The sequence below is a fragment of the Pelophylax lessonae genome (genome assembly GCF_965119305.1).
Source record: "Pelophylax lessonae genome assembly, chromosome: 10".
Taxonomy (NCBI): Eukaryota; Metazoa; Chordata; class Amphibia; order Anura; family Ranidae; genus Pelophylax; species Pelophylax lessonae.
The window spans coordinates 49,469,501-49,613,679 of NC_138777.1; the positions used below are offsets into that span (position 1 = coordinate 49,469,501).

A 144,179-nucleotide genomic window follows, 5' to 3' on the forward strand; every position below is an offset into this window, starting at 1 on the left:
TCATTTCATGTTATTCTAGTCTAATAATGCCTTTCCCCAAGCCAGCTCCCATATAGGGAAATGTATAGTCTTTTTCTTCTTTTCAGGCCTAAAAGGTAGTTTGATACTTACCTACCAGTGGAGGCCCCAGGATGTGGATGGCAACCCCAATAAAAGCAAAGGGCAGCTGACAGCTCTTGCAGTTAATCGCTATATCGCTCATATATTTGCTTATGAAGTGTGATTACCTGCAGTAATCGCCCCTGGACGCAGACAGAACCCCTGCTGGGTCTTCCACTAATGGCTCCATTTTCAAGTGGGGCCAAGAGACAATTTTTTTTTCTTTTTAGGTTTGGATAGAGTAATGAGGAGATAGAGCACCTGTCCGGTTTTTATTGCTGTCTGTGTCCCCATTTAGGTAGAGTCATTCTCTTTCCTTATCCTGAGCACCAATGTTCCATGTGGTGAAAGTGATGGGAAAGCAAAAATTTGGAGTTGCCTATAGAACAGGAATAAAGTGGAAATCTTCCAGTGGGAACACTCGCCCCCCATGACAGCTGTCTAAGAAGGCAATTCATTCCCTCACACTGGAAAGATCTATCCTTTCATTCCCGGTTGAGTCTACAAGACCGGGAGCATTGGAAAATCTCCCTAATGAGACAGATGGCAAAACCCCTCCTAACCCATCCCAAATGGGGGAAAAATTTTGGCTTTAGATATACTTTTATCATATATGCAGGTTGTAGTTGGCACTCTAGAAACAGGTGTGTGGGTTTTCGGCTCAAAAATGTACTACTATTATGTGAATTGCCTATGTAGTTTTTCTCTTGCTGCTGCCTAAATGTCAAAAATGAAATGTTTGGTAAAGGTAATGGAAAAAAATGTATATCGTTTTAAGCATTATCAACCACTTGCCGACCGCCCACTGCAGATTTACTGTGGCGTAGGTCAATGTCGGTCACGCAAATGATGGTAGGGGGCGCGCGCCGCCAGCAGCGTGCTCCCACCCCCACTAGGCAGCGGGCATGCCGATCCACGGGACCAGCGGCTGCATTTGGTGCCAGCCACCCGCGCTCGCTCCCCGCTGAGAGAGGACCATCAGCTGATGTAAACGCAGCAGACCGTTGTGCTCTCTGAAATGATCACAGAGCGCCTTGGATCCTTCTATATAGGATCACAGGTCTGTGTGGTCAACTCATTTCACAAGCCCATCCCCCATACAGTTAGAAAACACCCCCTAGGCTCACACTTAACCCTTTGATCACCCCTAGGTTAACCCTTTCCCTGCCAGTGTCATTATTACAGTAACAGTGCATATTTTTAGCACTTATTACTGTAGTAATGTCACTGGTCCCCCCAAAAGTGTCAAAAATGTCAGTCAGGGGTCCGATCTGTCCGCTGCAATGTCGCAGTACCGCTAAAAACTTGCACAAATCAATCAAAATACACTTCTTTTTTTTTTTTTTTCACTAAAAATATGTAGCAGAATACAAATTGGCCTAAAAGAATGAAAATGTTTGCTTTTTAGCCTTTTTTTTTTTTTTTTTTTTTTTTTTTTTAGAGCGCAAAAATAAAAATCGCACAGGTGATCAAATACCACCAAAAGAAAGCTCTATTTGTGGGGGGAAAAAAAGGACATCTTTCAAATTTTATTTGTGTACAGCGTTACACGATCGCGTAATTGTCATTTAAAATAACGCAGTGCCGAATTGCAAAAAAAGGCCTGGTCATTAAGGGGGCAAATCCTTCTGGTCCAGAACTGGTTAAAAAAACAAAAAAATAATTTAGTAAATAGGTGTATGCTTACAGTTTGTATCAGTGCTGTGTATAGTCTCAGGGCAGTGAAACTGAACTTAGTAACTGCTTTAATGCTAGGATTTGGTCCATCAGTCAGGAGGAGCGCTTCCATCAGAGCCTTCTCATGCAGGTGCTTTTGCCATTTGACAAATTCCCTCTAAATCTGTCTAGTCGTGTAATGGAAGGGTGTGGTTTTGTTTTTTGTAATCCTCTTCTCTCTGCAAGCTGTTACCACTCTACATTTCACAGCCTGCTGCATTATGTGGAAATGGTTTTGGTATTAGCGCTGTGGTGAACATTCCTATTATGCGGCTTTTTTATGAAGGCTTCTTGGGCACTCCTCCCTTTTCACCTGACCAGAAAGCTTTTTTTTCTGGGTCAATTCAGAATCTGATAATTGTTAGCTCTTTTGCAAATTGTTAGACAGATCGATCTGTAACCTTCACAAATAAGAGTTCCAGGAACAGTTATGTACTGGGTGTTGGTGGGTTGCTGAGCCTCACATAAGAATTGTCTGTAATATGCAAAGGCAGCTAATTGAGTCAAAACCTTTAGGCCCATTTGACATGTCAAATCACATGCCAAATCGGAGCCTATTGCTGGCAATAGCACTGCCTGAATCGGTGCGACGCGGACCCGATTCCCAAAAGTAGTTCCTGCACTACTTTTGTCGACTTCGGGGGGGGGGCGATTTCAATAGACATCTGTGCATTAACCCGCACAGATCTCTCTCAAATCGCCCCCGAATTCGGAATGAAATGCCAACTTGGAACTGCGCGAGTTCAGGGAGTGCAGCCTGAGGCTGCCTTCACAGCTGGGCGTAATTGAATTGCGGGCAGAATTGCCCCCTTTTATTTTCAGGTGGTGATCTGGCCAGTAACGCACCACCTGTTTTAGGCTGGCCATTCATGGGTGGCATTTTGAATTTTTTTTGTTCGAATTTCGCAGCATTAGTGGGCCACAGCAATGGCCAATTTTCCGTGCAGTCATCGAATTTGAGTGATCGGGCATGTTGGAAATTTTTGGAAAAACAAACGATTTTCTAATCAATGATGGGAGAAACGTGCGAGAAATCAAAAAAGAAATGTGCATGATTGCAAGAAGAGAAAATTCCCGGAAACCAAAGCAGATTTCCAGCCACGCAAATTCTTTTCTGTACCAATATAGAAGGTGAAATTGAAGGCTTGGTCAGTCGAATTTCGAAATGGTGGCACCATTGAATCCCAAAACTCACAAAATTTCTGATTTGCCAGCCTTACTGTGTCTGAATTCTGGAGGAAATCCTTTAGCAGACACTGGAATACATGACATACATGACATTTTTCATGTTTAATACCACTTAAAAATTTTGGATAGTGTGTTGTGAACTGAAACAGTCGGGACATCAGGCAAATTGCTTTGTTTAAATCTTGGGACTATTTTGGGCAACGTCATCCAATGGGGTTGGTTTGAATGAGCCCCAAAGCTGCCTTCACACCTGGGCGTTGTGATTCGCAGGTAGAATCGCCTTGATTTCAAAATGTTCTGGTAAAATGACAAATCGCACAATGCAAATTTCACATGCCATTCATTAACGCCTAAAAATGCAGTGCGCTTCTGCCGTGTTTTGTAGAACGATAAACCGCGCTGCATTTGTGGTAAACCGCATCACGTGAAGCTTGTTTCCCAAGAGTAGCTCCTGAACTTTTTTTTTAAGGCGACAAGCTTCACGGGATTGCAACGCGATTTATTGTGCCAGAACTGCACCGCATTTTTAGGTGCCATTAAAATGTATGGAATCTGATATTCACATTGTGCAATTTTTCATTTTACCAGAGCGTTTTGAAATTGAGGCGATTCTGCCTGTGATTCAGAACGCCCATCCCCCATACAGAAGGCAGTCTTGGGGCTCATTCACACCAACCCCATTGGATGACGTTGCTCAAAATAATCCCAACATATAAACAAAGCAATTTGCCTGATGTCCCGGCTTTTTCTGTTCACATCAACACACTATTCAAAATTTGGTGGTATTAAACATGAAAAATATCATGTATTCCAGTGTCTGCTAAACGATTTCCTCCAGAATTCAGAGACTGTAAGAGACCGGTGGTGTGTTACTGACCGAATCTCCAGCTGAAAATAAAGGGGCGGAAGCCTTAAAAAAATAAAATAAATGCAGCCATCACATCTAAGAATTGGTGAGCTGCAATTTAATACATGTTTATTTTTGTGTTTAATACTGCTTTAATGCACATTAATGTGTGTGTGCACATTACTGCACCAGGAAGAGGAGAACACGGCCATAGTGCCTGGCATTGCCAGTGGTGGTAATACAGAAACTCTCTTATGTGTGCAATACTGATAAACAAGGAACCATTTTTTTTCCTGATCTTTTATCTTTCTATATATGGAGCCATTTTATTCAAAGCTTAACTACGGGATTACTGCTTTCTTATCTGCTATTGTACCTCTGTTCATACACAGATCTAAAAAATATAAATACTTTTATCAGTTGCATGAATGAAAAATCATATATAGGTACTTGTGACATCATCATTGAGCCTCCAGTGAGAGGACTGGTTCCTGTTACAATTACCACCACACCATTTTGGATAGAGTATGGGAGGGTAATAACTCCTGTCTGTCGTTTTTTTATTTTTTTCCATCGGTGTCCCATTGTGGAGACTTTCCTTCACTTCCAGAATGGGAAATGAGGGGGAATATCTCCAAAGTGAAGGAATCTCTTGTTGCCATCAGAACTATTATCCCCATCTGCACATTTCCCCCCTCTTCTTACTGTTCTGACGACAACCCAAAATTTGGATTTGTTTTCACTTTTAGGCCCCTTGTAACGTTTGAAAACCATACCTCGTTAGAATTCCATACCCTCGTCACTTCCTGTCAGAAACATCAGAGCAGCGTAGCAGTGCGCATGCTCAGAGCCCCAGATACATCATTGAACAGCAGAGAAGTTGACAAGTGCGCATGCTCGGAGGGTATGAAATTATCACAGTAGTGTGTGTAATGTTATACTTGCGGCGGTTACATTAAAACAGTTCGGCTGCAACATGGGTCATCTCCGCTCCTATCCCTGTTACTTCCCTGATCTCGGCTACTTAATATAAAAGCGGCGGCAGATGTATGAAATGTAAATGACGGAGATGTTGGCTCCGTGATCCGCTTTTATATTTATTAGCCGAGATCAGGGAAGTCAGAGGGATAGGAGTGGAGATGATTAATGTTGCAGAGGAGCTGTTTTAATGTAATGGCGGCAAGTGTAACGTTACACACACTACTGTGATAAATCCATACCCTCCGTAGGTGCACCGGAAGTGACGAGGGTATGGTTTTCTCACGGAACACCCCTTTCACACATGGGAGTCCGCCAGGTGGACTCCGTTATATCAGCGGGGGATCGATCCGCTGATTCCCCGCTGAGCAGGCGGATGGCAGCTGTGTCTCCGTGCTGTGTGCGGAGACACAGCTTTTAGGTCCCGCTGTTCTCTATGGGGGAATCTGATGGGAATGGACCATCTGTCTGTTCTCACCCAATCTCAGCCGATCTGATTCGCTGGACGGATGGAAAATAGGGTTTCCATCCGTCCAGATTTGACGGATCGGATCGGATGTCAGCGACTCAGTGGACATGTCTCTGTTGACATCCGATGCTCCATAGAGATGCATGGGGTGTCCATTCAGATCTGCCAAAAAAAAAAAAAACTGACAGGGGATCTGAACGGTGCGCCTGTGTGAAAGGGGCCTTAGTGAAAACTGTAAACCTGACACAGAAAGAGTGAGTGGATTCCTCTAACGGGCACAGACAGCAATAAGAACTGACAGGTGTTCTAATCCTTCTCCACTCTATCCAAAACTAAAAATAAGTTTTGTCTTTGGTTATACTTTAAGATCTCTCTCCAATCTCTTTTCTGCTGACTTAGCTGAGCAGATTTGAGTTGAGAAGCTCAGCCTCCATAATACAGGGGGCTCCTTCCCTTCCACAATTCTTAGGTGAGCTGTAATTTATCTTCTTGCATGCGGTAGATATGGACAAATACAGTGCGCAAGACAATCTCATCATCTGCTTTTGCAAATTAGCAGCTCTTTTGTTCAAGTAAAGCTTTCTTTTCACGTGTTTTTGTTTTTTCTTTTCAATTAACTAACTGTAAAAACTGTACCAGATCTGCCTTTTTAAATATGTAAATGATCTCATGCCCTGCTGCAAGACAAAAGTCACCTTTTTTAAACCAAAAAATCTCTACACCGCATCTACTGGAAATGTCAAAGCTGTGATTAGAATTTGTTGTGGTACCAGCGTGTGCCGTACTCCATCCATCCGTCCTCCTATACTGCTTCTGCCAAGTCTGTATGTCTTTGTGCTGACTATTCCATGCCTCCTATCAGTGGAAGTATTTTATAACTATCCTATGCCTCCTATCAGTGGAAGTATTTTATAACTATCCTATGCCTCCTATCAGTGGAAGTATTTTATAACTATCCTATGCCTCCTATCAGTGGAAGTATTTTATAACTATCCTATGCCTCCTATCAGTGGAAGTATTTTATAACTATCCTATGCCTCCTATCAGTGGAAGTATTTTATAACTATCCTATGCCTCCTATCAGTGGAAGTATTTTATAACTATCCTATGCCTCCTATCAGTGGAAGTATTTTATGAAGTGTTTACTTAATCAATGTTTTATGGCTTCATGCTTTAATGTGGGAACCTGCTGGCTAGGCATATTGCTTGTGCTAATCAATAGATTGCAGTTTACTCTGATAAGAATGTTTCCGCTTATCGTACTTTTACTAGTTCAAGTAGCTGTCAGGTCTATTGATTTGTCTGACTCGCCTTAGCAATAGCAATGTTAAGTGGCTTTATGCAAAAAAATCTCTAGGATATATCTATAGGAGTTTAACATTAATACCATCTATTAGGCCCCTTTCACACATGCAGCTCCTTCAGCAGACTCCATTTTCCTCAATGGGAGATCGATCTGCCGATCCCCTGCTGAGCAGGCGGATGGCAGCTCTGTGTCCGCTCTGTGTGCAGAGACAGAGCTGTCAGGTCCCCGCTCTTCTCTATGGGGGAATCGGATGAGACCGCCTGTCCGTTCCCATCCAATCTGATCCGCTGGACAGATGGAAAATAGGGTTTCAATCTGTCTGGATTTGACGGACCGGATCGGATGTCAGCGGACATGTCTCCATAGAGATGCATGGGGCATCCGTTCAGATCCGCCTGAAAAACTGACAGGCGGATCTGAACAGTCCGCAAGTGTGATAGGGGCCTTAAAGTAGAGAACCAGCCAAAACATTCTTGGTTTAAGGTGAAATGTGTAGTTTTACCAGATTTGAACCCTTTTCCTGCTCTATCCAAACCTGAAAAAAAATGTCAGGAGTTCCAATATAGGAGCAAATGCCAAACTTCAACACAGATGTAGACGGAAATGTTTGTGTGGTTTTGTTTTTCCCCTTTTAGTGCAGTACTGCCACTGTTCTGACAGGAACTTATAATACAATGGGCTGATAATGACACCCAACACAAAAGAAAGTTGGGCAGGGCTGACACCACTCAGTCCACAAATATGCTATGTGCTGTCAGCCCATAATAAGACTAATGCCTCGTACACACACAATGATTATCGGCTGACCGATCGGCCGTCTTTTGTCTTGTGTTGTTGTGTTGGTTGGAATGTGCCCAGACTGCACACAAATTTTCTCGGCCAACAACAACCAACTTCAGAAGTGATGTCGTGCTGGTTTACTTTCCGTGTGTTTTTTCTTCTCTGAGCATGCCCAGTCTTGCTCATCTGATTTCTGTCTGCCGAAATCTGTACTGACTGACGGAAAATAGGCCGTTGTGTTGACGGCCAACAAAAATTTTATAGCATGCACACCAGATTTTTTTCGGCCGACAAGTCGGAGTCGGTTGTCGGAAGCATCATACTAACAAGCCGAAAATCGGCCAATCAGACGTTGGCCGCAAATTCACGGTCAACTATCGATGCGTGTGTACGAGGCTTAAGCCTCCATGCACACTAGTGTTTTTCATAAGCTAGAAAAAAGCTAGAAAAAACGCTGGATGAAAAATGCTGGTAATAGCATTTTTGGCCCAGCTTCTAGTAGCATTTTAGGCGCATTCAAGGTTTTTTTTTTCTGCTGGTGAAACGCTCCAAAAAAACTCTACTCCTAGACGCCGAAGCTCAAAACATGCTAATAGTAGTGTGCATGGACACAAGGATAACACTATTTAGTTTCTAGGAGCAGAGCAAAAATGCTGATAACCACCTCTAGGAGCTTAAAAAAAAACTACTGTAGTGTGTATTTCTGGCGGATTAACAGGTATCTTTGTTTACTTGCAAGGTCTTTGAGCCTCCGTTCACCCCAGTGCAGCTTTGAAATCGCTCTACTTTGTGATTTCAAAGCTGCATATCGGTGTGATTTGCACTGCCAATTTAATTGCGGCTTGCAACTTCATTTAACGGAGGTCCATGCAAGTCGCGATGAAATTGGTTAAAAGTATTGCGGGAACCTTTTTTCATAATTGCTGCAACATGAGTGGCGGCAATATGAACGGCTCTATTGAGAGCTGTCATGCGATTTGGAACTGTCAAATCACATGACAAGTCGCAGTGGAGTGAACGGGCGCATAAGGGATAAAACGTGGGGAAAGGTGCATGTGATGCAGAGATGTTTTGCATGTTTTTTTTTTTTCTTTGCTCTGACATTTGGGGAACATAAAGTACTGTGCAAGTTGGCAGGTGTGAAATAATGCTGTGAATAAGGAATGATCACCATTTGCCTTCAAAACAGCATCAATTCTTCTAGGTACACTTACACACAGTTTTTGAAGAAACTCGGCGGGTAGGTTGTTCCAAAAATTTTGGAGAACTAAGCACAGATCTCATGCTGATGTCGGCTGATGTCGGCTGCTTCGTATCCTTCTGTTTTTTCATATAATTCAAGACAAACTCAATGATGTCGAGATCAGGACTCTGTGGGGGCCAAACCATCACTTGGAGAATTCCTTATTCTTTTTTACACTGAAGATAGTTCTTAATGACATTTAGATGGCTTTTGGGCCAGTTCACACTGTAATGGTATCGTGCGCTGGGACACCATTTTGTCTTACGCATCTGCCATTTTAGTTTCCGAGCTCTGCAGTTTGAAAAGACACTCATTCACCAGCCCACCATCCCACCATCAAACCCCCTTTTGCAGTGTTAATTAACTCCTGGAATGCAGGAAGTTTGGGCGGCAGAGCTTCAAAGAAAACCTTATCTCAAGCGCAGACGGAGGTCTGAGCAGATGGCCAGTGAGGCTGCCTTGTAAATTCCACAAGCCAAATTGTTAATTAGAATGTACCACATACATATAGCAATTTGTACCCATTTCATAAATGCAGATAGGAACATGACACATTAACCAAAAGTATATATTTGAATGCCAAATAAAATACAGATCGAATTAAGATCAAACATGATCACGTTCGCTCCTAGGGAAGACAAGCCAGCGGTCTGATGCCTTACGGGTCAGAGGTTATTACGAGATAACCTGTGTTTGGTGTCCATGGATGTAAAATTCAATGCCGTACCATAGAATATCAGTTTCAAGAATGTAACCATTACATATTGCAAGATATGAATTCTGTTATAAAATCTGTCTAAACGGGTGGTTCCTTAGCAGTTTATTGAGCCGCCCATGGCCCCTGTGTTTATTGGTCAAGGACCTCTGGTGACACCCCCTGCGGGCCAGAGAAAAAAGAGCGAAGCTGATGAAGCTCTTAGTTTCTAATTTTTAACATTAAGCAGTAACATCGCTCAAGGGAAGAACCGATCACACATGCCCAGCTCTGAACCTCTGATAATACAAGGACTTTTGAATGCAAGTATTTCCATTTCTAATTTTTTATCTATTCTTCTAAATTGCTGAATTTTGTCTCCATTTCTTTGTAATCCATTTTTCTGCAAATATTTTTATTTGCACCAATTTTAAACCTTTTTTATAATTAAACCTTATTTTGAAAAGTGTTCATTTTGTCTCTAAGCTCTTAACGAAAGCTAACCAAAGAACCTGCCTCTTGGAAGAGCGCTACTGTATAGAATAACCCCTCTGAACATTCCTGTCTGAGGTGACAGTGTGTGTTACAGATGAATATTCTAAAGTCATAATTGGTATTTCTAAAATTACGAGCGTCCACTGGGCTCATCCTAACATAGCGGTGGTGGCAGAGAAAGGGTTAATTGCTTAATTAGCCCGGTGACAATCGCTCTCAGCCTGCTGGCATCTAGATTGTCCAGCTTGCGGGAACCACAATCTGTGTGCCGGGTGCAGCTGAGAATGGCATTGTTACGCAAGTGACGGCAGGGTGTGGGATTGCCTGGTCTTTGGTCACGAGTTGGATGAGAAGGCCAGGGGTCTGATACCCGCCACCGTCACACACACTAGAATGCAATGGGGGAAACCAGCAATCTGCAGTGGGTGTCCATGCTGACGCAGGTCGCAAACATGGTGTGTTTACCTGCACCAGAATGCATGGTACAATAGTATCATGTGATACAGGTTCTTTGCGTTGTATAATGTCATGCATGCACTAATTTTGGTGCAGTCCGGTGCAATTTCAGCCTATTCAAATGAATAGGCTGAAATCGCACTGCACCTGAATCGCATGTGAGTTGTACAGGAACGCACAAACTCGTTCCTCTGGCATTCATGGTCTACACCAGTCCTAAGGAAAAATAATGTAACAAACAAATATATGATTATCCCCAGACATCTATATCTGTTGGATTGGGTTTATTCAGCAAATAACATTTCCAACAGGTATCTACTTTAATTAAATGGTGAAATTACTTGTATAGGTCTTAATAAATGTGGATACTAAACTATATGAGTGCTTGCATTATGAGGTCCCCAAGTGTGTAGAACACCTATGAGAAATGTGTGGGGGAGGGGGACAGAAACTACATAGGGGTTGATTTACTAAAACTGGAGAGTGCAAAGTGTGGGGCAGCTCTGCATAGAAGCCAATCGGCTTCCAGGTTTTTTGTCAAAGCTTAATTGAACAAGCTGAAGTTAGAAGCTGATTGGCTACCATGCACATCTGCACCAGATTTTGCACTCTCCAGTTTTAGTAAATCATCCCCAAGGTGTCACATGGAGGAGTATCAATAACTGAGTGCATTTAGACCTTCTAATTATTTAGAGGTCTCACAGCGATCGTTGTGTAGTGCACAGTGGTGGAGAAATGGACAAAACTTTGTTTGGAGATTTTTCTTTATGATTTTTCATTTTTTTTATCATACATTTTACCTTTTTAAAAACTTAAATTTACTTTGTTTTATTTTAAATAACACCTTGTGTACTGTATTGGTGATGGAATAGTAAAAGTTTTCAATAGATGAACGATCCCATTTGAGAACAGCGAAAGGAGGGATCTCAGTACTATTTTAGATTGTAAGCTCTAAAGAGCAGGGCCCTCTGATTCCTCTTGTTCCAAACTGTATTGTAACCGTAATGTCTGCCTTCATTTTGTAAAGGGCTGTGCAAACTGTTGGCACTATATAAATCCTGTATAATAATAATACTAACCACTTAATCCCTGGAGGATTTTACCCCCTTCCTGACCAGGGTTTTTTTTGCGATTTTTTTTTTTTTTTTTTTTACTGCGTGACTTTAACGGACAATTGCGCGGTCGTGCGACGCTGTACTTGATCCCTGTGGTATTTGATCACCTGTGCGATTTTTGCATGCGCTATAAACAAAAAAAGAGCGTCAATTTTGCAAAAATAACAATATTTTTCACATTTTTTTATATGAAATTCCCCCCCAAAAAAATGTAAAAATCTAAATTTTTTAACATTTTCGGCCAATTTGTTTTATGCTACATATGTTTGGTAAAAAAAAATTGCAAAAAGCGTATTTTGATTGGTTTGCGCAAAAGTTATCGCGTTTACAAAGGGAAATTTTTTTGTCATTCTTGGTGTTTTTTTTTTTTTAATGAGTAATGGCGGCGATCTGCGATTTTTTTTTTTTTTTTTTGCGGTACTGCGGCAGACAGATCGGACCCTTGACTGACATTTTTTACACTTTTGGGGGTACCAGTGACATTACTGCAGTAATCAGTGCTATACATATGCACTGTTACTGTAAAAATGACACTGCCAGGGAAGGGGTTAACTGTATTGGAGAGGGAGGGGTTAAGTGTGTCCTAGGGGCGTGTTTCTAACTGTGATTGGACATGGCTACTAGTGTAAAAACAGATCAACGGTCCTACATAGTAGAACCGTCTGATCTCCATTTTTACACAGGGGAGAATGACAGGCTGCTTGTTTACATTAGCCGCCTGCCTTTCTCCCTTCCCGGCGAACGATCGCGAGTGACCGGCGGACCCGATGTCACACGCACTGACTTCTTAGGGAACGAGCCGTGGCGGCACGCGCCTCAGCGCGCGCTCGCCCGCTATTGGCTCACAAGCCAGTGACAGGCTAGTGACGTACCGGTACGTCACTTTGCCTGGCCGGGGCTGACCGCCGCAGTATATGTACTTGCGGCGGTCGGCAAGTGGTTAATAATTTTATATTTGCACACTACTCAAGTTAATTAAACAATACGTTTGTTATATGAGTTGTGGAGCTGCCAGGCTGAGGTAAGGCACTTCCTGTATCTCCACTTTTTCCTGCAGCCTCTGTGAACACCTGGTGTGATGCACATCAATAGGAACATACTGTTCCTAAATGACCCAAAGTGTTATGCATGAGTAACAGTGAAAATAAGAAATACTTTGTTGTCCCGTCATAGGAAAATCTTTATCAACACTCCACTCCTCTGTAAAGTGGTAATCTTGGCTAACGAAGCCTAGTGCCGGAGCTAACCAGGGACTTGTAGCGTTTCTTTGCATGGATTGTAGTGCTGAAATATTTATTACATAGAAGTGTTCTCACATCCTGCAGATAGGCAGTACAGCTACTCAGGATGTTTATGGTGAATGTGCTTTACTGGAACAGATGAGGAAGTGATGTTACCGGAGTTTAAAGCAGAACTTTGCCTATAACAACTTAATTAAAAAAAAAAAAAAAAAAAGTTCTTTAGCAAAGAACATACATTTCACATTAATAACTTATGCTACCAAAATTAGTGTGTGCTGCATGCCTTCAGCATTATTACTGTTTCTTCTTGCTGGAGACTGCCATTTTGCTGAAGCCCATAGGCCCTGAACAGCCGTAAATCTTTAGGCTGTCAACTAATCGGCCTCTAGTGGCTCTGATTGGCACCGTGCCAAAAATTGAGAGTAATGCCCCATACACACGTGCAGATTATCTGCAGACTTTTGTCTGCAGACTTATCTTTTCTATGTAGTGCAAGGGCCTGCCGGATTGCATACAAATTGAAAGTGTTTAGGTTTGACCTCATATTATATGGTTTTGGTAAGTCTACAGACAAAAGTCTACAGATAATCTGCACGTGTGTATGGGGCATAACTGAGCATGCGCAGGGTAAGACAGAGTATTACTGGATTTTAAACAGTATTTTAACAGTACTTATTTTTAACGTTTTACATTGCTATACCCATAAAATAGGGCCAGCCTGAAGTGATCTAGCATGACTAAAGTTCCACTTGCCAACTGTAGGCCATCATATGACATCCTTTGTTGGCATTGGTAATCTGGGATGATGACTGCAGCTACAGGCATCATCCTGGTATTAAAAATGTTATCAGGCTTGTCCCTCTTCAGAAGAAGTGATTCAAGAGGCTGAACTGTGGGTAGCGGATGCATCTCCCATGCTCTGCTGCCTGATTGCGGAGCTCAGGAGCACTCCATCCGGCAGTGACAGCGGCACTAGCCAGAGAGAGTGGAACTGAGGTTCGTCCCCCTCTGTGACCCTGGGAATCGGAAGCGACAAGGATTTCGTTACTTCCTGTTCTGCCTTTTTTTTTTTTTTTTAACCTGGCCACTAGCGACAAGGAAAGCAGTTGATCAGAAAGATCTGTGTCTGATTAGCTGCATTTGAGGCCAGTGAAGAGATCTGGGGACTAATAGACCCTAGATCTCTACATGAAAAGTACCGGTCACGGCCCTTGCTGTCACAAGGGATTCTGTCACAGGGGGCTCCACCCGATTGATGGCTTGAGCTCTGCAGTGTGTAATTTCAGTTCTCCGCACCCTGTTTTTTGCACAATGCCCTATATTAAAACTTATTTTACAGTTTAATCTGTAAAATGATTTGTAAATTTGTGTGGAAGAGCTGCGTTAAGCTCTGTTTTACATCCATGCAGGCGCGACAGTGCGTACACGTTTTTGTGTGATTTTTGCCTGTCACTCTTAAGGTAGTCCATTCATTTCGATGGTGCCTGACCCTTGTTAAAATTGTGCCACCCCAAATGCATTGTACTTTAACATGCATTTTGCCACATGCATTACCGAGGTGCATGGGGGTGACATTCAGTGCCAGCATTAGGCACCACTATGCTCCTGCAGAAGGTGTTCTTGCAATGCACAAAAGTAAACCTAGCCTACAACACATTGGGACTTTTTTTTTTTTTGTGTGACTAAACATACACTGGGGCGGTTTATTAAAACTGGAGCACACAGAATCTGGTGCAGTTCTGCATAGTAACCAATCAGCTTCTACTAGATTTTATTAACAAACTTAGGCTCCATGTACATGGGACGCTGGAAATGGCCGTTTAGGAGCAGTTGGGCGTTTTTTTCAGAAGCCCCTGAACCCATCTACATTTTATCTTATCTGTCCATGTACACCAGGTCGTTTAGTCATTTGCAGGCAGTTGCGTTCAGGGACTGTTTTTAGAACGCAATTATTTGCGTTCGAACGTGTGTTTCCCGGCGTTTCAAACGCATCTGAACGCGATGACCCGCGTTTAGCGTTCGCGTTTTTCCATTTTAAAGGGGAATAATTTTTTTGACCTCTAGGAACGCTTCTAAACGTAAACGCGGGTACAAACGCGACTGAACGGACGTTTCAAACGTCCTAAAAATTCCAGCATTCAAAGGGACTTTTAACAACGTCCCGTGTACATGGAGCCTTAAAAGTGATCCAAATGAACCTGGTCTGGGAAGCCGAGAGTGGGCTTCTCCAGACTCACAGACAAGGCTCCTTTAGCATGAAGGTGCGCCCTCACCCGTATTCGCTGGTTCCCAGACCTATGGATTTCCCTGGTACAAGACAAGTGGGTCCACAAAGTCATTTGGTCTGGCTACAAGATCGAGTTTCGCTGTTGTCCCCCGGCAAGGTTCTTTTCAAGCAGTGATTGTCCCGGTTCAGACTTCGGAATGTTTTCAGGGTTTTTACTCAAACTGGTTTACAGTTCCCAGGAAGTAAGGCAAGGTGCGTCCAATCCTGTACCTCAAGGCGCTGAACTGCTTTGTGCGGGTGCAGAAGTTCAGAATGGAATCCATTCGCATGGTGGTGGCATCCCTGCATCAGGGGGATTTTCTTGCCTCTATCGACATAAAGGACGCTTACCTTAACATTCCAATATGTGCCGGTCACTAGCACTTCCTCCGCTTTGCAGTGGGAGAGGAGCATGATCAATTTGTGGTGTTATCCTTTGGTCTCGCCTCCGCTCCTCAGGTCTTCTCAAAAGTGTTATCCCCGGCGCTAGCATTGTTACGCCAACCTCCTTCTGCGAGTGGAGTCTTCTACTGCTCTGGTGGACAACTTTGAAATCACCATACAAACTCTGTGGGAGTTCGGCTGGATTCAGAGTTTTCAGAAGTCTGCTCTGGTTCCGTCCACAAAGCTGGACTATCTGGGTCTGACTCTGGACTCGGCCTTGGCCAGAGTGCCCCTTTCTCTGGACAAACTACAGAAATTGCAGGCTGCAATTCGTCTCCTGCTGTCCAGCAGATGGTCATCCCTCCGGACATGCATGTGGGTGCTGGGCCTGATGGTGTCTACCTTCGAGGGGTCCCGTTTGAATGCACGCCTCTTGTAGACACCTGTGTGCATAGGCACATTAGAATGAATGGTATTTTAGCTCCGTAAAAAAAGATGTACTGAGCTTTTTCAAATTGCAGAGGCCTAAATCAACCCCGGTGTCTCTGCACTGAGCAAGTACAAGATAACTTATGACTGATTTGCCATGTTAAGTAGAGAAAAAAAAAATCAGTTGCTACATTCCACCTGTGACCTTTTTGCCTTGGGTATTCTCCAATCGAGGCTTCTGCTCACATCTGGTTAAGGGGAAAGAAGGTTCATGGCCAAGAAATCCTGTAACTTGCTGTGAATTATTTGATATTATTTACATGTGCTGGATTCCCGTCGGTGAAACAATTATTAGTTTCAATCAATGGTGACTTCCCTATGATGCTTTATGTAGAAATACAAGGCGGCTTCAGTGTTTAAAGTGGAGCTCCAGGCTAAATACGTTTACTTAAACAAGTTGCCTTTGATATGTCTCCTAAATTTAATTATTTTTATTGTCCCCTTCTTTTTGAAGCTTTTACCTGCTGATCCTGCCTGTTCTCCTGATGTTCTCTTTTCCTGTCAGCGACCCTCCAGTCCCATCACTGAATTTGTAGCATTGTTGGCCCATTGCAGTTTTTTTTTCATATTTGGCTAAGCAGTGATGTCCTTGTGTCTCCTTATTAGACAGATGTTGTCAGCCAAGAGGTATTGCAGACTTCTGCAGGAAAGTTGGTGTAGGGCAGTCATTGGAGCCTACCCACTGTCTGGACAGGAAGAAGAGGATGTAGGGGACTGCCTGTCATGTGACCGAAAATATTGTAAAGCTATTTATGAGCGATTTTATTGATGGATCGATGAATAGGACTGATGATGGACTTGTGAATTTGCTGTTTGTTAGAGGCTTGCCTATTACTTTAGTGACTACATGTTACTTTTGTATTGCACTGGCTGAAAATCACTAATATTATAAAATCTCCATATGGGTTTGTATACACAGTGTATATTGCTTTCTCTTGCATTTTGCAAGTTCCAGGTAGCTAAATAAATAAATAACTTTCCAAAGAGGTACTATATTGCATTAAACGAGTACTTCTTTTGGGGAGTGATGACTGCTGTTGCTCTTCTCACCAACAAACTGAGAAAGGCAGGGTGATTATCTATCTTGTCTTAATTGTGTTAAGTGGGTTATGATGTGTCACGCACATTGTCTGTATGGCTAACAAAAACCTGTTTTTTTTTTTTTTTGCTTTCCATTTTAGGACTTTGTTCAAGATGACATCCATTCCAGAATACTACCGAGGGAAAAATGTCCTCATCACAGGAGCTACCGGTTTCATGGGAAAGGTTCTCCTTGAGAAGATGCTTAGGTCTTGTCCAGGCATCAATAAGGTTTATGTTCTAGTCAGACCCAAAGCAGGCCAGGAGCCCCGGGAAAGGGTTGCTGAAATGATGAGCTGTAAGGTGAGTCATAAAATGAATGCTGCATTGTAACTTGATTGACACAATCTATAATAATGCTTACAGGAAATTACTTTGGGGTACATTTGCCTTCTGGAATAAGCAGATGTGAGTTGAACACCAATTTTTGAATGATGGGCTGTATTGTGAAAGACAGAAGATTTCCAGCCTAGTCTTTTAGAAATTCAGTTGTACACTTAAACTTTCACCTTTCGTAACATGGTACACACGGCCCGGCTCCCGCACCTCCCCGATCCCTGCTGTGACAGCTAGTGGGGTTCTTCACCCTCCCTGCTAGCTGTCACAGTAAAATAAAAAAACTTGCCCGAGCGGAGCTCTGCCTCCGCCCGGCGTCCTCACTGATTGAGGGGGCTATGTGCATTGAAAAATACAAGGTCCTGCAGCGGTTGCTGCTGTTGGCTTGTAGTTTTCATTGAACTACCACGGTGCTGTGGAGCGGCGTGGTAGTTCATTCAAGCTTCCTGTCAGATTGTATTTGCTTGCCCGTATGGGATGTATCAGCCTTCTACTGATCGCTGGTGCAATGCTTTAAATGCTTTACAGCCTTCAAGGAAAAATAATAAATGCGCATGTGGAATTATTATTTATTTCAATAAAGTTAACTTCTCCTTCAAGCCATCAAATATTAAAGTGGTCCAAACGTCTCCTACAAAGATCTTGACTGAATTATGACTTTGATAATTGTCCTGCACTGCTGGATAGTTCATTTATCAGAGCCGAGAGTTGTAAAAGTGACCATATGGTCAATGGCTGGTTAAATTAAACCCTGGTTTATAATGGCTGACAAAAGGACCAGTGAGCAGGCATAACCAAGATCCCCCCCCCCCCTACCCTGTCTTGGTCTCTTCAGGGGAGCCACTTGGAAGATTACCCTAGATCTGCTGGTCCTTCCTCCAGAAAGGTGCATTATGTTAACAGTCATTTTCCTGGTAAAAAGAGTTTAAAATAAAGTGCCACACCAATGCTAAGAGGTCCAGATATTTTATTCCATTAAAGGTCAGGGGTACAATTCAAAAAGTGGCCAACACGTTTCTGGGGGTCTAAGTGCTCCCCTTCGTCAGGGCTAGAAAGAACATAACATTTTTATATCAATTGCATATCGATGCTATATCCCCTCCAACGGAGTCATTAATAAAACGAGTCAATAGTAATGAGCGTGTCAAAAAAATTACACAAAAATGAGAACATAAGTGCTGAACAACAATGGGAATATGGGTGCTAGGGGAAAAAAAGAATAATCATTGCTCATATTGGGAAGTCCTTGGTAAGTTTTTAATATGCTTTTATTTGTACAAGTTTATAGCACCTTAGCAGTGTGCTTTGTGTTGCCTGTAATGTTTTTTTCACCATCTTGTTCTTTGCAGTTGGTGGTCACGATTTATAAGTTGATTCAGAGTATTGCAGTGCAATACTCTGAAAGTTAGGCTTGCGTCATTGCTGGCAAGCTAACTTGAAGATATGGTTGCTATAATTCCTAGTTCTGTCCGACTGCCACATCCATTTGAAAACAAGATAATGTAGCAGATTCACTGATGAATTCTCTATAGAGGGAACAACTAACCGGGAACTCATCCATGGTTATTACTTTGTGGGCTGGGGTGGACAGACAGACTTCTGCTAGGAAAGCTCATTAATGGAGCGTTGGAGATATAATAATCAGACGGCTTATTGTTATTGCATACATGAAATGTATTGACTCTTGCACACAGGCTTCCTGAGCCTGTTGAGTGTAACCAAAGCCGAATATTCTCAGCTCAGGCACCCCAGGTACACAGCGAACAGCCTGTCGCTGAAAAAATTGGCTGTGCTCTGCTGTATTCGCATATGTGATGGTGCTATCGTAAGCACGAGTACAGAGTACAAGCGTTTTCAAAAATTAGAAAATGTATTCTACCCGAGTTGAAGAAATTTTCTTTCGGTTACAGTGAATGAGCTTAGTCATCCTGTGTGATAAAGCCCTAAAACTTGTTTGATGCGGTTTGTTACATCAGATGCTGTTAATTTTCCCATAGAAAAGAAAATCCTATCACCAGATATGCATAACATCTGAATGTTGGTCGGGACCGTTGTGACTGTCCCGGCAGTAAGAAGTACAAACATATATCTCATGTGCTGTTTATTGGCTATAGATTTGTCTGTCTTTGAAGTGTTTACATATTCTTTGCAAGCAGTAAATGAGCTTTAAAGGATAAATTTACCTTGAGTAACATGTTACACCTATATTCAGAGTGTAACGTGTTACTAAGCAGCATCCCCTGATCCCTCATAGTGACAGTGGGTGAGGGATCCTCTCCCCGCACATGCTGTCACAATGTAAAACACAGCGCAGTTGTGCGGGGCTCCTCCCATACTTGAGTCATACATTCAGCCCCCGTTCACACTAAGGCGACCTGTGAGGTGACCTGGTTGCCTCACAGGTCGCCGCAGGTCGCCTCCCATAGGGAAGCTGCGGACCCATTCTAATAGGAGCGACACAAGTCGCTCCGACTTAGAAAAAGGGTCCGGAGCTTCTTTGGGGCGACCAGGAGGCGACCGCCATAGACTTCAATGTTATGAAGTCCGTGGCGGCCGCTCCGAGGTCGCGGCGCGCTGCTCGCACCGCGATCTCGGAGGTCGCCCCGGGAAGTAGCGTCGCGGTAGTGTGAACCGGCGCTCACAGTACTTGTATTAAAGCCTAAGTCCAGCCAAAATAAAAAACAGAAACAGCACAAGGGACATAACCTACAGTCAGTAGGATTGAGTACCTTGTTTCTGATGCCTCTTCTTTTAGGTGAAATCCTCCTCAATCCTTGCTCAACCCCCCCCCCGTGGGTGCCTTCTAGTATATCCTAACTATGCCTACCCTTTCCACCTAGCTGCTTGATTCATAGACACCATACTATAGCTTTCTATAAATTAGGATCTGTGAATGAAAGGGGCAAACTTTTTAATTATCTGCCCATTCTCCATTTCTTGATTCTGTTACATTCATAGAAGCTGTATATATCTTCTATAAATGGAGGAGCTGGGAAGGACAGGCATAGTCGGGTAGTCTAGAGGAGAGGCTGTGACAGTCCCTTAGCTGTATAACTCCCACTGCACCAAAAGGTTACTGCAGCGGGGGGGGGGGGGGACATGGAGGAAGATTTTAACTAAAAGAAGAAGCATCAGCACAAGGGACACATTCTACTGACTGTAAGATATGTCCCTAATGTTGATTTTTCTATGTTTTTTTTTGGCTGCATTTAGGCTTTAAAAGAGAAGTTTGGGGATTAAAAAGAGCAAAAAAAAAAACATAATCTTCTTGATGGCTGCATGGCTGCAGCACTGATCCCTGCTGCAGTTGTCCCCTGCCAGCTCTACACCAAGGACTAAGCAATCAAAGGCCACTGATTGTTCTGTTCTCAACCTGAAGTCTGCAGAGAGACGGTGACTGTCGGTCACCAGCTCTCCACTCTGCCCCTCCATTGCTCACTGGAGCACTGGGCTGTGGAGGAGGCGGGATCGGCTGGTTAAGATTCTCAGCAGTGTACCGAGAGGCTGAGCCCTCAGAGTGGCTCTGAGGAAGAGGCGTAGGCCTCGAAACGGGTCAGCCGTCATCCTAATAGGACAATGGACAATTGTATGGACTACTTCTGATACTCAAGTTTCTCAGTCCGATGTGATTGATTTTCACCTGCGTTTTGTGAGTAGCCATTTTTATGTAATAACAATAAAGCCTATATTGAGGATAATGCGCTAGGTCGGTGCACCCTCTTTTTTTGTTGTTTGCAGTATTGTTGGACTGCCCCAGTCCTTTAGGGCAGCAAGACCGTAGTCATCCGAGACACCATTTGGAAAGTCTGGTGGGAAGAGCAGTCAGGGAAGTCTTGTTTTCTGAGCGCAGGAGAAAGGTGGTTTATTCACCATATTTTGTTTGGACCATTGTCCTCCTCCCTCACTATGGCCTTTCTGCTGGCATAGTCATCAAGAATTGGCGACATGACGTGTTCAGGCTCCGCTCTGTGTCTGCATGCATCATTCATAAAAGTCATCATTCATTCAATACTGTTTTTGAAATAGACTAGTTATTCTATGTGTACGACGAAGAGTTTCCTTTGATCTATATGAATATAACGTCAGTTAAAGCAACCTTACGAGTTAAAAAAAATATATTTATTTAAGCCTTTTTTTTACCTTTTTAGTACAGCCTTAACTGACTTCTTCCTGCTATTCTCTCCTTGAAAAGTGTATTTCGTTTTTTTTTATGTTCTTTTATTATTGATACATAAAGTTTTTAGTTTTGTATATGTAGCATCCCATTTAAAAGATACAATACATTAAACAAAAAAGCCTTTTTTTCATTTACAAATTATTTGTCATGGTTTTTACCAAAAATGTTATTTTGGTTTCATTTAGGGACAAATGCACTTTTTATTTGTACGATCGACCTCCTAGTCAAATTAGACACAGGTTATTTTTCTGTGCTTTTTAAAAAAAATATATATATTTTTTTTAAATGGCCCAAACAAACTACTTACTGCACTTACTTGGTGTGCTTGTTAGGCACAGTGTGTTAACTGTATGGGCCCTTTCACATGTGCAGACTGCCTGTCAGTTTTTTAGACAGACCCTATCAGACCCTCCAGTCTCTTCTATGGAGCGGGGGGGTATCCTGACTGATGGCAGTCAGGTGTAAAGGGGCATGCAAACATGGACAAGCCATCCACCTGCTCATCGAGGGATCAGTGAACATATTTCTTTCTTGACAGGTGTACTCCGGTGAAGCCTGCCCCATGTGTGAAGGGTCTATGTTGACTCTGCTACATGCAGTGTACAGCGCTGTGTTGCAGCAGTGGGACAGGAACTTCCCTTCCCTCTCCCGGTGTTCCGTGAGAAAACCATACCCTCGTCACTTCCCGGTGCACCTACGGAGGGTATGGATTTATCACAGTAGTGTGTGTAACGTTACACTTGCCGCCGTTACATTAAAACAGCTCCTCTGCAATATGAGTCATCTCCGCTCCTATCCCTGTCACTTCCCTGATCTTGGCTAATAAATATAACAGCGGATCACGGAGCCAACATCTCCGTCATTTACATTTCATACACCTTTTATATTTAGTAGCCGACATCTGGGAAGTGACAGGGATAGGAGCGGAGATGACTCATTTTGCAGCCGAACTGTTTTTATGTAACCGCCGCAAGTATAACATTACACACACTACCGTGATAATTTCATTCCCTCCGAGCATGCGCACTTGTCAACTTCTCAGCTGTTCAATGATGTATCCGGGGCTCTGAGCATGCGCACTTCTACGCTGCTCAGCTGTTTATGACAGGAAGTGACGAGGGTATGGAATTCTAACGAGGTATGGTTTTCTAACGTTACACCTGAACAAAATAAAGTTGGACTTGACACTGCTTGGCTATTCACGGTAAGCTTTGTATTCTTAGGATGAAAACAAAGCTTCCTCTGATAGGCTGAGACGGGTGGATAATGTTGCGGGTTTTACCTCAACCATAAAAATGAGCTTTGCGTTCATTTAGAGAATGCAAAGCTTCATTGAAAGGCTAAGCAGCACTCAGCCCTACTCTGTTTTGTTCTGGAACGGGATGGAAGTCCCAGTCCCACTACTGGAATACAGCTTTGTATACTGTAGGTAGCTGAGGCTACGTACAGTTTATACAACACGCCTAACAAGCACACCTATTAGTGCACTAAATAGTTAAATTTGGGCCAGCTGGGTCCAAATGAGACTTTAAACACGGAGTAAGACCTTTTTATCCGTAGAGTGCAAAGAAGTTTATATTTGTGCAAAACAATATTGGTCAAAGAAACCTAAAAAAAAAAACCAATATCATGAGTAATGATGAGGTTGCTGAATCATTGGCACTATAGCAGATATGTAAAAATTGCTCTAGCTGGCTTAGGGGTATACAGGGTACGAGAGTTGAACTAATGAATGGGAGTTCCTCTTTAAACTTGTCTGCCTGTAGGACTTTGTTTTCTAATTGTTATGTTGCATAAAACGGTATTGCTATTCCTCATGGGATGGATGATACAGCAGCGTGTTCCCTTGGTTAAGTTGTTGTGTTCTGGTTACCAGAGGTACGAGGATAGGAACAGGCATTTGTTTTCTGCTTGGCTGACAACACTGAATCTGATTTCGAATAACGAGAGGTAAAAGAAGCTAAAGTGTTGCCTGTTGTCCTTCTTTCCTTCCTTCCTTCCTTTTTTACCCTATGCTTTCCCAGTGCAGGTTAAAGCATGCAGGCTAACAACATCTATTTCTGTTGTTTTAGGATTTTATATCTAATTTATATAAGCAGCTTTGTCCTCTTTGCTACAAATCTAAAACCAACAAACCGCTTTCAGTTAAGTCTTGTTATCACTGCAGGGATGTATGCTGTGTATACCCTTTACCCTTGGATGTCATTGCGTACTGGTTTTGCATGGGACTGTCATGACTCATACACTGCAGTCCGCATAGCACGCGTGTCACTCTTATTCCTTTTGGCTTATACTTCCCTCTAATACGAATTGTCACATGTATAGCTTTTACATTTGTCGTCATAATCTGAACATAAAATGACCACACTCTACCCTAAACTTCGCACAGCTGCTTCTCTTACAGAGTTTGAAAAGTCGTGTGCTCATCAGGATGATACCATTCATTTGTTATCTAGAATAAAAAAACTTTCTCTTACGTCCTCCGACAGTCGCCGCCCACTCACAAGTCTTCACCAATGGGTATTGACCTTTGCTCCGTAGGAGTAGCTAGGCAACAAGAATTGTTAATACAAAAGCTTTTAGCATAGACACACCCCTAGGGGCTGTCCCCTCAGTCAATACCTCCCTGCACCAGCATTCTCAACTCAGTTTGATCTTGCCTAGCTTAGGAGTAGCTGGCTTTCCTGTGCTGGGGCTCAGTCTCAGCCTTCTACCCTTTATTTGATTTTATTTCCAGTATTTTTCCTCTTTTCCTTGCTAGCTGTTATTTTGTCAGCCTTAGTTAGGGATCTTCTGATGAAGAATCATCATGCGGAGCTGGGTCTCGGACTGGTCGCCCTGGTTCCCAGGGCTGAGAGCCAGATGGATCCCCAGCCTGCCATCGAGCGTTCAGCTTAGGTTTTACCCTGGCACATTGAACGACACATCCCTGTTCGCTGCAGGGATGCTGCCTGTGAGGTGGCTACCTCACTGGACGCCATGACTGCGGTCCACAAGCGTCCTGGCTGCGGCACTCCCTGTCTGCCCTGATAGCGGTTTGTCGCTGGAGATGGCTCCCCACGCCATCTGGTACGGTAAGCACCTTCTGCATGGGGACCTTCTGTATGGGTGTCAGTCTGTGGCTGTGTATTACCCTCCATGTCTGTGTAACTGCGGGCTCCCTGTCAGATCCCTGTGTGGCTGCACTGCCTGTGGGCATCCTGCTCTGCTGTTTATTAGGCTCTGGGTGCAGTTTTATGTGCAGACGTGTGTGTGCGGCGATCCGCCATTTTATTTGCCTGAATACTGTGACCGCCCCTGTCCCTATGCAGCGCCGTGTTTTGGCGCCATTCGCCGCCATTTTGGCGGGCGGTGCTCATCCATGAACATGGCGGCGCCATTTTATTGTAGCCTTCTCCCCCGGCCGAGCGGCCATTTTGCCGGAGCCTTCAATAGGCTATATCAGTCAGTCAGCATTGCATCACTTCCTCTTTCTCTGGGAACAGCGATCGGTGGCAGCAGTTTGGTGTGCTCTCTCCAGGTTTTTACCTTCTTGTCCTGTCCTTCCTTGCTCAGTATTGTCTATCCCTGCGGGGTCAGTGCATACAGCAGTGTGCGGTGGGCTGCGCTCGCCGTGGTATTAAGGGGCCAGTACCTTTATACTTTTCTGTACTGGGGCATGGATTCTCAGGATAGCAAGTTTCCCCCCGCCCTGGTGGGGGACCAGGGGGCTGCTGCACCCCCCGAGGGGGCCGATCTGACCACTGTATTGGCTTCCTTAGTGTCTCAGGTGCAGATGCTGCTGGCTGAACGATCCGCAAAATGGGCCAGGTTATCCATTTCCTCTGATTCAGAGGGCGATGTGGCTGCTGTGGCTGGCGTACCCTTCTCGGGGTCTCGCTCATCTTTGGACCTTGTGGGGTCCGAGGGGGAGCCTGAGGTGCAGGGGGTTGATGTTTCTCCCCCTGGCTCGCCTGAAGAGCTTGCACTCATGAATGAGCTGATTGCTTCCATAAAGGACACCTTGCACCTGGAGGAGGAGCCTACTCCTCCTGCTAGGGTGTCTTCTTTTGGAACACAGAGGGCTCGCAAATCAGCGCAGGTTTTTCCCTGCCCTGCTGAATGTCACCATACGGTTAATGAACAGTGGCGCAATTTAAAGAAGCCCTTTACTGTGCCAAATAAGTTTAAACTGCTTTATCCGTTTGCGCCTGCCACCGACGAGCGTTGGTGTGTGGCGCCTCCGGTGGATCACGCGGTAGCCGTTTTGAACAAAGCTACTGCGGTGCCTTCTGAGGTAACCCCGTTTTCCGGGACCCTCCGGACAGGAGAATAAAGTCTCGTGCCCGTCATGCCTATATGGTGGCTGGTTCTATGCTGAAGCCTATTTTTGCTTCCATTATGGCGGCACAGGCTGTTGCTGATTGGACCAAGATGCTCAGGCGCACCTTGGCGGCTGATTCCGCTTCACCTACCAGGTTGGCTATGGTGGACCATCAGGGTGTCATGTACTTGTGCGATGCGGACTTGAATTTAGCTCCCTTGGCTGCGCGCCTGTCCAGCGTGGCGTTTCTGAATCGTCGTCTGATTTGGCTGAAGAATTGGTCGGTCGACCAATCTTCTCGCAAGACGCTGGCGGATTTTCCCTACGCGGGGTCTCGCTTTTTTGGCGAGGCTTTGGATACCCTGATAAAAGGGGTTACGGGGGGCAAGAGTACTCTCCTGCCCCAGTCTCACAAGCATAAGTCTTTCCGTGGAAAACTGAATTCCTCGTCTAGGCCCTCTCAGGGGTCCTTTCGTGCCTTTCGGGCGCAATCCAAGGGCAAGCCCTTCAAAGGCCAAGGCTCCCAGAAGAAGCCGTGGGCGGGGAAGCAGAAGTGCGGCCAGTCCAGTTCAACTTCCCATACCACTTCCGCCTGAAGGGGCGCCCTCACCCGTTTCTGGGGTGGGGGGACGTCTGCGCGGTTTCCTACAACCTTGGCTGGCCCGCATTCAGGACAGATGGGTTCAGGAAATCGTTCGATCTGGTTACAAGATCGAATTTCTCTCTCGGCCGGCGGGCAGATTTTTTCCCTCAAATCTTCAGCTGTCTCCGGAGCGCTTGCAGGATCTGCACCTGGCGGTGCGGGACCTGTGGGCCCAGGGGGTGGTGGTCCCGGTGCCTCATCGGGACAGATTTCGGGGGTTTTACTCCATTCTGTTCACTGTGCCCAGAAAGGAGGGCAAGGTGCGTCCGATTCTGGACTTGAAGGCTCTGAACCGCTTTGTACGGGTTCGCACGTTTCGCATGGAATCCCTGCGCTCAGTGGTGGCTGCCCTGAGTCCGGGGGAATTCATGGCCTCCATCGATCTGAAGGATGCGTACCTACACATCCCCATTTTCGAGGGTCACCAGAGGTACCTTCGATTCGCCATTGCGGAGGATCACTACCAATTCGTGGCGTTACCTTTCGGTCTCGCTTTGGCTCCGCGGGTTTTTACCAAAGTGCTGGTGCCGGTTCTGGCCCTGTTGCGAGCACAGGGCATTGCTGTCTTGGGGTATCTGGACGATATCCTGATACGGTCAAACGCCAGTCAGAGCCTGGTGACCGACCTGTCCGCCACGATGCGGACACTGCAGGAGTTCGGTTGGACTATAAACATTCCGAAGTCGACTCTGTGTCCTTCGGTTCGTCTTCCCTACCTGGGAATGATTCTGGACTCTGTCCAAGCGAAGGTCTTCCTGCCGGAGGACAAGCTTCGGACTTTTCAGGACGAGGTCAGATCCCTCAGGGACAACCGGCACTCGTCTCTCCGGACATGCATGAGATGTCTAGGTTTAATGGTCTCGTCTTTCGAGGCGATCCCCTTTGCCCAGTTTCACACGCGGGGTCTCCAAGCGGCGATTCTGGCCGAGTGGGACGGGCGGCCGCAATCCCTGGATCTGCGGATCTCGTTGAGCCACGACACCAGAAGGGATCTTCTGTGGTGGCTCCAGTCCCCAGCGGTGTCGGGGGGCAAGTCTTTTCGTCCATTATCGTGGACGGTGCTCACCACGGATGCCAGCCTGTCGGTCTGGGGTGGTGTTCTGGGCGTTCTGTCCGCCCAGGGAACTTGGTCGGAGGAGGAGTCCTCCCTTCCGATCAACATTCTGGAATTGAGAGCGATAAAGCTTTGCCTTCTGAGATGGACGGACCGGCTTCGGGGCCGTCCAGTTCGGGTTCAGACGGACAATACCACCGCGGTGGCCTACATCAACCACCAAGGGGGCACCAGGAGTGCCCGAGCGGCTCGGGAAGTAGCCGACATTCTGTCTTGGGCCGAGACGCACGTCCCGGCGATAACGGCAGTTCACATTCCGGGGGTGGAGAACTGGCAGGCGGATTATCTGAGTCGCCAGACCCTGGACCAGGGAGAATGGTCCCTTCACCCGGATGTCTTCCAGATGTTGTGCGCGAAGTGGGGTTCCCCGGATGTGGACCTGTTCGCGTCTCGTCTGAACAACCAGGTGGAAAGGTTCGTGGCACGGACGCGCGATCCTCGGGCAGACGCCTCAGATGCGTTAGTGGCGCCCTGGCATCAATATCGTCTGATGTATGCCTTTCCACCGATTCAGCTGCTGTCCAGGCTCCTTCGCAGGTTAGCCTCGGAACCGCACATGGTGATTCTGGTGGCGCCTGACTGGCCTCGCCGGTCTTGGTACGCAGACCTCGTAAATCTGGCAGTCGACGCTCCGTGGCGTCTGCCACTTCGAGAAGACCTCCTGTCTCAAGGGCCGATATTCCATCCTGCTTTACAGTCGCTGGCTTTAACGGCCTGGCTGTTGAAAGCCAGGTCCTGAAGGATAGGGGTCTCTCCCCTGAGGTCATTTCCACTTTGATCAAGGCTAGAAAAGCCTCTTGGGGGAAGATTTATTACCGTACTTGGAAAGCGTATTTTGCCAGGGGGTATTCCCCTCGCTCATACTCTGTGTCGAGAGTGTTGGCTTTCCTTCAAACGGGCGTGGACCAGCGTTTGGCGTTGGCCACGATTAAGGGTCAGATTTCTGCGCTGGCCGTTCTCTTTCAACGCCCTGTGGCGTCTAATTCATTGGTTAGCACCTTTGTTCAGGGGGTGCGACATTTGGCCCCTCCTAGGAGGGACCCTTTACCTCCATGGGACTTGAAGTTGGTTCTGTCCGTGTTGCAACAGGCTCCCTTTGAAAAGATCAGGGAGATCTCGTTGTCTCTGTTATGTTGCCATTTTGGTGGCGATCACTTCGGCTCGCAGGGTGTCGGAGCTGGCGGCTTTGTCCTGCAATCCTCCCTACCTGGTGGTCCACAAGGATAAGGTGGTCCTGTGGCCTAACCCATCTTTTCTTCCGAAGAGGATCTCGGATTTTCACCTGAATGAAGACATTGTCTTGCCTTTGCTCTGTGCGAAGCCTAAGCATCCGAAGGAGGTTGCCTTACATTCCTTGGATGTTGTCCGGGCGATCAGGGTTTACCTGTCGTCCACTAAATCTTTTCGCAAGTCGGATTCCCTCTTTGTCCTTCCTGAGGGACCTCGGAAGGGCATGGCGGCGTCGGCTGCGACCATCGCCAAATGGATCAGACAGATCATTGAACAAGCCTATGCCTTGAAGGGGAAGGTTCCTCCCTTCCCCTGTGAAGGCGCACTCTACCAGGTCTTTGAGTACGTCTTGGGCTTACCGTCATCAGGCTTCTGTGGCCCAGGTGTGTAAGGCGGCGACTTGGTCGTCCGTTCACACCTTCTCAAAGTTCTATAAGGTGGATGTTCAGGCATCGGCTGATGCCTCCTTTGGCCGTAAAGTTCTCAGTGCGGCAGTTTCCTAGGGACCCTTGTTTTTGTGGGCCCTTGGTTATTGGGGTGTTTTACCCCTGGGTTACTTGTTTTCCTGGGTTGTTGCTCCTGTTGAGCACGTTTTCCTGTTGCCCAGTTGGTTCTCTTACTGTGGTAAGGTTCCTTTCTCTGATGTGGGTACTGCGTTGCCTTTCTACGGTTGCGTCTCCCACCCCTCATGTCTACACTGCTTTGGGACATCCCATTGGTGAAGACTTGTGAGTGGGCGGCGACTGTCGGAGGACGTAGGAGAAAACGGAATTTTTGTAAAATCTTACCGTAAAATTCCTTTCTCTGAGTCCTCCGACAGTCGCCGCCCCCCGCCCCTCTTTTGGGGTTTTTGTGTACTCTTACTGCTATGCTACCAAACTGAGTTGGGAATGCTGGTGCAGGGAGGTATTGACTGAGGGGACAGCCCCTAGGGGTGTGTCTATGCTAAAAGCTTTTGTATTAACAATTCTTGTTGCCTAGCTACTCCTACGGAGCAAAGGTCAATACCCATTGGTGAAGACTTGTGAGTGGGCGGCGACTGTCGGAGGAGAAAGGAATTTTACGGTAAGATTTTACAAAAATTCTGTTTATTTCTGGGGGTGCAGTTGCAATCTGTCCCATATTACGTAGGGGGATGGGAGGCAAAAAAAGGGATCAGTTTCACTACACCTCAGTTACAAAAACTATTAACTTTTTCCCATGCCTCTTCCATTAGTACTAAAACTCAAGCAACCGGCTAGAAGTTTCTCTGTAGATGGTACTGTACATCACATGTACAGAACAGTTTCTCCACATTTGGTCTGGTTGGATGTATTACTCCCTGGAGATTGACAAGTTGCTTAGTCCTACTTGATATGGGGGGGGGGCTACTAGGTATGGTTGTTTGTGTATTCACTTTACAGTGCTAGCTAAGCTTTCTCACCCCACTGATAGGGCCGTTACCCACCATTTCTAAATGCCATGGGTTGGCCAGGACCCCAGCAGTAATACCTTTTTTTCCTGAAAGCGTTAGAGAAGGACCGTTGCACTACCTAGGTTCCCTAGTTTGAACCTGATAGGTTGGTTATATTCTCTTTAATTTTTCAACTTCTTTTTTTGGTTCTATGTTTTCCTCCCCTCATATACCCCACTCGTATGCTCCACTCGCTCCTGTACTTTGTCCTGGTAGGGCCCGATGTACAGGAAGTCTTTCTTTACTCTTGCCTGAGGTTTTCTGGGAACTGCATACTAGTTAAATTATTGATATTTCATGCCCCCTATTACAGCATTTTCCTTTGTATGTTTACACTAGGGATCAACTGATTATCGACAAAGCTGATATATCGAGGGCCAATATGCACTTTCTAAGGTGCCCGATATTACCTATAATTCGGAAAGTGCTTGTACCGGAGTGATGCCTGCAGCTAAAGGCATCACCCTGGTACCGGCGTCCAAAGCCGATGGTCAGCTGTCTTGTAATGACAACCGATGCGGCTAAGAAGCCGCTCGGCTGTCTTTTCAAGGAGCGGGAGACGTTTCCCCCCCCCCCCCCCCCCCCCCCCGTCACCATCCAGTGGGGCGGGAGACCCAGGCAACCAGCCTGCATGGCCGCCGAAGACCCGATCAAAGCCGCATTCGGCTCTGATTGGGTGTAAATGCAAAAACCCGGAAGTGATGTCATGACATCACTTCCGGGTACTCGCGCCAGATTAAAAGAATGTCCGCATTCAAAACAGCCCAACTTGGCGTGTTTTGAATGCTTTTAAGTGAAGAGGAGGGGGTTGGGGTCTTTTAGACCCCCGGATATCTCCACAAGAGTACCTGTCGAGTAAAAAAAAAAATTGAAAAAAAAAAATGTTTTAAATGTACAAAAATATCGGCTGATACCGATACACGATGACAAAAATATCGGTATCGGCAATAAAAAAACGATATAGGTCGATCCCTAATTTACACTCATTGTCAGAAATGCTTGTCGGGCTTGCAACTCTTTGCTGCCTATGGTCATTGGTATTGCTTTTTATATGTTTATTGCAATTCGGGCACTATGTCTTTGTTTGTTTGAAACCTACAAAAGCAAAAAAAAAAAAAAAATGTCCTCTTTGTAGGTCGGATGCTTAGTTGAGTTTAGAAAAATACCATTCCTGGGGGGGGGGGATTTCTAGAAATTGCCTTTACCGGTGTTCTAGTCAGTGTTGTGTTGCTGCGTATTTACAGAAGTGAACAGTAGGGATGCACCGAAATGAAAATTCTGGGCCGAAACCGAAAATGCAGGATGCCCTTGGCCGAAAACCGAAAATGACTTTTTTTCCCCCAAATGATTTTAAAATAGATAGAACAGGGGCATACGACAGAAACAGGCAGCTATGTACACCTGTAGCTAGTATGTAGTATATGTACTGTGACGGGTTGGCAAGTGGTTAATTTAATTACCAATGATATTTGTATTATGCAGCATGAGGGGGTTAATGTATTGCCACTGCTGGTCACTGATGCATTAGTGACCGACCAGTGGTACTTAATTAACCCCTTTGTGCTGCATTAGTGCAACCAGTATCCGTGTTAATTAACACTGGTTGCACTGATACTGGTTGCACTAATGCAGCACAAAGAGGTTAATTAAGTACCACTGGTCGGTCACTAATGCATCAGTGACCAGCAGTGGCAATACATTAACCCCCTCATGCTGCATAATACAAATATCATTGGTAGAGTATCATCAGTATAGTATCGCAGGGCTGCTCCACGCTATTTAAACCAGCTGTGCAAGATCAAGTCAGTAAAAGTGACAAAAGACAGCAGCACATCCAATTTCCAAAATAAAAATTGTCTTACAAACAGTTAACTGTTCAAGATTAGTGGAGTTCAGTAAACGGGTAATGGGTTTGTGAAACTTCTAACCTGAACCAACAGTAAATCCTCCAAAAAAAAAAAAAAAAACCTGTGCAGAACACACAGAGCTCAAACTAGCTGAATGAAAGCTGAAATGGTTAACAGCCATGTGTTCCTGCAGGGTCTTCTCCTTATCAATGTTATCAGGCAATGTACAGCTCAGGGAGATGAAACATAAGGAGTGAGGGGAGAGGAGGCTGATTGGTAACCTGCACACTGCCTGAATACACAGCTATCTGGAACACACTGCAGCCCACCAGCATTCCAATGTGACATTGCTCTAATTCTAGTCATACCTTCTTCTTGCCTTGCAGCTATCTCCTGGTGCTCTCAGTCAAATGTGGCGGGCTGGAGAGGGGAGGGGGGGGGGGGAGTGTTTTTTACTGCTTGCTGAGGATGTGGCGGGCTGTGGATGGAAGGGAGGAGGAGCTCCACATTTCAGCCCACCCATCCCCGACATCAGAGCTCCGATCTGACAGCTCTGGTCTCTCACTGACTCTCACAGAATGTAGTGCTACACTGTCAGCACACCGCCCCTGAATCCGGAGATAGCAGTGATAGTGGACCTGTCCGGTCAATATCAGCGGCCATACATTTTCGGCATCCTTAACCCCTTATCGGCCGAAATTTGATACTCACATTTTCGGCCGAAATTATGGGTGGCCGAAATTTCGGTGCACCTTTAGTGAAAAGAAATCTGTCAGATGGGGACATGCTGGATGCCATCACTGCCATTGTGCTATTGCTGGGTGTCCGATGCGTACCTATACCTTTTTAAGAAGGGTTGGGCTCCCTCCAGGCATACCTGCCCTTTAATCTCTCCATTCTATACAAATGCTCCTCCAATGAAGACTCTCAAAGTGATAGCGTTAGGACTGCTGTACATTGGGATGCTGTGATGTGGCCACTGCCGCTTATGCATGTATTTGCAATTGTGTGCAAACTAAACCCCTTGGTTTTAACGTAAACTGTTAGGGTAAATTGATTTGTTGCTGGTTGGCTGGTAAGTAAGCTGGGAAATGTTGTTTGTTGTTTTTCAGATGGGGGCACAGACCGCAGTAAAAACCTGGTGGAAGTTTGAAAGCTAGCTTTACACCGTTAGATTTCTCTTGTTCAGCCCCTCGAGAGAACAGTCGATTTTCCCCCATCCATGCTAAGCAACGTGGATGGAAGGAGGAATCTCCCCTCCCGGGTATCCTATTCACACAGCTGCAGCAGTCGCTGCTGCCGTATACCTAAACAGTGGTTGTATGTTATGAGATGCAGTCGCTGTTTGGCTGACTGACTTCCATCAGGCTCCTTCAACAAAAGCTGATTAAAAAATCTTTTTATCCAGCCAGGTTGTGTCAACAGGGCCACAACTTTCATTTTGGACGATTTTCCTGACTCTAAACAGAATCAAACAAGTTGTTGAATTCTGACTTTAGTATAACAACGGAAAGAACATGATGCACAGTAATATAAGATGGCTGATCATGTATTTGCTAGCTTGTTAAACCTTCTAATCCATGGACGCAAATAAAAAAATAAAAAAACTGTTACTGTACTGAGACCGAAGACGAGAAGTATTGCCGGAACATTTTATTAACTTGTCAGCAGATCTAATAAGAGACCATTAACAAAGATTGTATAAAATATTGCTGACAGTCTTCACTTCTTTAAGCTTTTCTGTTTAGGCATTTTTATTGAAATGATAAACAACTATACGGTGCAGAGGGACTGCCAGTGACCATTATTAAACTTTACTAAAAGCGGCATGCGTGAATGGGGGGGAGGGGGCAGGGGAGGACAGGAGAGCTGCAGATGACAGAGGTGGACCACGGTGATCAGAGCTTAGCAGCCATGATGATCGTGGTCCGGACACAGGGGGGACAGAGGAAGTGGCAGGATCAGCCAGGTTTTTTTTTTTTTTTTACAGCTTTGAAAGTGGCAGATTATACAGCACAAGCACTGTACTGTTTAACCTGCTATAAGGGAACAGGAGTCCCCCCCCCCCTTTTGGGGGGGGGGGGGGGTTACAGACACTGTTCCCGACAAATAGTAGAAGCTGTAATACAATTGCTTTTTGAAGACTACCTCTCACTGTTGTTCATTGCTCTGTTACTCAGAAATGTATTAAGGTTGTAATGTTCTCTGTGTTGGATCGGCCATGTGACCCCACAGTTCTTGGACTGTTATAATTAGGAGCCCTGTGGGCTGTATTCTCTCTAACAATAATTGACCATGTACCTACAGATAAGATACCCTCTCCATGTCCTATATGGATCGAAATAACCACTAAATGTTAGCAAGCTGTCTTTTTATTCTGAAGGGTGTTGAAGAATAATTAGCTTGTTTTTGTCTCTCAATCATTCTTCTTTTCATCAGTAATGGTTAGTCTCTCCTGGTGGCATAAATGCTTCTCCTGGATGGCATGACCTACATTAATAATTCCTAACACAAATAGACTCTAGTGATAAAAATACATATTGGTGCAACAAACAGCAGTGAGTGTTCCCTGGTTGATTTGGATCCTGTATAATGTGTTAATTAGCTGTGCATTATTATGGGATCAGCACTGCAGCACGAGTTTTTGTTAAAATGGAAATTATCTTTTCCCTTGATATTACATTTCCAACAAATGTTGGAGAGGAGTTGTCTAATTTCCCATCTAAAGGAGATTTTTAGATGAAAGCAGTGGCACAATAAATGGTTTGGACCTCCTTATTTGTTACAGGTATTGATATAGTGACAACAACTTATACTGCACTTTATATACTATTCAGTTACATCAGTCCCTGCCCCCAAGGAGCGTAAAATCTATCTTCCTTATCGCACATGCATACATACACACACATACTAAGGCAATTTTAGACAGGAGCTAATTAACCAAACGGCATGCCTTTGGAGAGCAGGAGAAAATCTAAGTACTCCATGCAAGCATAGGGTGAACATGATAACTCCATGTAGATAGTGTCATGGCTGGGATTTGAGGGCTTTAATGCTGAAAGGTGGAAGTGCAAACCACTTTGCTGCTTTGCTGCTGACCTCTTTGCATATTGTACCTTGCGGTTTTGATTATGAAACCACAAACTGTTTTTTCAGACTTTAATTGCAGTGTCACCTGCTCTTGAGTTTTAAGATCATGTTCTCCATTTATTCCAAGCAATGAACTTCAGTACTCTGTATTTGCAAACCACAGAGAACAAGGTATCTGCTGTTGCTGAGGAAAATGTTAGCTCCAGTAATGTAATGCTATTTCTGTAGCAACCCACATCAGATCTCAGGACTTCTTTATTTACTTCTGCTAGTGCTTATGTGCCAGACTCAATTGTCTTTGGTTTGTCAGGTCAGGTTGGTCTTGCCCATTGTACAAAGAGGCATTCCGTGATGCCCACCTGTCCACTTGAAGTCTTATTAGGACATCCCGTGCCTGGTCTGTGATCCTTGTGTTAAAAGAACACAGGCATTGCAGAAATCCATTCAGACCCAATACTAGTTAGGATTACAGGTGAAATTAGTGGATTTAAGCAGAACTCCAGGAATTTACAGCCCTTTTTAGTGTATGCTGGTTTATAAGGGACTAAGTGCCTGTTCACATTTATGCGATGCGGGAACGATGCGAATATGCAGCGTGTTCCCGCATCGCATCACACTGCCATATGCGATACGCTGGGGGGTGTTAATTCAAAGTTAACGTCGCCCACAGATCGGATCGCATATCGCAGTGCGATCTGAGAGTTCGCATAGAATCGGATCGCACTAGTGTGAACCACCATGCGATCCGATTCTGCTGCGGACCAAAAAAAGGTCCTGTGTGTCTTCAGTGCGAGTGCGGTGCGAATTCTATGGCTGAATTTGGAGCGCATAGACATAGCATGTAATTTTAGGAGCAGTGCACTTCGAATTACATGCAATCTCTGTGATCGCATTAATGTGAACTGGCACGAAGTCCAACAAGATGTTTGCAACTTCATGGATGTGTCTCTCTTTTATGCATTATTTCCAGTTTTGCTGAGCTCCGGAAGTACAGCTATTGCTATACTGCTGGTGCTTTCACAGTGCCAGCACCACAAGCCATACTGCCCACCCCTCCTCTCTGCTGTCCATTCACAGACGAGTATGGATTTTGTGAATAGGTTCACATAATACAAAGGTTCAGCATTTGAACATTGGAAGGACAGTGATAGCTTTACTCCCAGCACTCAGTAAAAATGTTAATAGTAATTAAAGAGAAAAGTCTTTTGAGGTGGCTTACACCTTGTTGGCCCCTTTAGGCCCAGTTTACATTGGGGCGCCCTGTCAGGCGACTGAATCCCCCGACAAGTCGCGCCCTATTCAGTGCAATGGAACTGTTCTAATCGGAGTGACCCAAGCCGCTCCGACTTAGAAAAAGGTTCCTGCACTACTTGGGGGGGGGGGGGGGACTTCAGAGCGATTTGCATTGACTTCTGTTAAGAAAGTACTTTGCAAGCCGCGATGAAGTCACGCTGTGCAAGTGAACTGCAAACTGATAAGCCAACACATTGAAATGGCTTTATGATAATTGACACAGATCAATGTTAGGCCTGATTAAGCTGGGTACACGCTACCAACTTTTGTTGGTAGATTTCTTTTAGATTTACCTTGAACCATGTAGTGCAAGGGCCTGCCTGATTGCATACAAATTGAAAGTGTTTAGGTCTGACCTCATATTATATGGTTTTGGTAAATCTAAAGGAAAAAAATCTAAAGAAAATTGTATAGTGTGTATCTAGCTTTAAGGCCCGTACACAGAGTCGAAATTCGGCCGGGAATTTTCGTCCGACAACCGATCTGCTGATTTCCGGCTTGTTAGTATGGTGCTCTCGACAACCGACTCCGACTTTTTGGCCGAAAAAAATCTGGTGCACAGGCTATAAAATTTTTGTCCACCGTCAAAACACGTCCGATTTTCGTCTCGTTAGTACAGATTTCGATGGGGAAAAATCTTATGAGTAAGACTGGGCACTCCGAGAAGAAAGAACACAAAGAAACAATCCAACACATGACTTCACTTCTAAAATAGAATTTTGTCGTACGGGAAAATTCGTGTGCAGTCTAGGCACATTCCAACCAACAAAACACAACTCTGGACAAAAGACGGACGACCGGTCGGCGGAAATTCGTTGCGTGTGTACGAAGCTTTTCTTTAATGCCAGTCTTTGGCCGCCTTCCCTCAGAGCTTTACCTGGAGAAATGTATAAACTGGATTAACAGGTGCTTCACTTTTTATTATGCATTAAACTCCTTTGCCTGTCCAGGTGTATGCTGTTGACAAAGTACCCTTAAACATTTCAGATTGCTAATTTGTGTGTTTATTGGTGGCTATGTTGCTGTAGCAGAATTCAAATTGGAATTAATCTTTCTCCTAAATAGGAGAATAAAACTTTAATTTTACACATTGATTTCAAGATATTGTTTTATAAAACGTGTAAAATTAAGTTAGGGTTTGTTCATTAGCGCGGCACAGTTATATACTTTTATGATTCACAATGTGTGCCGTATTGCTGGAGTTTTGAGGACTGAGCACTTTGGTATAATAATCTTTTTCTCTGCTTGTGTAAATTATACACATTTTTCTTAGTGTATGTACACCCTAGCAACAAATGTCTCATCATATGTGCTTCCTTTTTGTTGTTCCATATACCATTAAAAACTTTTTGTTTTATCTGTACATAAAATACCTGTTGATTCTGTCAGATCTTTAGAGCTGTTCTGTGTTCACTTCTTATGTTGTCTCGAGGAGTCTAATTAGCCCTATTTAATTTTTATTGTGGGGCTATAGAATGCTATACTGCATAGACCCGCTTGCTCTCCTTATCGTGGGACTATAGAATGCTATACGGCGAAGACCCATCTCTCCTAATCAAAGGACAGCTGGGGAGGGCTGAGACCACTCAGTCTACAAAATGTCTGTGTTTTGCCATGGTTTATTTGCCCTGACATACACTTTAAAGCCCACCTTGTAGGCTAGACACACTTGTCTTTGTACTCCTCACCTGGTTGCTGTCACACGCGCTTGACACCATCTGAACCAAATAAGTTTGTCCTTATTCTGCTTGTCCTCAGCAAACTGTTTGCAGGCTTTCTTGCGCATCATCTTTAGAAGAGGCTTCCTTCTGGGATGATAGCAATGCAGACCAATTTGATGCAGTGTGCGGCGTATGGTCTGAGCACTGACAGGCTGACCCCCCCACCCCTTCAACCTCTGCAGCAATGCTGGCAGCACTCCTACTTCTATTTCCCAAAGACAACCTCTGGATATGACGCTGAGCACATGCACTCAAATTTCTTTGGTCGACCATGGTGAGGCCTGTTCTGAGTGGAACCTGACGTGTTAATGTATGGTCTTGGCCACTGTGCTGCAGCTCAGTTTCAGGGTCTTGTCAATCTTCCTATAGCCTGAGACATCTTTATGTAGAGCAACAATTATTTATTTTATTTTTTAGATCCTCAGAGTTCTTTGCCAAGAGGTGCCATGTTGAACTTCCAATGGCCAGTATGATAGAGTGAGAGCGATAACACCAAATTTAACACACCTGCTCCCCATTCACACCTGAGACCTTGTAACACTAACGAGTGACATGACATCGGGGAGGGAAAATGGCTAATTGGACCCAATTTGGACATTTTAACTTAGGGGTGTACTCACTTTTGTTGCCAGCTGTTTAGACATTAATGGCTGTGTGTTGAGTTATTTTGAGGGGACAGCAAATTTACACTGTTATACAAGCTGTACACTCACTACTTTACATTGTAGCAAAGTGTCATTTCTTCAGTGTTGTCACATGAAAAGATATAATAAAATATTTATAAAAATGTGAGGGGTGTACTCACTTGTATGTATATAATATACTTTAAGGCAATCATGTACATGGGACGATTGAAAACCTCTCCTGAACTCTGGAACTTGACAGCTGATAACCAACGGTTAAAACCACTTTGCCGCGTTTACATGCCACGTTTATGCGCGTTTATCGGCGTTTGCGCTTATAAGCAATTTTACATTGTAAAATGGTCAGAAATGTATCCCCATTAAAAATGCCTATAAATGAAACGCTTATAAATGCGAGTTACTTCCATCTAAATGCTTTTTTTTGCTTTAAAAAAAAAATGCCACTAAACTCAACTGCCTCTAAACGAGTATAAACTCAGTATACATGGACAGATAAGATAACATAGAGGAGAATTCAGGGGCTTCTGAAAAAAAAAAACACCCAGCTTCTCCTAAACATCCGTTTATCAGCAGCAGTGTACATGAGTCCTAAAGGAATGCTGGGCCTGCTACTTTTCTAACGACAACACTGAAGTTGATTATGATTGTAAAGGCAGGCCCTTCCACTAACGTGTCTCTAAATTGTTGGCAAGGTCTGCAGGCTAAAGATTTGTAGTAACGTTTGCTAACATCTTTAGAGGATACAGTAAAACCTTGGATTGTAATCCAAAGCACTCTTATATCAAAGCGAATTTCCCCATAAGAAATAATGGAAACTCAGATGATTCGTTCCACAAGTCCTACAGTTTATAGTCTATATACAAAGATTATAGCAATGTCATAGGTTGTGTAACCATAAAATGTCCATCCACAATATGCAGCCTTCCCAAGGGGATTAGAAGCAAAATCTAGCAGAGCTACAGAAGAGAGAAGAGAGGCGCCTCTAAGTGTAGCAATATGGTTCCATTTAACGAAGGTTCAACATTTAGCAACTCACATGGTTGCTGATTAAAATGGGCACACCTAAGTATGCAGGCTTCCGGGGTAAAGCTGTCAACATAGACCATCTTTGGAACCACCGGCTCTCACCACTGTCAGTCTGCAATGGTGACCGGGAAGAATAGCCTGCAGTAGAGTGATCTGAAAGTGAGGCTTTGAATCACTCGTGGAGTGCAGCGGGGAAGGGATGATGAAGATGGCTGTGCAGAGGATGGTCTATGTGGACCGCTTTACCCCAGATGCCTGCATACTTAGATGTGCCTGTTTTAATCATCAACCATGTGAGTTGCTAAATATTGAACCTTCATTAAGAGCCGGTTCACACTGAGGCGACACGACTTCGGGGGCGACCTGTGAAGTCGCGTGCACTGCGACTTCGGCGCGACTTGCAGGGACTTCACATAATGGAAGTCTATGCAAGTCGCTCCGTGGTCGCCCCAAAGTAGTACAGGACCCTTTTTCTAAGTCGGAGCGACTTGTGTCGCTCCTATTAGAACGGGTCCTGTACTACTCAATGGACCGTGACCGACCGCGACTTGTCAGGCTGACAAGTCGCGGCAGTGTGAATGGGCTCTAAATTTAACCATATTGCTACACTTTAGAGGCTCCTCTCTTCTTTTTTATACATGACGCTACTTGTATATCAAGACATCGCTTGTATATCAAGTCAAAATTTATTTAAAAGATTTGCTTGTCTTGCAAAGCTCTCTCAAACCAAGTTACTCTCAAACCAAGGTTTTACTTGTATTATTTTTTATTTAGAAAACTGGAGTTTTACTTACAAATGAATCTTTAAGAGTTAGTTCCCTCCTCAGACCCAACAGATCCTGTTCTCCCACTCTTCCCTTCTCCAGATGCATACTTGCTGAGATTCGACAACAGCATCCTCCTGTGCGTGTTGATGTCCAGCCCCTCAGGTCCTCTCTCCTTGGCTGCGTGCGAACATTGGCGCCCTATAGAAATGTATGGTGTAAATCCACCCTAAGCTGTTTTCCTCTCTTTAGCTGTAGGAGTTTGAAATCCAGTATCCTAAAAAGTAACCCCAACAAAGAAAACATTGTGACCTTTTATCAAAATATGAAATGCTTTCTCTGTGTCTGTAAACATTCTGAAGGATTTGACTAAATTTAAGAAAGGTATTGTTGGGAAAACTGTAAGTAAATGAATGTTCTCTTTTCTGCCTGCAGTTGTTTGACCGGTTGAGAGAAGAGCAACCGCAATGTGCAGAGAAGTTGATTGCCGTGAGCAGCGAGCTCACCCAGCCTGAGCTGGACCTGAGCAAGGAAGACCAAGACATGTTAATAGAGTGCATTGATATCTTGTTCCACTGCGCAGCCACAGTCCGCTTTAATGAATCCCTTCGGTGAGTTTGGGTCTTTGTATATGTTCATACTTTTTTAGTTTCATTAAAGTGTTTTGCTTTTTTATGTTTTTTTTTTTTTTTTTTAATATAACACAGAACAATGGTGTTTCAGAATGTCAGCATTTGGTACCCTCAAGGAACTACTTGTTTAATTTTAATAAAATGGGAATATTGACAAGTTTTATTATGATCTCACAATGTATAACTAAGGCCTCCAAGCACACAACTGTATTGGTTTACTTGGGATCTTGCTGCTAGCAAGATCTTGCATGAGAAATTGTTCGTACTGCATCTGAACTCATATAGCCATACACATGCATGCACATTTCTGATGTTTTTATGCTGGGGCGCAACTTCCATTTGCTCTGTATGCATGTAAATGAACAAATGTTTACCTGTATACAATGTGTAAAAATCGAAATCGGACTATTAACACAAATTTATCTAGTTTTGTTTTATGTAGCTTAATGGACCCATGACTTACAACACTGCTGTTTAAATTGACGTGGTATTGTGTGCATTAGCCCTAAAACCTGGTGAAAGATTCAAAAGCCAGTAGTTTTTTTTTTTTTTTTTTTTTGCTGTATGTCCCTGCTTTGTAGACTCAACCCCTCAATTTGTCCTGGTGACAAATATCACCAGATAGTAGTTAAAAAGATATATCCCCCACTAGGGTTCAGGGAAATAAACTGGCAGGAGTTTGCGCTATCCAAAACTCACTTTTAACTAAACCCAACCTCATATCTTCATTTAGCACCATCAATAATTACATTTAAATATGCCTAAAAATAATAATTCCCTACTTGAATACAAAATAGAAATCAAAATCAAACCGTTCATCAAGCCCTCTGTAAAGAAGGCCTGCTCTTTCCTTTTTAAAAGCTTAATTTGTACATTCCCCAAATCTTTCCTAAGCCTGCACATGCCCAGTATCCCGTTCTGGTCTATCAGACTACAGTTACACTGGTACATTCCTCAAAGCGTGCATGGAAACCAGAGCACTCTTTTTCTCTCTCTCCCCCCTCCCCCATGTACAGAGCATGACCCGCTGTAAACAGAAACTGCAGATCAGTGGCCCTATCTCACCCCCTACTCACTTAAAGCTTTGCACAGGTAATTTTGTTCCATTTCCAATTTTACTTGTGACTTTGGTGCTTCAAGGTATGTGAGTTGGGAAGCTAGACGGTAGCCAAAGATTTCCAGCCTCTTAGTTGTGGCAACATAGTCCTAGCTTTGAACAGATGAGAGCCGTTGTCTTTACCTCCTGATGCTGCTCTGCAAAACTGTGCTATTTTAATGTGGAGGGGGATGCTGTAACAAAAAATTCATGGCACAATCCCCAAATATATCAAATAATGGGGTTTCCCTTCCGCTCTACAAAAGGAGAAAATGACAGGGATTTAGTAGGGATTTTAAAGTGCCTGGTGATGTTGTAAACAACAATTTAAAAAAACATCCATATATAATTTTCTTTTTAACAATTTATTGGTATATAGAAAATTTAAATCATTTCACATAGGCAGTACATCACTGTTACACTCCAAATACACGTTTTAATAGACTCAATATTGGTGAAATCCAAGAAATAGCCTATAAATACCTAAGGATCTACGCGTTTTGCCCTATTGAGGGGCTTCCTCAGGATCCAGGATTATATGCATTCATAGCAGAAAAAAGGGGAAACAAAGAAGAAAAATGTATATCTTTGGGATCAAAGAGTGCTCCCACTCTGCGTCCCACGAAGAGTGAGACCATCCAGTATTCCGTTTGCCGACTAATGAGCGAGATTCCTCCCGTGAACACCTCCAATCTCAGTATAATCACAGTCACAGAGGATATATCCCCTTAAAAACTCTGCAACAGGGTGAGGTGGACTATCTGCACCAGCCGGATGGACCCCCCAGCAAATCACTTCAATGTCTTGTAAACGTGTGTATGTGCATTCCGCATTCGGCTCCCCGTCACCGGAGCCGCATCCCTATGCTATAATAATGTTGATTAAATTGTGGTGTTGGATGAATAATACCCACATCTATCTGTAAAATAACACCAGTGAGCGTTCCAAAAGTGAATAAATAAACACTCATCAAATAGAGTGGAGAAACATGTATGGAGAAAAAAAAGCCCTTATTAAAGACTATACCATAGACTATCATATAGCTGCACTATGTCAAATACTACAAACTGCATCCATGCAACATTTTTCTATTCCTGCTAAATCTCTATAAACCTACCGACAGTGTGCTACTGTTAAATGCCACCTTCTCCCCTGCAGTGTGTGACATTCATTGTTGTCACCTTTTCTCCTAGACTGTGTGTCATTCATACTGCATAAAGTGTTCACCGCCTCCATCTATAACTGGTCTTAATGGTAAGAAGCACTGGAAGGGCGGACGCATATCAAAAACGAAGAGATTTCCAGTCACAACTTACCAACCAGTCAGCGACCAACTGAATTGACCTGTCTAACAGTATGCGTTAAAAACAGGGGTTTGGTTGCACACATTTGCAAATACATACGTAAGCTGCAGGCCCCGACAAGGCACCCTGTGATCTGCAGTCCCTAACTCTACAATTTAAAGAGTCTCTACAGTGAGAGCACATGTATTTAATGGGATAGATGGAGGACAGGTGATTAGAGGGAGCCCACCCCTCCTTAAAGGCACAGGGTCACGCTGAACACCCAGCACATCGCACAATGGCGGCAAAGGTGTCAGTGCGTTGCCTGGCTCAATATAAATATCAATAATGCATAAAGTGTTCACCGCCTCCATCTATAACTGGTCTTAATGGTGCTGGGTGTTCAGCGTGACCCTGTGCCTTTAAGGAGGGGTGGGCTCCCTCTAATCACCTGTCCTCCATCTATCCCATTAAATACATGTGCTCTCACTGTAGAGACTCTTTAAATTGTAGAGTTAGGGACTGCAGATCACAGGGTGCCTTGTCGGGGCCTGCAGCTTACGTATGTATTTGCAAATGTGTGCAACCATACCCCTGTTTTTAACGCATACTGTTAGACAGGTCAATTCAGTTGGTCGCTGACTGGTTGGTAAGTTGTGACTGGAAATCTCTTCGTTTTTGATATGCGTCCGCCCTTCCAGTGCTTCTTACCATTAAGACCAGTTATAGATGGAGGCGGTGAACACTTTATGCATTATTGATATTTATATTGAGCCAGGCAACGCACTGACACCTTTGCCGCCATTGTGCGATGTGCTGGGTGTTCAGCGTGACCCTGTGCCTTTAAGGAGGGGTGGGCTCCCTCTAATCACCTGTCCTCCATCTATCCCATTAAATACATGTGCTCTCACTGTAGAGACTCTTTAAATTGTAGAGTTAGGGACTGCAGATCACAGGGTGCCTTGTCGGGGCCTGCAGCTTACGTATGTATTTGCAAATGTGTGCAACCAAACCCCTGTTTTTAACGCATACTGTTAGACAGGTCAATTCAGTTGGTCGCTGACTGGTTGGTAAGTTGTGACTGGAAATCTCTTCGTTTTTGATGTGTGTCATTCATACATCGCATCATTTTCCCTCCAGTGTCATTCATAAACAGCACTCTCTCCCCTGAACTGTGTGTCATTCATAAAAAGCACCTTCTCCCCTAAAGTGGGTGTTATTCATTCATTGCACCATTTTCCCTCCAGTGTGTGTTATTCATAAATAGCACTGTGACGGAACAGGACACCCTGACTGTATATCTCCGCCAAGAAGCTGCTTCCTAAGCAACCTGGAACACGAAATCCATGAATCTGGCTATAGTTACCCCAAGAACTCGACAGTACAAGTTGTGGAGTCAAACCAGAATGAAAACTGTTCATTGAAACCCAAAGCAGAAGGAGATATACACTGTGACAACCCCTTCCCCTTAGCCAATCCACACAAACTTACACATCCCATAATAAGCTTACTCAAGGCAGACATGAACAATGAAATGCAGGTATTTAACAATAACAAACCCCCACCCCACTAGCAAGGGTCTATGAAAACACTTTATGCAATATCCTAGCAATCTGCAATATATCTTTATATATTTCCTGAGGGACACTGCTCAGAAATATTACAGTCCCAAGTGAAAGAGCACCTCACTTCCCCAACACAAACCACACATATAGAACCCAGGATAACCGGGGTAACACGAAAGGCTGAGTCCGTTGTGGTTTTACAGCGAGTCTAAATAGTGCAGACCCGATTGGGGTTCTTGGTCACCCTGTGCCCCTAATAGACACAGGGTGACTTACACATAAGAGGGGCTGGGGAAGCTGGACAAGGAGTTTCCCAACCTCCCTAAAGCAATCTGGGTTCCACAAGCGCCCCAGCCAAAGTGACTCGCGTCACAAGCACCTTCTCCCCTAAAGTGGGTGTTATTCATTCATAGCACCATTTTCCCTCCAGTGTGTGTCATTCATAAATAGCACCTTCTCCCCCACAGTGTATATCTTTTATAAATGGCACATTTTCTCCTGCACTGTTTCATTCATACATAGCAGCACCATTTTCCCTTCAGTGTGTGTCATTCCTAATGACATGACATACACTGCCAGGAAAAAGGTGCTATTTATAAAGGGAGTGAATGGAAAAAAATGTCAGATTAAACATGCATAGTATGTAATTTGTCAAAAAACTTAGGGTCTATAAAATATTAGTCATATTCGTTTTTTTTTTATGAGAAAACATTTAAACATTGGGTTAAGTTCTGCTTTAAACTGATTCTAAAGCCTTAAAGTTGTTCTAAAAGCAGAATGTAGCAGCCCCCCTAATACTTGCCTGAACACCATCTTAATCCAGCGATGTCCACGAGTGCTTTGGCCATCTGGGGCTCTCCCTTCTGATTGGCTGAGCCAATGTCAGTCAAAGTCAGCCAATGAGAGGGGGGCGGGGACAGGGCCGAACATTGACTCCATGTCTGAATAGACACACAAAGCTTTGGCTCGGGTGCCCCCATAGCAAGCTGCTTGCTATGGGTGCACTTGACAGAAGGGAGGTGCCAGGAGTGCAGCAAGGGACCTGAAAAGAGGAGGATTCAGGCTGCTCTGTGCAAAACCACTGCAGGGAACAGGTGAGTATAACACTGTTTGTTATTTTTAAAGAAAAAATAAAAAGATACATTAGTATCACTTTAAGGGTTTTTTTACCTTGATGGAGAAGTACATCTAATGCTCATTTGGCTGTTTTTCTCCTGTGTATCACAGGAGTGCAGTTAATTCTGCACTCCTGTGACCCGTTTTCTGCTGACATTGGGCTGAAGTCACAGAGAAAGTCCGGGCTAGGGAAAGATTGCGACCATATGGTCGGGATCCACTCAGGAGCCTGGATCGGCACCTGGCTCAGCCTCTCGATGAGCAGTTGAGAGCCTGATTCAGCCGTCCCCTCCACAGCGCAGCCCTCCAGTTAGAGGGGGGGAATGGAGCAGAGAGCCAGTGACTGACAGTGATCTGCTCATGGAGCACTGAGAACCAAGCAATCAGCGGTCTTTGAACACTCAGTTCTCAGTCTTGGAGCCCGCGGGGGACAGATGCAGTACAGGCATACCCCGTTTTACATACACTCACTTTACGTACACTCGCGAGTACGGACATACCCGAGAGTGTACGTAAAGTGCCTCGCAAGTACGGACATTCCCGCACTGCGCAGCCGCAGTATAGCCTGGAAGAGGCAGAGCTGCCACCCGGAGTTGTGAGGCCGCTAGTGAAGTCTAAAGATGTGAATATCCCCCTGCTTAACTACACTATGGAGATTTATTTTTAAATTAGATGCATACTATACTCGGCATTAAGAGCCATATGGATAAGGACCTGGCACTGCATTTGTTTTAATATAGGATAGACATCTGATATCACCAGGAAGACAGGAATATCCATCACCTCCTTTTAAGCTCGGATATCATTAGATGCCCGTCTCTCTATTTGTTCTGATGAGTGGGTTCACTAGTGTTTGGAATACAGCACCAGCACTTTTCTATGAACTAATCCTTCAACACGGTTTTCCAGTTGAAATGTTAAGGACTATTATTTCACTCAGCACTTTATTTATTTGACGTGTTAAGTTGCTAATGCATTTATTCATTTCTATCAGCATTGTGTTGCACATTCTATAGATATTGGAGGGATACCTTTGTACCTACAGCCAGTGGATATATTTACCACTATATTTATAATCTTTTTTACTATGTTTATTTTAGTTATCAATGCATTATTTATATCAGTTGTAAGAAAGGAGAGAGCGGCGCCAGCTTAGTATAGTACAAGTTTATTTAACACTGTTAAAATTGGTGACTCACTGTCCGAGGTTGGGTGAGACCGGTACACAAAGACTGTTAGGGTCATCCATCTTCCTCTTCCAGGATAGTGGTCATAGGAGAAGGTGGTGAGGTTCCAGAGGTATAGCCGAGCCGCTGTGAGGCTGCTAGTTGTCACTGGCCGCGGTGGAGCATGCACAACAGGGCTCCGGCTGCCGACTTCTGATCCCTGATGACATCACTTCCTGGCAGGAGAAAAATAGGGGTTGCACGCGTTCGGAGCATCCGTGCTCCTTCGTCAGGCTCCGAACGCGTGCAACCCCTATTTTTCTCCTGCCAGGAAGTGATGTCATCAGGGATCAGAAGTCGGCAGCCGGAGCCCTGTTGTGCATGCTCCGCCGCGGCCAGTGACAACTAGCAGCCCCACAGCGGCTCGGCTTTACCTCTGGAACCTCACCACCTTCTCCTATGACCACTATCCTGGAAGAGGAAGATGGATGACCCTAACAGTCTTTGTGTACCGGTCTCACCCAACCTCGGACAGTGAGTCACCAATTTTAACAGTGTTAAATAAACTTGTACTATACTAAGCTGGCGCCGCTCTCTCCTTTGTTGCATCTCTCAGGGCTTCTCCACGCTTCAGCCGGCTGCCGCGGACTATAGCTTCCCTACAGTACCAAACTTCGTTCCCCCCCCACGCAGCCCCATAACCCCCCCCCCCTCCCATCCACCCACATTCCTTGTACGACCTTGGGATATTAGAAGAGCGCCATGACACCCCCCACTTTCATGTTTATATCAGTTGTGCATGTAAATGGACTACTGGAATGCAGTACATGCATTGAGAAGTGAAAAAAGGTATTGCTTCACTTTAAGTACATTTTCGTTTTACATACATGCTCCGGTCCCATTGTGTACTTAAAAGTGGGGTATGCCTGTACTAGATAAGTATGATTTGAAAAAAAAAAAAAAAAACTAAACTTCTCTTTTAAAGCCGAACTATACTCAACTTCAGTCCAGCAGTATGCCATCTAGGAACTTCCGATGGCTGCTGTCCTCTTCGAGCGGCCAGCTTCCAGCTTTCGATCGCCAGCCTCTGACATTGGCCGTGCCTAGATGACGTCACTCTCATGCATGCACGGGAGTGTTGTCAGCTTTGGCATTCACTGTACAGGGGCGGACAGGAAGTTAAGTAGCTGTCAGAATACTTTATTAATCCAAAAGTGAAATTATTGTGACACAGCCACACTCAACAAAGACACCACAAGATCACAACAATAAACAGAGCAAGACACAATGACACAAAAAAATTACCAATAACAATTAGAATCAAATAAGCATGCCTCTTCTGCATTAAAAATCCTGCCTGTTTGCCCGTTTGCCCGTTTATTTCCTAGGGTAAAGTTTCACTTTAATGAATTCTCTGCATTAAGGTAAAAAACCCTTTGTGCTGTTTCACTCTCTTCCTTCTCACAGGGCAGATTTGATAGCAGCGGGATCCATTGGTTCCTGCTGCTGTCAATTAAACCGCAGCGGGTGTGGGGGGCGTAGTAAAGCCCTGCTGCCTCTGTCAATGGACGTAGGCAGTGGGGATCAGGAGTGAGCCTGCAGTGAGTACCCCCTTAGCAAGCCACTTGACTCGGGGGGGGGGGGGGGGGGGGATTCGAAAGATGGGAGGAGTCAGGAGTGCTGGCTGAGACGAGGATCGGAGCTGCTCTGTGAAAAACCCTTGCATAGACCAGGTAAGTAGAACGTGTTTGTTAATTAAAAATAAAGGATTATTATAACTTTAAGGTAATGAGGAACTAAAAGTCAGCCAGCCTGTCCTATCTGTAGACTAGCTAGATGTTTACAAATTAGTAGAAGCTGTAATTCCTGTTAGGCTGATCTTTTAGTTTCGCCTTCATCAGATTTATTTCCATACTTGCTTTTCCTCTCACTTGCTGTCGGTTGGCATTTTGCTCGTTCTGCTAAGTAATAAAGTTAATGGCCTCCCTATCTCTTCTTAGTCTTCTCTTTTATCTCCTGCTTGCGCATGTGAGCTAATATTACCGAGCTGAATGGCAAACACTTGGCTTTCAGATGGCGCCCTGTTGGAGACATCACTTCGGATCATGTCTATATGTCTGGCCTCACTGGGAGGAAGCTAATGAGCAACTGTTGCCATTGGAGGCATTTGCTAGATCAGGAGGATTTCAAATGAGAAAAAGTACTAGTGCCTGCACAAGACGGGTGTTTTTCTGGAGTGATCAAGCTCTAAAAATCCCCACCTTGCTTTATTTATACAGTACATCAAAAGTTTAGTATTTATCAGCCAGGTTCCTATAAAATATCACCCACAGCCCTATTTTTCTGCTAAATTAGGACTCCAAAAATCTGAAAATGTTCCTGCCTGACATTTTTATCTGGATATTTTTTGTGATACTTTTCACAGTTATGCTCCTGCTGAGAAAAGTAACAAAAATTTGCTTTAATCCCCCATCATCTTAGCAGAATATACTCTTTTTCTTTGCTCCACCACCACTCTGTTCAGCTGCTGGGAGTAAAGCATGTATTCTATATGTGAGAGTATGGAGTATGATGTAACGGACTTCTTTTGATGGCACTAAACATCAAAGCTCTCAAATGGGGGGCCGTCTACAGCCCTGTACATACAACGACTTGAGACAGGAGTTCTCATTTCATATCCGGACGTAAATTAGTGTGTGTGTGTAAACAAGTTCTGATTCACTTACATCAGCAGTCTGGAGTCAGAGACTATTTGCTTTAAAAAATGAGTAAAGCTTTTCTCACACCTTTCACTTCCACCCTTTGACACAGTGAGTATTTGTCTCCTTAGAGCTTGTCAGGTATCAGTTAATGGCTGGGCTTTGCCCTCTCTGCTGTGCCTATGTCTCATAAATGCAAAGCTAGGAAGTGACACGGTGTGTGGGAACAAACAGGGGAGGTGGGGCAGACTGAGGCAGACAGCTGGAAGCTGTGCGGGATGTTGAATTAGGCACAAGAACACATCTAGATGTAGATAAGAGTGGTGCTCTCAAGCTTAGAAATGGCAGGCATTATCTGGCCCCCTCCTGTAATTTCAGAGATTGAAAGTGTACACTTATCTGCAGCTAGATGTGCCTCTCTAAGCATCCTGCACAGCTCCATCTGTCTGCTCAGAGGCACATCAGAGGTGCTACACACACACACACACACTTTTCAAAGCAGCGCTGCCATATGGAAAATATTGAGAATTCCTACCACATAATTGATGGAGATTACACAACATGTTTTACGTCATGATAAATTGAGAATTCTCCCCGTCTGATAACATTTTACAGAGATGGCAAATACAAAATGATCTTTCATGTTTGCTGTCCTTCAGCCATGATAATGTTAGTATTCACATTCCAGCACGAGTAGTCACCAAGATTGTTGTGGGTTTTCTGCTGCTGGCCTTTTCTACGCAAATTACTTGCCATGCTTTGTTCTGCACTGGGCTTCTAGGTGGCGGCAGAGCATTGCTTTCTTATGTCAGGGCTGCCCCCACTCTTCACACAGCTGACTTTAGTACTGCTTTAAAGTGGTTATGAAGGCAAAAAGGTTTTGTACCCTAATGCATTATGGTAAACTTTCAGATATTGCTGCCCCCCCTTCCCTGAACACTTACCTGAGCCCGATCTAAATCCAGTGCTGTGCGTGCAGAGGGCAGCTCTTCTCTGCTACTTTTTTTTTTCTTCTGTTCTCTCCTCTCACAGGAGGCTTTGGTGGCAGCATCAGAAGCTGGCAGTCGAATCCTGTGAGGTGGGAGCGGGGGAAAGGCTATTCTGCGCTTTGTGTGTCTATAGACACACATCCCAGCTCAGGATCGAACCTGCACAGGTGCCCCCATAGCAAGCAGCACTCAGAGAAGAGGAAGAGCAGAAAATGCCAGCGGGGGACCCCAGAGGAGGTGGTTTGGGGCCGCTCTGTGCAAAAATATTACACAGGGCAGTTAGGCATGACAAGTCTATTCTTTAAAAAATTCAATAATCTTTACAGTCACTTTAAACACAAGAAATGCATAAGAAATAGCAGGTAAAAGGGACATTTAATCAGCATACTGCTTAGGCACCAGAAACATTTCTAGAGGTTTCCTATAACTCGGCAAATCCTCTTTACCTCTTGAGTTCAGGTCCAGGTTGAGTTTTGCACATGCCCAATGATGACCGGTATTTCAAAGTGTACGCATAGTCAAAACCTAAATTTCTCTTTCGTTCATTGAAGGACACAGCTCCTGACATCCATAACCATTGGGTTATACTGCCCCCTACAGGAGTAGGGCATTTGGCAGAAAACTGGCTACACCCATAGGCAGTCCCAGGGGGTATACTCCCTCTCTCTGCTATAGCCACTATTGTTTTTTCTGCCTAATTAGGAGTAAGGACCTAGTTCCTTGCTGGGATCTTTGATCATGGCAACTTTTTCTTTTTAAATAGAATTTTTTTTTCTCCTGGATTTTTCCTGTGAGATCTACAATCACCTGCCGGACTGGGCGACAGGCTGGATAATCTAGGTCCAGTGGTCACCCCAGTCTGGCCAGCGCGCACAGACCTCAGCTCCCCGCTAGGTCGGCTACGACATTGCCCCACTAGACAGGCGCTGGCCTGCGAGTTAAATGCTTCACAAGGTGCCATATGACCGGATCTCGGTCTGAGTCACAGCGTTCCTCCTGGCCAACAGCCCCCCCCCCCATTTAGAGGGAAAGGGGTTCTGTCTGGAGCGTCTCCCGCCTGGTTCCTGGTATGGTGGGTAGCTGTCTCACCTTAGAGGATTTTGGGGTGGGACGGTCAGACCCCCGGGTGCCCCTCCCGCGGGCACCCCCCCGCCAAGTCCCTCATCCCCCCCCCCCACACTGGGGCTGTTTGGGTGGTCTGGCCACTATCCTGGGATGGGGGTAAGGCGCTAACTGCCAATGGGGGCCGGAGGGAGGGAGATGGCGCTGCCGGCAAGCAGGCGATCGACTATGCAAGGGGGGAGTGGGGGGTTGTAGCCTGTAGGTTTCTAAACACAGTGGCCATGTTTTTTGTAGTCTGGCGTCCATTTTGCTGTGGTTTTCCATTGGAAATGGTGGCGGCCATGCCAGTGGAGCCCTGTAGGAGGTGGGAGCCCCTCCCCCCCTGTTGCTGACTCCTGTATCCTTTTACTTCCTGATCGCTGCACGTGTAGTGCAGATTCCCCTGGCGGCTGCAGGTGCCTGTTTCAGTGGGTGGTGAGTCTGGTGGGATACCTCTCCCTCTCTGCTGAGGATTACCTGATGCTTTGTGCTGCTTCCAGTGTGGTAAGGGTTGTCACTTAGCAGTGTTTTACACTTTTTGTGGGGTCCCCCTGATGACTCATGGAGTCTTTGGAGCACGTTTCCCCACCTGATCCCCCTCCCTGAGGCTGCGGGAACTTCTGGGGACCCAACCATCCATCCATGCGCTGAGAGCGGTCCTGGAGTCCCTTGTGTCCCAGGTGGAGGTGGCTTGTGGGCGACAGGCTAGAAAAAAGCGCCATCTGTCTCATCAGATCCTGAATCTGGTTCGGATGTGGGTCACCCTGCTGGGTCTGCAACCACGCGCCTGGAATCCTCTGATGGTGAGAATGATTCCTCCACGTCTTTGACCGAACACGAAAAGGCGCTGGTGGATGAAATTATTGTATCTGTGCGTGAGACCCTGAAGATGGAGGACGCAGCTTAAGCTGCGACAGAGGCGCAGGTACTCTTTGGCACTCACAAGCCATCCAAAGCAGCAAAGGTTTTTCCTTTCCCTGCCTATTTTGACAGAATTGTGGCTAAAGAGTGGGGACGACTAAAGCATCCCCATGGGGTCACTAAGAGATTTACTAGGCGTTACCCCTATGAGGAGTTCCTTCTTAAGAAGTGGACTGTGCCACCGGTGGTGGACCCACCGGTTTCCAGATTAAACAAGGCAACCATGGTTCCGGTTGAAGAGTCCCCGGCCTTTAAGGATTCGGCTGACAGGAAAGCAGGGACTGCGGCCCGCACTATGTACACTCATAGCAATGGTTCAGCAATGGGGCCGGTATTCACCATTGCCCTTGTGTCACAAACTCTGACCGAATAGGCTAAGCTCCTGCACGGTGACCTGGAGGGGGAACAGATCCCCCCTGCCTTTTCCGAGCTGGCGGACCAGCTGGTCCAGGAGATGCAGTTTATCTGTGGGGCCTCTTGGAAAGCGGCACCCCTGATGGCTCGCCTCTGTTTTGGCAGTGGTCTTTAGGCGTGTCTTTTGGCTCAAGTGCTGGTCTGCAGATCAGACCTCAAAAAAGGCCACATGGGGGAAAGTACTTTTCTTCCATAGGCTACTAAGGACAAGGAACCTCGTCATAGACGTGGGTCTTCCTTCTCAACTCATAAGAAGTTTTTACGTCTCTTAGGGTCGACTGACAAGGGCTCAAAGCTTTTCAGGGCCTTTTCTGGAGGATCCAAATGAACCTGGGATGGCAAGCCAAGATTGAGCTTCTCCAGACCCATGGAAAACGCTCTTTCTGCATGAAGGTGCGCCCCCACCCATATCGGGGGTGGGGGGGGGGCGTCTTTGCTGGTTTCTGGACCCGCAGACTTCCCAGGTGCAAGACAAGTGGGTCCACAAAGTAATTTGGTCTGGCTACAAGATCGAGTTTCACTCTTGTCGCCCGGCAAGGTTTTTTCCTTAGAACTTGCGCCTGTCCCCAGGCTGCTTACAGGACCTGTTTGGGGAGGTACAAGACCTGTTCCTTCAAGGGCTGATTTGTCCTGGTTCCGACCTCAGAACGTTTTCAGGGTTTTTACTCAAACCTGTTTACAGCTTCCAGGAAGGAAGGCAAAGTGCGTCCAATCCTGGACCTCAAGGCGCTAAACTGCTTTGTGCGGGTACAGAAGTTCAGAAAGGAGCCTATTCGAACGGTGGTGGCATCCCTGTATCAGTGCGATTTCCTCGCCTCTATTATCAAGGCCTACCTTCACATTCCAATATGTGCCAGTCACCAGTTTTTTCTCCGCTTTGCTGTGGGAGAGGAGCATTATCAGTTTGTGGCGTTACCCTTTGGTCTCGCATCTGCTCCTCGGGTCTTCACAAAAGTGTTAGCTCCAGTGCTAGCTTTGCTACGCTAACGGTGGATCGCGGTTCTGTGCTACTTGGACGACCCCCTTCTACGAGCAGAGTCTCCCTCTGCTCTGGTGGAGAACCTGGAGATCACAATACGAACTCTGTGGGAGTTTGGCTGGATTCCTGAATTTTCTGAAGTCTGCTCTGGTTCTGTCCACAAAGCTGGACGATCTGGGCCTGACTCTGGACTCGCCCTTAGCCAGAGTGCTCCTTCCCCTGGACAAACTCCAGAAATTGCAGGCTGCAATTCGCCTCCTGCTGTCCAACAAATGGTCATCCCTCCAGGCTTGCATGCGGGTGCTGGACTGGATGGTGTCTACTTTTTTTGAGGCGGTTCCGTTTGCACAGTTCCATACGAGGTCCGTACGTGGTTCTTCGTCCCTGTCCGTTGTTCCTTCCAAAGGTTGTCTTTTCATTTGAATGAAGACATTGTGTTGCTTTTCCTGTTTCTCAGGCCTAAACATCCAAAGGAATCTGCCTTGCATGCCTTGGATGTGTTCCGGGCAATTAGGGTGTACCTGGCAGCTACGGAGTCTTTCGGGAAGTCAGACTCTCTCTTTGTGCTCAGGGATGGACCTCAAAAAGGGTTGTACGCTTCCTCTGTGGCCATTTCCAGATGGATCAGTCAAGGCGGTGGTTCAGGCCTATTCCATCAGGGGTCAGGATCTTCCTTTCCCTGTCAAGGCGCACTCTACTAGGGCGCTTAGTGCCTCCTGGGCTTTCCGTCATCAGACGTCTGTGACACAGGTTTGCAAGACGGCCACCTGGTCGTCTGTGCACACTTTTACAAAGTTTTAGAACGTGAATGTGTTGGCATCTGTGGATGCTTCTTTTGGCTGCAAGGTTTTGCAGGCTGCTGTTTAAGATGACCACCTGATCCTCTTTGAGGGTGTATAGTTTTTTTCAGGTGGGCTCCAGTTGTTTTATGGCTGAGCTTCTGTCGCATGGCTGGCTAATGTTTAGCCTTGGAAATTTTTTGTTCCCACCCCTCTTGTTTAACACTGATTTGGGACGTCTCAATGGTTATGGATATCAGGAGCTGTGTCCGTCAATGAACGAAAGAGAAAATGGGGTTTTTGACTTGCTGCAAAATCCATTTCTCTCTTGTTCATTGATGGACACAGCACCCACCCCTCTGTGGAGTTATAATTCTCCTGACACTGCTTGTTACAAAACTGAGTGGATATAGCAGAGAGGAAGTATACCCCCTGGGACTGACCATGGGTGTAGCCAGAATTATTTTCTTTTCTGCCTTATGTCCTACTCAGGACCTTTATCAGGACCTGTGTCCATCAATGAATATCGGAAAAATGTATTTTTTGGTTAGTCAAAAAATCTCATTTTTTTCTGGCTCAGTTATCAAGCTAAATTTGACCTGCATTTCATGAACGTGTGAGACACCTGAAAAAAAACCTCTTTTTAAAAGTTATAATTTTTAGCTACCTACCGTGTCGCATGGATTAGCTTTTAGCCCACAGATAGCTGTGCGAGTCATATGCATTCCTGAGTTCCTACATTAATAGTGCTTGGATCTCATCGTTTGAGGGATAATGCCATACTATAAATAGGATCAACACATACAAGTAATGGAAAATAGAATACAGATAGCGTGACTGACAGTTCCTGTCTAATCTCTTTCCTATCACTGTTGAAATATCCTAATCATTTACTACTGTATTTTCTGACGTATAAGACTACTTTTGAACCTCAAAAAAGTTCCCCAAAAATGGGGGGTCGTCTTATACGCCGAGTATAAAATCTCCAAGGTAACCTAAGTATAAGTATTACCGGTAGATGAAAATTAGGGGGGTCGTCTTATACGCCCAGTCGTCTTATACGCCGGAAAATACGGTAGTTTGATGCAGTTAGTGAAATATTCTAGTGTACGTTTCTTTCTGCAGCATTAAAGTGGTTGTAAAGACTTTATTTTCTTAAAATAACAAAACTGTTCTACTTACCTGGAACCATGGAATAGCATTGAGTGGGCCCCCACCAGTGTTTTTGGCTACTCCCCTTCTGTGTCTGTCACCATTGCCAACCACTTGTCATGGAAGCAGATGTGTGGGCTTGCTCCCGGGCCGCAGATGGGCACAGTGCTGGAGTACTCAAGCAAGTATTTAGGAGGTTGATATTGCTACTGAGACATTTTTTTTACCTTAAAGTGGTTGTTAAGGTAAAAGTTTTTTTACTCTTTCATTCATTGATGGACACCGCTCCTGATCTTCATAACCATCGGGTTATACTGCCCCCTACGGGAGTAGGACACTAGGCAAAAAAAGAATCTGGCTACGCCTGTGGGCAGTCCCAGGGGGTATACTCCTTCTCTCCTCCCTAGTCAGGAGTAAGGACCTAGTTCCTTGCTGAGATCTCTGGTCCTGGAAAATGTTTTCCTTTTTAAGATGGAAAGTTTTTTTTTTTCTGTGAGATTTACAATCCACTGCAGGACTGGGCGAAGGGCTTGGATAATCTAGATCCATTGGTCACCCCAATCTGGCCAGCCAGCACGCGTAGACCTCAGCTACACACTAGTTTGTCCGCGACATAGCCCCACCGGACGGGGGCTGGCTTGCGAGTTAAACGCTTCACGAGGTCGCATACGACCGGGGTTTCTGCCTGAGTCGCAGCTTTTCTCCTGGCCGACAGCCCCCCATTTTAATGAGGGGATCTGTCTGGAGCGGTGCCCACCTGGTTCCTTGTACGGTGAATAGCTGCCCCCCCTCTCCTTCTGGAGGGTTTTGGGGTGGATTTGGGCCAATCCTTGAGACGGTTGGACCCCCAAGTTCCCCTTCTTCCCATCAGGCACACCCGTTTTTCATCTGTCCCCTATCCTACCACCCTCCCACTTATGCTGGGGCTGTGTGGGTGGTCTGGTCCACCTTCTGGGGTGGGGGTAGGCATGGCACTAACTGGCCATGGGGACTGGGGGGTGCGCCGCCGGCAACCGGACGATCGGCTGTGCGGGGTGGGAAGGGGGTTGTACCTGGTGGGGGCTCCTGTCAGGGACCCCCATCATGCCTAGGCCTGTACTTGAGGCCTAGGGATCCCTCCTGGGTCCCTGGGAGCTTTGTGGTGCCACCATTTTGCTGTAGCCTGTGTGTTAATTGCACGGCTGCCATGTTTGTGTAGTCTGGCGGTCATTTTGCGGTGATTTGCCATTGAAAATAACGGCGGCCATGACAGTGGAGCCCTGTGGGCGGTGATTTTGGCAGTGGAAGCCCCGCCTCATCCCTTGGTGCTGACTCCTTGATCCTTTCACTTCCTGATCGCATGTGGAGTGCAGATTATCCTGGTGGCTGCAGGTGCATTCTGCTTGATGGGGAGTCTGGTGGGGATCTCTCCCTGTCTGAGGATCGCTTTGTGCTTGAGCCAGGCGACTGGTTGGTGCTGCCAGCGCGGTGGGGGTTGTCCCTTAGCAGTGTTTTACACTTTTTGTGGGGTCCCCCTGGTGAATCGTGGATTCTTTGGAGCAAATCTCCCCACCTTGCCCCCTCTGAGGCTGCGGGGCCCTTTGGGTTCCAACCATCCATCGATGCACTGACGTTAGTCCTGGAGTCATTTGTGTCCCGTGTGGAGGGGGCTTTCGGGCAATGGGCTAGCAAAAAGCACCCTCCACTTTCCCCTGCCTCATCTGTCTCACCGGATCCTTAATCTGATTTGGCCTCCGTAGATGTGGGTCACCCCGCTGGGTCTTTGACCACACGCCCAGAATGCTCAGATAGTGAGGATGATTCCTCCACATCTACAACTGTGCACAAAAAGGCGCTGGTGGAAGCACTGATTGTATATGTGCATGAGACCTTGAAGATGGAGGCACAGGTTCCCTTTGGCACTCACAAGCCACCCACAGCGGCAAAGGTGTTTCCTTTCGCCGCCTATTTTGACAAAATTGTCACTAAAGAGTGGGGTCGACCAAAGTGTCCCCTTGGGGTCCCTAAGTGATTTACTAGGATTTACTGAGGAGTCCCTTATTAAGAGGTTGACTGTTCCACCTCTTAATAAGGGACCCTCCGGTTTCCAGATTGAACAAGGCAACCATGATTCCGGTTGAAGAGTCCCCCGGCCTTTAAGGATTTGGCTGACAGGAAGGCGGAGGCTGTGGCCCGCAAAATGTACACTCTAGTTGGTTCGGCACTGAGGCCGTTATCGCATTGCGCTGGTGTTGCAAACTCTGACCGAGTGGGTTAAGCTTTTGCTCCGTGACCTGGAGGGAGAACAGCTTCCCCCTGCCTTTGCTTAGCTGGCGGACAAGCTGGTCCACGGGCTGCACTTGATCTCTGATGCTTCTTTGGATGTGGCTCCTCTAGTGGCTTGGCTCTTTTTGGCAGTGGTCCTTCGGCGTGTCTTTTGGCTTAAATGCTGGTCTGCGGCCCAGTCTTCTAAAAAGGCCTCGACTGATCTCCCTTTTTAAGGGGATCGCCTGTTTGGGGCTACCTTGGATGACATAATTAAAGGTCTCACAGGGGGAAAGAGTACTTTTCTTCCGCAGGCTACTATGGGCAAGGACCCTCATCATAGATGTGGTCCTCCTCGGGTTCGTAAGTTTTTTTTTTTTTTTTTCGTCCCTCAGGGTCAACTGACAAGGGCTCCAAGCCTTTCAGGAACTCCTGGAGGATCCAAACAAACCATGTCTGCAAGATAAGTGGGTACACACAGTCATTCGGTCCGGATACAAGATCGAGTTTCACTCTCGTCCCCTGGTAAGGTTCTTTCCTTCCAACTTGCGTCTTTCCCCGGACCATTTACAGGGTCTGTTTGGGGCAGTACAAGATCTGTTGCTTGTCCCGGTTCTGACTTCTGAACTTTTTCAGGGCTCTTCCTCAAACCTGTTTACAGTTCCCAGGAAGGAAGGCAAGGTGCGTCCAGTCCTGGACCTCACTATTTTCACGGTGGTGACATCCCTACATCAGGAGGATTTTCTTTCCTCTGTCGACATTAAGGATGCTTACCTTCACATTCCAATATGTGCCAGTCACCAGCACTTCCTCCGCTTTGTCATGGGAGAGGAGCATTATCAGTTTGTGGCATTACCCTCTGGTCTCGCCTCTGCTTCTCGGGTCTTCACAAAAGTGTTAGCCCCGGTGCTAGCATTGTTACGCCAACGGGGGATCGCGGTACTGGGCTACTTGGACGACCTCCTTTTGCGAGTCCCCTACTGCTCTGGTGGAAAACCTGGAAATCACCATATGAACTATGAGTCTGCTCTAGTTCTGTCCCAAAAGCTGGACTATCTGGGTCTTACTCTGGACTCGACTTAGCCAGAGTGCTCCTTCCTCTGGACAAACTCCAGAAATTGCAGGCTGCAATTTGTCTCCTGCTGTCCAGCAGATGGTCATCCTTTCAGACTTGCATGCGGGTGCTGGGCCTGATGGTGTCTACCTTCGAGGCGGTTCCGTTTGTACATATAAATAAACGGTGCAGCGCATAAACAAACGTGAATTGTTCAATACACAAAATAAACATGCGTAGTGTACATTGATCAATGTGAAAGGGAATCAAAGTGAACGATGAAAGTCCAAAGTGAATAAAAGATAAAAAAAAAACCCAAAATATGACTGTGTATTTGAAAGAGAATCCTGGAATAATCCAAGTGTCGCTCAGGACAAAAGCAACACCAAAGGCTTACCATAAAGCCAGTGGCCCCCTTTTTACAGGATGGTCAATACTCGCTTTAACAATCAAATTGAAACTGGACATCAGCTTTTAGGTTTCCGGATGATATGTGTAATCTGACAATTTAGCAGTCTTTTCTTGGTTCTCATCAACTCGGACCAAAAAAAAAAAAGGCTCCACATAGTATAGCTCCATAAAATCCAAATATTTTATTAAAAATGATTGCACTTACGTGGTACAGACTTGTAAGACTGCATATATAAACGCCAGAGGGGTATGACATCCACTTCCTCCGGTCACAAAGATGGCTGAAGTTTGGCCGTGCATGCGCAGTATTGTGTGTACAGGTTCCTCCCTACGTATTTTGTCATATGTGACGTCATCAGGGGCACGTACACATGCCTCAATGATGCCCTTATATATTGGACTGAGCAGGGAGAATCCACCTGTGATCGGACAATTGCCATTCCGGAACAGGTTAAAATTAATCAGCCTAAAGAGCTCTATAAGGCTCCTTTCGCACGGCCACTCCGTGTGAAAGGTCCGCTGCGGGACTTTTTTTTTTTTTTTTTTCTTCCACGGAGCGGATGACATTTCTGTCATCCGCTCCGTGTGCCCGCATATCATCCCATCCGTTTGCGGATGATATGCGGACATAATGTAAGTATATGGCACTGCGGATGTCAGCGGATGACACCGCTGACATCCGATTTTCCTTCCTTTCCGTTTTTTACACGGAAGGAAAAATGGGGTTCTGTTCCATTTGTAAAAACGGAACAGAACTGAAAGGAGGAAAATCGGGTGTCAGTGGATGGTATTCCGCTGACACCCGCAGTGCCATTCACTTACATTATGTCCGCAAATCATCCGCAAACGGATGGGATGATTTGTGGACACACGGAGCAGCCGTGTGAAAGGAGCCTAAAATTTATTTATCGCCATTTTGTGGACAAAAAGTAAATAACGCATTAAAATTCTCAAAGCCAACAGTGGAAGACAAAATTCACCTACTGCCTCCATTATGGGTTCCTTCAAAAATGCCATAGTATCCCAAGGTATAAGACTAAGCCATCTTATGTTCCAACTTGAATATTCCCAGGAGTGTAAAAAATAAATTTTAAAAATAATCCAATTCTAGAAAATTGTAAAAAAAAAAAAAAAAAATCTTTTTGGTTCATTGACGGACACTTCTTCATATCTTCTTTGACCGATGGTTTATGCTGCTTCCCTTAGGAGTAGGACATTAGGCGGAAAAGAGTTAAAAAGGTTGACTACGCCTATTAGGCAGTCCCAGGGGGTATGCTCCCACTTCCTGCTATAGGATCTCCATTTTGTAACCAGCAGTGTCAAAAGAATACATAACCTAACTTCACAGAGGGGTGGGTGCTGTGTCGGTCAATAAACCTCAGAGAAAAGGATTTTACGGTAAGACAAAAATCCAGTTTTTACACGTGGATCATCCCTTTTCATATCTACTAGCACAACTCTCTATTGTGTTCAAGTACATAGTTCACACGTGGTAAATAAACAATATTCAAAGTTAATTGAAAATAAAAAATTAATAACCAAAAAATCCAAAAATAAAAAAAAATATCTTAAATGGATCCCTAATGACCACAACATTACGAAATAAGGGGGAAAACATTCTAAATGATTCCCCAATATAATGAGGAGGAAGTAAACCAGGAACAACAACTATATTATTAATATAACAATTGATGTCCCATTCTATGTTCAAACCCAGTGGAGTGTATGATCTGAGGCGATAGATCCAGTTGGTTTCTGCTCTAGAGATACTCCTTTTGGCATTACTACTGTGTGTGCTAAGGCCTTTCCTAATATTCACCACATGTTCACCCAGTCTAACATGTAGCATGCGTGTAGTTTGCCCCACGTATTCTAGTCCACAAGGGCACCTAAGAAGATGTACTACACTTTTCGTAGGACAAGAAATAAAAGAATTCGTTTTTTTTTTTAAGTTTTACCATTGCCCACTGAAGTTTACTCCACCAATCGAAATTGCTTTACTCTACAGGTTTGGCATTCCCCACACAGATTGAAACCAACTCAATTCCCAAAGAAAGTTGGCCCAGAGGGTGGATCTAGAACATTGGGTGCAACCTGATTCGTCAAATGATATGCTCTCCTATAGATAACCTGTGGGTTATCCAGTAAATTTGGGCCCAAAATCCGGTTAAGAAATAACCAATATTTTTGGATTAACAGAAAAATATTGAGCGGAAAAAGCAGCGCCGAAATTATCCGGATTTTGACTTGGACGTACCCTGTCCCTAAGTAGTTCAGTACGGCTAAGGCGTCCCACTTCCTGTATAGTATTATCCAGATCTACTGATCCAAATCCCAAAATTTAACCTTTAGAATGGATGCTTCTATCAAGTAATCTTCAAGTCTGGTACAATTCCGCCTATGTCTAAACTGCCCCTTGGGTACTGCAGATAACCGCTAGGAATGTACTAATTTCTGTCTGTTTTTTTTTTTTTTTAAATAAATAGACGTGAGCAACATACCATTATTTGTCATAATTTTAAGATCCAAAAGGTGAATCTCATTTGGGATAACCTCATGACTAAGCACTATTCCCCTACCATTAGTGTTAAAAAAAAATATAGAAATGGAATCAACCGAATCCTGTTCTTCCTCCCAAATTCACACAATCTATAAAACGTTACAAAGAATTAACTCTGGATGCCTATCATGTAACATGACATCTTCTGATTTGACTACGAAGAGATTGGCCATACTGGGCGTTCCGTTTGCACAGTTCCATACGAGGTCCCTGCAAGGGTGATTCTGGCCAAATAGGACAAGACTCCGCAGTCTCAGGACAATCCAATCTGGCAGAGCCGGAAAATGAAGGAGTCCCTGATATCGTGGCTTTGTTCTCTGGTGCTTCCGCTGGGCAAATCTTTCCTCCCCTTGTATTGGAAAGTGGTCACTACGGGTGCCAGCCTGTCCGGCTGGGGAAGCATCCTTGGCAACAATTTGTGCTCAGGGGATCTGGACACTGGAAGCGTCCAGACTACTGATCAATGTCTTGGAACTCAGAGAGATCTGACTGTGTCTGGACCATTGGACGGATCATCTTCAGTCATGTTCAGTGCGCATTCAATCGGACAATGACACGGCCGTGGCTTATGTCAATCACCAAGGGGGCACGTAAAGTGTCTTGGTGGCTCTGGAGTAGTCCCTTCATCCGGAGGTGTTCGTCAGTTGTGTCTCCGGTGGATCTGTTGGCATCTCGGCTCCACAGAAAGGTGCAGAGGTTTGTACTCGGTCATTGGATCCTCTGGCGGAGGCCACAGAACACGCTGGTGGCCCCGTGGGGTCAGTATTGTCTAATTTTTCGGCTTCCCTCATCTGAAGCTTCTGCCAAGACTTCTATGAAGGATCGAGGCAGAAGGGATTCTGGTTATCTTGGTGGCTCTGGACTAGCCTCGACAGGCTTGGTATGCTGATCTGTTGTGGCTGGTCACCGACGTTCCTTGGAAGCCTCCTCTCAGGTAGGATATGCTGTCCCAAGGACCAATCTGCCACCCTGCTTTACAGTCCCTGGCTTTGACGGCTTGGCTGTTGAAAGCCAGGTGCTGATGGATAGAGGTTTATCTGGGTCAGTTATTCCAACGCTGTTAAAAGCTAGGAAATCAACTTCTAGGAAGATCTATCATAGCATGTGGAAGACGTACATTGCGTGATGTGAGTCTCTTGAGGTTCATCCTCGCTCCTTCTCGGTGGCCCGACTCTTGACCTTCCTTCAACGGGGGGGTTGAACAGAAATTGGCCTTGAATACCATCAAGGGCCAGGTGTCGGCTATGGCAGTCTTCTTCCAGCGGCTCTTGGCCACACACTTACTGGTGCGTACGTTTCTTCAGGGTGTCCGACAATTGGTTCCTCCAGTGCGGTCTCTGTTGCCGCCCTGAGACCTCAATTTGGTGCTTTTGGTCCTCTAGAAGCCACCCTTTGAGAATCCTCGGGAGATTCCCTTGCTTATGTTGTCTCAGAAGGTGACTTTTTTTGGTAGCGATCACCTCTGCATGCAGGGTGTTGGAGCTGCCGGCCTTATCCGGCTGTTCACCTTACTGGTGATTTACAGAGATATGATTCGCCCCTGTCCGTCGTTCCTCCCAAAGGTTGTCTCTAATTTTTATTTGAATGCAGAGTCTTTTTAGGAAGTCACTCACTATTTGTGCTGACGGATAGGCCTCGGAAGGAGTTGTCCGCTGCTCTGCAACCATTTCCAGATGGGACCCAAGAAGAGGAGAATCAGGGCTGCTGTGTGCAAAACTATTACATAGTATACAGGTAAGTATAACATGTTTGTTATTTTAATAAAAAAAAAACATTAACATTTTACAATCCTTTTAATGCAGGGAATGCATTAAGGTAATGTCCCGGCTTTACAGCCACTTTAAGCTGAGAGAATTGTTACAGAGTTGGCTGCACACTGAAGCCTACATTTTATGAATAGGCTGTAAAATGCAGGCCATAGTGTAGAGTAACTTTGTGAAGATAGGAGAGCAGAGAGCGGCTATTGCTAGAAGTGTGTGTGTGTGTGTATATATATGTATGTGTGTATATATATATATATATATATATATATATATATATATATATATATATATATATATATATATATATATATATATATATATATATATATATATATATATATATATATATAGATAGATAGATAGATAGATTTGCTTATTACATATGCAGATTTTGCTTGCAGCAGACATGCAAATGGCTGTAACTTTTGTCTCCAAAAAGGCTTGATGTTGTGTTAAATTGGGCAAAAGCTTAATTCAAATCCCCTACAGATTTTTTTTTTTTAAATAGGAGGAGGGAGGGTTGCAAAGGGGAAAAGTCAATGTAAGAAGTAAAGGTCTACTTTATTATGACCACCTATTCTTCAGTTTTGTAATATTCAGTTTGCGTTGCCTTATTGCATTTACTGATGTCCTTTTTAGCCTGATTTTTTATTTTTTATTTATTTTTTTGCAGAGATGCCATGCAGTTGAATGTTATAGCAACACAGCAGCTGGTACACTTAGCACAAAGGATGAAGAAACTTGAAGTTTTCATACACGTATCAACTGCATATGCCAACTGTAACCGGAAGCATATCGAAGAAGTTGTGTACCCACCACCTGTAGACCCAAAGAAACTAATCGAATCTTTAGGGTATGTATTCACCGTCATGCCTAATTCATTTATTTATTTTTTTTGTTTTAAAGAAATGTATTTTTATTTTTTGTTCAACCAGTGGACTGAACGAGGAAACAAGGGCAATGCAGGAATCTCCTCGCTGCGCTATTGTATTCTGACAGTGGGGGCTCCTCTGCTGTCAAAATGCACCAATCAAGGACTGCAGACATTGGCTGCAAGCTGCTGATAAAGGGTTTCCTTTAGGACTGTACGACTGAAGCCAATCTAACGATCTTCTGTCGAACATAGGGTTACCCACAGATGGAACTGCGATAAGTCCCTACTGAACCGGCTAAATTTCGATCTGTGTGTACCTAGCTTTATCCTACATTTGAAAGTTGCTAGAAACAAAGGAATCTTCAGCATTCAGTGGTGTGGTTGTGGAAAATATATCTGTCTCTATATAACAGGAAAAAAATATGTATGTAATAAGAGGGTGCCAACCCAAATAAAATTTGAGTGCAGCTGCCCCTTCAAGTGTGAACAACACTAAAGATTAAACCTAATTTAAAGGTAGGTGCTATTTGTCTCTCTGTAGGCCTTTCATAGAACTGAGTTGCACTCAATGATTGTGGGGTCAGTCTAGGACCACTTCATTTGTGATGATAAATTTCTGGTGTAGAACAGGATAAAAAGAGTGAGCTGCCTTTAAAAATTTGAAATATGCAGTGTTTGCATGAAGTATGTGATACCACTGCTTGGTTTATCAAAATTAAAGCCGTAGTAAACTCTGTGAAGAAAAGAAAAAAAAAACTTTTTCCTCCTGCAAGGCAATATTATAATGTGCTAGTATGCATCACATACTAGCACATTATGTGAAACTTGCCTTAAAATGAAGCCCTCACCGCTGACAGGGCTTCCATGTTCACCCTGTCTTCCTTCCGAGTTGGCGGGCTCCGGTCCTTTGATTGGACGAGCCACAATGACATCCCTCCCACTCATGTGCGGGGAAACCACTGTTCATGGCGCAGGGCTCTGAAGAAACGGCACGAGTATGTTGTTCCTTCATAGCGCATGTGCCTGTGATGTCACCAGAACATTTACAAGTAAATATCTCCTAAATGGTGCACGTTTAGGAGATATATACTGTACCTATAAGTAAGCCTTATTCTAGGCAAAAATTAACCAAGGGGGGTTTACCCCCACTTTAACCACCTCCCACCTGGCCACTGTACATATACGGCTGGGTGGGAGTCTCGTCCTTCTGATCAGACGTTCCCCAATGTCCTGTAGAAGGAGTGAGATTGCGCCGCTGCGGGCACGCGCAGCGGCGCAATTTCGATGTGCCTGTGTCCCTCGGACACATAGCAACAAGTTTTGTCAGGAGGGCCCTGTGATTGGCCCTCCTGATCACATGACGGCTGTGTCCAATCACAGCCGTCATGTAATGTAAATAAAGCCGTTGTAACGGCTTTGATCTCTTCTCACACAGATCCTGTCAGTGAGGAGAAGAAGAGACGATCTGTGCTGCAGCCAGGGGATCAGTGAGTTTGAAGCATTTTTTTTAGCTAATTACTCACTGATCACAGGGGGGGGGGGGGGTCTGTGCTGGTAATCAGAACATTGATTACCAGTGCAAACCCTGGGAGGGTGCCACTAGAGCCACCAGGGACGGCGATCAGGGCTCAGGGAGCCTGCCAGTGGTGCCCTCCCTATCAGTGCTCCCCACCATTGCCATCTATCAGTGCTGCCCACCAGTGCCTATCATTGCCATCTATCAGTGCCGCTCACCAGTGCCCATTATTGCCCACCAGTGCTGCATATCAGTGCTACCTATCAGTGCCCATCAGTGCAGGAAAAAACTTATCTATTTACAAAATTTTATAACCTAAACAAAAAATAAACTTTTTTTTTTTTTTTTTTTTTTCAAACTTTTCGGTCTTTTTTTATTTGTGTACCAAAAAGGTAGGTTTGGACTCATCCTGTAGGTGTGACTGGGCGAGATTGAATGCTAATTAGGATGTATTTAATCCCACCCACCATCAGAGCTGTAAGGGAAATTACATCATTTGCAGAGTCTGAAAGACTTTAGAGGGGGGAGTGTTCTAGACTCTAGGTGCTGCAGGAAGTGGCTGTGGAAGAGACCGAGTCTATCGGCAGGACATTCAGTGTCACATACAAAGCCAAACCCAGAATATCACGGGATCTGCAGACAAAAGAGCAACATGGTACAGAGGTATGGTCTATGCTGGGATTGATAATTCCATTCAGTTTTAGTGAAAGGAAAGTTCAGCTTTAAGATGTCTTATAAGAAAGAAGTGGAAGGGACTGGCTCTTGAATGGGTTGCATGGCATTCCTTCTAAGCGGACAACGCTCTGTCTAGGCTTCCCAAATGCTCTCCTGCATTTCCATACTGTTACATGTGCATCCATTGATGTCTAGGCAGCTGTGCCCACCTTTATTTCACAACCATGTTCTTCCAAGCAATGATATGTAACTGCTGCTGAAATGCATGCATGTAGGCAAAAAGTGACTGCTGGATATCAGCAGTACCAAGATGTAAAAAGACACAAAAACTGTAAAAGTATTTAAAAAAGAAAAATGTGGCCATTTGATGATGGGATCTACAGTGCCTTGCGGAAGTATTCGGCCCCCTTGAACTTTGCGACCTTTTGCCACATTTCAGGCTTCAAACATAAAGATTTAAAACCTGTAATTTTTTGTGAAGAATCAACAACAAGTGGGACACAATCATGAAGTGGAACGAAATTTATTGGATATTTCAAACTTTTTTAACAAATAAAAAACTGAAAAATTGGGCGTGCTTAGTTATTCAGCCCCTTTACTTTCAGTGCAGAAGACTTTCTCCAGAAGTTCAGTGAGGATCTCTGAATGATCCAATGTTGACCTAAATGACTAATGATGATAAATAGAATCCACCTGTGTGTAATCAAGTCTCTGTATAAATGCACCTGCACTGTGATAGTCTCAGAGGTCCGTTTAAAGTGCAGAGAGCATCATGAAGAACAAGGAACACACCAGGGAGGTCCGAGATACTGTTGTGGAGAAGTTTAAAGCCGGATTTGGATACAAAAAGATTTCCCAAGCTTTAAACATCCCAAGGAGCACTGTGCAAGCAATAATATTGAAATGGAAGGAGTATCAGACCACTCCAAATCTACGAAGACCTGGCCGTCCCTCTAAACTTTCAGCTCCTACAAGGAGAAGACTGATCAGAGATGCAGCCTAGAGGCCCATGATCACTCTGGATGAACTGCAGAGATCTACAGTTGAGGTGGGAGACTCTGTCCATAGGACAACAATCAGTCGTATACTGCACAAATCTGGCCTTTTATGGAAGAGTGGCAAGAAGAAAGCCATTTCTTAAAGATATCCATTAAAAAGTGTCGTGCCACAAGCCACCTGAGAGACACACCAAACATGTGGAAGAAGGTGCTCTGGTCAGATGAAACCAAACTCGAACTTTTGGCAACAATGCAAAACGTTATGTTTGGCGTAAAAGCAACACAGCTCATCACCCTGAACACACCATCCCCACTGTCAAACATGGTGGTGGCAGCATCATGGTTTGGGCCTGCTTTTCTTCAGCAGGGACAGGGAAGATGGTTAAAATTGATGGGAAGATGGATGGAGCCAAATACAGGACCATTCAGGAAGAAAACCTGATGGAGTCTGCAAAAGACCTTAGACTGGGACAGAGATTTGTCTTCCAACAAGACAATGATTCAAAACATAAAGCAAAATCTACAATGGAATGGTTCACAAATAAACATATCCAGGTGTTAGAATGGCCAAGTCAAAGTCCAGACCTGAATCCAATCGAGAATCTGTGGAAAGAACTGAAAACTGCTGTTCACAAATGCTCTCCATCCAACCTCACTGAGCTCGAGCTGTTTTGCAAGGAGGAATGGGCAAAAATTTCAGTCTCTCGATGTGCAAAACTGATAGAGACATACCCCAAGCGACTTACAGCTGTAATCGCAGCAAAAGGTGGCGCTACAAAGTATTAACTTAAGGGGGCTGGATAATTTTGCACGCCCAATTTTTCAGTTTTTTATTTGTTAAAGTTTGAAATATCCAATAAGTGTCCCACTTGTTGATTCTTCACAAAAAAATTGCAGTTTTATATCATTTTTTTGAAGCCTGAAATGTGGCAAAAGGATGCAAAGTTCAAGGGGACCGAATACTTTAGCAAAGCACTGTATCTGTCTGTCAGGCTAGGTTCATGCATGAAGGTGAGTGGCGATTTTGGCTCTGAGGAAGAGGGTCCTCCCTCGAAACGCGTAAGCCACATCAGGTTTTGAGGACACCATCACTCTATCCAGCAGTAGAGAAGTGTCCTGGAAGCGAGCGGTGCCCATTTCCTATATGCTTGTTCATATGCTACATTTGTGAGTATATTGTACGCTACCCTTCTTTGATTTTAATAAACTTTTAAGTGGTAATGCACAAGGTCGGTGCGCCCTTCTCTTGTTGTTTTCTTGTGGTGCCATTAATCCTACTGGCAACTCCATGCACCGGAAACCACTGCACAGTTTCTCCTACTGGGAAGTGCACTGTACTATGCAGTGTCCCTGCAATTAAGTTTTGGAAAAGGTGCAGGGACCTTTTCCCTGCGTTTTTAGGAAGTACAGCAGTCTATTCAAATGAATAAGCTGCTTTGCCCGAGCAAACGCAGCTGTCAAAAACCACATAGATGTGAACCAGGTCTTAAGGCTTCAAACAGCATTGCCTTTTCGCTGCTGCTGTCCTGAGGAATCCTATGCAGCTTTTTCTGACCTTTTCATCAAATGGTCTGTTTTTCTGATGCATTGTTAGTGTGGACTGTCACAAAAGAATTCCTTGAGGCATGGAGTTGTGATTTGTATCTAATAAACAGAGAAGTGATGCATGATTCCTTTATCATACAGCTGTTTTTATTTTGACTTATTTATACATGTTGCATACAGTATGCTTTAAAAAAATATAGGTTTTTACCATTGCATTTATTTGGTGGTTCGGTTTAAAATAGTTAATTACATAGTAAATGGGTTAGGCGGTTTTACAGTCCTAGTCTTTATCAGCTCTGCCTTTATTACCTTTTTTCAAGTTTGCTATTCTTCTGTCACTAGCAATGTGATACAGTGCAGCTCAGTCCCAGCAATACACCCGTCGTATGTTAAGCCCCAATTTAAATCTTGCATAAAGGATTTAGCATTGTGCCAGCCCTTTCTGGCACAGCAGTGCATATCCGAATAAAAGCCAGTGCTTTTTTTTTTTTTTCCTCTCCCAATATCATTTTCATAAAGCATTTTACAAGTGCCTTAGCCTTAGAACAAAGGTGACTTGGCAAGGTAATTGCATGCTATGCCTTTCTTGGCTTCTTTTCATGATGCTCGAGGGAATTAATACACGGACTGTTGACGGGAGGAAATCAAACGGCAAGGCCAAGCCTTCTATAATTACTCATCTGTTTCATATCCTTTAGCACAAGGTGTAAAAATAAGCCTCTGAAACCGGGCAAAGGGGTCAGTTCAAGAGATTACCCACAGCTGTCTGATATCTGTAGTCAGTCTTCAAATGCAGCTCCTATCAGTGTTGAGATCAGATGGATGGCAAGCTGGGGGCACTTACAGTTTACATTGTGCTCCTTCTAACCAATTAAAGGAAAGCTCCACTTTGAAACAATAAAAAAAAAATTATGTAAGCATTAAAATTGCCATAAAAGCTCTTTACTAATGTATTTTCAAATTTCTTTCCTTTGCAGTCTGCAGCTAGTAAGTTTTTCTAAAAATGTAAAAAAAAAAAAAAAAAATCAAGTTGTGACCATGCTTGTATCACTTCCATAGAATCCCTAGAAATCTAATTTGCTGCTTCAGTGACTGACTCATTGCCCTTCCCAGTAGTCTGAGCAGAATGGAGGTTAAATTGCAGCGGTCCCTAGCACTGTCCTTAAAGAGTAACTCCACTTTTGTTGGAAAAAAAAAAAAAACATTCCCCTCTGGGTAATCAATGTACATTGCAGGGATTTTAACAAACTTTGTTGTATAGTCCTACCTTTTGTTATTCTGATGAATTAGCTGTCTGTTTGTGTCTATGTACAGGGTTAATCTATATGGGAGTGATTTTTATAATAATTAGCTGCTGCACTTGCAGGGCTCTAATAAGGAAAGTGGCAGGGTATGCATCCCTTTAGACATGATTTCCCTGACAAAAATGACATTTCTTTTGCATTCATTGACTGACACAGCTGTACTAAGATGCAAGACAAAAAAAAAATGGATTTTCTCTATCGTTCATTAACGGACGCAGTCCCTTGTTGCATATCAGTAGGGTTATACTGCTTTCTACAGAAGTAGGACACTAGGCAGGAAAAAAGTTCTGGCTACGCCTATGGGCAGTCCCTGGGGGTATACCATCTCTCTTCTTGCATAGGATGTCAGTTTTTTTCTGCTTAGTCAGGAGTAAGGACCTTGTTCCTTGCTGGGATCTTTGGTCCTGGCATAAGTGTTTTTTTTTATGTAGATACTTTTTATTAGCTAGCTTTTTTTCTCCATATTTTTTTAACCATAAAATGTAAAAATAATAAACTTTTTGTTACCATAAAATTCCTTGCTCTGAGTTCATTGACAGACACAGCTTCTTCTATATCCATGACAAAACAGGGTTTTAAAGCCCCACCTAGAGGAGTAGGACACTAGACAAATATAGACTCTGCACCTCCTATGGGCAGTTCTCCCTGGGTATAAAACCCCCCTCTCCAGTCATTTTGCCTAGTGTCTTCAAGAGTATAGACCTGACCTTTTTGCTGGGACTTTTCCTATTCCCTTTTTATTTTAATGCCTTACAGGCCGGGCGGCAAGCCAGTTAAACCTCTCGCGTGGACACAAAAGGCCTGTAGTTCGTGTCGGTGATACCCCTGGCCAACGGCCCCCCACTTCGGTGGAGAGGAGTCTCTGTCATGGGAGCCTTACTTGCATGCTCCACTGTATCGGTAAGTAGTCCCCCTCCTTCCTGGGCACAATGTGTGGCACAGGTGCTTCCTGGGGTGGGCAGACCCTGCAGGGTCTCCCCTCACCCTCCTCCTCGCAGCAGTATCCTAGGTGCCTCAACGAGGTGCACACTGCCAGCCACTGTGGAAGTCACATGCTCCTGCATGCTTGTTGGAGAGGCTCTGGTAGTGACGAGCCCTCCTTTGCCTGCTCCCTCTGTCAGCCCCCTGCCGGCGCAATTTGGTGCTGGAAGACCTTGTCCTGCTGCTGGGGGGTTCGCTGTGTTATTTTGTGACCCTACCTGAGATCAGAAGGGACAGGTCACTGCTGCCATGTGGCCTCAGATTGGTGGGTGCCATGTTTTTGTGGTTCGACGTCCGTTTTTTGTGTGGACCAAGGAGGCACAATGGGCACAGCCTCTAGTGACAGGTGTGGCAGCCATTTTCTTAGAGTCCGAGCCCCGTTCTGGCGATGGGGCTGGCTTGGGGAGGTTTTCGGTGGCCATAGGCTTGTAACCCACAGCGATACCTCCCTGATGCTCTCTGAGCAGGTTGCAGGCAGTGCTGGACACAGCTCTGTTCGGGACAGGCGGCAGCAACACGTGGTGACTTCGTCAGCTTCTGGTGGTGGTGAGTCCTCACTAGGGGTTTCTCTCTCTCGCTCTCTCTCTTCCCCCCCCCCTCCCCCCCCATCAAGGTTTCCTTTTGCGGCTGTGCCCATCTGGTGGTGCTAGTCCCATCAAGACTCAGGAGCCCACTGCCACTCTGGGTCCTCCCATGGAGGTGGCAGGTCCTTCGGTTCCCTTACACCCGGGGTCTTCAAACTTTGGCTTTCCAGTTGTTCGGGAACTACAATTCCCATCATGCCTAGTCATGTCAGGGAATGTCAGTTTTACAATGCCTTATGGGTCGTGTAGCTCCGCAACAGCTGGAGGGCTGTAGTTTGAGGATCCCTGCTTCGGACATCCTGTCGGCCGTCCTGGAGTCGTTCGTCTCCTGTATGGAGGCGGCTGCCACCTGCAAGGTGAGCAAGAAGCGCCCTCCGCTATCGCCCTCTTCCTCGGACTGTTCTGAGCCCGAGTCATGGGCTCCGTGTTTCTTGCAGACCCCACTGACACATCCCCTGAATCCTCGAATGAGGACGACAGGTGCTCTGCCTCTGTAGCCGCAACCTCTCTATTTATCCTGTTTACGGGGGAGTTTTACTGTTTGTGGGAAGTAGAAGAAAATACTGAATCTTTGAAAGTACCCAGAACAGGAGTAACGAAGATATCTTCCAAAGGGGGCACTAGTTCTGGTGACTCTGGTGACAACCAGGGATCCCCTCACTTTAGAGTGATTTTTACTCACTTCCTGTTTTGGCTATGGAAGAGGAAGTGAAGGGAAATCTCCCCAATGGGACACAGGTGACAAAAATAAACCTTAGAGAGGTTATAACCCTCCCTTACTATATCCAAAATGAAAATGTTTTGCTTTTAGCTCTACTTTATTCTACTTTAAGGATTATAAAATCTCACATGGTAGCATTGGCAGTAGGTTGGGAGGCCAGCGCATTAAGCAGAGGGATAGATTTTATAGAGAAAAGATATATACACATGCCACTTTTTTGGTAGACTCGTTTTACTGTTGTGGGTTTAGTAACACTTTAAGTGTTAAAAGTGCTTAGAAATTTTAGTTTTGTTGCTTCAGGTCATGACTACGTGCACACTCTTAATGCTTTGTATGTAGAATTTATTTGTTGGAACTTCAGAGCTTCAAGACCCATTTTAAAAGTTGTAATGCAGCATTTTGCACTCCGCTTTGGAATGCACCATTCCCTTCTTTCAGCCCAGCCCTCCTTTCACCTGTTACTTGACCTCTATACTCTACCTGTAAAACAAATACTGCATGTGTCAGATAAGTGTGTGTGATTGGGTGTGGAATGCTGGGTGGTGTTGCGCTTGAACGAAATTAGCTGTATTTTCCTTGTTGCCATAGATCTATCATACAAAGAAGATTTGTTACATTTTAACCTTCTACTGTATTTGAGGATAAAATGCATTTAATTTATATAGTATTTGTATACTCTCTTGTTCTGGAAAACAGTATTTGAGCCCTTGAAAAGGCCACTGTGGGTCTTTTAAAACTGATTGATAATGATATATTAAAATTATACTATAAAGCTTAGATTTCATAAGAATTGTCGCTCATAAACATTCCATTTCTTCTGTGTAAAATTAGATAGTTATTTATTCATGTTGTAACATAGCAGTCCCCAAACTTTTTGGCACCAGGGGCCAAGACTGTTTTTCCATGGACTTGGTTTTTTTTTTTTGTTGTTTGGGGGGGGGTGATGGAGAAACAGTGACACCTGAAGTGTGTTACTCATGATCAATCTACTCCATAATATTTTTGTCGCTGCAGAAAACCCAGCGTCAGAAAGATAGGATGTTGGAAATTGAAGCAGGCTTTTCAGTGCTTTTGTGGCAATCTCAGAATATTTCACCTTGACTTTAATCCAGAATGTATGGAGATTTGAAGCTGTCTCAAACCTTCTTTAAGAGCCGGTTCACACGGAGGCAATCCGACTTGCCGTAGGTACCTGTGAAGTCGCGATGCACAGCGCGCCCCGCGACATGCACGGACTTCATATCATTGAAGTCAATGCAGGTCGCTTCAGGTCGCCCCAAAGTAGTACAGGACCCTTTTTCTAAGTCGGAGCGACTTGGGTCGCTCCTATTAGAATGGGTCTTGTGCTAATCTGTGGCAGGCGACCCACGGCGACTTGTCAGGCGACCAAGTCACCTGACAAGTCGCCCCAGTGTGAACCGGCTCTTAAGAACACTGTCATTTGCGATCTCAAGCATTTGATCCCTTTCTAGCCTGGACAAGGTCTATTCACCGGACTTATTCACAAATAATAATCTGTATTTGCACCCGCTCCCCAGAGCTAGCAGCACCGCCTCAACTCCACCTCCGATCATCAGGCATTAGATTCCGGAGGAACACACAACCTAGATCCTTTGCATGCGCAGTTTACAGTAGAATTAATGCTCCTATGTGAATCTAATGCCGCCACTGGTCTGACAGGAGGCGGAGCTCAGGCGTTAATGCGAGCATTGGCAGCGGCTGTAAATACAGATAAAGCTTTGCTCACTTGCCGCTCACCTCCTGCTGTGCGGCCTGATTTCCTTACAGGTCACGCACTGGTATGGGTCTGGGGCCGGGGTATGGAGACCTCCGTTGTAGCGTATTGGTGAGCCTTTAATACTGTATATTATGTCTGCCTGGGGGTACTGGTATGACCAGCGGTGTGTAGACTATGCTTTGCTTTAAAGGAGATCGCCCAATCATGTGTAGACTATGCTTTGCTTTAAAGGAGATCGCCCAATCAGGTTAACAGGGAAAAAATAGACCATCAATAGACCAAAATCAAATCTACGTATCTATAGTATGTGTTTTTTTTTTTTTTTTTTTTGTTTTTTTTTAAACCGAACTAGCTAAAGTAGTAAGTTTTTATAAATATCTTTTTTTGCAACTAGTCAGGTCTGAGAGTCACCCTGTGCTTTGAGTAGCTGTTCAGGGCTGATCACTTTGATCTGGGCTCTGCTGTGAGCACTTGGCACTCACCGGAAACACAGGCAGAATCTCCAGGGGCAAAAACAGGAAGTTTTTATCTCTTTTCAATGAATAAGGATAGGAATGTAGAGAACACAGTTTGATGAACGAGACCTGCTGGCAGTGGAGGTAGAGCTTTGCTATGGAGGATAGTCCTGCTGAGGAGTCCATGTGATGAGAAGAAAGGGTGATTTACCTACCATTGTCCTCATATAACTGGAATATCCTCTTTCCTTGACAGAACATTTGTGTGGATGTTTTTATTGATTGTTCTCACTTCACAGTACAAAGAATTATAAGTGTTCCATTATACAATCGCTTAAGTGTTCTATAACAAAGCTAAAGCCAAATTTGCTTCCATTTTATAGGTGGATGGAGGACAGCCTGGTGAACGACATAACCCCTAAACTCATAGGGGACAGGCCGAACACGTACACTTACACAAAAGCTCTGGCAGAGTATATAGTGCAACAGGAGGGACGTAAACTGAATATAGCCATTGTCAGACCCTCCATTGTTGGAGCCAGCTGGAAGGAACCGTTCCCTGTAAGCAATTATCTTGTCTGTCTTGTTTTCTTACAGTGAACATTCTTCTTCCTCTAGTGGTGTATTTTGTAAATTATTGACTTGCAGCTTTGCTTTTAAATTGAAGTAGAGAATTGCATACTTGTGTTAACCCTCATTTGGGTTCAGAAAGCTAAAGTACATTGACAAATGTTTTTGTTTAGGTTTTATGATAGGTTATTAAAAGAAATATAAACTGTTTTTTTTTTTGTTTTTTTTAAGCTGAAGTTGCGTTGTCCGTAATCTATCTTGCAGCATTGCCTTTTTTTTCAATATTTTGTTAAATCCCAGGGGCAAAATGTTCATTTAAATATATTCTTCAATAGCCACAAGGGAAATAAATCCAGTTTGTGTATACCAAATGCCTTTGGAAACCCGGATATCTCTTTATAAAAGTAGAAGTGACAGTTTTGATGTGCTGTACATAGGGGTCAATTCACTAACGTTTTACTGGATGTTGGGATAACATGGTCTTGTGACTCATTTGCATAAATGATCACATGCAGTTAAAAAAAAAAAGTCCAATTCATAAAATGATTATGCGGTATTTACCAGAAAATGAAAAATGTGTTGGTAAACATTGCCAAAAAACCATGTGGTAAACCCTTAAGTCCAATTCACGGTCGCCACGTCTATAACAATGGATGACTCCTCAGCTGTGTGTAAAGAAAACATGCCGGCAATTAGAAATTATGGGGAAAAAACAGCGAAGGACACAGATTCAACGAACACATAGGCTGCTTTGTATACTGAACAAAATGATAAAGGCAACACTTGTTTTTGCCCCTATTTTTCATGAGCTGAGCTCTCAAAGATCTAAAAAATAACAGGAATCATCTGTGAAGAGAACACCTCTCCAAAGTGGCAGACACCATCCAATGTGAGCATTTGCCACTCAAGTCGGTTACGATGATGAACTGCAGTCAGGTCGAGATGCGCTTCCCTGAGACGGTTTCTGACAGTTTGTGCAGAAATTCTTTGGTTATGCAAACCAATTGTTGCAGCAGCTGTGTGGGTGGCTGGCCTCAGATGATCTTGAAGGTGAAGATGCTGGATGTGGAGGTCCTGGGCTGGTGTGGTTACACTTGGTATGCGGTTGTGAGGCCAGGTCGTTGTAGTGCCAAATTCTCTGAGACGGCTTATGGTAGAGAAATGAACATTCATTTAACGGGCAACAGCTCTGGTGGACATTCCTGCAGTCAGCATGCCAAATACACGCTCCCTCAAAACTTGCGACATCTGTGGCATTGTGCTGTGTGATAAAACTGCACATTTTAGAGTGGCCTTTTATGGTGGACAGCCTAAGGCACACCTGTGCAATAATCATGCTGTCTACTCAGCATCTTGATATGCCACACCTGTGGGGTGGATGGATTATCTCGGCAAAGGAGAAGTGCTCACTAACACAGATTTGGACAGATTTGTGAACAATATTTGAGAGAAATAGGCCTTTTGTGTACATAGAAAAGGTCTTCGATCTTTGAGTTCAGCTCATGAAAAATGGGGGCAAAAACAAAAGTGTTGCGTTTATAATTTTGTTCAGTGTATTTAGACAGTATTTGTTCTGTCCGGAGTACAGCTTTAACTGCCTCCCACCCGCCATATAGGCAAATGACGGCGGGCGGGATGCTCTCTTGTTAGGTGATGACGTCCTATATTTTACCGTGATCGCTTGCAACTTGGCGATCACTGGCGACCCTGATTTCGGTAAAGAGCCGATGACGTGGCTCTTTACCCATGTGATCAGCTGTGTCCAGTCACAGCAGATCGCATGTAAACAAGGGGATGCCGTTTATCGGCTCTCCTCGCGTCACACTGACAGTGTGAGGAGAAGAGAGCTGACCAGCAACATCTCACAGGGGGAGACCTGTACAGATAACCAGGGCACTGATTATTAGTGCAGCCCCAACAGTGCCCAGCAGTGATTCCAATTTATGCCCATCAGCGATGCCAATCCATGGCACCTATGATTGCACAAAAGTGCCGCCTATCAGTGCTCATTGGTGCTGCCCATCAGTACTGCATGTTAGTGCCTCATCAGCGCCCATCAGTGAAGGATAAAAATTACTTATTTACGTAGAAAAGAAAAAAAACTTTTTAAGAAGAAAAAAAAAAAAAAAAACAGCGGTGATTAAATGCCACCAAAAGAAAGCTCTGTTTGTGGGGGAAAAAATTAATAATGGGTACAGCAGTGCATGACCCCGCAATTGTCATTCAAAGTGTGACAGTGCTCAAAGCTGAAAATTGGCCTGGGCAGGAAGGGGGTTAAAGTTCCCTGTAGGCAAGTGGTTAAACAGCGTTTAAAGGAAAAGCACAAAAATATGTTTGTTTTGGAAGTTCTTTAGGCCAAAAACACTTTTAAAGTAGAACTATGGGCAAAACTTTTTTTTTTTTTTTTAGTAAGAGGGTTCTAACCCCTGTCAGAGATAGATAGATATATATAGATATATATATAGATATATATATTATATATATAATATTTTTTTACCATCTGTGTTCCTTTGTGGACATTTACCTTTACTTCCTGTCTTACAGCCAAACATGAAGTGAGAGGAAATCCCAGCAAATTAAGGGAAGTCCTTGGGGACCGCCCCAGGTCACCAAAACTGGTGCACCCAAAATTTAAGATATTTCTTTTATTTTCAGTTTCAATGATAATGGTAAACAGGACAAATAGAGAGAGTGAATCTCCCTAACAGGGGCACAGACTGCAATAGAAACTGACAGGTGTTCTAATTCCCTTTTCATTCTGTTCAAAACTAAAAAAAAAGTTTTGCCTTTAGTTATACTTTAAGTAAACTCTACTGACTTGGTGAAACATTTTAAAATGTTCTAATCTGCTGTACCAACAAGGCAAAAGCCTAACTCTTTCATGATCGAAGGGTATCAATGTCTATTTACCCAGGCCAAATTTAGCAGTGATAGCATGTGTTGGTTAATTTGCCAATGACTCAAATTCATTTTCATCCCTTGATATTATTGAGGACCTATAAGCCTCAGTACACACTGCCAAGACTTGCAATGCGACTTTGCCAGGCGAGTTACAGTGTGGCTTTGCCAGGCGATCCCAGTGCGACTCCGGTGCAATTTGAAGCAACTTCAGGGAATGCCTGGGTAATCTTCTGTAATATCGGATCCAAATCAGATCAATTAAAATGAGGCTCCCACTTGGAGGCGACTTCTATTAACGTTTTAAGGCACAAGTTGGTTAGAAGTCATCTTGAGCCTCTTCAGTAGTGCTAAAAAGGAAAGCTATCATTAACTAAAATGGGATTTCACATGTCATGCTCCTTGGGTTCACACTGCCGTGAATTGAGGTCGGATCCCAAGTCGCGGCAGTGTGAACCAAGCAAAATGCTTTTATGTGGTATAGTTTAAAGCGGAGTTCCACCCAAAAATGGAATTTGCAGTTTAAGTCCTCCTGAGCCCCTGACATGCCACCTTTTGGCATGTGATTTTTTTTTTGGTGGGGGAACAGGTACCTAGATTTGACAGGTACCCGCTCCCACTTCTGCTCGGGCCACCTAGGTGGCTTGAGCAGAAGTTCTCCTCTCCGCCTCTCTACCTGCAATCTTCTGAGACACGTCGTAGAATAACATGGAGGGGCATTTTGAAGCTGCAAAAAAAAAAGTCTAACGCTCCTAAAAGCAGCTTTATAAGCGCCCTGTGTGCATGAGGCTTTAGGTCGCACGAGTGTGAAAGGGGCCTAAATTTAAATCCTGCTGTGTTGTGTGTATCTTGTTATTATTGATATAATGGAGGGAGGGAGGTTCTGTGGGCAAGTGATGTGTTGGTCAGACGTGGAGAATGGATGTTAGTGGTAGAGTAGTATGCTGTTCGATAGTAACCCAACGTTTAGATTGCGTGTGGAAAAACCGGTTGGTAATCCTGCTTGGGGCTGCCACTGTAAGGTAAAGGTCACAATGTGGGAGACCTGCTCCACCCTCTACCTTCTCATTTGACCAAGGTATCATAGCATAAACAGTCCGGAGATCAAGGGCAAAGAGAATAACTTTTTTTTATCATTTCAAATCCTTGATTGTCATTGTTTTAATTTATATGTACAGTTCAAAAGCTTCATGTTTTTAGTGGAAAGCTTGAGAAAATATCTCTGGAAAGGTCTGTGGGAGGGAAGTGTAATGTGTTAATTACATTTACCTCCATGCTGTGCTTTTCAATATCCTGCTTTCTTAAAACTGTGCCCGGAGCTCAGCAATACCATTAGCTCAATGTTTTCCTTCTCTGTAATTTTTTTTTTATTGAATTGGCAGAGTAGAATGGCAGTATAAATCTGTGTGGCTGTAACGAATAAATCTATTGAGAAAATAGCCGAAATTGCCCAAAGGCCAAAAGTCTTGCCCTTAGTGGTAGAGCTGTGCTCCAGGCACACTTTCATGAAAGCTTTCTTTCTGCCATGGAGGTAATTTTAATTGATACTTTCCGTTGTCTTTTCTAGATATATTTCCTGGAACTTTCTTTAACAGATTTCTCTGTTAATCAATTTGGAAAACCCCCAAAGTATAATACAACATCAACACCATGAATAAGAAAAATGTTGTCAGTAATATTTCTTGTAAAATAAAAAAGAATAGCGCACACATGCAAAAGAAATGACTATCAAATATGAAGACAATCCATCAATAAAAATGGGGATTTGGTCCCACCATATGGCCATATAGTGCTCAAGCCCACCACTGCGTCAAAGTACCCCATTATCAGTGGGTCCTACACTATCCATAAAAAAGGGGTGAATCCAGCCTCTCTAACCCTTGGAGATAACACTCTTTGCTGGGAGAGATGTGCTAATGCACTACAAGGGACTCTTCCTATATCTACTTGATAGTGGACACTGATAATATTTCTTGTGGTGGCACACTAAAATACACAAAACGAATGCTTGAGATAAGATTCTAACTTGGCATTTAATTTTTACATACTGTGTGACAACTGAAGGAAAGGGAATGGTGCTTCTGCCCAAATCAAGCAGACAAGGGTCACCTGTGGTTATTTAATCCTTTGGAAGACTTAAAAAAGAGTTTGGCAACAGCTGCATATTTCTTTGCTCCATAAATTATCACGTGTGGTATTTCACACAAGGTCTGACCATAGTGTTATCAGGTTACAATATCCATTCTCTGATGCAGACTTCTAATAATTGAAGATCATGTTTGTTCCTTTCTTTTTAATAGGGATGGATTGATAATTTCAATGGCCCAAGTGGTTTGTTCATTGCGGTAAGTAGATTCATTTTATATCTATACCATTTAAAGATTTTTACAATAATGAGCCTGCCTTCTTTAAACCAAACTCCAACCTGATGTAAAAAGTATCAAATAATACAGTTATGTAACCATTAGAAAATCAATAAATGTGTTTTATTTTAAAAGCATTTGAAGTGTAAATTGACCTTCACGAAAAGGCACACTATGCGGCCTCATATGGATCTAGTAGCATAGTGTGCTACTCCTACCTTCCAGTCAGGGCTTCCTTTTCCATGTAGTCCAAAACTGTTTTAAATGAAGTCTTAATAATCTGCAGTCTCTAATAGCTCTGTCCCAAGAACAGGCCAGCGCCCCCTAGTGCTATGGGAGGGAGTACTGTCCTGTTCTTTCTGGCTGCACATGTGCAGTGTTTTCTCTCTGTGATGACCAGGCAATGAGCAATTTTAGAAGAATTGGTCAACAATGACCGCTTCCATGTTTCTCTCATGATGGGTTTCCTTTTACCAGTACCTATTCATAATCAACTGAAATAAATCTTGATGTTTAAAGTGGTTGTAAAGGCAGAAGTTTTTTATCTTGATGCATTAAGATAAAAAAAAAAACCTTCTTTGTGCATGAGCCCCATCTCGATTCAGCGATGTTGTACAAGAGATTCAGCTGTCCGGGACTTTCCCTCCTGATTGGCTGAGACACTGCAGTGGGCGCCATTGGCTCCTGCTGTTATCAGCTAATCAGGAGAGGGCTGGGCCAGGTCGCAGCTCTGTGTCTGAATGGACACAGGGAGCTGGAAAATTGGCTCGGGTGCCCCCATAGCAAGCGGCTTGCTGTGGGGGCACTAAGCAGGAGGGAGGGGCCAGGAGCGCTGAAGCAGGAGCCAAGAAGAGGAGGATAATTGCTGCTCTGTGCAAAACCAACTGCACAGAGGAGGTAAGTATAACATGTTTGTTATTTTCATTTAACAAAAAAAAGACTTTAGTATAATTTTCATTTATTTGTGAGCAATGTTACGGTAGGTGCAAGTCAATTTCAGTTTTGACATTTTGTATTCTATACAAATTACAGGCAGGAAAGGGAATCCTTCGCACCATGAGAGCTTCCAACAATGCTGTGGCAGATCTGATCCCTGTAGACGTAGTTGTGAACACAACGTTAGCTGCTGCCTGGTATTCTGGAATTAATAGGTACAGAGCTTGTCAAAGATTCATCACTGACTTCTGTCTCAGTCACCTTGTGTAACTTCTCTCCAATGCCCGTTGTAATTTCTCCATATCCTTTTTCTTTTTTTTTTTTTTAGGCCTAAAAACATTATAGTATACAATTGTACGACCGGAGGCACAAATCCTTTCCACTGGGGTGAAGTTGGTATGACCTCTTCATTTTGTCTTGAAATGTTATGCTTTATAATCCTTAATGTTAATGGCAGGCTAGTTTCCTGGGGCAGATTTGCTACTGATTTTTTAGATCTTAATTTGCAGAAACTTTGCAGCCCTCAGTTATGGAATGCACTGCTGAATGTGCTGGTGTTTTATTTCCACATTTTCATTTTTTTAAGCTTACTTTAGTTCAGCATGTTTTTCTATTCTCTTCAGTTAATGCACAGGAATGACAATTAAATAATTTAATCAAGCTATAAATAAAATAGATCTTTTACTTGTGCATAGCTAAGTGTTCAGCCCATTCCAAAGTGACCACAGTCTTAAGGGCAATGCCAGATGTGATTTGCTCTTCATGGCTGGTAAAAAATGTAAAATACTGTTGGAAGGCCTTCACCAGAGATTTACCATAGGTATTCCATGGTCCTTTCAGGTTATTTGTAGGCCCAAGGCACCTTGTGTCAGTTTTCCATACAGTTGTGTAGTCAGTATTCTGTATTGATCCCTACACATCTAAGGACACACTGCACATTCATTATTGGGGTTTTATGTTGGGTGAGGTTTATTATTAGCCTAAGGTCTATTTTGCGAAAAAGAAGCGAGTCATGCCTAAACTTTAATAGTTATAGGTCAGTTTTATGACATTTGTTTTCACTTTCCAAAAACATTTGTCACAATACATGACAAATCCTAGACTATTATCCGTTATACTGAGACAGCACTGTATTAGAGCCGGTTCACATACAGGCCACCCCGACTTGCCGGGGCGACCTGTATAGTTGCGGTGCACACTGTGCACCGCGACCTCGGAGAGACCTGCATGGACTTCATATCATTGAAGTCAATGCAGGTCGCTCCGGGTCGCCCCAAAGAAGCTCAGGACCCTTTTTCTAAGTCGGAGCAACTTGTGTCGCTCCTATTAGAACGGGTCCTGTGCTAATCTATGGCAGGCGACTTGTCAGGCGACCAGGTCGCCTGACAAGTCGCCCCAGTGTGAACCGGCTCTTAGCCACATTTTAGTTTGCTTGTATTTTATTGTAACCTTGGGCAGAGCTTCTGGTGAGTGAGAAGCCTCAGCTTTGACTCATTCTCTTGTATGCATAACTGTTGACTTCAGTTATTAAGTTCTGTAATCGGGTTTTTTAGCTAGCAAAAGAGCCGTGTAAAACTTGAAAAGAGCCTCAAGCTCACCCTGCTGCCTGTTTAACATAATATTATACTGTATATGCAATATTTCAAAATTAATGGACTTGGGGGGGGGGGGGGGGAGGAATAGCCTTTTTAGTCCTGATCATAATAAAGAAAAAATAAATATATATATATATATATATATATATATATATATAATATAATATATATATACCGTATTTATTTGAGTATAGCGCGCAAAATTTTCTACCAAAAAAAGAAATCAAAGTTTAGGTGCGCGTTATAAACGAGGGGTGGGGTGGCAGTGGCGGCCGGTCCATTGAGGGCGCAGGCGAATTGTGAGTTTGCACTGCGCCTTTTCTGGGCTGCAGCCGCTCACTGTACGCGAGGGTGAAGAAAAAAAAAAACGTCCCCTCGTCGTGTACAGTGGGCGGCCCGAACTGGGGGTGAGAATTCTTATTATCCGCTGTATGGTCGCCGCTTCATTTCCTCGCCTCGCCCACACGTTACGGTAAGCATTGCTTTTGCGTACCGTAATTCAGTGTTCTTCATATTTTAATTGATATACTGGTACCCGTTAGATGGCAACTCAGGGTATCAAGAGAAAACGTTCTGCATATGACGCTTCATTCAAGCTCAAAGTTGTTGATCATGCTGAAATTCACAGAAATCGAGCAGCTAGCCGAGAAAGGTATTGTGTTTATCAGTTTACGTTGTCAATAAATGATTTTTATCATGGCCGCACGTGTTCAACAACGTTTTTTTGTCAATTACAATGCTTGGTGTGAAACAAAATTTTATACTGATTTTTAATCGAAAATTAGGGGTGCGCGTTATACTCGAATAAATACGGTATATACCAAATATACATTCCTATCTGTAGTGGTAGAGAAATATATTGGATAGAGGAAAGGTAGTCACTACTTTTTTGTTTTAACAAATATTAAAGGATCTTGCCCAGTGTGCTGATGAGGCCACATTCACCCATACTAGCAAATGTCACCCAGAAAAGAAGTCTTGACTGTGAATAAATTTGGTTTCACATTCATGATGCAAAAACTCTACATGTATGTGATGACAGGACCACGGAGTTAAACAATAAATTGCATAGCATAATATTATTTGCAGTGCTTGGACTTTCCTGTATGCTTTTCAGACATTTTATACTGCTCACCTGCCAACCTGAAGAATATATATATATATATATATAATATAAAAAGGCATAGAACTAGAAAAGAAATACAATCACCCCTGACTTTGCTCGCAAACCTTTTTACTGATACGGTTACTTTAACAAGCCATCTAATTTTAAAAAATGACAAATGGGCGACACATCTGTGCACATGAAAATATTTATTTGTCTAAAGCCAGAATCTTCACATGGTATGGGATAAGTCTTTGCTTGGGGCGTAAATGTATTACATCTTCATTCTGAAAGTTAATTTTTCCTTGTGGCGCAAGCAAAAAAAAATCTGTATCTCTTGGGTTACGCTATATTTGGGGTCACAGGAATAAAGTTTAAATATTAGTACAATTAACTGGTATACTTTTGGAGATTAAAGCTAGCCATACACTAGTAGAATGTAGTTTTCAAAGTTTCAGGAATGTTCGTTTTTGATTTTTGAATCATTGGTGGGGTCAAATCAGCGCTCGTTTTTGACAGCAAGAAAGAGAAAGTTCAAAGGAGCAGGATGGAATTTTTCTCAATCAAACGGTGAATGTGATTTTTCATTCTGGAACATGAATCGAATGTTAACAGTAAACAAAAGTACTTTTCAACAACATTTGGCTAGTTTACTGATGAGAATGTTTGTACGAACATTCATAAATCTACTAGTGTATGGCCAGCTTGAGTAATCCTTGCTGGTGGTTATTTAGAGAAGAAAATGATCTGGAAAGAAGATAAGAGGAACAGAAAAAGAGAAGCTACAGATAGGATCAAAGGGAAGTCAGACATAAACCAAGCTAAGCTTTCCTCCCCCTTAGTGTTGGGCATGTAGACATGACCATTGCAGGCTGTTGTCCCATGTTTTTTAGTTGGCAGACCCAGAATGTCCCAATTGTAGGGCTGATGTTTTATGGTGTTATGGTTAGAAAATCTGTGCACTTTTTCTTGACGTTCATTACATGGTTAAGCCATTGAACTTTTCTTTCTTAGAATACCATGTAATTTCTACTTTCAAGAGGAATCCTCTCGAACAGGCCTTCAGACGGCCCAATGTAAATCTAACCTCCAATCACCTATTATATCACTATTGGATTGCTGTAAGCCATAAGGCCCCAGCATTCCTGTATGATATCTACCTCAGGATTACTGGAAGAAGCCCAAGGTAATGGTGACTAGCTCTGTCATTTTTCTGTTCCTCTTACATGTCAAAACAGCCCATTTTTGTAACCAAGCACTCATGGTGATGGGTCATACGCTGTTGTTGTTAAGCATGTCTCCCTAACCCGTTACTAACCACTACACAGTAGGCAGGAATGGCTGGCCTGCAGGTTGAGTCCCTTGTTTACTGCACCAACATAAAATGTACTTGCTGATGTCTGTTCTTCAAAGTGTATTTTTTTTTCAGAAAACACTGGTTTAAACAGAACTTTTTACAAAGGACTCAAGGAAAAATATTTGAAGAGGATCGAATTTATATTTTAACAGTATAATTAACAGTTTGCTTGGTATTCCACTTTAGCCATTGTACTGCTTGATGCGTTGTTAAACATGCTGTAGTTGTATATGTAATTTAAAAAAAAGCAATTGTTCCACCTGCAAGACTGCAATGCTGGGCTGTCAGTGACCGCCCAGGTCTACTGGTATACCATGGAGCTGATTTAATTAACTACTGGGCTGCTGATGGCATCAGCGTTTCCAGCTGTGGTGACCATATTGGAAAAGGGCAAAGCACATTTAGCCTGGCCCTGCCCTTCTCATCAGCAAGAGATCGCTGCAGTGAAGATGAATTGCTTGTTCAGAAGCAGTGAACAATAGCCATTATAAATAATCTGTTGCTGCAGAGGTTATCATCTAATCGGATCTTGCACCCCGTGATGGGAAAAAAAGTGTAGTAAAACTATATAAACGGTGTCATCATACGAATTTCTTTCTGCTGAAACTTGACTCCAGCAGTTGTCCCATACAGATTTTTTTTTTACACCTGTTCACATTACAAAAAAAAATAGTCAATTAAAAAAAAAAATCCTCTAATGCAAAAAAAAAAATGCTCACGAAAAATCGCTCAAACGCTCGTTCGTGAGAGCAGACGATTGTGGAATCATGTAATGACAGATGAATCGTTCAATGGACATAAATTAATCGTTTTTTGTTTTCTTCACATATACCTAGTGCAAACAGTTTGGCCGAGAAACGGGGTGAAAACTTTCAAACCTGTCCTTCGTTTTTTGGGCTCAAAAACGTCACAACCGATTACTGGTTGGTGCCTATTAACTGGCTGAAAAAACGAAAGAACTGTCCAAATGACCGAATTTCAGATGATTTTCCTTATAGTTTATGGCCACCAAAAGTCTATCTTGGAAAAAAATGTCTAATATGTTTGAATAGATTGCACAGAAATAAAATTGACAAATCCTAAAGCATATTGGCATTAAAAATAATTGGGTGGGTCGTGTTTTTAATACTTCCTAAACACCTACCAATGCCGCTCAGAATTGTTAAAATAGGGAGCGGATGGAGGTGTTCACACTGCAGCGTTTGCGTTGTTTCAAGTTGCAATGAGGCAAAAAAAGCTGAATGCAGTGTTTGGCAGGTGTTGATGCTTTGCAACTGCCTCCCTTCACTTTTATTGAAATGCATCGCAAACACGCTGTAAACGCACCTATGGCATTTACAGTGCATTACGATGTGGTTGCAAAGCATCAAAAGTGATCCATTCCCATGCATCAAGATAAAAAGCCTTCTGTGTGTAGCAGTTACCCCTAATACTTACCTGAGCCTCATCTAGATCCAGAGATGTAGAAGTGTCTCAGCTGCCCAGGATTCCCCTCGTCATTGACTGAGAGAGCAGCACGGCGTCATTGGCTCCTGCTGCTGTCATTTAAAGTCAGTCAGCCAATGAGGAGAGAGAGAGAGGGCGGAGCTGGGCCACAGCTCCGTGTCTGAATTGGACACAGGGATTTGTGACTCTGCTCCGGTGCCCCCATAGCAAGAGGGACCCGAGAAGAGGAGGATCCGGGCTGTTCTGTGCAAAACCAACTGCACAGAGGAGGTAAGTATAACATGTTTGTTATTTTTAACAAAAATAAATGAGACTTTAGTATCACTATAAAGAAAAGCTCTGGGCATCTAAAGGATATGTGCGCCTTAAAATATTCCTTTTTTTGCCTTCTGCCTGACCTAAACAAACCACTCCCTCCCCAGTTGCATATGTATTTCAATCTGATAGTCATGGGCTTACATGGCTTTACATTATCCGCCGAAGGTTTTCTATGCACTGGATGCGCCAAAGCCTTAGTTCCCCATTAACTTTATGGGACCTTCGACACAGCCCCATAGTAAGCTACGATGAGCTACTGTGCACTCAGGCAGGCAAAAGACTTTCATGGCATGATGTAAACCCACTGGAGGCTTCAAGTATCCATCTGGGGAGGAGGGAGTTAGTTTAGGTCAGGGAAAGGGAGCAAAAAAGGGTAAGCACACTTTACCTAAAAGTGCATTTTTCTTTCGGGTTTGAAACCAACTTGCACGATTTAAAACCCGCATGTCAGCGCAAGTTCGGGGGCGATTTGACAGACATCAATGTGGGTTCCTTCACAGATGTTTGAGGTCTCCCTGAAGTCGCCCAAAAGTAGTGCAGAAACTACTTTTGGGAATCGGTACGGTGCCGCAAACTCTGCGTCGCACCGATTCAGCCGTTGCGGGAAATAGGCTCTGATTTGGCATGTGATTTGACATCTCAAATCGGCCCAATGTGAACCGGGGCTAAAGGTTCAGCTAACCAGGGAGCCACTGCTTGTGTAACGAGCACATAATCCTTTGTACAGATATTTTTACAAATGATATATGTGTTTTAAAACATTAGTACACATTGATCACATTTATTCACCTTATCATGATCATATATTTATCAACTTGTTAGCGTTTTATGTATACCTTTCCATACACCCTCTCCACCTCATTTATCCTTGAATCCTTTAAACTATTTCCAGTTGTAAATAGCCTGCTTCTTTAAATTTTAAAGAACAAAAATGTTTTGGGTAAAGTATAAACCTTATCGTCATTCCATATTATTTGTAGGTGTTAATATCATGGTTTTTATGCTGGTCCAGTAAATGTTTTCTCAGTCTGTGGACAATTTGTCAGTTAAAGGGAATGTATCATCATATTTAAAACTGGAAATCAACTTTTGTTCTGGTTCATTGACTGGTGACTGTCTTATCATTGGAAGGTTTTGCATGTTTTTTGTCCTTGGCAGATCATTTACCGTTTAGCTGGCAGTTATATAATCTTTTAAAATGGATCCAATATTTTAGTTTCACACTTCACTTTTTTGGAAAAGGCAAGTGTTAGGATTAGCAGTGTCTGTATTTGTGACGAAAATAAAAGCACCCTTAAGAGCCCATTCAGACTAGCGCGACACGACTTTGGGGGGCGACCTGTGAAGTCGCGTGCACCGCGACTTCGGTGCGACTTGCAGAGACTTCACGTAATGGAAGTCTATGCAAGTCGCCTCCAGGTCACCCCAAAGTAGTACAGGACCCTTTTTCTAAGTCGGAGCGACTTGTCGCTCCTTTTAGAACGGGTCCTGTGCTAATCAAAAGAACCGCGACCGAGCGCGACTTGTCAGGCTGACAAGTCGCCTGACTAGTCGCGCTAATGTGAATGGGCTCTTAAGGCGTGCCATGAAAAAAAAAACCTGCTTCTCCTGAGCTCCTGACTAGCTCAAATGATTTGTAACAGGAGGTTCATGGTTGGTCAGGTGCTCTCATTATAGGAGACTGCAGAAAAATCTTCTTTTCAGTCAGACACTCAGTTCACCAAGATAAATGTTTGCTTTTCTTTTTTATTTTTTATTTTTTTTCATTCCATATTTTGTATCTCATAAGTTTTCCCAAAAATTTAAATCCAGAGTTCTTACCATTCGCAAAAAGTGGCGCAAGTCTCTAACATCTAACAGATAAGTTTGAAATAAGTTTTAGGTGGACTAACCCTATGTTTCAATCTGTTGAGATGCTAATGTGCTCTAAACCAATTTGGTATGGCATGTAGCTTGAAAAGCTTAACAAGATACTAAACACACACTGTTTAATTTACATTATCCCTTCTCTTTATGCATGTGGATGATGGCACTGTAATTATTTAATTAAGAAAAAAATCTAAGTACCTTTTTTTCCTAATTGATATAGTGCCTTGAAAAATACTTAATGCCCCTTGAATTTCCACATTTTGTCATGTTTCAACCAAAAACTTAAATTTTTTGTTCTTGGGATTTTATGTAATAGAGCAACACAAAGTGGCACATAATTGTGAAGTGGAAGGAAAATGGTAAATGGTTTTCAAATTTTTTTTGCAAATATCTGAAAAGTGTGGCGTACATTTGTAGCTAGAGTCAATACTTTGTAGAACCACCTTTCGCTGCAACCACAGCTGCAAGTCTTTTTGGGGATGCCTCTACCAGCTTTGCACATCTAGAGAGTGACATTTTAGCCAATTCTTCTTTTCAAAATAGATCAGGCTCTGTCAGATTGCATAGAGAGTGTCTGTAAACAGCAATTTTCAAGTCTTGCCACAGATTCTCAATTGGATTGAGGTCTGGACTTTGATTGGGCCATTCTAACACATGAATATTCTTTGCTCTAAACCATTCCATTGTACAGCTGGGCAAATTTAGTCAGCCACCAATTGTGCAAGTTCTCTCACAAAAAAAGATGAGAGAGGCCTGTAATGTTCATCATAGGTATATTTCAACTATGAGAGGCAAAATGAGAAAAAAAAAATCCAGAAAATCACATTGTCTGATTTTAGAGAATTTATTTGCAAATTATGGTGGAAAAGAACTATTTGGTCAATAACAAAAGTTCATCTCAATACTTTGTTATATACCCTATGTTGGCAATGACAGAGGTCAAATGTTTTCTGTAAGTCTTCACAAGTTTTTCACACACTGTTGCTGGTATTTTGGCCTATTCCTCCATGCAGATCTCCTCTAGAGCAGTGATGTTTTGGGGCTGTCGCTGGGCAACAAGGACTTTCAACTCCCTCCAAAGGTTTTCTATGGGGTTGAGATCTGGAGACTGGCTAGGCCACTCCAGGACCTTGAAATGCTTCTTACGAAGCCACTCCTTCGTTGCCTGGGTGGTGTGTTTGGGATCATTGTCATGTTGAAAGACCCAGCCACGTTTCATCTTCAATGCCCTTGCTGAAGGAAGGAGGTTTTCACTCAAAATCTCACGATACATGGCCCCATTCATTCTTTCTTTTCCACGGATCTGTCTTCCTGTTTCCTTTGCAGAAAAACAGCCCTAAAGCATGATGTTTCCACCCCCATGCTTTACAGTAGGTATGGTGTTCTTTGGATGCAACTCAGCATTTCTTCTCCTCCAAACACGACGAGTTGAAATTTTACCAAAAAGTTCTACTTTGGTTTCATCCGACCATATGGCATTCTCCCATCCTCTTCTGGATCATCCAAATGCTCTCTAGCAAACTTCAGACGGCCTGGACATGTACTGGCTTAAGCAGGGGGAAAAAACTACTGCCACTGCAGGATTTGAGTCCCTGGCAGCATAGTTGTGTTACTGATGGTAGCCTTTGTTACTTTGGTCCCAGCTCTCTGGAGGTCATTCCCTAGGTCTCCCAGTGTGGTTCTGGGATTTTTGCTCACCGTTCTTGTGATCATTTTGACTCCATGGGGTGAGATCTTGCCTGGAGCCCCAGATCGAGGGAGATTACCGGTGGTCTTGTATGTCTTACATTTTCTAATAATTGCTCCCACAGTTGATTTCTTCAAACCAAGCTGCTTGCCTATTGCAGATTGTCTTCCCAGCCTGGTGCAGGTCTAAAATTTTGTTTCTGGTGTCCTTTGACAGCTCTTTGGTCTTGGCCATAGTGGAGTTTGGAGTGTGACCGTTTGAGGTTGTGGACAGGTGTCTTTTATACTGATAACAAGTTTAAACAGGTGCCATTAATACAGGTATTGAGTGGAGGACAGAGGAGCCTCTTAAAGACGAAGTTACAAGTCTGTGAGAGCCAGAAATCTTGCTTGTTTGTAGGTGACCAAATACTTATTTTACCAAGGAATTTCCCAATTCATTAGAAATCCTACAATGTGATTTCCTGGATTATTCCCCCCCCCCCCCTTTCTGTCTCTCATAGTTTAAGTGTACCTATGATGAAAATCACAGGCATCTCTCTCATCTTTTTAAGTTGGAAAACTTGCACAATTGGTGGCTGACTAAATACTTTTTTGCCCAACTGTAGCTCTGGCTGTATATTTAGAGTCGTTGTCCTGCTGGAAGGTGAACCTCCGCCCCAGTCAAGTCTTTTGCAGACTCAAACAGGTTTTCTAAGATTGCCCTTTTATGGCTCCATCCATCTTCTCATCAACTCTGGCCAGCTTCCCTGTCCCTGCTGAAGAAAAACATTCCCACAACAAGATGCTGCCACCACCATGTTTCACGGTGGGGATGGTGTTTTCAGGGTGATGTGCAGTGTTCGTTTTCCACCACACATAGCGTTTTGCTTTTAGGCCAAACAATTCAATTTTGGTCTCATCTGACCAGAACACCTTCTTCCACATGTTTGCTGTGTCCCCCACATGGCTTCTCGCAAACGGGACTTCCTATGGCTTTCTTTCCACAATGGCTTTCTTCTTGCCATTCTTCCATAAAGGCCAGATTTGTGGAGTGCACGACTAATAGTTGTCCTGTGGACAGATTCTCCCACCTGAGCCGTGGATCTCTGCAGCTTCTCCAGAGTTACCATGGGCCTCTTGGCTGCTTCTCTGATTAATGCTCTCCTTGCCCGGCCTGTCAGTTTAGGTGGACGGCCATGTCTTGGTAGGTTTGCAGTTGTGCCGAACTTTTTCCATTTTCATATGATGGATTGAACAGTGCTACGTGATATGTTCAATGCTTGGGATATTTTTTTATAATCTAACCCTGCTTTAAACTTCTCCACAACTTATCCCTGACCTGTCTGGTGTGTTCCTTGGCCTTCTGATGCTGTTTGTTCACCAAGGTTCTCTAGCAAACCTCTGAGGGCTTCACAGGATAGCAGTATTTATACTGAGATTAAATTGCACACAGGTGGACTCTACTAATTAGGTGACTTCTGAAGCCAATTGGTTCCACTAGATTTTAGTTGGGGGTATCAGAGTAAAGGGGGCTGAATACAAATGCACGCCACACTTTTCAGATATTTATTTGTAAAAATTTTAGAAAACCATTTATCATTTTCCTTACACTTCACAATTATGTGCCACACAAAATCCCAATAAAATATATTTCTGTTTTTTGTTGTAACATGACAAAATAAGGAACATTTCAAGAGGTATGAATACTTTTTCAAGGCACTGTATATAGCTGTGACATAACCCAGATCTTTCCAAGCCTGTTTGTAGGGAAACCTAAGCAGGAGGAGCTTTTAGTCCTCTGCTGCTGGTCACATGTTAAAAAAATAAATAAATAATATCAATAAACTGTTTAAAAATACAAATATATTCAAAATAAATATACTTTTTTTTTTTCTCTCAAGATGTAATATCCCACCCCCATTTGTGTTTAGCTGAATGGTGGGCTGTCATTTACCACTGTATATAGGCCCACATATGTGACTCTATAGTCACATGGGCTGCTCAGATGTGATAGGAAATGTTCAGGGTAGAAATACACTGAAAACTGAACATGTGCACTAGCTGCCAACACTGCTCTGCAAAATCCCAACTGCAGTGGGGACATGGTTAGGAGGGGGCGACAGAGAACAAACAGCAGGATAAACTATTTTTTTTTTCTTTGCAAATTACAGAAAACAAATCCCATAGTAACTTAGTGAGTATAAACAACATGTAATACGTCATAATAGTTTTTAATGATTTGGGTTTAGTGACACTTTAAGGCTCGGTTCACACTACGTCGCTCCGACTGAGGGGGCGACCTGTGAAGTCGCGTGCAGCACGACTTCTGCACGACTTGCACGGACTTCATAAAATGAATGTCTATGCAAGTCGCTCCGGCTCCTGTAGCAGTCAATGGACCGCGACGGTTCACGACTTGTCAGGCAGACCAAGTCGCCTGACAAGTCGTGCTAGTGTTAGGGTCCATTCAGACTAGCGCGACTTGCCAGCCTGACAAGTCGCGCTCGGTCGCTCGCCATTGATTAGCTCAGGACCCGTTCTAATAGGAGCGACACAAGTCGCTCCGACTTAGAAAAAGGGTCCTGTACTACTTTGGGGCGACCTGGAGGCGACTTGCATTGACTTCAATTATATGAAGTCTGTGCAAGTCGCGCCGAGACTTCACAGGTCCCCCCACCAAGTCGTGTCGCCCCAGTCTGAATGGGGTCTTATAGTTTTAGGAATTTGTTTATTTATTTATTTTTAAACAATTAACTAGTTCTAGATAAAATTTGATAATTCTATAGAGAATAGTGAAAACGTTAACACTACTGCCAGCAGGCTGGCCTATTGAGCGATCAAGATTAATTATGAGACATTGGACCCAGGAAACACTAAAACTTCAAATGAGACTTTCTCAGACATGAGCTAGAATTGAACAAGGTTTCCATTGTTAATGAGGTCATTCTCTTTACAGATGTTTAAAAAAAAAAAAAAATTGCCTCCTTGTTTATAGTTTCTTTGTGTGCGACCCAGTGTGTGTACATTTTTTTTTTTCTCACTGCATCTGATCCTTATTTTTCCTACAGAATATTATGTAAATGTATCCTTCAAGATGAATCCTTTAGAACAGGCTCTCAGGCGCCCCAATGTTAATCTTCGAAACAACCCCCTTTTGCATCATTACTGGACGGCTGTCAGTCATATAGTACCTGCAGTATTGTATGATGCTATTCTCAGGTTGACAGGTCAGAAACCCTGGTAAGGAGGTCACGATGAAAAACATTAGGAGGTGCGGTTAACCTGGTGGAGGCATGCTGAGAAGACGCAGGCTCAATGGCAAACCATGCTAAATTTTAATAGTTGGCCTATTTTACTGTCCTCGAAGCCTTTTTTACACTCCATATACAATTTTAAAGTTAATGTAAAGGGTAATCCTTTTTTTTTTTTTTTTCATGGTTGACTTTTTTACCGTTGCCTCCACTTTTTACTCTTCTTTTTTTTTTTTTGCTTGTTTTAATGCCATATTTATTGATACGTTGATTTACTTAAGGGTGTGAGTACTCAACCCAATGAGGTGGAAGAGCGAATGAAACCTTATCCATACACGGCTTGATGCCCTCAAAGAGGCACCTGGACCCCAAAGAGAATTTACCAGTAGATGGTCATTTCTGGTTTCCATGGAGGTGGATTACAGTGTATCCCATGCTCACAAGTCTTTTTGATTTACTGTAGAACAATGGTGGATAAATCCTCAGAGCCAATGAGCTTAAATTTTGAATCGGACACCAAAAGTATTAATATTTTAGAAGAATCGTACATGGTCCAATTAGGAAGTGCTCAGCCCTGCTTTAGCCATTCTGGTGACTTTTAGAATTAGAATCCTACTGATTTTTCAGAAAGAGAATGCTTGCTAATCCAAGCCTTTTGAGCAGTGACCACACCCGAATGACTATATGCTGGGCATTGGAACAGGTGAGCATGTGTAGGATCCGGCTGGACCCTCCTGGACTCCAGAAGCACTGGGCTTGGTCCCCACCTGAGATCAATTTTGTGTACATTCTCATGGATTGAATTACAATTCTGCTTCTTACCCATACAAAATGTCATATTTTATATTCGATATACATTTTGTAGATGACCGCAGAAGGATTGTAATTTTTCAGTGGAAATATTCCACAAAAGCGGTAAGAAGACAGTATGTGAATCGGCCCACCAGCATCTACACATTGCTGTAATATTAATTTTATTGGGACTGACCTTTACTAAACTCATTCCCTTACTAAATCGCACCATCATTTTGTTTCATCTCCAAACCCTCCCTGTTTCTCATCCCTCAAACTGTTGTCTCCTGTGACAGTTCTCAAGGCAGCAGGTTGTTTGATGGATCCACAGATAGACCCAGCTCTAGGGCCATTTAGCTAATGGAAGATCGAACTTGTGATCTCTGCAGTATTATTGGTTCTAGAGCGAGGTCTATCACTCTTCCCCTGCATATCTTTTAATTTTATCCTAATCTATTTTGCTCATTTACTTGTCCGTCAAATTGTAGCTTTCTGCAACAGTGTAAAAAGACCGCAGACTGCAGTTTGATGGATCCCCAGACAGACAAAGCTTTAGGGCGAAATAAAAATGCGAGATAGCTGACCTCAGTCAGACTTCATATGGCTTTTGTTCACTCTTAAAACATGTCTAACATTAGCTCTAAAGCCAGGTCTGTCACCCTTACAACTTTTCATTTATTTCTGGTCTATTTCTGTTTAGTTTATTTGTGTTTGAGTGTTTACTATTCAACCCTTAGTGTCTCAGCAGATTAACTTTCTAATTCTTGTGTCTGTTCTGTAATTGCCATCAAGCCTGTCATATTTCTCTGCATTAAGATGCTGCAACTATTAAAGTTTGCACTTTATTTTTATTTAATATATATTTTTTTTGTTATGGTTCAGCCATTTTCATATTTCTGAACAGATAGTAAAAGTTGTCTTTATGGATTCAAGAGCTTCTATATAGTGAGTTCAGTGCCAGAAGTTTTATTATGGATCATCATTGTTCTGCAAATATAGAATGGCTGAAAATGCTTGATTGAAGTGGATAAGAATTAACCTTTTTTTTATTTTTTCCATAGCGCTATTGCAGGTATAGTGTAATGTATATGATTTAACACACACTCTTAAAACAGTGGATCTATAGTTGTTGAGGAATTCAGTCCAAACGTGCAGCAGGGCATGGCAGGGACTAATAGCTCCTCAATGGCTCTAGACCTGTAGAGTGCCAGTACCTGCCTTAGAATGCTTTGTGTGTTCTTGACGACTAAGCCTGAGAAACATAGATGCCTAGTGTTGCATTCTAATGTCCTGGTATCACTGTCCCAATCTCAACTCTTTTTTTTATTTTTCCTTGCTTTGCTTGCAAAACTAAGTACAATCCCTTGTCTCGTTTTCTGTCAACTCATTCTGGAATATAGCAAACCTGCCTTTTTAGATTGGCTTCTTGAGCCCCCTTAGGAAAGCTTTTAATAGGTTCTCTAAATAGTCAGCTGATAATAGAAGCTGATTCATTGCCTGGGATTTGCAGAATGGAGCTGATCTAGCTATTTTTTTTTTCCCTCCTGTAAACTGTTCTTTCTCCTTTTCACTGCAGTGAGGCTCTTTCAGTATTTGGGTCACACTGAGGTAATACAACGCTGCAGGTCACACACTAATGAGCATCTTTCTTTATTTCCCTAGCTTGATCCAGCAGCTTGGTAGGTGCTGTTGTAGGATGGCAGACAGATGTCATAAAGGAAAACCGTACAAAAAATAAAGGAACAGAGCGCACACCGCCCTAGTGTAACACCATTTATTTGAAGTTAATAGAAGCCATAAAAACAGGTACTCACAAACAGATAGGAAGTCATGCATGGAAATAAATATCCCCCGATGATGTTTACAGGGCTCTCTCCTCCTAGCCTCGGCGGCTCAGCTGTTCGTCCTGCACTAGTCAGTGAGTATCGTACGGCTAAGCCAACCGCCTCGGATTACTCAAGGAGACTCGATGTGGTGAGGTTGAAGGTTGAGATCTGAAGAAGGAGGCTACGCCTCCGAAACGTTGTCCTTAGCAACCCCATGCAAGTCATGCTCTGGGTCCCGATCGTGGAGTCTCCCTCTGCTTAACCGCATTGTCAGTTTCTCTGAGCGGCTATAGCATCCGGCTCTTGGAGGGTGTGCGGCGGCGGCTGGACCGTGCGCAGGCTCACCACATCGAGTCTCCTTGAGTAATCCGAGGCGGTTGGCTTAGCCGTACGATACTCACTGACTAGTGCAGGACGAACAGCTGAGCCGCCGAGGCTAGGAGGAGAGAGCCCTGTAAACCTCATCGGGGGATATTTATTTCCATGCATGACTTCCTATCTGTTTGTGAGTACCTGTTTTTATGGCTTCTATTAACTTCAAATAAATGGTGTTACACTAGGGCGGTGTGCGCTCTGTTCCTTTATTTTTTGTACAGCTGCTTTGCCTCATATCCCATGGAGGGTTAGGAGAGCTGCCACGCTTCATTCATGTGTTTCACCACAGGCCATATTACAAGATTCCCCAGCTTGAGAATCAATCTCCAGGATCTGCGCAGGGACTGGTAATGTGTGTTTTCTCTATAAAGGAAAACCATACTGTGAGGAATGTAGTGGTTGATAACCTGCTTCTGAAGATGCTCCTTACTGTTGTGCTAACCCAATACTTTCTGAATCAGACCCAGAGCAAGAATGCAGTTAAATGAAGGCACAACCTGACCTGACCTGCATACTTGTTCTAGATCAATTACTTTGAAAGAACTAAAGCTATTGAATTAGTGTGGCAAAAAGGAAAGTAGATTTTCTAAAGTTGTCAGCAATTCCAGCTTCAATACTTACACAATACAGGTGTCCTGTCCTAGTATAGAGCTGCCATTGATGGCTACCTTCTTATAATGCTAGTTACCTGGCTTTCTTGCTTTAATACTTTTGAGTCCTAGAACCAGAACAAGCGAGCTGTGCGCATGTCAATTCTTTTATCTCCTGCCTTATTCCAGTCCAGAGACTCTGCACTGAATCTAATGTATCATCATGAGAGCCAAGGAACTAATTTTCTCAGTAGGTAGGGGTAGCAATAGTACTATACATAATGTTAGGTGCACGTTAACCCCTTCCCTTTCTTATGCTGGCCATACACTAGCCGAAATATCGGGCAAACTCATTTTCGAAAAACGAAAAATCGTCCGTGAGAGCAGACAATCGTGCCATCATGTAATGACCAAATTTCTAACGATAAATCGTTCAATGGACATCCGTTTTTCGTTCAGTTTGTCACATATGCCTAGGTCGGCCAAGAAACACATTAACCTTTCTATTTATCGTTCCTTTATCGTTCAGTCGGCGGACTTTCAAAACTGTTCCTTCGATTTTTTGGCTCTAAAGAAAAAACGATTTTCTATTTGTGCCCATTAACTGGACGAAAAATGAACAATCGGCCCAAATGACAGATTTTCGAACGATCTTTCGGCTAGTGTATGGCCAGCATAGGGATAAAACAAATGTTCATGCCTAAGCACAATTTTGCAACTTTGACATGTGTTCGTAAAACTGTACATATCATCACATCTACTTTGTGTATCCAGGTAAATTATACCTTGGGATTTCTTTTGGTGGTAAATAGTAATGGACATCTCCTGTGTTTTTTTTTTTTTTTTTTTTTTTTTTTTTTTATTATTAAAGTAAAATTGACCCAAACAAGCAAAAAAAAAATTAAATGTAGCTGTAAATCTTTTGCTATTACCATAATTTACCACCAAAGAATAACCCAAAATAAATTGTCCTGCTTCTGACGATTGCAGCGATACCACGTATTTCTCTGTTACTTGTAGTACAGCCCAGAAACTCTACCCAAAATATGCTGTCTGTGACCTTTGACCCTAACAATAACCCTGGCATTCCTTTATCTTGTTATTTCTTTCTTTATCTTTTATTCTTACATTTTTTTTTTTTTTTTTTGCACACTTTTTTTTTACAGCTTCATCTCCTGCAAGGAGAGGAAGGTACATTACTTCCTCTCCATGCAGAAAAGGAGGTAAACACAGGTGTGGGCTCCTAGTGACTGATCAGTGTGATAGCCAGTCAGAGGCTATGACAGCAGTCCGGTGACCCGGAACCGGTGGTCCCGGTTGTTAGTACTAGACCCGGGGCTCTTGGTGAGATACCGGTCTCTGTGCTGGGAGCGCGTTGTGTGTTTCCTCCTGGCTTTTTCCTATGAGATCTACTATCAACTGCCAGACCGGGCGACGGGCTGGATAATCTAGATCCAGTGGTCACCCTAGTCTGGCCAGCGAGCAGGCGCAGGCCTCAGCTCTGCGCTAGGTATACTGCGACATAGCCCCCCTGGACAGGGGCTGGCCCTGCAAGTTAGTCTTGCGAGGTTGGATGCGACCTGGCCTTGGCCTAAGTCCCAGCATTCTTCCTGGCCGACAATTGCCCCCCCCCCCCCCCCCCCAGTTCGATGGAGAGGAGGATCTATCTGGAGCGGTGCCCTCCTGGTTCCTGATATTGTGAGTAGCTGTCGTCTTCTCCCCCCCCCCCCCAGAGGGTTTTGGGGTAGATGTGGGCCCCTCCTTGAGAGGGTCAGACCCCCTCCTTCCAGCAGGCACCCCCCTCCTGTCAAGTCCCTCATCCTGTCTCACCCCTCCACATACGCTGGGGATGTATTTTTTTTTTTTTTTTTGGTGGTCTGGCCACCTTCCTGGAGTGGGAGGCAGGATGCTAATGGTGATGGGGGCTGGGGAGAATTGCCGGGCGATCATTTGTGCGGGCGAGTTGTACCTGGTAGGGGCTTCTGTCAGGGCCCCTCATCCTGCCTGGATCTGTCCTGAGGCCTGGTCCCCCCCATTCTGGGTTCCTGTATGCCTCGTGGTGCCGCCATTTTGTTGTAGCCTGTGTATTCCTATATGTCCTATATCCTATGTTTGTGTAGTCCAGCAATGACAGTGAAGCCCTGTGGGCGGCGATTATGGCGGTGGGAGCCCCTCCTTATCCCCTGGTGCTGCTGACTCCTGGATCATTTAGCTTCCTGATGGCCACAACGTGTAGTGCATAGTTTCCAGGTGCTTGCAGGTGCCTGTGTCGGAGGGTGGTGAGTCTGGACGGGTCCTCTCCCTCTCTGCTGAGGATCGCTCGGTGCCTTGTGCTTGGCGACCCAGTGGTGCTGCCAGCGCGGTGGGGTTTTTGCCATAGCAGTGTGTTACCCTTTTTGTGGGGTCCCCCTGGTGACTCATGTTTCCCCACCTGATCCCCTCTCTGAGGCTGTGGGGCCCTCTGGGTCCCAACCATCCATCCATGCACTGACGGAGGTCCAGGGGTCCATCGTGTCCCGGGTGAAGGCGGCTTGCGGGCGAAAGGCTAGCAAAACACGCCCCCCCCCCCCGCTTTCCTCTGTCTCATGAGATCCTAAATCTGATTCGGTGGACGTGGGTCACCCTGCTGGGTCTGCGACCACAAGCCTGGAATCATCCGATAGTGAAGATGATTCCTCCACGTCTGCGACCGCGTGCGAAAAGGCGATGGTAGATACACTGATTGTATCTGTGCGTGAGACCCTGAAGATGGAGGACGCGGCTGAAGCTGCGACGGAGGCGCCAGTACCCTTTGGCACTCACAAGCCATCCAAAGCAGCAAAGGTGTTTCCTTTCCCTGCCTATTTTGTCAGAATTGTCGCTAAAAAGTGGGGATGAACAAAGCGTCCCCCTGGGGTTCCCAAGCGCTTTACTAGGCGTTACCCCTATGAAGAATCCCTTCTTGAAGAAGTGGACTGTGCCACTGGTGGTGGACCCTCCAGTTTTCAGAGTAAACAAGGCAACCATGATACCGGGGGAAGTGTCCCCGGCCTTTAGGGATCCGGCTGCCCGGAAGGTGGAGGCTGTGGTCCACATTACGTACACATTAGCAGGTTTGGCAATGATGCCTGTATTTACCATTGCCCTAGTGTTGCAAACTCTGACCGAGTGGGCTGAGCTCCTACACCGTGACTTGAAGGGTGAACAACTTCCTCCTGCCTTTGCTGAGCTGGCAGAGCAGCTGGTCCAGGGGTTGCAGTTTTATCGGTGATGACCCTGATGGCTCGCCTCTCTATTTTGACGGTGGTCATTTGGTGTGTCTTTTGGCTTAAATTCTTGTCTGCGGACCAGACTTCTAAGAAGTCCTTGACTGATCTTCCCTTTCAAGGAGATCTGTTTGGAGCTACCCTGGATGACATAATTAAAGGTCTCATTGGGGGGGGGGGGGGGGGGAGTACCTTTCTTCCACAGGCTACTAAGGGTAAGAAACCTCATCATAGACGTGGACCTTCCTTCTCAGCTCCGATCTTTTTTCGTCCTTCAGGGTCGACTGACAAGGGCTCGAAGCCTTTCAGGGCCTCCTCTGGTGGCTCCAAACGAACCTGGTCTGGCAAGCCAAGAGCGGGCTTCTCCAGACCCACCGACAAGGCTCCTTCAGCATGAAGGTGCGCCCTCACCCGTATCAGGGGTGGGAGGGTGTCTTTGCTGGTTTCCAGACCTGTTGACTTCCCTGGTGCAAGACAAGTGGGTCCACGAAAGTATTTGGTCCGGTTACAAGATCGAGTTTCACTTTTGTCCCCCGGAAAGGTCTTTTTCCTTCCAACCTGCGCTGGCCCACAGACGGGTTACAGAGTCAGTTTGGGGCGGTACAAGATCTCTTCCTTCAAGGGGTGATTGTCCCGGTTCCAACTTCGGAGCGTATTCAGGGTTTTTACTCAAACCTGGTCACAGTCCCCAGGAAGGAAGGCAAAGTACGTCCAATTCTGGACCTCAAGGCGCTAAACTGCTTTGTGCGGGTACAGAAGTTCAGAATGGAGTGCATTTGAACAATGGTGGCATCCCTACGTTTTCTTGCCTCTATCGACATCAAGGATGCTTACCTTCACATTCCAATATGTGCCAGCCACCAGCGTTTTCTCTGCTGTGGGAGAGGAACATTATCAAATTGTGGCGTTACCCTTTGGTCTCGCCTCTGCTCCTCAAATCTTCACAAAAGTGTTGGCTTTGGTGCTAGCTTTGCTACGCCAACGGGGGATCCCAGTACTGGGCTACTTGGAGATGTCCTTCTGTGACGGAGTCTCCATCCGCTCTGGTGGAGAACCTGGAGATCACAATACGAACTCTGCGGTAGTTCGGCTGGATTCAGAATTTTCAGAAGTCTGCCCTTGTTCCGTCCACAAAGCTGGACTATTTGGGCCTGACTCTGAACTCGGCCATAGCCAGAATGCTCCTTCCTCTAGACAAACTTCAAAATAAGTGCCCTGACTGCTCTGGAAGTAGCCAGCATTCTAAGGTGGGCAGAACTGTTTATTCCAGCCCTCTCCACCGTACACATTCCCGGGGTGGAAAATTGGCAGGCAGACTACCTCAGTCAGCAGACGTTTGACCACGGGGAGTGGTCCCTTCATCCGGAGGTGTTTCATCAGCTGTGTCTACGGTGGAGCACTCCCGAGGTGGATCTGTTGGTGTCTCAACTCATCAGAAAGGTGCAGAGATTTGTGGCTCGGTCAAGGGATTTACTGGCAGACGCCACAGCCGCGCTGGTGGCTCCGTGGGGTCAGTATCGTCTGATTTATGTCTTCCCTCCTCTCAAGCTTCTGCTCATACTCCTATACTGGATCGAGGCAGAAGGGATTCCCGTCATCTTAGTGGCCCCGGACTGGCCTCGCCGGGCTTGGTGCGCCGATTTGGTATGGCTGGTCGCCGACGTTCCTTGGAAGCTTCCTCTCAGGGAGGATCTGCTGTCCCAAGGACTAATCTTAAATCCTGCTTTACAGTCGCTGGCTTTGACGGCTTGGCTGTTTAACGCCAGGTGCTAAAGGATAGAGATTTGTCGAAGTTGGTGATTCCTACATTGTTAAAAGCTAGGAAATCTGCTTTGAGGAAGATCTACTATCGTACGTGGAAGACATACATTGCGTGGGGTAAGTCTCTTGGGGGGCATCCTCGCTCCTTCTCGGTGGCTCGGATCTTAACCTTCCTTGCAATAGGCGGTTTAACAAAAAATTGGCCTTGAGTAACCTCAAGGGCCAAGTATCAGCCTTGACTGTCTTTTTTTCCAACGACCTTTGGCCACACACTCCCTGGTGCGTATTTTTCATCAGGATGTCCGACATTTGGTTCCTCCAGTGCGGCTCCGTTGCCGCCTTGGGATCTTAATTTGGTGCTTTGAGCTCTACTGAAGCCTCCCTTTGAAAATATTCGGGAGATTCCCCTGCTTACGCTGTTCCAGAAGGTGGTCTTTTTGGTGGCTATTACCTCTGCGCGCAGGGTGTCTGAACTGGCGGCGTTATCCTGTTGTTCACCTTATCTGGTGATTCACAAGGGTAAGGTAGTGCTTCGCCCCTGTCCATCATTCCTTTCTAAGGTGGTCTCTTACTTTCATTTGAATGAAGACCTTGTGTTGCCTTCCCTGTGTCCCAGGCCTAAACATCCAAAGGAAATTGCCTTGCATGCCTTGGATGTGGTTCGGGCAATTAGGATGTACCTGGCAGCTACAGAGTCTTTTAGAAAGTCAGACTCTATTTGTGCTCCCAGATGGACCTGGCAAAGGGTTGTCCGCTTCCTTTGCGACCATTTCCAGATGGATCTGACAGACGGTGGTTCAGACCTATTCCATCAGGGGTTAGGTTCTTCCTTTCCCTGTCAAGGTGCACTCTACTAGGGTGCTTAGTGTCTTCTGGGCCTTCAGTAATCAAGGGTCAGTGAGGCAGGATTGCAAGGTGGCCACCTGGTCGTCCACCTGGTCGTCGGTGCACACTTTTACAAAGTTTTATAAAGTGGATGTGTTGATATCTGCGGATGCTTCCTTTTGGCTGCAAGGTTTTGCAGGCTGCTGAGAGGACCTGATCCTCTTTGAGGGTGTATTGTTTTTTTACAGGAGGGCTCTAGTTGTTTTGGTTGAGCCCTTGTCGCCTGGTTGGCTAATGTTTAGCCATGGGAATTTTTTGCTGTTTCGCATCCCTCATGTTTTACACTGCTTTGGGATGCCCCAATGGTCAAGAATGACAGGAGCTGTGTCCGTCAATGAACATCAGAGAAATGGATTTTACAGTAAGTCAAAAATCCTATTTTTTAGATAATGTGGACTTTTTGTTGACTGTGTGATGCTCCTACAACTACTTAATGGCATTCTCTCCAACTGGTCATACAGAAATTGTGACAATTTTTTGCTTTCATTCTGCTTAGTGCATGGGTTATTTTTAAGCTCATTTATAACAATGGCTTCAGAGGAAAATAGTGGACAGCCAGATGAGATTGAGAAAGATTGCTGGTGATCGTTTTCTACAGCTGGATAGTAACCATAACTTGGGCATGTGACCTTAAGCAGTACCTAGAATCCTTTTTTGGTGACTTGAGCAGGTAGAAGAAATTTGTTTACATTCAGAGAGAACTGGCATTTCCCTGCTGGTATTTTTTTTGTCCCATGTATATTGATAACTGACCAATCTTGTCAAGCAATGTTTTTGTAATCTCCACAAACAAAAAAGGCATTAAGTGCTATACTATCAGCGTTTTTTCCTGTCTTCAATAAAACCAGTGCAAGCACGGGGAGCTCCCCCACCAGTGGGGTGTGTGTCTAGAATTTAAGCTCCCGGTTAGAATTAATACTGAAGATGGATCTGTGATTTGCAGGCTGTGCTTCATCACCTCCAGCTAATGGAAGTGAAACAGTCAATCTAATTTAAGCTTCTGACTGCATTGGGTTCTTAGTTAAGAGATTATTTTTACATTGGTCAGATGTTTAAGCTGGTAAAAGGAATTTTTAGCAGTATACAGCTTGTGTGAGAAACCTTAGGTTGAACGGTGTCATTTTATAACTCACAAGCTGTAGCTAGTTCCTGGGTAGTTTTGTGTCACCGAAACAAATTCAGCTCTTTGGCCTCACCTAATTTACAGCCAGGAAGTTGAATTGCTGACTTCTTCTAAAGCCTCCTATACAAGTCTTATGTTCTGAATATATGTGCCTTTCTAAGTGTGCCCTAAATATGCACATGCAGCAGGCACTTTGCAGATATGAAGACCTACCTCAGATTCTTAGAAGAAATAATTTATATTTTTTTGGTCTTCCCTGGGTCAGCACACTGTTCAAGCCCTTGGTGCCCCATTCTGCTTTGAAATCTGGCCCATGTGTTCAGAGAAATCCCAAGAGCAGGAGCGTCACTCAATTTGATCACGAGCCACATCCGCATTATGTATAACCTCAAAGGGCCAGTTGTATCTGTAAGATTAGATGTCTAGAGCACCCCCTTACATCTGATGATTTTAGCCTCTCCCACCTTCCATTACATCAGAGTGCACCACCCTTACCTTTGTGCTGACCCAGGGAGTGGAGCTGAGAGACGTAGTGCAGGATCTGAAGGAGGACCAGAGGAGGGCTGGAGTCAGCTGCAGGAGTCTTCTGAATTCTGAATCCAGGAGAGGCGGAGATAAGGGAATGCTGCAGCTGCATAGGGAGTCGCAGGATCTGTAGGAGGAGTTCTGTCCTCTACTGCTAATAAAAAGTGGGAGTGGAGATAGGGGGGGGTTGTCTCAGCTGCAGTAGAGGTGCGAGGGCCACATGAAATGGCCTGGCAGGCTGGGTTCAGCCCTCTGGCCTTGTATTTGACTCATTTGCCCTAAAGAATAACCGCTCTGGCTAGCGCATGTGTTGAACATAACATTGAGGATCAGACAGGTGTAAAATACAAACAAATATCTGTTTGAAATATGGTTCAAGTGTCCAAATGCTTATATAGGTTGGCTTCTTGCAATCCCCTGGGGAAGGACAGTTATGGGATGGACTAGAACAGCATGGTGACCTCCCCGCTGTGCACCATCCAGTCATCCAGCTGAGGATAGTTGCATTACCAAGATGTATTGCACAAATGTAGCGTAGAAAAGTGAGGTTATTGACCCTGGGTAAAGTAAATAGCCACATATTTACAAATGAGCTTTATGCACCACAAGCTTCAGAAGTCTGAAACAGTTTGGAGTGCAGTGAAAGTGAATGGGGGTTGGATGGTGGTAAAAAGGCAGCAGTTTACAGGTGCAATCTCCGGCTCCTACAAACTGCCTGTGTAGCTCTCTGCCCATTTCTCCTATAGACAGGCAGTTACTAAATGCGCTCACCAACGCCCTAGTAGTTCACAAGCAGTCAGCTGCAAAGTCTGTCGGAACTTGTAGTTCCATCCTTCACAGAACTCTGTGAATTAATGACGCAACCTTGTAGGCAGAGCCTATGCAAAATTTAGGGAAGTATTAGAGGCAAAACTTTCATTTTTTTTGAATAGTGTAAAGGAGGGTACAACACCTGTTCGGTTTTTTTTTTTTTGCTATTTGTGTCCTGCTGGGGAGATTTCCATTCACATCCTGTTTCAAAGCAACAGGAACTGAGATGAAGGGCTGTTACAGGTAGTCACCAGAACTAGTGTCCCCATGGGAAGATTTTCACTCAATTCCTATTCTGTTGACTACCTAAACTGTTGTTTCTCTTTCGTTCATTGACAGACACAGCTCCTGATCTTCATAACCATTGGGTTATACTGCCCCCTACAGGAGTAGGACACTAGGCAGAAAAATAATCTCCCTCTCCCTGCTAAAGGGACTTAGTTTTTTTTTTTTCTGCCTAGTAAGGACCTAGTTCCCTGCTGGGACCTTTTTCCTTTTTAGATAGAAATTTTTTCTCCTGTTTTTTTTTTTTTCCGGTGAGATTCAGAATCAACTGCTAGACTGAGCGACGGGCTGGATAATCTGGATGATTCTGGTTGAAGAGTCCCTGGCCTTTAAGGATGTGGCTGACAGGAAAGTGGAGGCTGTGGCCCGCAATATGTACACTCTGGCTGGTTCAGCACTGAGGCCGGTATTGACCATTGCTCTAGTGTTGCAAACTCTGACCGAGTGGGCTAAGCTTTTACGCTGTGACCTGGAGGGAGAACAGCTCCCCCTGCCTTTGCTGAGCTGGCTGACCAGCTGGTCCAGGGGCTGCAGTTTATCTCTGATGCCTCTTTGGATGCGGCTCCCCTAGTGGCTCGGCTCTTTGTTTCATGAGTGGTCCTCCGGTGTGTCTTTTGGCTTAAATGCTGGTCTGTGTACCAAACTTCTAAAAAGGCCATGAGTGATCACCCCTCTCAAGGGAATTGCCTGTTTAGGGCTACCCTGGATGACATCATTAAAGGTCTCACAGGGGGAAAGAGTACTTTTCTTCTGCAAGCTACTAAGGGCAAGGAACCTTGTCATAGAGGCGGGCCATCCTCGGCTCATAAGAAGTTTTTCATCCCTAAGGGTCGACCGACAAGGGCTCCAAGCCTTTCAGAGCCACTTCTGGAGGATCCAAACGAACCCGGTCTGGCAAGCCGAGAGCAGGCTTCTCCAGACCTGAGGACAAGGCTCCTTCAGCATGAAGGTGCGCTCTCATCCGTATCAGGGGTGGGGGGGACGTCTTCCGGACCCATGGACTTCCCTGGTACAAGGCAAGTGTGTCCACGAAGTCATTCGGTCTGACTACAAGATCGAGTTTCACTCTTGTCCGCTGGCAAGTTTCTTTCCTTCCAACTTGCACCTGTCCCTGGACTGTTTGCGTGGTCTGTTTGGGGCTGTTCAAAACCTGTTGCTTCAAAGTGTTTTCGTCCTAAGTCTGACTTTGAAACGTTTTTAGGGTTTTTACTCAGACTCGTTTACAGTTCCAAGGAAGGCAGGCAAGGTGCGTCCAATCCTGGACCTCAAGGTGTTGAACTGTGGTCTCGCCTCTGCTCCTTGAGTCTTCACAAAAGTGTTAGCCCCGGTGCTAGAATTGTTACGCCAACAGGGGTTCGCGGTACTGGGCTACTTGGACGACCTCCTTCTGCGAGCAGAGTCCCCTACTGCTCTGGTGAAAAACCTGGAAATAACTATACAAATTCTGAGGAAGTTCGGCTGGATTCTTAATTTTCAGGAGTCTGCTCTGGTTCCGTCCACAAAGCTGTACTATCTGGGTCTTACTCTGGACTCGGCCTTAGCCAAAGTGCGCCTTCCACTGGACAAACCCCAGAAATTTCAGTATGCAATTCGTCCCCTGCTGTTCAGCAGATGGTTGGCCTTCCGGACTTGCATGTGGCTGCTGGGCCTGATGGTGTCTACCTAAAGTTCCATACGAGGTCCCTGGAAAGGGAGATTCTTGCCAAGTGGGACAGGACTCTGCAGTCTCTGGACAATCCGATCTGGCTGAGACAGGGTGCGTAGGAAACTCTCTAATATGGTGGCTTCGTTCTGCGGTGCTTTGGCTGGGCAAATCCTTCCACCCCTTGTATTGGACAGTGGTCACCACAGATGCCAGCCTATCTGGCTGGGGAGGTATCCTCTGCAAAATTTCTGCTTAGGGGATCTGGACGCTTGAAGAGTCCAGACTACCGATCAATGTCTTGAAACACAGAGCAAGCAGACTATGCCTGGACCATTGGACGGATCGTCTTCAGGGATGTCCAGTGTGCATTCAATTGCACAATGCCATGGCCGTGGCTTATGTCAATCGCCAAGGGGGCACAAAAATTGTCCTGGCGGCTTCAGAGGTAACTGGCATTTTAAGGTGGGCAAAACGGCTTGCTCTAGCCCTCTCCGCTGTATATTTCCTGGGGTGGAAAACTGGCAGGAGGATTACCTCAGTCGGCAGGCATTGCAACAAGGGGAGTGGTCCCTTCATCAAGAGGTGTTTCATCAGCTGGGTCTCTGGTGGGGCATCCCGAGACCCCATTAGATCAGTATCGTCTGATTTAAATCTTCCCTCCTCTTAAGCGTTTGCTAAGACCTCTACGCAGTATCGAGGCAGAAGGGATTCCGGTCATCTTAGTGGCTTCGGACTGGCCTTGCAGGGCTTGGTACTCCAATCCGGTGCGGCTGGTTGCCGACGTTCCTTGGAAGTTTCCTCTCAGGGAGGATCTACTGTCCCAAAGACCAATCTTCCATCCTGCTTTATAGTCGTTGACTTTGACGGCTTGGCTGTTGAATGCCAGGTGCTGATAGATTGAGCTTTATCTGAGTAAGTGATTTCAACGCTGCTAAAAGCTAGGAAATCTACTTCTAGGAAGATCATGGAAGACGTACATTGCGTAATAGGAGTCTCTTGGGGTTCATCCTCGTACCTCGGTGGCTCAGTTATTGACCTTCCTTCAACGGGGTTGAACAGAAATTGGCTTTGAGTACCGTCAAGGGCCAGGTGTCAGCTTTGGCGATCTTCTTCCAACGACCCTTGGCCACAAACTCTCTGGTGCGTACCTTTCTTCAGTGTGTCCGACATTTTGGTTCCTCCAGTGTGGACCCTGTTGCTGCCTTGGGATCTCAATTTGGTGCTTTTGGTCCTGGCAGGGTTATCCTGTCATTCACCTTACTTGTTGATTCACAGAGTTATGGTGGTTCTTTGCCCCTGTCTGTCGTTCCTGCCAACGGTTGTCTCCGATTTTCATTTGGATTAAGACATTGTGTTGCCTTCCCTGTGTCCCAGGCCGAAACATGCAAAGAAAATTGCCTTGCATGCCTTTGATGTGGTCTGGGCAATTAGGGTGTACCTTGCAGCTACGGAAGTCTTTAAGGAAGTCAGACTCACTATTTGTGCTCATGGATGGGCCTCGGAAAGAGTTGTCCGCTTCCTCTGCGACCATTTCCAGATGGATCAGGCATCAGTGACGCAGTTTTGCATGGCGGCCATCTGGTCGTCTGCACACTTTCACAAAGTTCTATGAAGTGGATGTGTTGGCATCTGCGGATGCTTCTTTTTGCCACAAGGTTTTGCAGGCTGCCGTTTAGAGGACTTGATCCTCTTTAAAGTGGGGAATTTTTTTCTCAGATGGGCTCCAGTTGTTTTGATTGAGCTCCTGTTGCCAGTTTGGCTACTGTTTAGCCTGGGGAATTTTTTTGCTGTTCCCATCCCTCATGTTTAACACTGCTTTGGGACATCCCAATGGTTATGAAGATCAGGAGCTGTGTCCGTCAGTGAACGAAAGAGAAAATAAAAATCAATATCTCTGATGTTCATTGACAGACACAGCACCCACCCCTCTGTGGAGTTGTAATTTTTCTGACACGGCTTGTAACAAAACTGAGTACCCATAGCAGGGAGAGAGTGCATACTCCCTGGGACTACCTATAGGCGTAGCCAGGTTCTTTTTCTGCCTAGTGTCCTACTCCTGTAGAGGGCAGTATAACCCAATGGTTATGAAGATCAGGAGCTGTGTCCATCAAGTCTTAAATCCTATTTTTCTTTTACATCCACTATTGGTGATAATGGTCACCAGGACGAATAGCGTAATCTCTGACTGGGACCAGCCGGCAATAAAAACCTGACAGGTGTTCTAATCAATCTTAAATCTTTTTTATCTAAAACAAAAGTTTTGCTATGAGTTTTATATATTAAAATCCTTTGCAGTGTAATTATTCACATAGATGTGTTTATCCGTTTTAAGATTAAAATCCAGCACATGTAGGGGGTAGTAGAAAATCATGGCTGTCTTGAGTAGGATGGGAGTATAAAAGACAATGATTTTGGTGCCCATTAGGCTGGATAATGTTTTCTGAGAAGGACCAATTTTCTGTTTGAATTATTACACAGAGCAGGTGAATTCTGTGTGTGCTTATCCCTATAAAGTTATAGTTTTTGGATTTACTAAATTAGTGGATTACAGCAAACCAGCACTTCTTAATATGAATTTTTTTTTTAAAGCAAATGAGAATTTATCAACCATTCACATGGCTAATAGGCGGTCTTCTTTTCCTCCACAATAACTAATTATCCAGGCATTTGCTCAACTTTGTTTCCTCAGTCTTCTGGAAAACTTTGTATGGAAAATTAACACCACTGTTAGACCTAATGCAAAATCTTTCTTGCATAAAGCTGAATATTTTTCCTGTTCTGCCTGTCCCTCCTTGATCTTTCACTTATGCAAGTTAAACTGCTTGTTTTTAATTTGTTTAATTGGCAGCAAAAAGAAAAGCTTAATTTGTTATCACACTGCAGAATGGTGTTTTTTGACATGTAATGGGAAGTGTGTTTTGGTTATGGTGTGTATAATCTACAAATTGTACATGTGTATGAATTTGCTGTTTGACACAGAATTGAACTAAGAGAGTTTACATTTGCAGTGTAGTAACAGTTGGCCACAATCTAATAGTACAGTCTCCATTAGATTAGCCATTTATATAAGCAAGGGCTTAAATTGTTTAGGTAGTCCTCTACATTTGCATAGCTGCTTGTAAATCCTAAAATTGAACAGTCAGATTTTATTCTGTGTGGCCAGCATAAAAGTCTGCAGCATCTCGGGCAGCCCCCAGCTGCCATGTTGCATTTCACTTCTGGTAATCATTCTGGTCCCTGTTTTCGTTAAGGATGATGAAGACTATCACACGTTTGCACAGAGCCATGATGTTGCTGGAATACTTTACAAGCAACTCCTGGGTGTGGAACAATGAGAACACCAACATGCTAATGAACCAGCTCGGCTCTGAAGACAAAAAAGTAAGCACCCTCTGTTTCAGTGCAGTACATAATCTTTCCTTGCAGTTTACATTCTCACTATATAGTTATTAACATAAGACCGCTTACCAATCATTTTTGCTCTAATCTATACAGTAATGCCACAATAATCTGTTTAATTTGCAGGTGTTTAACTTTGATGTCCGGCAATTGCACTGGGCAGAATACATGGAAAATTATTGCATGGGAACCAAAAAGTATGTCCTGAATGAGGAAATGTCAGGACTCCCAGCAGCCAGAAAGCACTTAAACAAGTAAGTGTCACAGTTCTTTTGAATCCATCAGTATTGCTCTTATGCAGAACTAAAGCTTGCAATACTTACCTCTGCTCCAGCAGTCCAGTGCCTGTGAGGTTCTGCACTGGCAAGTTCCAATTTAAACTTGCGTTACATTTTTTTTATTCATGTTTAATTTAGCAGAATGTTTCCAAAAGTGTGAGCTATGCACTGGTAGCGTTGTCCTCACCACAGGTATCACATGGTGGCAGAGCATGAGGTAGCAGGAAACTATGTGGTCGTCTGTTGACAGCTTCATGGACCTGTCAGATTCTTGAGGGAGCATACTGCATAAATTGTATTGGAATCTTGGGACACCGCCATTTTAAAGAAAACAGCAAGTTAGATTGATGCCATAAACCCCCTGTCCAATGAGATTGCCAAAGTGGTCAAGAACAGTTCTCTCATTGTAGAGGGGGATGGTCAGGCTTTGTCCTGTAGTTCTGAAAGTTAGTCATGTAGCTCTGTTGCAGAAGGATGTCAAGTGAGCAACCATAATTTTTCCCTCATTGTAGATGTCCTTTTTTTCCATGTTTTGGGCACTGGATGTAATAGCAGTGCATCTGCCTGTTTCTGTCTATATCCAGTCATATTCCTCAAAAACAGACCTGGACACAAACTTATTGCATTCAGTCTTACAAACCTGAGTGGACTCAAGTGTAAACCGATTATTATTATTATTTAATATATTATTATACATGATTTATATAGCGCCAACAGTTTACGCAGCGCTTTACAATGTAGAGGGGGGACAGTGCAATTACAATACAGATCAATACAGAAAGAGGAGGGCCCTGCTCATGGGAGGGGGAGGTAGTACAAAAGGTAAAAGCAGTTCTTGGGTGGAGGTGAGGTAGGCTTCCCTAAATAAGTGAGTTTTCAGGGTTCGCCTAAAGGCAGACAGGGCAGGGGCTGACTGGACATACTGGGACAGGGAGTTCCAAAGGATGTGAGAGGTGTTTGTGAAGTCCTGGAGGCGAGCATGAGAGGAGGTAACAAGGGAGATAGAGAGCAGGAGTTTTTGGAAGGAGCGGAGAGGACGATTTGGGTGATATCTGCAGATGAGGTTGGTGATGTAGCTGTGGGCGTTGTGGATGGCCTTGTATGTTAGTATTTTGAGGTTTATACGGTGGGATAGCGGAAGCCATTAAAAGAATTGGCAGAGAGGAGCAGCAGTCACAGATGGGTTAGTAAGGTGTATTTCTCTGTCGCTCATTGACAGACACAGTCCTCTTGATTAATATCAAATCGTTATACTGCCCTCTACAGGAGTAGGACACTAGGCAGAAGGAAAACGTTCTGGCCACACCTTAGGGGCAGTCCCAGAGGGTATATCCTCTCACTTCCTGCTACAGGATGTCAGTTTTTTTCTGTCTAGTTAGGAGTAAGGACCTAAGTTCCTTGCTGGGATCTTTGGTCCTGGCAAGATTTTTTTAGAAAAACTTTTTTTAGGCAGCTTTTTTTCTCCAGTTGTTCCTGTGAGATCTTCAAGCAAGTATGCTGAAACTGGGCGAAGGGCTGGATGTTGAGGTCCAGTGGTCACCCCAGTCAGCCTACGAGCGCGTGCAGGCCCTAGCTCCGCGCTGGGTCAGCCGCGACATAGTCCCACTGGACGGGGACTGACCCTGCGAGTTAAACGTCTCGACTGGACGCCGACGACCAGTTAGAAACTGAGTCACGGCGTCCGTTTTGGTCGACAGCCCCCCCACCTCGGTGGAGAGGGGTTCTGTCAGGAGTTGGCGCCCGCCGGATCCGGTATGGTGGTATTCATTCCGGGGGTGGAAAATTGGCAGGCAGATTATCTCAGCCGTCAGATTCTGGATCAAGAGGAATAGTCTCTTCATCCAGAGGTATTTCACCAGCTGTGCCTCCATTGGGGCACCCCGGATGTGGATCTGTTGGCATCTCGGCTCAACAGGAAGGTGCGGAGGTTTGTAGCTTGCGCCCGCGATCCTCTAGCAGACGCAGCAGACGCGCTGATCATCCCGTGGGGGCAGTATCGGCTACGGTATGCCTTCCATCCTCTCAAGTTACTGCCGAAACTTCTTCACAGGATAGAGATGGAGGGAATTCCAGTTATCCTGGTAACTCCGGACTGACCCCGTCGAGCCTGGTACGCCGACTTGGTCAGGCTGGTCGCGGACGCTCCTTGGAGACTTCATCTCAGGGAGGTTCTGCTGTTTCAGAGACCGATCTTCCATCTTGCTTTACAATCGCTGGCTTAATGGCCTGGCCATTGAGACCCAGGTGCTGAAGGACAAGGGATTGTCAACTTCAGTTATTCCTACTCTAATTAAAGTAAGGAAAGCGACTTCCAGAAAGGTCGATCATCGCACATGGAAGTCTTATATTGCGTGGTGAATCCCTTGGATTTCCTCCACGTTCTTATTCGGTGATCCGAATCTGGGCCTTTCTGCAACAGGGGGTTGAGCAGAAACTGTCCTTGAGCTCTATCAAGGGTCAGGTTTCAGCGTTGGCAATCTTCTTTCAGAAACCTTTGGCTACTCATTCCTTGGTGTGGAATTTCATCCAGGGGGTGCGGCACCTGGCTCTGCCAGTGCGCGCGCCCTTACCGCTCTGGGATCTTAATTTAGTGTTGTCGGTTCTTCAGAAACCTCCCTTTGAAAATATCAGGGAGATTCCCTTGCTTACTTTATCCCAGAAGGTGGCCTTCTTGGTGGCCATTACTTCTGCACGCAGGGTGTCAGAACTGGCCGCATTATCTTGTCGTTCCCCATATCTGGTGGTTCATAGGGATAAGGTGGTTCTTCGTCCGAATCCATCCTTCCTTCCTAAGGTGGTTTCAGAGTTTCATCTGAATGAGGACATTGTATTGCCTTCCCTATGTCCTAAGCCCAGTCATCCTCGGGAGTATGCGTTACATTCCTTGGATGTGGTTCGGGCAATCAGGGTATACCTGAAAACTACGGACTCGTTTCGTAAAACGAATTCACTTTTTGCGATCACGGATGGCCCCAAAAAGGGGTTGCCTGCATCTGCCGCGACTATCTCCAAATGGATCAGACAGACGGTGGTACAGGCTTATTCTATTAAGGGTCGGAATCCTCCTTTCCCTGTTAAGGCGCACTCCACTCGGGCGCTTAGTGCTTCCTGGGCCTTCCGCCATCAGGCGTCAGTGGTCCAGGTTTGCAAGGCGGCTACCTGGTCGTCGGTTCATACCTTTACAAAATTTTATAAAGTTGATGTGATGGCATCGTCGGATGCTTCTTTTGACAGCAAGGTTCTGCAGGCCGCAATTTGAGGAGACCGTTGGTCTACCTCGAGGGTTTTTCCTGTTGGGAGTCTCATCTGTTTGACTGATGAGCCTTTAAGACTTCTAGTCGGCACCAGTTGGGCCTTCTAGATTGGTCTTTGATTTCTGTTATCCCACCCCTCATTTGTGGCACTGCTTTGGGACGTCCCGATTTGATATTAATCAAGAGGACTGCGTCTGTCAATGAGCAACAGAGAAAAATGGATTTTTGTAAAATCTTACCGTAAAATCCTTTAAGCTCTTAGCTCATTTACAGACGCAGTACCCGCCCCTCTACTTTTGAGTTGGGTTGGGTTAAATTCTCTGACACTGCTCTGTGACATAACTGACATCCTGTAGCAGGAAGTGAGAGGATATACCCTCTGGGACTGCCCCTAAGGTGTGGCCAGAACGTTTTCCTTCTGCCTAGTGTCCTACTCCTGTAGAGGGCAGTATAACCCGATTTGATATTAATCAAGAGGACTGCGTCTGTCAATGAGCTTAAGAGAAAAGGATTTTACGGTAAGATTTTACAAAAATCCATTTTTGTCTAGCCGCAGCATTCATAATAGACTGAAGGGGGATAGCCTGTGTACAGGTAGGCCAGTGAGACTGTTGAACCCCTAGCCATGTAATTTAGATCTACATTATATTACCAAAAGTATAGGGGCGCCTGCCTTTACATGCACATGAACGTTAATGGCATCCTAGTCTTAGTTCGTAGGGTTCAATATTTAGTTGTCCCATCCTTCAACTATAACAGCTTCAACTCTGGGAAGGCTACCCATAGGGTTTAGGAGTGTGTCTATGGGAGTGTTTGCTCATTCTTCCAGAAGTGCATTTGTGAGGTCAGGCACTGATGTGGACAAGAAGGCCTGGCTCGCAGTCTCCACTCTAATTCATCCCAAAGGTGTTCTGTGGGGTTGAGGTCAGGGCTCTGGTGCACAGTCATGTTGGAGCAGGAAGGGGCCATCCCCTAACTGTTCCCACAAAGTCGGGAGCATGAAATTGTCCAAAATGTGTTGGAATGCTGGCGCCTTAAGGGTTTGCTTTACTAAAACTAAGGAGCCCAGACCAACCCCTGAAAAACAACCCCAAACAATAATTCCCCCTCCACCAAATGATTTGTACCAGTGCACAAACAAGGTCCATAAAGACATGGATTAGCAGGTTTGGGGTGGAGGAACTTGACTGGCCTGCACAGAGTCCTGTATGCAAAAAACCCAAATGTATGAATCTGAGGAGTGTTTATAAAGAGGTGCCTATACCCTATACAATGAAGGGAGGTACCTCCAAAATATACGTACAAAAAACAACCACCAAAGGATTTTACACCTAGAAGGGCTACCAATTTAAATTCAAAATATAATTTATTTTGCATAATTTATCAAAAAGCATTGGCAAGGGTGAGGAGCCCCTCCTTACAAAAAAAACCCCTGAGGGACAACCTATCAACCTCACCCCGCAACACACCTACCACCCCCACCCACCCACTCTGGTCATCTCAGGGAAGTCCCACTCTGCCTAGAGCTTCCCCCTTATAACCCACTACAGTGAAACCTGGGCTCCCCCTCAATGGTTGAATGGTCCAGTTAGTGTCAGTGATCTATGTGTAAATGATCTGATAGTGGCTAATAGGCTGAAAGCCTAGGATGGATGGAATGTCTGCCTGCTGATTCACCTTTTAAAGACGGCGTCAATTTGTATCCAATTGGCTCTGTTCTGCATTCATATTTGTGCTGACAAAAAGAGCATTGATGGAGCTTCAATGTAGCAGCGGCATGCTCCAAAGGTGATATTGGCAGGACTGTGGACTGGTGTGTGTGATGAGGGAAATATATAAATGTATGGACATGTATCAAAGCAGATTGCAGTCATGTGGAGGAAGTTGTATGTCCCCAAAGATGCCCTTATGTTGCTGGGGAACCTGCCATGACATGCTGGTCTGTGGTTCAATAGACTCTTAACTCACATACAGCTCCTGTTAACTCCTGTCAGGTCCAGTTTGCTATGCACTGAAAGCTATATCCACATAACACTTAGAGTTGCCGAGGTTTGGATGAGAGGGTTTTGATGAGCGAGGTGTAGTAGGTTTGTTTAGCAGTGTGGAGACAGGAGGTTGTATTTGAGAAGAGCAGATTTGTAGAGGGTGAAGTCTCTTGAGACTTTTGGTGTCGCCTGTTTGCCAAGGTTGTAGCAGGCGAGGCCTTATTCTGCGTGTAGAAAGGAGGAGTGGGTGTGCCCAAGAAGGATGACAGTATTTTGTTGTAGACGAAGGTGGTCAGGTCTACGGGTTTATCATAAATGCAGTCAGTAGCAGAATGAAGAAGTGAAGGTTTAAGGTGGTGAAGGTTCCTGCGCGTAACTGTAAAGGAGTTGCAGGGAGTGCAGAGGTGGGAGAATACGAGGTTGAGAGTGTTGCCATTGGGGTAAGTGGTGGTTTTATTCCATTGTGTTAGGTTAAAAAGACAAGGTTAAATTAAATAGTTAAGTGACTAAGGTGTTCACATTGATAGGAATGTTCAAGGATGATGGGGAGTACTTTAGAGGAGAGAAAGTAGGGTAGCCATGGGGAGAAGTCATCAAGAAAGCATGAGCTGGGAGGCTGGTAAATTACTGCAATCCCCAGTTAAACTGCAGAAAACCAGACAAATGAGGTGCACTTCAAAAGGACAGAGGGAAAAAAAGGAAGGTGTAGGAAGAACCTGGGGAGAAGAGAATTCAGCCTCCTTTTCATCCGCTGAGTCTGAGTGTGAGTCCTGAGGAGGCCACCATGAGAGAGGGCAGCTGGAAAGGCAGTGTCTGATTCCTGGAGCCAAGTTTCGGTAATTATTATTATTATACAGGATTTATATAGCGCCAACAGTTTGCACAGCTCTTTACAATATGAGGGAAGACAATACAGTTACAATACAATTCAATACAGGAGGATTTAGAGGGCCCTGCTCATTAGAGCTTACAATCTAGAAGCAATTAGATTGAGGGAGTTGGAGAGGAAAAGGTCATTGACAGAGGTAAGTTTGTGAGAGACTGAGCAGACATTCCAGAGGGCACAGATAAGGGGGGATGGTTGACTCCTTGAATCAGGGGAATTCAGATAATAGAGTGTCACTACCGGCTACTGTCAGAGAAGGTAGACTGGCAATTCTGGATTTGAGAGATGGCTAGATGTTAGGAGGATGAGGGCAATTGGGTGAAAGTGTGTAATTTTAATGAGGGTAGGTGCTGCAGTGATGTGGCATTGTGTGGGCTCATAATGAGGCGGAGGTGATATATGCAGTGATATTGAGAGGTCAAAAGTGAGAGAGAGATATACAGGTTGTGGGGTGGAGGGTGGGGGTAAAGAATTGAGAGTTTGAGGAGAGAGGGCATTATTGCAAATAAGATGATTACAGTGCCTTGCGAAAGTATTCGGCCCCCTTGAAAGTTGCAAACCTTTTGCCACATTTCAGGCTTCAAACATAAATTTCGTTCCACTTCATGATTGTGTCCCACTTGTTGTTGATTCTTCACAAAAAAATTACAGTTTTATATCTTTATGTTTGAAGCCTGAAATGTGGCAAAAGGTCGCAAAGTTCAAGGGGGCCGAATACTTTCGCAAGGCACTGTATTATGAGCAAGTTGGAGGGAGGGGAAAAGGTGAAAGGGAACTTGTGCCTCGTACACACGTACCGATCGTCGGCCGAACGATCGGCCGTCTTTTGTCCAGGGCTGTCGTGTCTGTTGAAAACTGCAAAAGACTGCACACGAATTTTGTCGGCCAACAACAGCTGACTGCAGAAGTGATGTCTTGTGATGGTTAACTTTCCTTGTCTTTTTTTCTTTTCTGAGCATGCCCAGTCTTGCAAGTCTGCTGTCTGTCGGCCGAAATATGTACTGACTGGCGACAATCGGCCGTTCTGGTGTTGGCCAACAAAAATTATAATGCTTGCACGACAGATTCTGTTCGGCCGGAAATGCGCTGTCGGAAGCATCATACTAACAAGCCTACGATCGGTCGTCGGCTGAATATTTACGGCCGACAATCGGTACGTGTGTACGTGGCATAACGGACAACTTGGTGTGGAGCACTAATGTTGGTACTTGCTTTTGATAGGCATTGATTTACCCTTGGCCCTCTATAGTGATAAGTTAAAGCCCATTCTTGATCCTTCTAATCAGGAGTCAAAAACGAAGTGACAGAACACCCGCATGAAAGGGGCATTAGGCAAAATTAGCATTTATAGTCTCCTTGCAAATCTTCATGTTTTGAATTCAGGTTCAGTTTAAAATGTAATTGGAAATTCTTTGTGATTACTTCTATGTAGTGTTCATAGCACATTGCTCCATGCAGCTTCCTTGGCTGAAAATCAGTACTGATCCATCATTGTTCTGACATGAGAACGCAATTTCTACAACAAAATACATTAGCTTCACATGTGACAAAATGACTTTAACGTTCTGTTTGCACTTCAGGTTACGGAACATTCGCTATGGATTCAACACCATCCTGGTGGTTCTAATCTGGCGCGTCTTTATTGCAAGATCGCAGATGGCAAGAAACATCTGGTACTTTGTGGTTAGCCTGTGTTTCAAGTTCCTGTCTTATTTCCGAGCATCCAGCACCATGAGATACTGAAGACACTGGACACTGATCAGTTTGGACATCTATGCACACAGCGGCGACCTGCACAGACTCTCGTTACCCGATCTGTGTCACTGTTTGTTTGTTTTTTTTTTTTTTTAATGTCTTATACAGCCATCCTGCCATCCTAGGTCCAGGATAACACGAATACAGTAACTCAAGTGTACCTTAGTAATGAACCACACCAGTCAGATTGAACCAGCATCAAGGAGAACAGTTTACCAAACTTCACTTGCAAATTTCAAACATCAATTCCATTTGAAATGTGCTGTTTTTAGAAGCAGTACTCTTTTCTTTACTTCTAAACAATGTGCAGGTTTTCATTAAGTCTAATGTTAAGCTGCTTCTGTTGGGTCTAATTGGTGCTGAATTGTATGGTTAAAGTATAATGCTAGCTTTCTGGCAGAGAAGCCAATTAATCAACTTTGTAAACACACATATTACCAGTTACAATAGGATGGGGAAACCACTTTTTTGCATTCTTAGAGAACTGTAGTCACAAAGAGTGCCGAGGACCTTTCTTCTGTCGTTGAAGGCAAACCCTAACGGCAGTACACAAAAGCAGATCTTTTGTTAGTGACTACAGTAGATGGTTAAAAAGCCTGGATGGGCAAAATTGGTAATGTGTAATTTTGCAAGGTCAGTTTATACTGCTCTTAATATAAATATCTTTTTGCTGGAAAATGGCATTATACTTTATCTGTTTACAGTTTGCTTATTGGATTGTGCCTCTGCCACTAAGCCTATTTTCGTCTCCTGTCTCTATTTGTCAAGTTGTATTTTTTTTTTCCTTTAATTTCGTTTTTGCTTGTTTTGCACACTCCCCCCAACCCAGCTTTTTTTTTTTTTTTTTTTTTGTTTTTTATAATGTGCTATTCTTTTCTTCCTTTTCATCTTAAATTCTTTGTACTGTGTCAGTTTAATCAAACATATGATGGTTATGAAGGCTGTTTTTTATTTTTTGTTTAATATACACAGGGAATAAACTCTGGTCTGTATCTGTTCACGGAAGTGTGGCTTAACCCAGTAACCACTGAATTATATACTTGTCACTGATCGGTTACAAGTCCTGTTTTTGTTGTGCTTGTACAATAAAAGAACTCTTTATTTTCAAGTTGTTCAATTACCTACAGGCTGGTAACAGTCTTCCGTTTTGTTAAAGTTAATGGATCCAAAGCCAGTTGTTTGTATCTGTACCTTCTCATGGTCTTTGTATTGCAACTGTTTATTGAACTGTTCCTTACCGTCACAGAAAACCCAGGCTTTACACCGTATAGTGCAAGCACAGTACGGTAACCCAAAGCATGCGATCAGAGTTTCTTGTTTTGCCAGCTTAGAAGGATACGGTTGCATATAAAAGATTTCTGCTGAGTTGCTATGGGTTACTGAACCTCATTGTGGTTTGCACAGATGCAAGTTTAAGGAGAACTCCAGCCATGCCTTGATATGACATTGTAGACCAAGTTTGCAAAAAGTGACCTACCTGGGTCTGGCCCACACAAGCAGCCTAAAATTTACCAGAAGATTGGTATTTTAGAGGGTATCTTTGGGCTGCTGCTAGTTTATTTTTTTTGATGATTTTGTTATCTCTGTTATAATATACAACAGAATCCAGTGCAGATTTGCACTTGGCTCCATTAGCTCCTATGGCTTGGGCAATTTGGCAGTGGCTGCATGTGTGGGCTTAGTGTGATCAAAATGCGAGGGCTGTTAGGTTAGGTCTGGCAATGACCTAGGGTTTTTCAGACTAATGTGCCTGGATCTTTGCTTGCTCCCAGCATGTTAATGGAGTAGCTTTATTATCAGGAAATCAGAAAACCTATTGCTGTCTCCCCCCCAGTAAAGACTGTTCCACATAACCCCCTGAAGGTGTTCCTGATCCCATGTGACTGGTGTTGTGCCCTCTCATGTGTTGTTGAGTATTGGTATTCTCAGTCACATAAACATTTTGTTTTTGTTTTTTTCTCAGCATTTCTACAGGTACAATCCTGTAATTCTTCTTTTTCATTACCTGATATGACAGAGTAAATGGTTTGCTGTTAGGAGCCAGGTGTTGAATTGGATGGAGTTCTCCCTTAATAAGGCCTCTTGTATAACCAGGGACTGCAGTTGGTTGTTTCACCACATTGAAGCTTGTGTGATCTTCCTACAACCAGATGACTGCAAGCCCTTATTTTTGACTTGAAAATTCTATTTGAATTAACAAGCAATATTAAGTTGCTAGTATTAAAGTAAATTGTTGTTCTTAGTTAGATTTTTTTGTAACCCAATGATTCTCATTCACAGTCCTTGGTTTGTTCGTTTACAAAGCACTGAACGGCAGCGCCTTTTATCTTAAAAGATGTTCTGTAAAACGCAAAATGCTGGTATACAAAATGTGCTGACGACGACCTCTCCAACTCTCGTTTGTCTCTAAAACCATTAATGTGCTTACCTGTTGTGCAATGCTAATTCACAGAGGGCACCTATTTTTTTTTTTTTTTCTCTCTAGGTGTGAATCTGATCTAGGACACATTTCAAATGCTTCTCTGTCGAAGCTCAGTGGTTTTCAGTAATACCGCAAAATGTAATTGGTCTTTTTCAGAACTGTATAGCATTCAAATCTCTATTAGCTGCCAAGGTCTAGGACCACACAAGGGAGTGAGAGACTGCTGGCTGCTACTAAACATTCAATAAATTATGACTTTTGTGACATCTCTGGAGTTCATTTTTGTAATGTCTTTTAAACATGTGTTTTCTTTTTGTATTTATGGCAAAATTAAGTGAAGGTTTCAAGCTGGACTCCAGGGAGATGAGGTCTGCACTGACGGGTCTGAGCTTGTGGTAATGCTATTAGTTTGAGATGCTTCTGATGTAATTTGTTAATGGGTGCAGTGCACCTCATTTTGATCTACGTTTAACCTACTTCAAGAAGGCTGGCCAAAAATCCAGAACCTGGTAGAAGACTAGGGAAACAGGTTGGCATTGGCTAAGGGGCTTGTGGAAGTTGCATCACTGGAGGGGGCAGGTGATTGTAGTTCCACTTTTTAGCTTGCAATTTCAGTGTTTGCATTTAAAAAATTGCTTCAAATGGCTGAATGGCGACATGGGAGCGAGGGAAGTATACCCTACATGATGTAGACATGAAGGAAACCTGCTGCTTTTACCTGCAAGGACAAAGCACAGATTTGCTTGGCAAAAAATGTCAAGCTATGACCGACCGCTTCTATTCTCAAGTGAAACCTAGTAAAAACAGTATGCACTCCTGAAGTCTAATATTTAAATATTCCATATACAGTAAAACCTTGGATTGCGAGCTTAATTAGTTCTGGAAACATGCTTGTAATCCAAAGCACTCTTATATCAAAATCAAATACACCCATAAGAAATAATTGAAACTCAGATGATTCGTTCCATAGTCCTTCAGTTTATAGTCCATATACAAAGATTATAGCAATGTGAATGTCCATCCACAATATGCAGCCTTCCCAAGGGGATTAGAAGCAAAATCTAGCAGAGCTACAGAATATAAGAGAGATGAGAGGAGCCTCTAAGTGTAGCAATATGGTAACATTTAATGAAGGTTCAACATTTAGCAACTGGTTGATGATTAACATAGGCACACCTACTATGCAGGCATCCGGGGAAAAGCTGACCATCTTCTGAACCACCGTCTCTAACCACTGTTGGTCTGCAATCATGACCGGGAAGAATAGCCTGCAGTAGAGTGATCTGAAAGTGAGGCTTTGAATCACTCGTGGAGTGCAGCGGGGAAGGGATGATGAAAATGGCAGTGCAGAGGACGGTCTATGTGGACAGCTTTACCCCAGATGCCTGCATACTTAGATGTGCCTGTTTTAATCATCAACCATGTGATATGCTAAATATTGAACCTTCATTAAATGTAACCATATTGCTACACTTTAGAGGCTCCTCTCTTCTTTTTTTTATACAGGACGCTACTTGTATATCAAGACATCGCTTGTATATCGAGTCAAAATTTATTTAAAAAATTTGCTTGTCTTGCAAAGCGCTCTCAAACCAAGTTACTCTCAAACCAAGGTTTTACTGTATTCAAATACAAGTTCCCTGGCTATCATGTTTGATCCAATGGCATTAGTACTTAGTAGCCCCTCATTCAGAACAAATACACAGATTAGCATTTCTCACTTTTCTGGTCTGCATGCTTATATGTTTGAACCTGTGTGCATCTAAGGTTAGTCATAGCACTCAGAAATTTCGTCAGATGGGTGAGAAGGTTTATAGCTGCTAAGGGTCTGTCTACTTGCGTTTTGGTGCAGGTCAGGATTTTGTCTGTTCTCATACATGTTTATGGGAATGCAGCTGCAGCAGCTTGACGCAGACTAGAAGGTCAACTGCACCTGCTGATGAACTCTGATCTCAGAAGTGTCTCAAACTGATCTCAAAAGCTTCCCATTGACACCAGCCCAAAAAAAAATCTATAGGCCTTGTTTACACATGTGACCGAATGGGCAGTTAAAACATGCGGTTGATCCATATTTTACTAATTGCCAAGCTGAAAATTCACATCGCCATGTTCACATTGCTGCAGTCATGTTGTGGTAACCTTCATATGTCCTGTTTGGCAGGCATAACTACTGCCAAGCTAGACCCATTCAAATGAATTAGACCATGCTACTTATCCAAACAGTTGCAGTGCGGCAGGCTTTCAGTGGTAAACTGCTTCCTACCCGGCCTATAGCAAAATAACTGGCGAGCAGGAGCTTTTCCATCCTGGATGGATGTCATATGACGTCCTCCCAGCCGCACACCTCCTGCGTGCTCAAACTACTGCACTGCGGCTCGACCTGTCATCCACTGTATCCCCCGAACACCGCAGATGTCAAATCTCTGTACTATGTGATCGTTATGACCAATCACAGTGATCATGTCAGTTGTACTCAGTGAATGGCTTTCTTTCATAGTCATTCCTTGTGTATGATTGTGATGATTTCTGTGATTGGTCACAGTGACCACATGGTAAACAGGGTTAATCACAGTGCATCTGTATTATGCGATAGCTTTGACCAATTACCGCTATCACTATAGTACACACTGGCAAGGAACGGATGACATTTATAAAAATTATTGATTATAACAGTGCTTATCACTGATATAAGCATTCATAGTGTAAACAAAATCCTGATCACCTCCCCAGAGCAGTACAGTGTCCCTATGATAACACTGTACTGCTCTTGTCACAGCCTGTAAAAAAAATTGTGAAAAACGAATTTAAATTTTTTTTTTTTACATTTTATTTTACATCCCTGATCACTTATACACCAGTCATATGATGACGCTGCTCTGGTGACCGTATGTAAAAAAATTAGTGAAAAAAGCATCTTCCATTAAAAAAAAATTGTGACCAAAAATTACAACTTCAAAAAAATCATCATGCCTCTTGCTAAATAGCTTGGGCTATCTACTTTCCAAAAAGGGGTATTTTGTTCTGTCCTGGCAATTTAGGGCCTCAAGAAATGAGGTGGGTCATCAGTACATCAGGATTGATCAATTTTCAAATAAATATATATATATATATATATATTATACACACACCATAGTTTGTGTGTAACTTTCACACAGGCTTAATAATATGCACTGATTTGGGTCATAATTACCAAAGAAATGTAGCAGAATACATTTTGGCCTAAATTTATAAAGAAAGATTTATTTGCAGAAGGGAAGAAAAATGTGGGTTTCAAAATTTTCAGGTATTTTTTTCATTTTATATAGCAAAAACATAAAAAACCCAGTGGTGGTTAACCGCTCTCCGCCTGCCCACAGTAGTTTTACTGCGGGCTGGCAGCAGCTGCAGTCCAGACAACATACCTGTATGTCGTTCTGCACATGCACACTGGCATGCCCCCTGGGGTGCACAGCGCATCACTTCCCGGGACACAGTTGATTGCCGATTTGCGGTAACCAGTCACTTTGAGCGTCCAGGATGTCGCATGATTGCTATGCAATCTCATTATTTCCGGATCAACACAACTGTTATGAATTGGTTTCATTCATAACAGTTGTGCTTAGTGATGTGATGCTGGGATTGGCTCACCTGGGCCAGTTATAGCACGCTGTACTATGTGAATAGCTGTAGCCAATCACAGATCATTAGTAATCACAGCTGTTAGAATGTAACCCATTCATAATAGTTCAAAACATTGCTGTTACAATGATTACTGTAACCGCAATCAAGAAAAAGAAAATCCTGATCATGATCATCCCACAGGGTAGTAGTGTCATTATGGTTGACACTAAACCACTATGATGAAAGTATGTAAAAAAAAAAAGTTACAAAAAGTAAAAAAAATCCAATAAATGTTTTTTTTCTTTCATTGATGGACACAGTTCCTGCTATTCTTGACCATTGGGTTATGCTGGCCTCTACAGGAGTAGGACACTAGGCAGAAAAAACTTCTGGCTACACCCATGGGCAGTCCCAGGGGGTATACTCCCTCTTCCTGCTATAGTCTATAGTATAGTTTTTTTTCTGCCTAGTCAGGAGTAAGGACCTAGTTCCTTGCTGGGATCTTTAGTCCTGGCAAAATTTTTTAGATAGAATTTTTTTTCCTGCATTTTTCCGGTGAGATCTACAATCAACTGCTGGACTGGGTGACGGGCTACATATTCTAGATCCAGTGGATGGAGGCTAGCCCTGCGAGTTAAACGTCCCACGAGGTTGCATACGACCTGGCCTTGGCCTGAGTTGCAGCGTTCCTCCTGGCATACAGCCCCCTACAGCCGTGACCTGGAGAGAGAACAGCTCCCTCCTGCCTTTGCTGAGCTAGCGAACCAGCTGGTTCAGGGACTGTAGTTTATCTGTGTTGCCTCTTTGGACGTGACTCCCCTGATGGCTTGCGGTGGTCCTTCAACGTGTCTTTTGGCTCAAATGCTGGTCTGCAGACCAGACTTCTAAAAAGGCCTTGAATGATCTTCCCTTTTCAAAGAGATCATCTGGAGCTACCCTTGATGACATCATTAAAGGTCTCACAGGGGGAAAGAGTACCTTTCTTCCGCAGGCTACTAAGGGCAAGGAACCTCGTCGTAGACTATCTTAACATTCCAATATGTGCCAGTCACCAGTGTTTTCTCCGCTTTGCTGTGGGAGGGGAGCATTATCAGTTTGTGACATTACCCTTTGGTCTCGCCTCCGCTCCTTGGGTTTTCACAAAAGTGTTGGCTCTGTTGCTAGCCTTGCTACGCCAACAGGGGGATCGCGGTACTGGGCTACTTGGACGATCTTCTCCTGCGAGCGGAGTCTCCCTCGCTCTGGTGCAGAACCTGGAGATCACAAAATGAACTCTGCAGGAGTTCAGCTGGATTCTGAATTTTCTGAAGTCAACCCTGGTTCCGTCCACGAAGATGGACTATTTGGGCCTGACTCTGGACTCGGCCGTAGCCAGAGTGCTTCTTCCACTGGGCAAACTCCAAAAATTGCAGACTGCAATTCTCCTCCTGCTGTCCAACAAATGATCATGTCTCTGAACTTGCATGCGGGTGCTGGGCCTGATGTATTCTACTTTCGAGGCAGTTCCGTTTTTCACAGTTCGATACGAGGTCCTTGCAAGGGAGATTCTAACCAAATGGGACAAGACTCTGCTGTCTCTGGACAATCCGGTCCAGAGAGTCGGGGAACAAAAGAGTCCCTGATATTGTGGCTTTGCTCTCCTGTGCTTCGGCTGGGAAAATCCTCTCTCCCCTTGAATTGGACAGTGGTCACCACAGATACCAGCCTGTCCGGCTTAGAAGGTATCCTCGGCAAGCATTCTGCTCAGGGGATCTGGACACTGGAAGAGTCCAGACTACCGATCAATGCCCTTGTACTCCGAGCAATCAGACTGTGTCTGGATCATTGGATGAATCATCTTCAGGGATGTCCAGTGCACATTCAATCGGACAATGCCACGGCCGTGGCTTATGTCAATCACCAAGGGGGCACAAGAAGTTCCCTGGCAGCTTGGGGGGTAGCCGGCATTCTAAGGTGGGCAGAACAGATCATTTCAGCCCTCTCTGCCGTACACATTCCCGGGGTGGAAAATTGGCAGGCAGATTACCTCAATCGGCAGACGTAGGACCAAGGGGAGTGGTCCCTTCATCCGGAGGTGTTTCATCAGCTGTGTATCTGTGTATCTATGAATCTGTTGGCGTCTTGGCTCCTCAACAGAAAGTTGCAGAGGATTGTGACTCGATTAAGGAATCCTCTGGTAGGTGCCATAATCGTGCTGGTGGCCCCGTGGGGTCAGTATCATCTGATCTGCGCCTTATCTCCTCTTAAGCTTCTGCCTCGACTCCTACGCAGGACTCCCTCCTAGAAGAGATTCTGGTCATCCTAGTGGCACCGTACTGGCCTCGCTGGACCTGGTACGCCGATCTAGTAAGGCTGGTTGCCGACGTTCCTTGGAAGCTTCCTCTCAGGGAGGGTGTGCTGTCCAAAGGACCGATATTCCATCCTGCTTTACAGTCGCTGGCTTTGACGGCTTGGCTGTTGAATGCCAAGTGCTAAAAGATAGAAGTTTGTCTGAGTCTGTGATTCCTTCGTTGTTAAAATCTACCTCTAGGAAGATCTACCATCATGTGTGGAAGATGTACATTGCGTGGTCTGAGTCTCTTGGGATTCATCCTCGCTGCTTCTTGGTGGCTCAGATCTTAACCTTCCTTCAACTGGGGGTTGAGCAGAATTTGGTTTGGCCTTGAGTACCATCAAGGGTCAGGTATCTGCTTTGGTGGTCTTCTACCAATGACCTTTGGCCACACACTCCTTGGTGTGTACCTTGGTGATTCACAAGGATAAGATGGTGCTTCGCCCCTGTCCGTCATTCCTTACCAAGATGGTCTCTGACCCATTTGAATGAAGACATTGTGTCGCCTTCTCTGTGTCCCAGGCCTAAACATCCGAATGAAAATTGCCTTGCATGCCTCGTATGTGGCCCGGGCAGCAATTCGGGTGTACCTCGCAGCTACGGAGTCTATAAGGAAGTCAGACTCTCCATTTGTGCTCCCGGATGGACCTCGCAAAGGGTTGTCCGCATTCTCCGCGACCATTTCCAGATGGAACAGACAGATCGTGGTTCAGGCCTATTCCATCAGGGGTCAGGTACCTCCTTTTCCTGTCAAGGCGCACTCTACTAGGACCTCCTGGGCCGTCAAGCGTCAGTGATGCAGGTTTGCAAGGCGGCCACTTGGTCGTTGGTGCAGTCTTTAGAAAGTTTAATAAAGTGGATGTATTGGGATCTGCGCAGGTTTTGCTAGCTGCTGTTAAGAGGACCTGATTCTCTTTTGAGGGTGTATTTTTTTTTTTTTTTTTTCTTTCAGGTGGGCTCCAGTTGTTTTTGGTTGAGCCCCTGTTTTGCTATTGTTTTTAGCCTTGGGAATTGTTTTTGCTGTTTCCCACCCCTAATGTTTAACACTGCTTTGGGACGTCCCAATGGTCGAAAAGGACAGGAGAACACAGCACTCACCCCTCTGTGGAGTTATAATTCTCATGACACTGTAACAAAACTATGTGACTAAAGCAGGAAGAGGGAGTATACCCCCTGGGACTGCCCATGGGTGTAGTTTCTTTTCTGCCTACTGTCCTACTAGGAGGCAGTATAACCCAATGGTCAAGAATGACAGGAGCTGTGTCCACCAATGAACATCAGAGAAATTGATTTTATGGTGTCAATTTTTTTTTTGTGACCTACAGTCACCAATCAGTATCCCTGATCACGACCACACCAGTCATATGCTAATGCTGTACTGCACTGGTGACCGTATGTAGGGAAAAAAAATGATGTAAAAAAACTCACCTTGCCTTTTACTAAATACCTCAGACTTTCTTCTTTCCAAAAAGGGGTTATTTGGGTGGTATTTGTACTGTTCTGGCACTTTAACCACTTGCCGACCGCACAAGCTTGTCGGTGTGAGGGGAGGAGAAAGCCGGTTACCGACACGTGTGAAAGAGGACAGCTACACTGATAATCGGGACACTGATCATCGGTGTCCTGCTTATCAGTGCAGCCTATTAGTGCCCATCAGTGCAGTCTCCTTAGCACATACCAGTGATATAGAAAATTACCTGTTTGTAAAATTTTATAACAGAAACTAATTTTCTAAATTTTTTTCTTTTTTTCGTTTAACAAAAATATAAAAAACCCAGCAGTGAAAAAAAAAAACAACAACAAAAGAAAGCTCAATTTCTTTTTTTATTTATTTTTTATTAGCTTTTTATTGCATTCTCAAAAATAGAATACAAATATAGAAAGCCCTATTTCTGTGAAAAAAAGTGATAAGATCTCCTATAGGTACAGTAAAGCATGACCGTGCAATTGTCATTCAAAGTGAAACAGCACTGAAAGCTGAAAATTGGCCTGGGCAGGAAGGGGGTGAAAGTGTCTGGTATTGAAGTGGTTAAACAAGTATTTTGGGGGCAACGTATCCCCTCAAATCCACCTAACTTTGTGAACTCTACCACAGCGTTTCTCAACCGGTGTGCCGTGAAGAGTCCCCAGGTGTTGCTGTGGCAAAATTACCCCAACTTAGGCAGCTATCTGCCATAAATCTACTATTGGCCACTCCATTAAGACTTGTTACAGCCGTGCCGATCAGCTGTCTAAAGCTCACTTCCTGCTGCCACAAGCACTCTGGAAACTGTATGGGCCTCCTGACCGCGTCTTGCCAACCGATGACATCATCGGTTGCTGAGGGCGGGTCAGGCGTACGCATGGCTTTCTGAGATGTGCGAGCCCCAGGTCCCGGGAGACGCTGGCTGGTGTGCTTTTCCCCAAGGGGAGGTGAAGTAGAGGGGAGCGAGAGGAGCAAGAACAGAGAGAAGGCTCTTCAGTGGCTGCATCTGAGCAACGTGAGGTACAGCAATGGTAGCTGTAATTTACTAGCATGTATTTGTAGTCTTCAATGCAGGCATGGTGATTGCTTTTTTTGTTTATGTAATATAAATATACATAAGATCTGTGGGTTATTATTGGTAATGATGACTATACTACTGCACATATTTTTATTTTTCATATTCCACTTGCACATTGCTCTGTGCAGTTTGGCTGCAGCGCAAGTGTAGCACAGGATACCTGCAGTTTTCATGTAAGTTTCCCATGGTTTCCATAGACTTCTATTATGTCCCTCATTTTGGTGTGCTTTCAGAAAATGCACCAAAAATGTAGGACATAATAGATGCTTATGAGAAACCGCAGGTAACGTGCATGAAAACTGCAGATATCCTGCGCTACACCTGAACTGTAGCCAAACTGCAGTGAGTCAATGTGAAAGTGCCCTAATTGGAAGTGTTATGTAGGTTTTTTTTTTTTGCCACTTCAAGACTGCAAACCATATACTGTGTGTGTGTGTACATATTCATACATACATACATACATACAGTGCCTTGCGAAAGTATTCGCCCCCTTGAAATTTGCGACCTTTTGCCACATTTCAGGCTTCAAACATAAAGATATAAAACTGTAATTTTATGTGAAGAATCAACAAGTGGGACACAATCATGAAGTGGAACGAAATTTATGGGATATTTTAAACTTTTTTAACAAATAAAAAACTGAAAAATTGGGCGTGCAAAATTATTCAGCCCCCTTTTTAGTGCAGCAAACTCTCTCCAGAAGTTCAGTGAGGATCTCTGAATGATCCAATGTTGACCTAAATGACTAAGTCTCCGTATAAATGCACCTGCACTGAGATAGTCTCAGAGGTCCGTTTTAAAGCGCAGAGAGCATGAGGAAGAACAAGGAACACACCAGGCAGGTCTGAGATACTGTTGTGGAGAAGTTTAAAGCCGGATTTGGATACAAAAAGATTTCCCAAGCTTTAAACATCCCAAGGAGCACTGTGCAAGCGATAATATTGAAATGGAAGGAGTATCAGACCACTGCAAATCTACGAAGACCTGGCCGTCCCTCTAAACTTTCAGCTCATACAAGGAGAAGACTGATCAGAGATACAGCCAAGAGGCCCATGATCACTCTGGATGAACTGCAGAGATCTACAGCTGAGGTGGGAGACTCTGTCCATAGGACAACAATCAGTCGTATACTGCACAAATCTGGCCGTTATGGAAGAGTGGCAAGAAGAAAGCCATTTCTTAAAGATATCCATAAAAAGTGTCGTTTAAAGTTTGCCGCAAGCCACCTGGGGGAGACACCAAACATGTGTAAGAAAGTACTCTGGTCAGATGAAACCAAAATCAAACTTTTTGCCAACAATGCAAAACGTTATGTTTGGCGTAAAAGCAACACAGCTCATCACCCTGAACACACCATCCCCACTGTCAAATATGGTGGTGGCAGCATCATGGTTTGGGCCTGCTTTTCTTCAGCAGGGACAGGGAAGATGGTTAAAATTGATGGGAAGATGGATGGAGCCAAATACAGGACCATTCTGGAAGAAAACCTGATGGAGTCTGCAAAAGACCTGAGACTGGGACGGAGATTTGTCTTCCAACAAGACAATGATCCAAAGCATAAAGCAAAATCTACAATGGAATGGTTCACAAATAAACATATCCAGGTGTTAGAATGGCCAAGTCAAAGTCCAGACCTGAATCCAATCGAGAATCTGTGGAAAGAACTGAAAACTGCTGTTCACAAACGCTCTCCATCCAACCTCACTGAGCTCGAGCTGTTTTACAAGGAGGAATGGGCAAAAATTTCAGTCTCTCGATGTGCAAAACTGATAGAGACATACCCCAAGCGACTTACAGATGTAATCGCAGCAAAAGGTGGCGCTACAAAGTATTAACTTAACGGGGCTGAATAATTTTGCACGCCCAATTTTTCAGTTTTTTTATTTGTTAAAGTTTGAAATATCCAATAAATTTCGTTCATCTTCATGATTGTGTCCGACTTGTTGTTTGTTCTTCACAAAAAAATACAGTTTTATATCTTTATGTTTGAAGCCTGAAATGTGGCAAAAGGTCGCAAAGTTCAAGGGGGCCAAATACTTTCGTAAAGCACTGTACATACATACATACATACATATCTATGCTGCGGCTTTGAAATAGTTTATCAGCCATAACCTGGGTATTGTTTTTTTTTTTACAGCCGACGGCTCGCTTTCTCATGAAAGGGTTCCAAGCGGCTCATGAGCCATTGGAATGCTTTTATAAGTGGTGGGAGGGGATGTCCAATACAATTAAAAACCATTCAATTTTTTCTACGTTTTTATTTGTGTGCCTTGAGTTTCTGCCAGATTTTAAAGGGTGGTGCCTTCGTTGAAAAAAAGGTTAAAACACTGCTCTACCATACAGCCGTGGCCAAAAGTTTTGAGAATGAGACAAATATTAATTTTCACAAAGTCTGCTGCTTTAGTGTTTTTAGATATTTTTGTCAGATGTTACTATGGTATACTTAAGTATAATTTCAAGCATTTCATAAGTGGCAAAGGCTTTTATATTATATTAAGTTTATGCAGAGTCAATACACTGTATTTGCAGTGTTGACCCTTCTTTTTCAAAACCTCCAGTCTTTTGAGGATTGAACACAAGTTCTCAAAGTCTGGGGAGTTTCCTGACCTTGAACCTAGAGATGTGCCGGTTTTTGGTAATTCGATATATTGTGGTATTGCATACCCACGGTATTGTTATTGTGGCATTTTTTAAATACCGAGTTTATCTGCTCCTCAAGTCTGACTTTAGAATTGATACATTTCAGTGAGCTGGATGACTCATTCACTCACTCAACAGTTCACTCACTCAATAGAAACAGCTCTGGTAATATGATCCTAGAGTGAGAGACTTAACTCCTCCATGTAACCAATCAGATGGCTCCCACTCAGCACACACCCACATGCTTCTTCCAGGGCTCAGACACAGAAACACTGCTAATACAAGCAAGTTTCTGCAGATAGAATTAGATAGATATATTTATATATAGATAGAGAGATATACATACATACAGTTGTGTTCAAAATTATTCAACCCCCAATGCTGTAAAGGGTTTTAGGGAATTTAGTGTACATTTGTAATTGTATTCAGAATGAAATCCTACAAGGACTTCTTAAAGAACCATATGCAACTAAAATGACATCAATTGGTATTGTAATACAGTAGTAAATGTTGCTTTTGTGAATTCTTCATTGACACAATTATTCAACCCCTTAAAGACAACCACTGTGAAGAACAGAGGTTCATTGACGTGTTTTCAATCAGGTATTGAAAACACCTGTGGATGTCAGGGAGCAGCAATAAAGCCTAATAAGCACCGATTAGGCAGCTTTAAAATGACTGTGATACTCAGCTCCTTCTAGACATTTACTGGTGTGGTTACAAACATGGTGAAGTCAAGAGAATGGTCCAGGAAGACAAGAGAAGAGGTGATTACTCTTCACAGGAAGGGCAATGGCTATAAGAAGATTGCAAAGATGTTAAACACCATAGAGACACCATAGGAAGCATCATTCGCAAATTCAAGGCAAAGGGCACTGTTGAAACGCTACCTGGTCGTGGCAGAAAGAAGATGCTGACTTCGACTGCTGTGCGCTACCTGAAGCGTAGATTGGAGAAAAGTCCCCGTGTGACTGCTGAGGAACTGAGAAAATATTTGTCAGATGTGGGTACTGAAGTTTCTGCTCAGACAATACGGCTCACACTGCGTAATGAAGGCCTCCATGCCAGAACTCCCAGGCGCACCCCCTTGCTGTCTCCAAAGAATAAGAAGAGTCGACTGCAGTATGCCAAAAGTCATGTGGACAAACCACAGAAGTTTTGGGATAGTGTTCTGTGGACTGATGAAACAAAATTAGAACTGTTTGGGCCCATGGATCAACGCTATGTTTGGAGGAGGCTTATGAAGAACACCTTGCCTACTGTGAAGCAGGGTGGGGGGGTCAATCATGCTTTGGGGCTGTTTTGCTTCTGCAGGTACAGGGAAGCTTCAGCGTGTGCAAGGTACCATGAATTCTCTTCAGTACCAGGAGATATTTGATGACAATGTGATGCAGTCCATCACAAACCTGAGGCTTGGGAGACGTTGGACCTTTCAACAGGACAATGATCCCAAGCATACAGTGGGTACGGAAAGTATTCAAACCCCCTTAAATTTTTCACTCTTTGTTATATTGCAGCCATTTGCTAAAATCATTTAAGTTTATTCTTCTTCCTCATGAATGTACACATAGCACCCCTTACTGACAGAAAAACACAGAATTGTTGACATTGTTGCAGATTTATTAAAAAAGAAAAACTTAAATATCACATGGTCCTAAGTATTCAGACCCTTTGCTCAGTATTTAGTAGAAGCCCCCTTTTGCTCTAATACAGCCAGGAGTCTTTTTGGGAAAGATGCAACAAGTCTTTCACACCTGGATTTGGGGATCCTCTGCCATTCCTCCTTGCAGATCCTCTCCAGTTCTGTCAGGTTGGATGGTAAACGTTGGTGGACAGCCATTTTTAGGTCTCTCCAGAGATGCTCAATTGGGTTTAAGTCAGGGCTCTGGCTGGGCCATTCAAGAACAGTCACTGAGTTGTTGTGAAGCCACTCCTTCGTTATTTTAGCTGTGTGCTTAGGGTCATTGTCTTGTTGAAAGGTAAACCTTCGGCCCAGTCTGAGGTCCAGAGCACTCTGGAGAAGGTTTTTGTCCAGGATATCCCTGTACTTGGCCGCATTCATCTTTCCCTCGATTGCAACCAGTCGTCCTGTCCCTGCAGCTGAAAAACACCCCCACAGCATGATGCTGCCACCACCATGCTTCACTGTTGGGACTGGTTTTCTCCACACATACCACTTAGAATTAAGGCCAAAAAGTTCTATTTTGGTCTCCTCAGACCAGAGAATCTTATTTCTCACCATCTTGGAGTCCTTCAGGTGTTTTTTTAGCAAACTCCATGCGGGCTTTCATGTGTCTTACACTGAGGAGAGGCTTCCGTCGGGCCACTCTGCCATAAAGCCCCGACTGGTGGAGGGCTGCAGTGATGGTTGACTTTCTACAACTTTCTCCCATCTCCTGACTGCATCTCTGGAGCTCAGCCACAGTGATCTTTGGGTTCTTCTTTACCTCTCTCACCAAGGCTCTTCTCCCCCGATAGCTCAGTTTGGCCGGACGGCCAGCTCTAGGAAGGGTTCTGGTCGTCCCAAACGTCTTCCATTTGAGGATTATGGAGGTCACTGTGCTCTTAGGAACCTTAAGTGCAGCAGAAATCTTTTTGTAACCTTGGCCAGATCTGTGCCTTGCCACAATTCTGTCTCTGAGCTCTTCAGGCAGTTTCTTTGACCTCATGATTCTCATTTGCTCTGACATGCATTGTGATCTGGAAGGTCTTATATAGACAGGTGTGTGGCTTTCCTAATCAAGTCCAATCAGTATAATCAAACACAGCTGGACTCAAATGAAGGTGTAGAACCATCTCAAGGATGATCAGAAGAAATGGAAAGCACCTGAGTTAAATATATGAGTGTCACAGCAAAGGGTCTGAATACTTAGGACCATGTGATATTTTAGTTTTTCTTTTTTAATAAATCTGCAACAATGTTAACAATTCTGTGTTTTTCTGTCAGTATGGGTGCTATGTGTACATTCATGAGGAAGAAGAATGAACTTAAATGATTTTAGCAAATGGCTGCAATATAACAAAGAGTGAAAAATTTAAGGGGGTCTGAATACTTTCCGTACCCACTGTACCTCCAAGTCCACTAGAGCATGGTTGCAGATTAAAGGCTGGAACATTTTGGAGTGGCCATCACAGTCACCAGACTTAAATCCGATTGAGAATCTCTGGTGGGACTTAAAGAAAGCAGTTGCAGTGCACAAGCCCAAGAATGTGACTGAACTGGAGGCTTTTGTCCATGACGAATGGGCGAAGATACCCGTAGATCGCTGCAAGACACTTGTGTCAAGCTATGCTTCACGTTTAAAAGCTGTTATAACTGTAAAAGGATGTTGTACTAAGTACTAAGATTGAATGTCACTTGGGGGTTGAATAAAACTGATAATGATGTGAGCACAGAAAAGACATTTGTGGTTATTTCATTATAAATGATATGTTATATTTGTCTGACCTACACGTGCCTCTTTGATTTAATTGTAAGCAAGATGACTGAATGATCAAAATCAATGTCAAACTGGCCAAAACAATCAATTTCAGTGGGGGTTGAATAATTTTGAACACAACTGTACGTACGTACATACATACATACATACATGGGCATAGCAGCATATTATATATATATATATATATATATATATATATACACACGCACCCGCATAGCAGCCCACATTACATTATTATATAGCCATCAAGCAGTGTCTGGCCTACCTGGCGATGACTGGTCCTGGCGCTCTGATCCGATGGCCTGGTCTTTAAAGGGGCAAATCCTTGCGGTCCAGAAGTGGTTAAACCTGCAGGAGGACCAGTGTTTTTATCTATAAATTACTTTACTATTGCTTTAGGCCTGGTTCACATGTATGCAGGTTGGGGGCCCACATTTGCACAGGCATAGCAGCCCATTGATTTGAATGGGCTTGAGCTGCTATGCCTGCGTTTTCGGCTGAAAAAAGGTGCATGCGGAATTTAAAAAAATGCAGTGGCCATGATATCCATCCTTCTTTTGCACCATGCGACTTACCTGCCGTTGCTGCACACGCAAACTGTTTTTAAATGCTGTGCCCACGTATATAAAAAAATGCAGAAAGCTTGCCAGAGAAGGAACTGCAGGTAAGTCGCATGGTGCAAAAGCAGGATGGATTTCAAGGCCACTGAATTTAAAAAAAATGCTGCATGCACCTTTTTTCTGCGGAAAATTAGGGCATAGCAGCCCGTTCAAACCAATGGGCTGCTATACCTGTGCAAATGTGGGCCGCCAACCCGCATACATGTTAACCGCCAACCCGCATACATGTGAACCAGGCCTAAAGCAATAGTAAAGTAATTTATAAATAACACCTCCTTCAGGTTTAACCACTTCTTGACCACAAGGATTTGCCCCCTTAATGACCAGGCCATCGGAGCCGAGCGCCAGGACCAGTTATCACCAGTTAGGCCAGACACTGCTTAATGACCTATTTTAGGCTTGGTTCACAGAGTCTATACTGACTGACTATATAATAATGTGCATAAGTGAACCAAAGCCCCTAAATTCAGCAATGAAATTCAAGTGAGGTAGAAATTTAATGATTTAATTTAATAATTGAATACCGTATACCGTGGCAAAACCTTAATCAATTAATCGCAGCATGAAAATCTGATAACGTCACAAGCCTACTTGAACCCATAATTTTTCAATGTTTTGTTCCCCAAGCCCTATGGCACGGTGCTCTCTAATGCTGGAAAAGCTATTGTTCTTCACCAAACTCTTCTTAGATGGTTGGGAGAAGTTGCTCTTGGGGGATGTTTTTGTTCCCTTTTTTATTCATGGCTGTGCCACCCCACGCATGAATGGTCCCAGGATGCTTTACTGTTTACATGACACAGGACTGATGGTAGTTCTCACTTTTTCTTCTCCAGACAAGGTTTTTTTTCCTGGATGACCCAAACAATCAAAGGGGATTAATCAGAGAAAATTACTTTATCCCAGTCCTCAGCAATCCAATTCCTGTATCTTTTGCAGAATATCGGTCTGTCCCTGATGTTTTTCCTGGAGAAACGTGGCTTTTTTGCTACCCTTTTTTTTTTTTTTTTTTTTTTTACACCAGGCCATCCACCTAAAAGTCTTTGTCTCACTGTGCACGCAGATGCACTCTCACCTGCCTGCTGCCATTCCTGAGCAAGCTCTGCACTGGTGGTGCCCTGATCCCACAGCTGAATCAGCTATATGACACCGTCCTGGCACTTTCTGGACTTTCTTGGTTGCCCTGAAGCCTTTTTGACAACAATTGAACCTCTCTCTTTGAAGTTCTTGATGATCTGATAAATGGTTGATTTAGGGGCAATCTTAGTAGCAGCAATATCCTTGCCTGTGAATCCTTCTTGTGCAAAGCAATGATGACTGCTTGTGTTTCCTTGGTATTAACAGAGGAAGAACAATGATTTAAAGCACCATCCTCATTTTAAAGCTTCCTGTCATTCTAACTCAATCAGCGTTACAGTGTGATATCCAGCCTTTTTCCTCATCAACACTGACACCTGTGTTAACAGGAGAATCACTGACATGCCAACTGGTCCTTTTGTGGCAGGGCTGAAATGCAGTGGAAATGTTTTTTTTTTTTTTGGGGGATTGTTATTTTTCGTGGCAAAGAGGGACTTTGCAATGAATTGCAATTCATCTGCTCACTCTTCATATGCAAATTGCCAACATAATAACTGAGGCAGCAGACTTTGAGAAAATGTTATATTTGTTCTCAAAACTTTTGGCCACGGCTGTACACACAAACAAGGCTATACTGAGAAATATGGAGGCTGGTAAGGCTGAGTTGCATGCTGCAAGTTCCAGGATTGTCATCCTAATCCTTTGTCCTCTATTACGTGACTCACTGACAGCCTGAATAAACATATACACAATAGAAGTCTCATGGCAGAGTTCTTTTTTGTCTCCATCCCAGGTATTTGCTCAGTGTGTGCATTCATGGGTAATGCTGACCTGGGGAGAACATGGTGGTAATGCAGCCTAATTAATGACTGCATTGTATAACAAGTCATGTAGTGGGTAGAATATATTGCTTCATAGGACTGTTAGACCATATGGTGCTAATGGTCATGTTAGATAAATCTTGTCCTAATGGACTGTCTCTCTTGCACAGCAGATTTACTGATTTGATGGCAATAATTTGTCAAGCTTGTGATACTTTTAGTTCCATACTGCAGTAATCTATTTGCTTGACCTCGGATTAGTGACACAAGCTGGTAAGTGCACTGTAACATTTTGTATGGTGCCAACCCACAAGCAGATAAAAACTGGAGCTCTGCATTATTCAACAAAAAGCTTAAAGAGAGAGTACACGGCATATAACTGAGGACATTTTAGTATCTCTGACTCTTGCATTTTAAAAACTTTTTATAAGTCAGCTGTTGCTTAAAGAACGATCATTTTCAGTTGATTTTATTTCAACTATTTTATATTCACAATAGTATAAATTGATGTTTATGGCACTTCAGTGAGAGTATATAAATCCCAACAATGAACTTGTTTATTTGCTCCATTTTGCCTTGTACAATGTGGAATTGAGAGCGTTTTTGCTATCTGTTAAATGCAAAAAAATATGTAATTATATATATATATATATATATATATATATTATACATATACATTGCTCCTAGAAATTAAAGGAATGCTTTGAAAACACATTCAATCTCAATGGGGAAAATATGCTGCATATCTATACTGATATAGACTGGTATAATGTTCTCCACGGCTTCTCCAATACATTTCACGTCTGTCACGTGATCAGGGCGAACCTGCTCTCATCTGTGAAAAGCACAGGGCGCCAGTGGCGGACCTGCCAATTCTGGTGGTCAATGTCAAATGCCAATCAAGCTCCACACATGCCAGGCAGTGAGCACAGAGCCCACTAGAGGACATCGGGCCCTCAGGCCACCCTCGTGAAGTCTATTTCTGATTGGTGAGAGACATTCACACCAGTGGCCTGCTGGAGGTAATTTTGTAGGGCTCTGGCAGAGCTCATCCTGTTTCTCCTTGCACAAAGGAGAAGATACCAGTCCTGCTGATGGGTTATGGACCTTCTACTACCCTGTGCAGCTCTCCTAGAGTTACTGCCTGTCTCCTTGAATTTCCTCCATGCTCTTGGGAGACAGCAAACCTTCTAGCAATGGCACATATTGATGTGCCACCCTGGAGGAGATGGACTGCCTGTGCGACCTCTATAGGGTCCAGGTATCTCCTCAGTGACACTGACCCTAGCCAAATGCAAAACTAGTGAAAAACAGTCAGAAAAGATAAGTAGGGGAAAAAATGTCAGTGGCCTCCACCTGTAAAACTATTCCTGTTTTGGAGGTAGTCTTATTGTTGCCCATCTAGTGCACCTGTCGATTTCATGAACACTAAAGTATCTGAAAATGATTAACAACCCCCTCTCCTACTTAACTGACCAGATCAATATCCCAGGAGTTTACATGATTTGATGATATACTCTGATTAAAAAGTGTTCCTTTACATTTTTTTTGAGCAGTGTATTTTTGATCCTGCCAGAAATTCAGTGATCTCATAACATCCTATGCACACGGTTATTTGCATACAGTTGTGCTCATAAGTTTATCATTTAAAAAGAGTGAACACAGTTGATTGATAATAAATTACTTCAGCCAAACACTAACCACGAGTGAAAGAAAAGCTTTTGAGTTGTTATTCATATTCTCTGACAAATGGCCAAGAAATCATACATTCTCCCTTCGGTATTTAAACTTAGGAGTACAACTGTAGATATCACCATGGACTGCAAACACTTTCCCTTTGTTATGGAGAACAAGAGATTGAGTGCTCCATAGTACTGTCCTAGAATGAAAGCCAGTGTTCATTTCATCAGCAAAAATATTTTCATTGACAAAATTAAAGAAGTACAGCCAAAGCTCAATTGGCTGTACTTCTCCTGTGGATCACAGGAGTGCAGTTCGTTTTGCACTCCTGTGACCCATGTTCAGCAGACAGGGGACTGAAGCCTGCTGACGTCACAGAGCCAGTCCTGGCTGGGGCAAGATTGCGACAATACAGTTCCCCCACAACCCTGCTCAGCCTCTCGGTGAGTTGTTGAGAGCCTGAGTCAGCCACACCTGCCCCACCCCGCCAAAGCCGTGTGGTCCAGTGAGCGCGTGCGAGGGGCAGAGCACAGTCACCAAGCTCTGAGAACCGAGTGATCAGCGGTCTTCGATCTCAGTCTTCTAGCATGCTGGAGACAGTAAGTATGATCTATAAAAAAGAAAAAAAAAAGGCAAACCTCTCTTTTACCAATATTTAAGTCAAACTACGACAAAAACTAAAACAATTTCGAGGACCAAAATATGACTAAAACTAAAATGGCATTTTAATCAAAAGACTATGACTAAAACAAAATTGATTGACAAAAATAAACGCTGATTATATATCAAAACGGCTAACTCTATCTGTAGTGCATGTTCAAACCTTAACACCATAAATAACATGTTATTAGATTTATACTCCCAAGAGTATTTAACGCGTTTGCCAGTTCTAGAGAAATGCTTAAATAATGCATTACAAGTTAGCTAAACCCATTCGATTTTAGTCTACTAAAACACAACTGAAACTAAAACCATTCAGATGACTAAAATGGCATTTTAGTCAAAAAACTATGACTAAAGCTAAATTGAAATTTAATGTCAAAATTAACACTTGCGACAATGCTGCTTCTCCATAGATACAGTAGAGTGAGTCAGCTTTGTTACCCTGGGACAGGAAGCTTGTTACTGGCAGGATCCCCATGTGAACATAAAGGGAAGAAAGAAAATGCAGCCACCACATATGACTGGTAAGCTGCAATATGTTACATTTTTGTTCTTGGGTTTACTGTAGATGCATTTTTGTGTAGTTTGCAATTCTGCTTTAATACATTCCTAACAAGTCTAGTAAAGAAGTAAAGTCATGTATGTAAAAAAACAGTGCACAAAAAATGACCTTTTCATTATGAATTCTGGACAGGGAACTGGAAATTTTGCAGAATGATGTCATCATTCAGACAGATCAAAGCATTGCTTCAGTGTTTCCTCCTCCAATGATCACTCACTGGGGCTGATGCAGCACTAGAAAGGGAGCTCACAAAACAGAAGGTAGAAGCAGGCAGCTGAGTTAGATACTGTAGTTAAAGCGGAGTTCCACCCTAAAATTAGACTTACCTCCATCTTCTTGCACCGGGTCACCTGAAAAACAAATGGATAATCGCAACTTTTACCTAGTTTAGAAGAAAATATACTCACCTTACTTCCTCTTCCTCCCCTCGGCGGCCACGGCGATTTGTCACTTCCTGGCATGCAATGATTCCTGGGAGCTGAACGTCATCGCTCCCAGGAATCAATGCGCCTGCACCGGCCCCGACGTCAGTTCCGGTGCAGGCGCCGTCATACCTTGCAAAACAGCTTCTGGGCATGCCCAGAAGCTGCGCAGGGATGAGGCTGCGGCACCGGAAGTGACGGCGGGGCCGGTGCAGTGCATCGTGGGACCGAAGAAGACGGAAGAGGACACAGAAGAGGATCGTGCTGGCTTCAAGCTGCCCACACCTGAGATGGCAGCGCTAGACAATACATTTTCAAGAGAAGTATTTCTTCTAAAAGATAAGTGCAACCCGGGACAGATCAGAGGCTAGCCATTGTGGAATGCACTAGCCCTGACTGTCCCGGGGGTATTTTTATTAAAAAAAATGTTCCCAGGGTGGAACTCCGCTTTAATTTCCTAAAGGATTAGAGCGTGTTCACTTTCACGAAGTGTAGTAAATAAGGTAAAGCTGTACTGACGTCAATTATCCAATCATGTGTGAGCAGCATCTGTTTTATTAATTTTCCTTGCACATAAATGCGAAATGCATGTGAATTTAAAGGCATAGTTCACCCTTACTTAAAAAACTGCCTATTCAGGTAAGGGGAGCAGTGGATAAAAACAAACTGTGCACCTTTGACCAAAGTTGAATAATGCTCTTGGTAAAGGTATAGGCCATTTCCGTACCTTGTGCATCATCCTTTCTTGCCCTGTTGCTAGGGT

General features: G+C 44.1%; 1 protein-coding gene, 1 long non-coding RNA gene and 1 pseudogene across 3 annotated transcripts; 2 read left to right on the forward strand and 1 right to left on the reverse strand.

Annotated features, from left to right (window-relative positions):
- The first annotated feature begins 16,949 nt into the window (after positions 1-16,949).
- Positions 16,950-121,050, forward strand: FAR1 (fatty acyl-CoA reductase 1). Its single transcript, XM_082270337.1, has 11 exons — positions 16,950-17,149; positions 40,923-41,098; positions 65,085-65,264; positions 76,186-76,363; positions 81,571-81,615; positions 82,666-82,784; positions 82,898-82,965; positions 86,284-86,455; positions 112,292-112,421; positions 112,566-112,693; positions 120,423-121,050. Exons 1-11 carry the CDS (start codon positions 16,961-16,963, stop codon positions 120,583-120,585), a joined length of 1,548 nt encoding a protein of 515 aa, XP_082126463.1. The 5' UTR covers positions 16,950-16,960; the 3' UTR covers positions 120,586-121,050.
- LOC309565511 lies at positions 91,709-95,728 on the reverse strand (annotated as a pseudogene). The gene is made up of 2 exons: positions 95,637-95,728; positions 91,709-92,231 (listed from the first exon to the last, which is right to left on the reverse strand). The product of its transcript is annotated as an uncharacterized misc_RNA (transcript).
- A 1,450-nt stretch (positions 121,051-122,500) lies between the features above and the next one.
- Positions 122,501-123,285, forward strand: LOC309565475. Its single transcript, XR_014225817.1, has 2 exons — positions 122,501-122,571; positions 122,615-123,285. It is a non-coding gene; the product is annotated as an uncharacterized lncRNA (long non-coding RNA).
- The last annotated feature ends 20,894 nt before the right edge of the window (positions 123,286-144,179 follow it).

Coding starts and splice junctions, on each gene's coding strand:
- FAR1 (XM_082270337.1), top strand. CDS start 16,961: ATGACATCCATTCCAGAATACTACCGAGGGAAAAATGTCCTCATCACA. Junction 41,099..65,084: donor CGCTTTAATGAATCCCTTCG/GTGAGTTTGGGT, acceptor ATTTTTTTGCAG/AGATGCCATGCAGTTGAATG. Junction 82,966..86,283: donor TTTCCACTGGGGTGAAGTTG/GTATGACCTCTT, acceptor TTTCTTTCTTAG/AATACCATGTAATTTCTACT.